The sequence below is a fragment of the Caretta caretta genome, chromosome 12 (genome assembly GCF_965140235.1).
Source record: "Caretta caretta isolate rCarCar2 chromosome 12, rCarCar1.hap1, whole genome shotgun sequence".
Taxonomy (NCBI): Eukaryota; Metazoa; Chordata; order Testudines; family Cheloniidae; genus Caretta; species Caretta caretta.
Window position 1 is genome coordinate 37952430 of NC_134217.1, and position 114328 is coordinate 38066757.

Genomic DNA, 114328 nt, shown 5'->3' on the forward strand with positions numbered 1-114328 from the left:
GGCTGCTGAGATCGTGGGGCAGCCTTGGGCCGAGCTCCCCATGTGACGCACGAGGCCTGGCGCTGGCCTGGGGCTACTAGGGGGCGGTTTGTTACTCAGGCCGCACGTGAGGGGCGGGGCCGGGCCGGCCTTCGCGGCTGAGCACCGCCGCGTTCCCTCTGTTGCGCGCACGCGCAGGGCCCCCGCCGCAGCTCCGCCACACTCAAGATGGCGCCGGGGGCAGGCGCCGGGCCCCGCCCCCTGTGACGCGCGGGCGAGCAGGCCCTGCGGGTGGTGGTGGTGGAGGCAGGGGCGGAGCGGCGCCGCCAGTAGCCGCTGGAGCCGGGCCGGGCTGGGCCGAGCCGCGCCGCCGCCATGCCCTCCGAGAAGAGCTTCAAGCAGCGCCGCACCTTCGGTGAGGACCGGGCCGCGGGGGGACGAGCGGCCGGCAGGGGGGCCCGGGTACCCGGCAGCGGCCCGCTTCGCGGCGTGGTAGGGGCCGCTCCCCCTGCCGGGGGGGGGCTGCGGTGTGTGAGGGGGGGTGATTGTACCGGGCTCAGAGCCCCCTCCCCCGCTAAAGGGGGGGACCCCCGCTCTCTCCTGAGGGGCTTCACCCCCCCAACCCCCCGTGCCCGGCCTCGAGAGGTGCCGCCCGCCCCGGGCCGGCATCGCTCCGGGGCCCGGCCGCCGTGGGGACCTGCCCGCCCGGAGCGGCCGTGCCGTGGTGTTGAAGTGAAGGAACCGCGTCATGCCCCCCCCCCCCCCTTGTTGCTCCCAGGCGCAGCCCAGACCTGGTGTCACTTCTCTCGGCTGAGTCCTCCCGGGGGGCGCGGGAGTCAAGTGCTGGTGACTCACAGGCTAGGCTTTTTTTTGTTTTTAAAACCCATCCTTGTTGATCCAATAGTCCGCCAAGGGGGACCTGGCCCTGACAGAGCAGGAGGAACTGCATGGGACGCCAGTGCCCTAATTTTGAAGAGGAATTAGTGAGGGAGTCAGATAACCACCTTATTACAAGGAGTTGCAACAAAAGGCTACCCAAAGATGTATTGCTGGGCAGCTTAACATACATTAAAACGGTTGGCACTGCAGCTGGCATTGGAGGCTTGGCTTTAAAATGTCAATCCCTCTCCCCCCCCCTTTTTTTTTAAAGCAGGGACAAGATTGAGGCTCTCTGTTGTTGTTATACTTCTGTCTCAAGTGGTTTCCCCGCTTGCTCGAGTGGAACAAGAATCCTAGCTTTGTCTTGCTGCCACACCGCAGAAAATGAAAGCAAAGGTTATAGTGTGGTTTGTTTTCATTTCGTATGGTGTGGTACTTGTTCCACATCAGCAGGCCGGGGAACCTGTCTGTGGGTTGGCAAGCATGGTAGCAACAGGGCTATGCTTTCAAATGGAACGGGATCCTGAAAACTATTGGTTAAAGGAGTTTTGTGGCATGGTGGTGTTGAGACTCATCCTCACAAAAGGATGAAATGTACTGCAGAATTAGATTCTTGGGCTGGTGATATTACATGTCCACGTAATCCATTACTGCCTGCAGAACTCCCAGGTGCCAGAAAACCCCTCTCTTCATTGTATGCCTGGAATTAGGTATGTAACCCCTTCCTGTCAGGGTTGAGCATCTAACTTCCGCTGTGATGTTGACATGAGAATTAAATTCCACTTTCAGTTTTTAATTCTAACATGTGGAAATAATTCTCCACTTAAAAGTCTGTAAGATGACTAAAATGCATTCCTTACATCCCTGTTTAGTTCTTCAAAGCATAAAATACCCTGTTTAATGTTGGCTGGGGAACCTAGATTAGTCCCTTTCAGTAAGCACGGGTTTAAAGCACAGTTTGCTAGAATGGTGCCAACACACTTCCTGGAGTCAAAAAGCTTGAAGGGGCTGCATTCTTTGATCTGTTCATAGAGATCAGAGAGGAGGACTGGAATACCATCTCCTTTTTATTGCTCCTGGAGCCTCCATTTTCTTAAAACAAGAATTGGCAGCACAGCCTATTCCACTTGAAGTGCAAAGTTTTCTATGCAAAATAAAATTGATGGAAATCATTGGTCCAGATTCTTCCTGCATCTGTCTCTGGGTTGGAGTCTAACTATACTCAGCAGCCCCTCCACAGTCACTCCCTTGTACTCTAGCTAGTGTCTGTACTGATGTTGCTGGCAAATTTTACCAATCTAATCTGTCCTTTCTTCTGGAGCAGGGGTGGGCAAACTTTTTGGCCCGAGGGCCACATCAGGGTGCAAAACCGTATGAAGGTCTGGGTAGGGAAGGCTGTGCCCCCCAAACAGCCTGGTCCCTGCCCCCTTCCACTTCCCGCCCCCTCAGAACCTCCGACCCAGCCGCTGCCCAGGCAGAGCAAGCTGCACTGCCCACATAGTGGTGTAGCAGCAGGGGAGGGGCCAGGGGCTAGATTCCTTGGCCAGGAGCTCAAGGGCCGGGCAGGATGGTCCCATGGGCCGGATATGGCCCGTGAGCTGTAGTGTGCCCACCTCTGTTCTGGAGCCTCAAATACCAACATCAGCTTCCCTCCAAAAGCCGTTCTCCCCCCCCCCGCCCCCATTCCTATCAACAGCTTCAGTCCCAGGTATTAAGTTCAGCTAGGATGGCAGCCAATTAGTTGCTACTACAACTAATGCAGTCAGAGTACAGCTTTTATCTGTAACTTACTGAGGCCTGATTTTGAACATGCCATACACAGTAGTCAGAGAGATTTGTCTGGCTACCATTTTGTGCTGCTTCTACTCTACCCTATTAGTGCTAGAATCAAACAGAATTCCCATGTCTAAGCTCATCTCTTTCAACAGAAAAGAAACGAAAGCCAAGTTTATTTGGTTGGTTGAGGATTACTGTTCCTTCTCTTCTCCCCTCCCCCAATAACAGTCCTATTTCTGGTAAATTTAAGATTGGATATTGCTTAATAGCATACTTTTCTGTCCTCAGACATGGTAATGGTGGACCCTAAGGACTGTGGGTAGTGTTTATCTGGAACTCAGTGAATTAGAACTGGTCTCTGCTGAAAGTTAATTTTGGTATTGGGGGTCTTGAGCACCAGGAAGTTTGTAATAAAGATCTTAAGTTTTGGGAAGTCATTAATTCCCACATATCACTGCAGACCTGCTCTTTAGAAGCTTTAGGTTTGCTTGATTCTTGTTAGACTAATTTAATTTTAAAATCATGAGTCACATGTGCTGCATGTCATTACTAATCACATAGAAAACTTGCATGTAATTGTTGGATACATGAGATCTTAGCAGTGATCAAAGAATAGCTCTGAAAAGCAGTTGATTGAATGACAGGCCAGGTAATCAGTCCTTACCTTAGGATAAAAGGTAATGGGCTCAGTTGATGGGAGAAGAAGAATGGTCAGCAACACCCCTGAAGATCTGTTCTTATTACAGGAGTCTACTAATGCATCTAGGCTGTACTGTAGCCTTTAGTCCTTTTTCTGCAAGAGGTATTTATAGAGGGACATGGCCCATAAAGCAGAGAGAAGTGGAGATAAAGTCTGAGTTCATGGCAAGTCCAAATTCAGGCCCAGTGTAAGCAGGCATAACTAACTTGAAAGTAATTGTATCAGTTTACACCAGGTCTGACTTCCGTTTTGCCCAGCGTGTTAAGTCTGTGCTACTAATACCTCCCTTTAAAAGGAAACTAACCTTGTCTTGTGAACTGGCATGGGTAAATACTGAACAAACCAGAGGTTCGAAGAACAGCACCATCAGCATGGGTGATGTGGTATGCAATTAATAGAAAATTGATAACTAATTCAAATGTACAGTGTTAAGTGGACATTGATCTAAGAGCTAAGACTACATGCCAGTATATAGCCAGCAACTCCCTCTTCAGGAACACAAGATTAAACCTAGGATAGTGTCATGTTAAGTTTCCTAAACAGGAATATAGGATAAGGGATAACAGGAATGGATGCGGCAAATTCATGTGATTAAATGTCCTTTGCTTTAGTGGGCATCGCATTCTGCATTAACACAGTATAGGTTTCTCAGCCAAAATGAGTTTAGTAGTCATCTTTCTGGTCACAGAACAGTCATCCCTGATTGGAGAGTTGGTATTTATCATTGCTTTATTTTAGATAATTGCCTTTACTGAACCGGTTCTTTCCTCTGAGTAAATTCTTTACCTCATTTTTTTTTGATAGCAAAAAGCCTACTAGCAAGTAAGAGCCCATGGAAATAGCATACCTTGTATCCCTGAGGCTTAGAACAAAACCAATGTAGCGTGTATCTGAGCATTTAGATGGGCAATATTTTTTCCTCCCACAGAGCAAAGAGTAGAAGATGTGCGACTGATTCGAGATCAGCATCCAACAAAAATACCAGTAAGTGATTAATAACTTTACCTTTCTTACCACAGAAGGGAAGAAAGGCCAAAATGTATTAGGAATCCTCTGGGTCTGTAGGAATAAAAGATTATTCCTTTCAGGGGTGGCCTGGTCTTGAGGAAGTAATCCTCAGACTGGCAACCAATGACCAACGTGCTAGCTGGTGGCTGCTGCTAATCAGGTGAAATATGGTGTGTATGGTATAATGCGACTTGTAACAGAACCACAGTCCAATGAGAATCCTATGTGCAACTCTTTAGATGCAAAAACTGAAGACCTGTCTTTATAATAGAAGAGTACTCAGTAACTCCTGTCAGGAGTGTAACCCTAAAGAACAAGGGCTAAGTTATGCTTTGATTTGAATTACATCTAAGGATCCATGCTGCCAAAAATATGCCAACTCCTATCTTCTTAAAAAAAAAAACCAACCAAAAAACCCTTCTATCTAGAGCCTTCTGAGGCCTGGTGGGAGTGCTTCTTCTGAAAGCTTGGCTCCTGCGCCACCCACTTGCACTCTGTCTACACAAGAAAGGTGACCCATAGCTGGAAGCATCTGTTAGCCACAGGTCCTGCCAATTCCACCTCACTTTGGCTGATGGGACCAGTCTCCTTCTTGAAACTAGAAGTGTCTTTATTTTTTGACTCTTACTGCTCTAGATGCAGCTCTGTCAGTGGTGGGAGAGCTACTGTGTTCTCTAGGATTTGCTTAGTAGTAACTCAGGCAAGTCAGGACTCCTGTCCAGGCTACCATTTCCTTCTGACTAGGCTATTGTATGGGTGTTGAATTCTGAGTTCCATTGTATGGGCAGCCTTGATCTTGCCTTTGCAACTGCAAAGCGCAAAAAAAAAAAAAGCCACCCTAGTTTAAAATCAAAAGGAAGCTATGCCAGTAAGGATAATGTGGTGCTAATTTTTCTTCTTAATTTACCATTCTTTGCATGAAAATTGCCTTTCCTCCCTGTCATGGTGTAAAATGATCTTTAGGGGGTGTTAGTAAAGTGTGGGAGGCACTTTGTTTCTCTGAAAGCAACAGCAGTAATTTAATTAGGGGATAACTTAATTTGAGGTCTTTGCTCTCAGCTGTTTCCCAGTGCTGAAAACTGATGACATAGCCAGTTGAAGTTCCTCTACAAAGTGTCTGTTTTTTTTGTTTTTTAAATCAAACACTTTCCACTGTTCTTGCACTTCACTAGCAAGTAGCCCAGAAGACTGTGTTATACAACAGAGCTGGTTTGCCACTTAAAATGGAAACCGAAATAGCTGGCGTGGACTATTCCTGCACTGCATTGATTTCTCGATAACCAAACCAGTTCCGTTCTTCTTTCTGATTGAGCGAAGGTCCTCGCTGCCACTAGACCAGACTAATTTTATAACAATACCCGCGTTTAAACTTGTGAACGGAGTAGAAGGAAGGTAATTATTTACAACCAGGCTGCGGAGGAACTGCCACGCCTAAGGTAAAACCGCTCCTTACCACCACAGTTGTTCAGCGTGTTCTACCCTTGAATGTAGGGTTATAAAATAACCAGAAACAAGCCCCTGCACGGCCTTATAACTGCTACTTCAGAACTTTTTTCCTTCCAGGTCATTATTGAAAGGTACAAAGGTGAGAAGCAGCTTCCAGTTCTGGATAAAACTAAGTTCCTGGTACCAGATCACGTCAACATGAGCGAACTAATCAAAATTATCAGGTATGTTAATGGTTGAGTACAACACGGTGGATCAAAATAAAGTCATAGTTCAGTGTTAATCTGCTAGCTAGTGAATGCTTTGGATAACTATGGTAGGACAATGTCCTCAAGCTTGCCCCCTTGTGGCACAGCATGGCCTTGTGGGCCTGCTGCCCTCTGTCTCCCTTTTTGGGCTTTCAGTGACTTATTCAAACCCAGGGATTGAGGACAAGATGCCCTAGTTGTGGGATCTTATTAACTCTTTTTACAGAATACAACCCCTCTCTCCACCAGTTTAGCCCCTGAAGTCTAACCTTCAGCCCTGGGGTTAATGCCAACAAGTATGTTCTCTCACCTTCATGGGTCCCTAGCATGTCTCCTGGCGCTGGATTAGCATGCAGAATAAAGTCAAGCACATCTGATAAGGCATCTACAGCTCTCCCCTTGGAGGGTTACAATTCAGGCCAGCTGTAGCCCTCAGTCAGCTTCTCCCCAGTTAGCCTCTTTTTACTTACTGCTTTCATATGTCCACGTAGCAAGGTTAACAGGTCAAAATTGTCATCCTCCTCCTAGGAGTCTTGGGTAGGTAGCTTTTCTCTCTAGCAATACTTCCCTCCAAGGGAGCACTGGTAGCCTTTTATCAGGCCTAGGCACTCATTAGTTAATTAACTGCCTAGGTGATGTTAATTAACTGCTTACAGGTGTGCTGAGATGACTGGTTCCAGTAGTGTTGTCAAGGAGAAGGGTGGGGAAACGGACTTTACCCATTTCATACTTGAGGGAGATGGAGTTTAGCTTAGTTTATCCACTTATTTTTTTCCCACTACATTTCTGGCTTGTTCTCCTTGAATTCTGTAATGAGCAGACTGGGCCCTGGCTCCACTTTAAGGGGCCAGCCACCTGTGACACCCTTTAAACAAACTACAGTTTTTTGTACCAATATAACTATCAGTTAGGGGTGTAACTTTTTTTATCCAAATTGCTATACCAGTACAACCTCTGGTGGAGATGCAGTTTTACTAGTATGGTTTCCCTTTCACATTTGAGAATATAGCTATACTGCCATAAAGCATCTCTCTACCACTATAGCTGCATCCCGACTAGAGGGCCAAAGCACTTTAAGTATGTTGGGTCTAACTAAAGCAGCGCAACTTGTGTGTGGACAAGCCCTAAGTGAAAATGTTGAATCCCATAATACGGATTCATAGACTGTGGGGCTTTGATATCCATACTGAGACTGTGGCTGAGTACTGTAATGCTTTTGCTTTGTGTTGCTTCAGAGGAAAGTCAAAGATGAAGTTGGGGGGGGGGGGAGGAAGAAAGAAAGAAAAAACCTTAATATGTTACTGTAGCATAATGGCATTACTGTGCAGCAGAGGAGATCCATGTACAGTTCCCTATCTTGATGTAAGCAGAGGATATTTGATTTGAGGGTAGTAAGTAGTCATCAGTGTTCGGTATCATTCACCATTTTGAGTCTAGTTTGTTGCTTCACTAATGTTCTAAAGCAGCAGTTCTCAAACCTTAGCAACCCGAGGACCCCCATTTAAAAAATTTTGAGGGTCCCCCAAACTCCCTCGCTCAGCCCCAGGCCCCGGCCCCACCCCACCTCTTCCCGTCTTCTGCTCACTCCATCTCCCCCTCCCTCCATCGCTTTCTCTCCCTCATCCTCACTCACTTTCACCAGGCTGGGGCAGGGGGTTGGGGTGCAGGAGGAGGTGTAGGCTCTGGGACAGAGTTTGGGTGCAGGGGGGGTGGGGGTGAGGTGCGGACTCTGGCGTGAGGTGTAGGCTCTGGAAGGGAGTTTGAGTGCGGGCTCTGGGCTGGGGCAGGGGGTTGGGTTGGGGTGCAGGCTCTGGCTGGGCGGTGCTTATCTCGGCCGGCTCCCGAATATGACCGGCACATCTCTCTGGCAGCAGCTTCTAGGCGGGGGATGGAGGTGGAGGTCACCACGCACTGCCCCTACCTGCCAGCACCGCCCCCACAGCTCCCATGGGCCACAGTTCCCAGCCAGTGAGAGCTGCAGAGTCAGCGCTTGGGCAGTGTGTGGAGACCTCCTGGTTTCTTTCTGCTCCCCCACCCCCCCGTGTGCTGTCCGCTTCCAGGAACGGCACAGAGCCAAGGCAGCCAGGGAGCCTGCCTTAGCCCAGGTGTGCCACTGGACTTTTCGCACCTAAAATCTTCCAGTTTGGCTTCAGTAGCCTCCAGGAGATAGAGGGACAGGGAGGAGTTGAAGGAGAAAGGTGGAGGAATTGATCAGTGGGGCCTGAGAACCTCCTGGAGTACTCTCAGTGACCCCTGGGGTCTGTGGATCCCAGTTTGAGAAACGCTGTTCTAAAGAATAGAGTGGCTGTTTCTCTGGCTGAACTGTATATGTGAGCTACTTCTTTTAGAGTGGTCTTTGGGACAAATACTGAAATAGAGACCCTCCCCATATGGTACTGTAAAAATCCCCCTTATGGGATTGTTACTGTCATAGCCTAATTCAGATTCTTACATAAGAACTACTAAACGTGGGAACTGACCTCAGAATTAGGGTCCCAAAGTATTTTGGAGCAGTTTGAAAGGCTTTTAAATTAAGATCCTACTTTAGCAGTAGGACTTGTCTACACAGAGACACACTGGACAACTTAATCCAAATTGAAAAGGAGTACTTGTGGCACCTTAGAGACTAACCAATTTATTTGAGCATGAGATTTCGTGTAGCTCACGAAAGCTCATGCTCAAATAAATTGGTTAGTCTCTAAGGTGCCACAAGTACTCCTTTTCTTTTTGCGAATACAGACTAACACGGCTGTTACTCTTAATCCAAATTAACACTTAACTAATCTATTTTACATTCCCACCTAAAGTGTATCAAATCCATGTGTGGATTCAGAATTAAGGTGGCTTTAATTTGGTTTCTCTTACCTTAATTCCATTTGGAAGTGAATTAAGAGAAACCAAATTAAAGCCACCTTAATTCTAGATAAGAGCATCCACACATGGATTTAAGGCTGTTTAACTAATCCATTTTAAATTCATACAAAGTTAATTTAGATTAATTTTCCTGTGTCCCTGAGTAGACAAGGCCTTAGCTGAAAGGCCTTCCTGCTACTCAGTTTTTTTGTCCATTTTCATGCTGGACTTCAGTGCCCTTTATTGACTTTGTGCAATTGGTCTTGGTCTTACCTATGTGCTTTTGCATATACCAAACTGTAGCCACTCTGCGGGAACGTCCTCCTGTGCTGTCCATTGGCTATTACATTCAGTAAACCTTTTGTACCCGAGTGGTTAGAATTTGAGCTCAAGGTGGCTCTTCTACTCTGCTGTAGCTAAAAGAGTAAAGGAATCTTCTGTTGAGAGCTCTGCAGCTGGTAGAGCCAAAAGCAGAGTTGGCAGGAAGCAGCTCTGTCCCCAATGACTTAGGGTGGTAGAAAGAGTATTTATGTGCTGCTGGCTGCTTTGGAAGGCAGTCTGACTCCTCAGCTCTATACTCAGGCAGGAACAGAATGACAATGCATTAATTTCTTTTCAAGCTCCCCATTTCTCCTCACTTTAATCCTGCATGTATCTGCTCCAGTGCAGAAGGCTGTGTACTCCAAAGCCCAGAGTCTTAAGAATAAGCATGTTTTTCTTGCTTCAGTCCTCATGTTTATGGGCAAAGCTATGGGTTTTTTTTCTACAGAAAATTGTAATGCATGTCATGGCAGAGGTGTGGGGGAAAACAAGGATATGTCACAAAGGGTGGGGAGGAGCTGGAGAGTGAGCTAACCCCACAGCAGTGGTTCCTGTCCCACAAGGCTGAGCTTGGCTCCCCACTCCAGGCATTGCAGTGGAGGCAGAGGGCCAAATTTGATTGGCACTGGAGAGCTGGATGCACCAAACCTGAGCAGCCCTGCAACCATGTATGCCAGATTGCAACACCTGGAGGCCACAGAAGCTGCAGGGATCACAGACGTATTCAAATTCACAATGATCATGAACACTGATCTTTGTTCCAAAAGCTTAGCCTTACTGGTGGTCCCACAGAAGGCTATTTGGGCCCCTCCTCTGTAACCTTGTAAAGGCCAACTTGTTTAAAAATGTCAGGGTGCTTTCCAGGGAATATGAAATGAAAAGCTCCTTGAGTTAGGCTGAGCCTGGATTCTCCAAGTGCTTGTAAAAGACATAATTCCATCCTTCATTCTTTCAGTGTCATAGAATCATAGAATATCAGGGTTGGAAGGACCTCAGGAGGTCATCTAGTCCAACCCCCTGCTCAAAGCCGGACCAGTCCTCAATTTTTGGCCCAGATCCCTAAATGGTCCCCTCAGGGATTGAACCTAGAACCCTGGGTTTAGCAGGCCAATGCTCAAACCACTGAGCTATCCCTCTGTAATCTGGCTTTCCAATTCCACAGCTTTGAAGGCTCTAGGGCCTGACTTCTAAACTGTGCATGCAGATAAACAGTTCTAATCTCATGTTTGCAGTTACCTGATTTAAGTAAATGAGCCATTTCTACACTTTTGGATTTTTACCAACTATAATAAGAACCCCTGGCAACTGCTCTCAGCACTCTTGACAATCTTTAAAAATATACTAAACAGATATTCAGTTCCCCCTCTCAAATGGATAGTCAAGGGACAACAAATACAATAGAAGCTAACAGTACACAATCCCAGGGGGTTTACCTCATCAGCTCTCCGAAAACACCTGTCTCCCCACAGGCAAGGGGCAAGGTGGGCCTTAGCATGCACACTGAAGACATGATAAGGAAGTGAATTCCAAAGGTCTAGGGTGCTAATTGAGAACACCCTGCCAGCTACTCATGGGGGTTCAGGTGATGTCATTGGGTGAATCTGGGCCTCAGTTTCATACGGTTACAGTAAGAGGTTCCTTAACTAAATCTAAATGCAAAAGTCTTTTGGGCCTTGTCTACATAGGAACTTTTTTGTGGTTCTACCAGTATACTTATAGTTATTCTGTAACCTTTATGCAGACACTTTCGAGTGTCAGACTGCCTCTTCTCAGTTTAGTTTAAACGCCTTCCTAAGTGACAAGCTAAGCTGAAAATGGCACTTTTATACTGGAATAAGTGTCTACACAGGCAGGTTTGTAGCAGTATAACTATGCTGTTTTAACCCCACTGGCGAACCTGGCAAACTTTCCCATGTAGGCCTTGTACAAGAGACTTTGGGCAGGTCTACACTATGGCCGGGATCAATGCTCTGAGATCGATTCACTGGCGGTCGATTTAGCAGGTCTAGTAAAGACCTACCAAATCGACTGCAGATCGCTTTCCAGTTGACCCCTGTACTCTACCCCCGATGAGAAGAGTAAGGTAAGTTGACGGGACATTTTTCTCCTGTTGACCCACCGCGGCGTGGACCCCGCTGTAACTCAACCTAAGGTACGTCGACTCCAACTACATTATTCACGTAGCTGGGGTTGCGTAGTGTAGGTCGACTTACCGCGGTAGTGTAGACATAGCCTCAGCCTCTATTTCAGGGCTTGTCTACATGGTGTGTTAGTGCAAAACAGCTTAGGTGTAAGTTGTCTGGCACGCTAACAGTGCTGGCATGCACTGACTGTTTCTGGCATGCCTGATGTAGTCCTGCTTACAGGACTAAGTTAATGCTCACTAGGAAATTTTTACTGCATGCCAGTAGGTCTGCAAGGACCATTAGTGTTACTCCTGGAGGAATTCTGCACCACAAAATAAAAAATTCTGCACACAATATTTGAAAATACAATATGCAGAATTTGTCAAAATAACGATATAATGATGCCAGGTACAATTATTTCGGTGATTTATTTCAAAATATCTGTCAGCAAGTATGTCTGTAACAATACAGACAAAAAAAAGATTCTGGTAATTTTTTTTGATAGATTGCTTACTAGGCATATTAATACAGAACTTTGTGTAATTCATTTAAATTACAATGCAGAACAGTATTTCCTGTCAGAAGCAGTGCAGAGGCTTTAGGGAGTTGAGACCGGAAGAGCTGAGTGAGAGGGAAGGAGCCTAGGAGTGAACCTGGAGGGTGTTGGGTGTGGGTAGGTGGTTTGCATTGGGCATAGAATTTTGTATTTTCCTGCATAAAATACATTTTGTCTAAGAAGTGCTGCAGTTCTGCCTTTTGCCCAGCAGAGGCCTCTGTGGTGCCAGAACAGCAGGCTGAACCCAGCTGGCTGTTCTGGCACCACAGCGGCTCCTGGTGGGTAAAAGGCAGAACTGCAGCACTTCATAGGCCAGACGTCTCTTGTGCGGGAAAATACAAAACTGTGGAAGACAGATGAATTCTGTGTGTCGGTGGATGCACAGAGTTCCCCCAGGAGTATAGTGTGCACCAGCACATCACTCGCCAACGCATCTTGTGGAGAAGCCACAAATGAGCGTTTGTTAGATGATACTGGGGGAACGCAGTTCCGTTACCATCGCACTTCCCTTCTCTTTCTTTGCTTAACAGACGACGCCTGCAGCTGAACTCCACTCAGGCTTTCTTCTTACTGGTGAATGGACACAGCATGGTGAGCGTGTCAACCCCCATATCAGAGGTGTACGAAAGCGAAAAGGATGAAGATGGATTCCTGTACATGGTATATGCCTCTCAGGAAACTTTTGGAGTGCAATCTTCCATGTAATCCATTCAAGTGGCTTCTAGCCTAGGATTTTGGTTTTACCTTCTACCCCCCCATCCCAACCCCAGGAAAAAGAAAGGGATGTCACCTACTCCTCAGTACCTTAGCATAGTCTTGCTTTAGCAGGTGTCCTCCTCTTACCTTGCCTTGTTTGTGAATATTAAACAGCTGAATGCCAGTACAGACAAGCATAGATCTAGCTTCGAAAACCTGCTGTCATATTTCACATAGGCACACTTGTTTTAAGTCTCTGGACTTCCTGAATGGAACCATACCTTGCACATTCAGATTGCCAACACAAGAAACACTTGATGGTCTTCAGTGACACAGGAACTGGCACCAGTTTCCTGGTGTGAACAAAAGTGTTTGTGTGACATCTTTCTGTTAATTACTCATACTGTTCCTAGAAAGTGCTCCTTTGCATGGAAAGGCTACCTTTTTCCATCATGGAGCAAACATGTTAGGGTCTAAAGTACAAGTTTGTGCATATTAAATCTTTAGTCTAACTGTGGAATCATTTGCCTCAGTATTTGCAGAAAGTGAGGGCAAGTGGTGGTGGGGGAATAGTTTCATAGTACTGCTACTGCATAAGATAAGATGCCAGATTCCTGGACATTATTCATACCAAATGCCACAGCTTTACTCTAATTGTAGCAAGTCCATATTTTAAGATGATTCCAGGTTAGCTCCTGGACCGTTAACATTAAGAGAAACTTTAATCTGTTAAGAAGTTTCACTGACACAAATGGCTGCTCCATGTGAGCGAACTTTCAGTGGGTAGACCCTCCTACCCTGAGGGGCTGCTTTTCCAGAAAATAATTGGGTTTTTTTGGTTAAATTACTTCCATAACCATGCCTGAGTGATAGATGCAGCCCCTAAAAATGGGTAATGCCCCCCTAGTGATCTTGGTCTTTAAAATCTTAGTTTTACTCCATGCACTATTCTGCCTAATTTGTTTTTGATTACTGCTCCCTATAGTCAGCAAAGCAGCTGTATATCAACTCTTCAGGGCTGAAAGTCAGACTGCTTTGTTTATACACAGTTCTACTGAAAACATTGGATTCAAACATGAATCTAAATTGTCTCAGTCATTTGTTCATGTCATAACTGATGGGGGAAGTGCTTTATAAAATCATTTCACATTCAGGAATTGATATTTTAAAGTTCTGAGGTACAGCTGTCACTGAAGCTTCCTGCCCACTGCGTGGAGTTTAAAAATTTGGTGTTACTAGTATCATGAATAGGGATGCATCCTATGCAGAGGGTTCTCAGTAGGATCAGTGTCCTGCCTTTAGAGTTGTAAAGTTAAGTATTGCAGACTAAGATTTACCCTTGTGTATCATGTGTATGAATTAATTACATCTGTTAGTGGAAGTTAACTTACTACCAGGGAGAAGGGGAGGAGAGAAGCAATACTACTGCATCTTGGCACTCTGTACAACATCCAGGTGTACAATTTGTACCTACAGCTTTCTGCATGCATCTTGGTCACAATACTTATTTAATTTTTAAATGTTCATTGTTTTTTACTTAATGTAAACTTTAAATGCAGCTTGTCTTATGTTTAGTTTTTTGTGTAAAACCATCCTGTTAACTCATGACAGCCATTCTTGTAATTACTGTGTGATCAGTATGACTGATTTCTGTACAAATGTTGCTTTTTTTTTTAAATTAATACAGTGCTATGACATGACTCAGTCACAGCTTGAGTGGTAATTTACACTGCTTTCTTCTCATTTTAATGCAATAGCCATTCCTAGAGAAGGGCAGACAAATGTGTCAAGGGCCACCATATGATTCCAGTACCCAGAGCTGAATGATAGGTTTGTCTGTTAGTAGATCAGACTGTGGATTAGCAATCTATGATGATGCTTAGGACCCTGAACAACCATATTAAAATTAACTCTGTTAGAATGGAGGCGCCCTGTCACAAAAGAAAGGGAGAAGTTAGAAGGAGGGGCTTGTGGAGGTGCCATCATCAGGCAATCCCATTGTGATTTAGTTGTTCGTGGGGAAGGATGCATTATGTTTCCCATAGCAAAGACATAATGAACTACCCACACAAAACCATACTAATAAAATAGCTTGAATATTTTCTGCACAGAAAACAGCTGTTCCCATCTCATCCAAGATTTTACTTAAAACTTCCCTCAATCTAGCTTTTTATCCCAAGGCTAACTTGTTATATTCTGCAACATTAGTCACTGTTTAGCTTTTTTTCTGAGTTTACAGTAACAAGGTAAGTTTAAAGAAATCTCATGTTTTTAATTTGGGGTTAGATTCTACACCACTTACTCCATCAATAGTCCCCACTGACTTTACTGGGACTATGACTAGTAAGGTACTACAACAGGCATAAGGGTGGCAGAATCTAGCCCTTCAGTGATTTAATAAACAATTCAGAAGCAATTGTAGGTATTGAGACTTAACTAGGGTTTCAAAGGAATGGATTTAGCAAGAAAGCAATGAGCAGACAGCACTTTGTATAGCTTACAGTACAAAATGCCATTCTTCCAAAACAGTGTTTTAATACTGGCTTTAAGGGCTATGGCTGTGTTCAGCAGTTCCACTTGTCTTTCACCTGTGAAGACCAGACTTGTAATTCTTTAAGTCACAGTGTGGTCCTAGTTTATAAACACTGCAGAACCCCCTGCTCACTAACCCAACAGTCAGTCTTCTGAAATGAGGTCCAGGAGTGAAGTGTCACGTTGTGGACAGCAGTACCTTGCAGAGTAACCTCAGTTGTGCTTGACTCAGGCAAAGTTTGTCCCTCAAATTTTAAATATTAGAGAATAGCAGTTGCATAGAGACACAAACAATGTAAGGTCTATCTGATTCATTGGCAGATGAGTATAGTTAGACTGAGGGTGGCTTTAACTGTAAAATTGTTCTGAATTAATTTCTAAGATAGTTCTCAACTTAAGTTGGGAGAAAACTAAAAGGGATAAAGCCTTTTAAAAGCAATTAAGGACTTGGACATTTTTTATTTTCCATACATTAAATTTACTTAGATAAAAACATTCTAAAAATGTACAATTTTACCTTTAACAAAGTATAATAAAACATAAAAATTCCAATACCAGAATACTTGACATTTACAATTCAAAATCAAATTAGCTGAATATTAAATATTTACAAAACTATTTTAAAAATATTTATAAAGTTACATGCACAATTGACTGAAGTAAGGGAAATGGCTCAAATTGGAGTAGGAGTTTCCTTTATTCCTAGTGGAAAACTATATCCAAGAGAAACTGTTAAACTATACTTCAAAACATAGGATTTGCTTTGTTTCTGTACCAAAGCATCTTTTACTTGTGTAAGAACTTAAATAGTCCCAAGGGTTTGTTGTGTAGTTCCTTAGTATTGTAGTAACTTACCTTTGGCCTCAACCAGCAATATGATTTTCCAGAATCTTGCAAGTGGTAAGTACATTTACTTCCAACGAAACAGGACCCACTGGATTTACAAAGGAATTCTAGACCACTCCCAGAATCCAGGGCTTTAAGTGTTCTACAGGACTGATGCCATTATGAAACTGCAAGAACTAATCTGTTTTCATTTGGGGGAGTGGAATTAGTGTGGCTTCTCTGCCAAATACCATACACCAAATTTTAGCATCTGTACTAACAAGCAGTAAATGGCATGAAACTCAAGCTGAGGTAACAGTGGTTGGTTTATACTATTATTTGAGGAAGTCCTTCACCTATTTTGTGGCTGAATTTTTACTGGTCATGTTTAATACAGTTTAGGAAGTTTCACATAACATGAAACCTGATATTACTGTAGGTAAAGTTACTATGAAATCCTATTAATACCTGCTTCCTGATATGAATCTTCCTTGTTGACCCTCCTAACAAATGTTAATGACACAAATATACTAACCTCTAATGCTTAATTTCAAATTGGACTGCTACTGTCAGAAGAGTTTGTTGGTAATTCTGGCTTCATACTCCTAACACTTCCATCACCAATACTTTAAAATCAGAAAGACTACTGTGAAATTGCACTATATACTATATATTCCCCCGGTAAGGAAGCTTAAAGTTATGACCCTCTTTCACATTCCTACAGTGCTGAGATTAAAAGCAGAGAATGACCAGGAGTTTGTCCCTCTTTTGCATTTTAAAGTCTCAGGTATCCTATAGTGCAATCTAGTTTGTAAACTAGATATTCTTACACTGCCAGGGCAAAGATATGAGTAAAAAGCTTATTCTGTGTCTATTTTCCATATTTGGACATACAGAAATGGTATTATGAGCTGGTTCTTTCAGTCACTCTAGACAAACTAATTTGAGAGGAAAGATGGACTCATGCCTTTTAAAATGGATTATATAATTAAAGTGCTCTGTTTCGGCTCACCAACTTTGGTTGTTCTTGGTACAAACTGAACAGATTATGCTAGCAAAATCAGCAGCCATAATTCAGGTTGATGATTTAGGGAAAGCTCTATAAACAATACTTGCTCTTCAAACATTTCTACATTAAGCTCCATTTCCTTCCATTTACTCAGGCTCTTCTGAGTTTGAATTTGAAATCAGCCTTAAAAGGTAATTTTTAAATATAGTTAAGTGCACATTAATCAGCCTAGGAAATATCAGCCTTAACTTTACATAAAGGAAACATTCTTGAAGAGAAGAATTCTGAATGCAGGAATGAAACCATTTTTGAAGACACTAACTGGATAAAAGTTCAGTTTAATAATCCTCGTTACCCTTTTAATGTGCAGTGAATATTAAACAGACAAGACTATACTTCCCAGCCTTACCCATGAAACAAAATGTAACTGGTATAGAAAACAAGAATTTTTTTTTGTTGGTTTTTGTTAGTTTGAGGGCAGGCTTTTAGTCCTTGCATGTGTGTTGAAATAGTTCAAATACAGTTCAATTTTAAAATAGTCTTTTGTTTAAAAAAAGTGAAAAAATGTGAAAGTTTGGCTTTCAGCACACGTTCCAGGCTACTGGAGAGACCATCAAAATCCTGTAGTAAACATTTTAAGTGAAAACTGCAAGTTCCCTTTAACATACTGTATGACAGCTTTTTTTGTACTATTGTTTCAAGCTCATTAAGGCGAAGTAAATTGCATTGTCAGTTCTCATCACATTAGTGTTGCAGATTTGAAAGTTGCTCATGAGACCATTCTATATAACCACCTCAAAATACAGACATAGCAAACAATTGTTTCAACACTGTCTATAAATACTGTGTAGTGTGAACAGAGCTGAGGACACAGAAGTATGGCGTTTCTTCATTGCATAGAAATAAGAAAAAACAGAAATCTTGTTATTTTTGAAAAACCAAATGTTACACAACTTCAGGCTTTGGTTTCTGTAAGCCAAAAAACTGTATGACCTCCAAAGGAAAACTGGGATAAGTTTGGTGTCTTGCCATCTCACGTTACAATGCCTCTTTATCAATACTAATTCATCATATTGTCCTAGCCTGTTGTTGCTTTGGGGTGAGGCTGACAGTTTTGAGAAAACGGAACTGAAAGGTGTCCCAGACGTTTAACTTCTCTAACATTTGCCATTAAAATCTTGATTGACAATTTATTGCATTAGCTACTTAAACTCACACTTCAGTAGCTAACGCCGGATCTACCCTGAAGAGCTTTGCGCACACAAAGAAAGCGTCTTGCACTGGTCTGGCTTCCTTGCTTTCAAACCAGAGCAAGATGCACCAGGACAAGTGCTATTTATTCTGGCATAGCACCTCTACCCTCGGGTTTGCACTGGTGTAGCTATACAGGTGTAAAAAAAATCCCACAAGGTAAACAAGGCCTCAGGTATTAAAGTTGCATACTCTAATCTGGAAAACAAGAATCACTTTAAATTTCAGGCCATTTTTTAAAAAAAAGGCCGCACCCATTGCAGCCTGTGAAATTCCTTGGGCAAGACAGGACAAGACCTTTTCAATTCAGCAACATGAGCTTTGTTTGGCTTCTGCCTAACTCTTAATTAAACTTGCCAACTCAAAATTATGTATGCTAGGTAGTTAACACCAAAATTAGTAATCTGGAATCTACGGCCACAAAGAAGGCTGACAGTAAATCCTTAAAAGTCTTCAAAATAATGACGTTTACGACCCTTTACATGTTTGAATTCCTCCCCTCTGACTCCTGTAGCAAAAGCCCTGGGGTACGAGTCAGTTTCATTACATAAAGTAAAGCAACAGCTTGCTAACTCTGCTGCCAGAGTTTATTTTTAGGATGGTTTAAAATTCATTTACAAAAGCAGAGTAGTAAGGTTTCTGTGAAAGAGACCTATACACAGTAACAGGACTTAAAAGGTGTTTCGTGTATTACTTAAAAAAAACCCCTCTTTTGTGAAGCCTTTATGGCCCTGGAGTCTCTGGGACTTGGACCCTTGGAAAACTAAGTTACTTTCACTGCTGGTAACCCACTTCTATCTAGTAATAATGGTGACAGTGAGAGTACGGTTGTTTCCAGAACGAAATGAAACTGCCATGTGTGTTCTTTTGGAAGGGAAAGGAGAGAATTATTTAAGATTTTTATTGTGTAGTAAATCGCATAGCCTGCTGGTGCCAATGTTTAAAGGTTGGAACTTCTTTGCCTCTTGCACTGGTCTCGGAGTGACATTGTCTGCTAAAAGTGCAGAAGCCTGAATAGTTTTACATTCTTCTGTAGTGCAATCCTTAAAAATCCCAGAGATTAGTGCCTGATGACTTTTGAAAAAAAGCAGCCATTTTACCTAGCCCAGGGTTTCAAAGGCTAGCTGGCACACAGCCGCTCACACCTTCAACCTCCAGCTCTCATTTCAGATCACATTGTAGTAGCTGCCCTGGAGTTATCCTTTTCATGGTAGAAGGTCCAAAGATGGCAACATTCTTCAGCAGAAGTGTGTAGGGTGGTTGGTTTTTTTTGCATTTGCAACAGAAAATGTAGTTGGCCAACTTCACCTGCCATCCACTGCGCATCAGTCGCATGATCCGTATTAGGCAAGTTCCGACTCCAAGATCTAAGCTTGAATTTTGGCGATCAAAAATGGGTTTGATGCATCCCTAAGCTAGATTTTCTACCTGTCTAGTAAAGTAAAGCACCTTTGGATTAAAAAACACATTAAAACTTAACAGTAATGGACTTCTCAGTTTCGTATTTAAAATTCCTTATCTCCATGGCTTACAGTGTTCTCTTGGCAGAGAAAGTTATCAGTCTGTGGAGTCAAGACTTTCAGCTGGAGGGGCATATTTCAGCCTAAAAGTACCTGTAGAAGAGGGAAAGAGGGGGAAAGGAAGTCAACAATGCAAACCTTTTTTAGCAGTTCTCTCTCACAGCATTTTAAATATCTGCTTCTTACAGATTATGCAACAGCATTATAAAATGCTAAAATTAGAAAAAAATGGATTTTTTAAAATTTAAATTAAATACTTTTCTTTTAAAAATAAACCCATTTAAAATTGATTAAAAAATAACCTATGTTAAGGTCTAAATTTAGTATACTCTATACAATTATTTAAAATTAAATACCAAATTATGCACTACATTTGTGCTGCCTTTGGGCAGGTCTACACTAGAAGTGCTACATCGGTGCAGCTGCGCCAGCGTAGTGCATCTGGTGAAGACACTCTATGCTGACCGGAAAGCGCTCTCCCCGCGGCATAATTACTCCACCTCCACGAAAGACGGAAGCTATGTTGGTGGGAAATCATCTCCCGCCAACATAGCGCCAGTGTGGTCAGTGCTTAGCTCGCCGTAACTTGCGTTGCTCAGGGGGGTCTTTTTCACACCCCTGAAAGACGTAAGTTAGATCAACTTAAGCGGTGTTGTAGACCTGCCCTAAGTTTTACAGAAAGTCAAGCCACTGAACTGATGGAAGTCATTGGCTAAGCAACAACCTGGTTCTAGGTGAAGTGCTAAGCCAGCTTTTGACAGCAGTCGCCTCAGGCACAGAGAGAATATTTGCATTCATTTCAGTTTATTCAACTAGTTAAGTTCAGTAACTGGTTCATTCAAAGTTAAGAGAGGGACTGAGAACTGAAAAAGCAGGAAAACTTGTTTTCCTCTTCCAATATGAGTAAAAAGTAGGTGTGGGAGGATGACATCTACTAGTTCTAAAATCTTGAAGACATCATGACCAGAAGTAATCAGATACTACTACTTGTTAAAAAAAGTTTTAAATGTACTTTCTGATAAACTTACTTTTCCCCTTATGTATCCAGCACACTTAGTTTTATTTAACTACCTTATTTATTTTAACTAATAATACACAATTTTGAAATGTTAAAATACTGTTATGTATTAATTGAATTCAGTTTCCATTCAACTGCAGCTTGACACAAATCACAAGTAAAAAAATTAATCATATTGTAAATAAAGAATGAATCATTCACCATTTACATAAAAATGTAAATAACTAAGAATCTGAATGAATGTATGTTAAACTATATATGCTTAAATAAATGTGTATAGATGTAATGTAGCCTCCTGGTTAGCAAAAAAGTGCCAAATTATACCAATCAATGAGAATCAGCCTATCATTAGGAAAATAACTGAGGTACAAATGCAAAACCAGACCGATGATATAAATTCAAGTTTCCTGCTTGCTGATGTAAATCATGATTAAGATCAGTGATTAAATCATTTTGATTTAAATCAATCCATCCCCTTACACAATAAAAGCAGCAGCCAACCTCACTCATGAAGTTGACAGGGAGACGTCTACTTTAGGCAGGAGGAGTGGGAAATAAAAACACAGCACAACACAGAATGCTGCTGTGGCTAACATGCAACTTCGGGGCAGCAGAAGTTTTAAGATCTTCAAAACTGCAGTAATTCAGGGCAGTTTTACAGGAGTTGATGAAATGCAGCTTTAACATGCGTTACAGAGCACCAGTCTAGTGGTTTAGACTCAGGCTGTGTCTACACTACGGCCCTTACAGCGGCTCAGCTTTACTGCTGCAACTGTGCCACTGTAAGGTCTCCCGTATAGCCGCTCTGTGCCGATGGGAGAGAGCTCTCCCGCCGTCATAATGAAACCACCCCCAAAGAGTGTCTCCTGCCGACAGCGCTGTCCACACTGGCGCTTTTGTCGGTGAAACTTATGTCGGTCAGGCAGGTGTTTTTTCCACCCCCCTGACCAACAAACGTTTTGCCAACAAAAGTGCTAATGTAGACAAAGCCTCAGAAGTCTGCGATTGGCTTAGGATTGACTGAGGCAGTGCCACAATTTTCGGAGCTGCCACTATCCAAATACTAAGTTCTGGAAACAACACTAATTATTATTCATACTTTTAGCACTGCTGGAAAACTCCGCCTATTCGCTTAAAAAAAAAAAAAGGATAAGTTCTGATGACATTTTCTGCACTATCTAAACACAAAGAAAGACAGTCCCCGCCCCAAAGCACAACCTGAAATATTGTTTGCGGTGTTGTAGCTCTGTCAGTCCCAGGATATCAGAGAGGCAAGGTGGGTGAGAGAATATCTTTTATTGGACCAACTTCCGTTGGAGAAAGACAAGTTTTCAAGCTTATCTTTAGGTCACCGGAAAATGAGCTCTATGTAAGCTCAAAAGCTTGTCCCTTTCACCCACAAAAGTTGGTCCAATAAAAGATATTACATTTCAGATTAGCAAGGTGGGCAAGGTATCACTTTAGTATCACTAGTTCTAGCCAAAAGTCTGCATTTCATTCTGAAAAGTTATACTACGCACACTATTATTTGAAACACTGAACTTCAGGAAAAGAGACGTTTGACCTCAACATACTCTTGGTAAAGTAACAGTTCACTCCCAAATGTGCCCTGTCCTGATCCAAGGATTTAAAATCTCTTTTAGAGGTGCCTTTGCTACAATACTGGAAGATATATACATGCCATGGACCCCACATTTTCAGTAATCACAAGCCAAGTCCCTCAAGAGGATGCAGACACTTCATTACAGATGTTGCACTCTACTTACGTACTTTTTAAAAAAAATGTATGAACTTTGAAGATAACCTTCAAAACAAGAAACAGACAATGGCTCGGGGGCCAAATTCACAGACAGTATAAGCAGCTGCAACACTATTTCAGTCAGTCAATGAAAGTTCAGCCCCTCCATCCCTTGAAGGGAAATTCACTCCTGTGCAGAGGGCCAACACAAGACTTGTAACAGCACTTATGCCCTAAAGCAGGGAACATGGGGTACACACAGGAGTCAGCTTAATCTTCTGTGAATTTAGCCCAGAGCATCTCTCTCTTTTCAAAGACACTTGCTTATAACATGATATTTTTCTGTATTTAAATGAAGACTTGATATAAAGACAAGGAAGGTACCATCATTAGATTTCCGTCTCATCCCCACCCGTACAGGTAACTCCCATTCAGATCAACATGCGGTTCCGCACACAGACTAAGCAGCCCCACATCACCGGCTTCTTACCTTGCCGATTGAAATCCATTGGTGGCTGTTTGCAATCCTGAGCTCGGTGACCACTGGCCCCACAGTTGTAACAGGAAAGGTTCCCATTTTTTTTGTGGCTTGAACCATTGCTGTTTCCCATCATTCCTTGTGTCTGATACACCCCTGCTGTTCCTGCCATAAAGTTCTGCACTGGGGGCACTGCAAACGTGGACTGCCCACTCATTACAGAGTCTGGTGTTAAACCACTGGCGTAGGGAGAAGGAACCATTGGAAAAGTCGTGCTGCCGTTGTACTGCTGCGTGTTGATGTAGCCATTACCACACAAAGGACTGAAGGGTAGAAATGGAAAGGTAAACATTGAGGAACCTGAAAATGGGTGCTGGAAATAGTTAGCATAACTGACAGTCATACCACCTGAACCACAGTTCCCACTACACCCACAGGAACTACACACCATACACCCAGGTGGCTGCTGCTGCTGATGGTGGTGGTGGTGATGATTCTGATTTGGTACTGGGATACTCCCTGCAGATCCACTACTACTGCTGTTGCTGCTGTTATAGAAATTGTTCTCGGCAACAGACGAAAGTGTGGGGCTGGAACTGGGGGCAGGACAACTGGGCAAATTTGCCAGGTTTGCAAATGATGGGGATGGGTGGCTGCCGGAAGAGGCAGGGTTACTGTTTGCACAGAAGTTGCCTGGCATCGGAGCCACTGGCATACTGCTCATTGCAGAAAAGGCAACTTTGGTGTTGGCTGTATATAGAGCAGTCCGGGGATTGATTATTGCAGGAGACACACTTATTTGCATATTGTTGGAGCAGGAAGTTTGTCCAGCAGTGGCAGAATCCATAGGGACAGAAGAAGAAGATACCAGGAGTTTGATGGGTGGACGTGCCATGTGGAAGACTGTGCTGGATGCTACAGTGGCAGCAGTACTTGCTTCCGCTGTTAATGATGTCTGTTGAGTTGCTTTTATCACTCTGTCCAGAGTTGAAGCATGTACAACTTTGGTTCGAGGACCACAGTTAACAGAAGATGAAGAACTGTTTTCAGGAATTCCTGAAAGTACTTGCAGGGGCTGATGGGGAGATGATGTGGGCATCACATCAACCACTGTATTTCCAAAGCTCTTGTCCATTTTAATGCTGCTTCTAGATCCAGGTGAAGCTTTATTTCTTTCTTCTAAAGACAAAAGTGAATGCACAGAAGAGGAAAGTAGCTTCACGTCTGTATTTCGCTCTGACTTGTGCATTGCATTTAGCATACGGATAGGGCTGATGTGGGTGGAGGCTGCTGTCATCATTTGCATTGGCAAGATATGGTGGCCAGAAGGATTGGAGCTGGCATCATTCTGCACTGGTAGAACCTGGGCTGTGGGTCTGGCGGAGCTCGAAGTGAAATGATTTAGTAACATCACTGGCTTCTCCTTCTCTGAACTGTCCAAGTGAATCTCTAAACCTAGAGACAGAAAGATCTATAAATACAGTTGCTTCACTGGACAGGACAGATCAACACAAACATAAGCTTTGCTTGGTTTTCCTTACGTCTCTCATTCTCCTCAGCACTATCGGAGCTCTCTTCCCTGGTCTGGATCCCCATGGGGCTGGAAGAGGAACTTGAGTACTCAGAAGAACTACCTTCTCGGGGAAGCGGATGGGCTGGCTGATCCACATCTACACGCAGCTCTAGGGATAAAGAATGCGTGATAAATCAGTTAGAAAATATGAAAACTATTTGCTAAATTGTCATCTAGATGACAAAAGCCTGGTACAATACTGCAGTTTATGATTGTGTCTCCCGCAATATTCTAACCCTTAATACACAAAGACGCTTCAGGCTAGTGGGGATTCACATTGCCCTGAGGAGCAGGAGTCCAGAGAAGTAATGGTTACTCAGCAGCTCAACCAGCTCTTCATATGCAAATCATTGGAATGATAATTGTATATTTGTCTCACCCAAATATCACCAGGAACAAGATTCCTCATGCAATCAACTAAGTTTTGGAAGAATATGATCACAAAGGACTGACACAAATAAAGCAATTCAGTTTTAATTTGAGGTTGGGGCAGTAAAGCTATGAGCTTGCTACTGTGCAAGAACATATCCATCCTATAACCTTATAGCTTAAGATGGTGCACTTTTCTTTATATTGCTTATTTACCTGCAGCATGGTTGCCACGAATACTCTGGATAGGCCCTACATGAGTAGTAGGAGGGACCCTTGCCACTCCACTGCTGGTAACTGAAGAAGGTGTTGCTGGATTTAGGCACCGTTTCTCTGATTTTTCTCTACAGTGAATGGGGTGGAGGGGAAAAAACAATTGGTTAAAACAATTTGGTATTTAAACAGATTTCTGAATAAAATTGAGGCAGATGGGGTCTATGTTGTCTAACTCAGTCATCTGTAAAAAGATTATGCTCAATTTACGATGCACAAATATGAATATGTGGAAATTAAATCAATCCTAACCACTGCTTCTTGCCAGTATTTACATTGGTCTTTCTTGTTATATGGTATTATACTGAGCCACTTATTTGTACAAGGTATTGAGGATAAAATATCACAAAAGGAGAAACTGAATTCTATCTGATTAACTAAATACAGTGAAACAGAGAGCTAGCCCTTCATTCCAAAGATGAAGAGGAAGCTAAATGTAGAGAATTTAAGAGAGAAATTAAATGTGATTCAAACTTTACAAAACCTAAGGCCTGGTCTACACTACAAAGTTAGGTTGATGTAAGTCCCTGTGCATCAAATGCCTCATTGTGCATGAGTCGAGACTCAAATGTGTCTCTGGCCAAAATAAGCGCCCTGTTATGGCAATGAGTAGCACCACCTCCCTGAACAGCGTGGAGCCACAGTCGACCTACTAAGGTTGATGCAGTGTGAGTACAGACACTGCACAACCTTTGTCAACCCAAACAGTCCTCCATCAGCTGTCCCATTCCCTGCAACAGTGACTGCTTTGGTCACAACTGTAAATGAGAAAAGCCTCCCCATTTTAAAACCCTCTGCATATTTCTGAAATGCCTTTTCCTGATTGCCCACCTTAGCTGCTCTCCCTTGTTGTATACAACTGCCCAATAGACCATGCTGGCTCCACACCCTAGAAGCACTCCTGCCTGGATTAGACAGCACAGCTACGGACGAGCTGTAGAAACACAGTCATCTACAAATAGATGGCACAGGGGACACAAGCAAAGGGGTACAATAGAGATCAGCAGCAATGCCGCATGAAAGCAAAGGAACTGTGGCTGGTATACCACAACATCAGAGAGGCCAACAAATTATCTGGTGCTGAGCCACAGACTTTCTGCTTTTATGAGCTACATGCCATACTTGGCAGAGACCCCACCAACACCCTGCAAACCACTATGGAGACCTCAGAGGAGCCCAAAACAGAAACCTCCACTGTGAACAGGGAGGAGGAGAAGGGGGGAGATGTGGCGGGGGGAGGCAGCAATGCCACAAGCCAGGACCTGTTTGAGACTCCACCACAGTCTAACCAGTCCTGCCAGCCAAGCCTGGAGGAGCCCAATGAAGGGGAAGGGACCTCTGGTTCTTGTGTTATGTGAAGGGGTAAATAACACTTCCTTATTCACTTTCTCCATACCAATCATGATTTATACATCCTCCCTTAGTCATCACTTGTCCAAGATGAACAATCCCAGTCTCTTTACTCTCTTCTCACACAGAAGATGTTCCATACCCCAATCATTTTTGTTGCCCTTCTTTGTATCTTTTCCAATTCTAATATATCTTTTTTGAGGTGGGGCAACCAGAGCTGCATGCAGTATTCAAGGTATGGGCATAGCATGGATTTATATAGTGGCATTATGATATTTTCTATCTTATCATCTCTCTGTTTTCTAATGGTTCCTAGCATTGTTAGCTTTTTTGACTATTACATATTGAGTGGACGTTTTCAAAAAACACTAAAACAGTTTTAAAACAAATATTTCCCCGCAACAGAGACCTCAAATATATGGTTAGCTAGATGTATTTATGTGGCCCACTTGGCATATTTGGATTCTACAGAGCTGCCCTTTCAAATGTAAAGCTAGTGTTTTCCAATGTGCATCACTTTGCATTTATCAACACTGAATTTCATCTGCCTTTTTGTTGCCCAATCACTCAGTTTTGTGCAATTCTGGAATCCCTGTGCTGGAGCGCTGGGGTGAGCTCAGCGCACAGATCCAAGAATGTGGTCTTTTGCATCCAGAAGTTCTGCAGCCACTTCTCGTCGTCTGAAACCTGCATTACAATGTGATCCCACCATTCAGTGCTTGTTTCTTGGACCCAAAAGCTGTGCTACACCATCTGAAGCTGCTCCATGAATGCCAACAACCTTGGATTGTTTTTCGCTTTGTCTCAGCAAACTGTCCACAAAGAAATCCTAATGTCTTCCATTGTTGCAGTACTTTCTGCGAGTGTGCAGATACAGGAGAATCATGCGTCTTGTACTTGCAGCGTCCATGAGAATAGCACAGAGCTCTGCGGGCTCCATGCATCTGTCAGAGATGGTGGACTCTGAGAAGTGCTGAGCAGGTTTGTGGGATTTTTTTTTTAAAAAAGTCATGAAAATGATGGGATATGGATGGCATTATGGGGTGGAGAGAGCTGCACGTTGGGAACTTGACCCCTCGCTCCCAGAGATCCCTGCACGACTCATTTCTACCCCACAACATATTGTGAAAAGTTCCCAACAGGCTTTGAGCTGGAGAGTAGTGCATGGCACACTGGGATATCTACCCATGGTGCACTGTACTTTGCATCGACACAAGCACTTCTGGCATGTATGCACAGCGCCAATGCAAACAACCAAGTATGCTCAAGGGACATACAAACTTCAGCGGCTGCATGCCAATGTAACTTGTGTCAACCAAAGTTTGTAGTGTAGACAAGGCCTTCAACTAATCAAAATGTTGGGAGGGGACTGTGGTGTGTGAACCTAAACACTGGAACAGGTTTAAAATAAATATTTCCCTGCAGCAGAGACATCAAATACATCGTCAGCTAGGTGCATTTATATGGCCCACTCCGCATATCTGGATTCCACAGAGTTAACCTTTCAAATGTAAAGCAACTGTAACCAACGCAGTGTTGTTTGCCTGAGTCTGCAGAGAGCACAGATGAATGACGCACAAATGTGAACCCCCCCCCCACCTCACTTCTGTATTAATCTGGTTTGGGGGGTAACCACAAAGCTCCATGACAACAGCTATTTATTTACAGGTCATTTCATCTGATAGGATGGGAAACAAGTGAAAGTGAAGCAAAGGGATGAAGGGGTTTGGAAGTTGCTTCCAGGAAGAAAATGCAGAGAAAAGAAAGCAGGAAAGTAAAAAAGAGAAGGAGGATAGGGAAAGGAGAGAAACACAGGACAGAAAGAGCATTGTTGCTAATGGTGAGAATGTTTTGCCACTGAGTGATGCTGAATTCAACCTTAATAATATTGAAGACAAGCAGGAGTTTAGTTACTATATACAGGGCATATGCCACCTTTGATCTTGATGCAAATATCCCACTGACATGAGTTGCTATTCCATGGTAAACTGAGGGGAGTAGGTAATCCTAAATTTATGCTCCAGATAACAATTTAAAATGGAACTTGGCCCTCTTGAAGTTTACACATCTATCCTACAATGTCTGGGATTCAAATACTGCAGTTCTGAAAACTTAAAATTGAAAGTGACTTTCCTTATCCAACCTGAGATAAATTAGAAAACAAACACAGGAAGAGCACAAATAGTGAAAAATAATGTGGATTTTTAAAATTCTTCCAATGTTAATAATTTAAGGAGTAATTAGTAGCATAGTTCAAGAAATTTGTTTACTTTATGGGTAAGTTAACAGTGTCCCTTTGAAGTTGAGTTCACCAATTCTTTTATGTGCTTATCTTATCGGCCTTGAATAATCAATAATAAAACAATAAGTACTAAATATAAATAACCCACATTTTCAAAGTGCTTTTCAAACTAATTAAGTCTCCATACCCCCCTGAAAAAGAAGTACGATCCAGATTTACAATGGGGAAAGCCTAGAAGGTTTAACAATTTGCTCTGTCCTCAGAGCAAAACCCAGAGTAAAACTGGGATTAAATTCAGGAGCTTGTACAATTCTAGTGCCATCTAACCATATTTTACAAACTGAAAAAGCCAGACAGACTACACACCACTCCCCACAACACACATACTTACTTTTCCAATTCCAGCTGGGTCTTGAGTTTTTTCTTTGCTCCCATGGTGAGGGATTCAAACTTATTCAGATCTTCTTCAGTAAGGCTCAGAAACTTTTATAGGAGGAAATATGGAGCTGATTTTACAGTGTGTAATATATGGATACATACATTTCAAAAGACCCTACTCTATTCTCAGTGACTTCCAATTCTGAGAAGCACCTTGAAGACTCTTGTTTTAAACATGTATGTGAATTTTAATAAGTTTTATTCCAATTTTAAACTAAAGATTTAGGGCAGTATAAAAATGGAGGACTTGGATATTCCTAAGAGCTTTTTAGATTAATTACAAATATACTGTTAAAATATTTGCCTATATTGATAATTCACAGTAAAGACAACATAGTCCGTGTGCATACTGAAAGGCAATTTTGAGCCAAATAAAGTTTTAAGTTCTGATTCCCTAAAAAACCCCTCCCATTTTGAGACTTCTCCCCAAGGTATCTAATAATTATCTGCAAAAAGAAAAGGAGTACTTGTGGCACCTTAGAGACTAACCAATTTATCTGAGCATAAGCTTTCGTGAGCTACAGCTCACTTCATCGGATGCATACTGTGTCTTTCCACAGTATGCATCCGATGAAGTGAGCTGTAGCTCACGAAAGCTTATGCTCAAATAAATTGGTTAGTCTCTAAGGTGCCACAAGTACTCCTTTTCTCACACGGCTGTTACTCTGAAACCTGTCAATAATTATCTGGCAACTATAGGAATGACATAGCATACAGGAAACAGGTAATTTTGGGGTTAGTCAATTTGGTGCAAGAAATATTTGACAAATTTTGGGAAGGACAAGTTGTAAGGGGCAGATTAAGGTTGCAAATTTCTACCACTCCTCCCTTCAATGAAATACTTAATGTACATAGCACGAGGACTAGCTCAATGAGGGTAAGACTGTAGCAGAATGCAGGGCCATTAACTACTTCCCAGCACACAAGGAGGGCTGCTGTAATGTCAGAAGCTGAATGATGCCGGTGGCAAGGTGGTGAGAGATGAGTGAACCGTAGGTTGGGGATTCTTTTGGTTTTGTTTGTTTTGTTTATGATAAATTGTTTTTGACTTACACTGATAAAGATCTAATGCTAAAAAAGTCATTCTGATTACTGCTGCTTTATTTCAGCTGACTCAACCCAGAGTATACCAGTTGGTTATCAGAAGTTAAAATGTAATTTATTTTCTCTGAATGTGTCATTTAACGCAGAAATCATTTAGCTATCACATCTAGAGCAGAGTTCAGTTTTGTTGCATGGGTCAATCTAGTTGCAAAGATACTGTGACTATTTTTCAGCAGAATATACATACCAATATAAGCACAGCAGTTGTTTGAAAATAAAAGTCAAACATTAAAATATGCACAATTTTGTCAGGAAAAGGAAAACTGACTATATATATTTTTCCTCTCTGAATGAGGAAAATCAAATTAGAAAACTGTGGCCTTAGGCCATCCTCATTAAAATAATACCTTTCAAGCCATGCTGCAGTGCTGAAAAAATCATTGCAATTAAGAGCCATGACTTAAAAGAATCAGAGTAAATATTTAATCCACCAGAGGGCACTCAAAGTTCAAATATAAAAAGAGGAGGAGGTTAATTTTACATGTATATTACAGATAGAGCTGCATATTATAACAAGTACTTACATTCATCTGATTAAAGCCAATGTACTTCAATGGCATTCATGACACTTTTTATGTAAATATTCATGCAATGCAAGTGATTTTTGTTCACAACGTTTGTGGAAAATGAAAACATCCAACACTCATGCACATGTTTACCCACACAGAAGCTCACTTCAGAAGTGAATCTTGACATGCATTTGGATAACCAAGGCTTTTACAAATAAGAGGGGAAAAAATCAATCAAGAAAGAGAATAAACTATGACTTAGATGACTTATTGCACATCAAAGGATGAATAGTGAACAGGAAGAGCAAAGGGGGTTTGTAATAAGCCAGACGTTGAGAATTCTGAACAAACTAGGAAATATTTAAAGTAAGTCTCTGGATAGTTCATACACAAAAACAGGAGGCCATTTAATCAAATAAAGTGTTCCTACAAATAGTTTGCCCAGCTCTAGCTACAAATATCAGCCAGTCTAAATGTAAACATTAGCCTATTTTGCCATTTCGCTTTTCTACACATGCTAGAGAATATATGGCTTATTTAAACAACAGATTCCTTTCTCCTATTTAGCCCACCACTTTACCTTCTCCATTGTGAGTTGTTTGAAGACAGGATAATACTTGTGCAACCGCAGTTTCCTGAGCCAGTCTAAAATCCCATTTTGCTCCTGGGTCTGGGGCGTCTGTGAACTGGAAGACAACATGGGTGAAGAGGTGTCCATTTGGGAGCGGTAGGCTAATGATGAGCCTGTACTCCCTGAATGAGAGCAGTGGGGGACTGCAACTGAAGAAACAGCTGAGTGCTGTACATGATTCTGTGAAGACTGAATACCAGCTACTCCACATATAGGTCTGCAAAATAGAAAAATAATTTGATTTAGCATACCGAATTACTGCCATGCAGAGTTCAGTCAGTATGATCATACACACACACCCATTCACCAATAAAATAAAGGACAAGGTTTCAGGGATCCAACACATTGCTTATTTTATAAGTTACTGATTTATACTTTTAAAATCCTATACTGCTAATACAATGGAAACAGTACCGGTTGTCTAATATTAAAGTTGAGATTCCAACATTGGCATAGCTTTCCCCATCAATGCAATATATAAAAAAATCCATTGTGAAATGGTTTTTATACATGTGGAGTGAGTGAATCTATTCAGTTACCATTATTTTCCCCCTTGGTCTTTCCACTTCCAGAAACAAAAATCACCTCTTAACTGTAAAGTATTCATTACTCAATTTCTGGATTTGTCAAATCCTAAGCAAAAAGGCAGGAATACGTCCTTCCTTCTCTTCTCACAGCTGCGTTGAGCCTCTGTTGGAAGAGGTCAGTGTCTTCCCTCAGGAGAGCCAGATTCACAGTTTGAAAAACGCTGACCCCTTAAAGGGAGACACTCAACTGAAGTATGGAGGAAACACTATGATGGGCCTCTAACAAAACCTAGGTGATATTAGAGAAGACCATGGCTGTGTAATTATGGCTGCATGAGGATTATTATTATTTACTACTTGTATTCTGGTATTGCCGATGAGACCCCAATCAGGGATCAGGGCCCCATTGTGCTAGATATGGTACACACACATATAAAGAAAAGATGCTCCCTGCCTCAAAGAGCTCATCATGAAAGCAGAGAGCGAACAACAACAAATGGATACAAGCTACAGGTGGGGCAGTGCGAGGTAACAGTGAGACAAGTATGACTAATATAATAAGCAATAATCACAGGGAATTCTTCCACCACTGTGGGTCAGCTGGTTCTAACAACAGTAGGAATACTGATGTAAACTGACTGTCACAGTTTTACCATTCTCAGCAATTTTGCTCAGGGCAGGTAAAAACACCACACAAAAAATGCCAGCTGCTTGTCTATGCTAGAGCTCCCACCTCTGCAAGCGTGAGTACAGCTGTGCACCAGTGCTAACATTTCCTAAAATCTTCAGTGTAGACAAAGTCAGTGAAACCATAGCTTTCAGAGTTCACTGCGCTGAGAGTTCAACAGATTAACACAGGTGAGCATGCACCCCCAAGTACATATAACAACAGTGCATATATAAAAAAACCCTCTCTTGAACAAGGGCATGCAGATAACTACTTAAGTGAAAGAATTTTACAACTCTACATTGGACACAGAAGTCAGGTATCTCACCTTCCAGATGCACCCAGCGTAGTGACTACTTTATAGAGAGAGGGGTTGCCAGGACCTAAACAACAGGGAGATTAAAAAGTTTTGACTGGCATCAATTTACTAGATTTATGTCAATAATATGTGCATTTTAAACTGTTTACTTAAACTCACTTGAACTCTGAAGTTGCTGGGAAGAAGATGAAGTGCTGAAGAATTTCTTGACATGGTCATTTTTCAGCACATGGGAAGGTAAGGATGCCAAATACCTAAAAGTTAATTTACAAAATTATGTTTGTTTTGCAATTGATCATGAAATCAACATTGAAATCAAGACTGAAATTTGCATTTACCTTTATTTTTTTATTCCTATTGAAGTCATGCTATTCCTTTATACTGTCTCTATTTTGGTTAATAGTTTACATTCAAAGTTGATTTCAGACTTACGAATGCAAGAGGTTGGAACAGAGAACAATTACAAGACAGAGTGTATGGGATAAACTTGAAAATTGCCTCTAAAAATTGTGAAACTAAAGCCCATAAACAATAGCTGTCTACTATTGTTAACGCTAAGCTTTCAAATGAACAGCACACATAGTGCCTGGCTATATATTAAAAAAGGCTGTAAAACTGGTGTCACATGTTTTCTGCTAAGCTCATTCCTCTTCTTGGAAACTAAAGATGGCAATCTTCTTGAACTTCTTAATGTATAAAACATACATTATATTAATGTGCATTACCAGAGTTTTTCTTAAAAGTAAAAAAATTTGTTTGGTTTTCACCTGCCAAATCAGCTGCATATTTTGAAAGCACTAAAAAAATTGTTGAAAAGTAAGGAACAAACAGGGGGAAATGTTTTGACTGCATCTTCATATTTGTAATGTCTAAAAAGACACTGAGTCAAAAGTTACTTCTATGTACAGTTTCCATCCTGAAAGTTCACAGTTCATTTTCATAGTTTACATCAGCAGAGACACGAGTAAGTCACTAATATGAAAAATGAAACCACTACAAACTGGGAGTCTTTATTTTGTAACGTAGTTAGCTTTTTAAAAATAAACGTCTATCTTTCTCTGTTGTGAGGATACAACCTTTGCTTTGTAAAGAGACACTGCTGCTCTGTTAGCCTAGACTTGTGGAAAACTTTTGCCAACTAAACAATAGCAGTGACAAAGATATGAAGCCTAAAAGAGATTATTTAAATATTAACATTATTTATCGTTACAATCTGAGCATACATTTGTGGTCTTTACTCTGGCAAAATGGTGTCCACCAATGCCGTTCCACCACCAATAGTAATGGGGAAAAGATGCTCTGTCCTGACTAGGAAAAGGAGGCGTTTGGCAAGCACCCTAACATGTTAATTCGCATGTTTTCCAATAACACTTAGCATTCAGAGCAGACAGGCGTCTAAAGAAGTCAGCTGGTAGAACTGCTTACAGAACTCTTTTAGCACTTTGAAATAAACCAATCAAACCAAGTGCTTGCTCACATCGTTTTGCTTGATGGTGTTCCACATTACCGGTAGATAGTTGTAAACTATTATGGTTGGTCCACAATGGCCAAGTGAATCACGTTGGGAAGAGCCTTTTTAAAACCATATATTAATACGGTTTTATTAATAGGATTTATATGCCACTGCAAGTGGGGTGTAAGGACAAATCATAAAGAGACTTAGAAAATAGTTTAGCTCTACAGACACACAAGTGGACCATTTTACATGAGCATAGCTGCTTTTTCTACTTTAAAGTAATGGCAACCTCACAACAATTTGATTCACATTCACTGTGAGGAACAGCATAATGCCCTGAAAAAGTGTTTAAAAGACATCCTCACATAAATGAGGACTATTACCCAGAAAACCATTTTTTTGTATTTTTCCTAGTTCTGGCTGTGTTTCTCCATTAAGGGCCCAGACCAATTTTAGAGATCTTACTCAGGTAAAACTCCCATTTGCAAGAAAAGATCTTGTGTGAATATCACAAAAGGCTATATAACTAAAACACAATCTTCAAAAATGCTGACAATTTCATCTTTTTTTCCTGCTACTTCTTACAAGTGATTAACCCAAGTGTGGCCTCTATCTAAATTACATATTGAACAAGCTTAAAACTTCACTCTTAACTCACTTTGTACTGGAAATGATCTAAATGTGCTCACTTTTTCAAGGAACTTTTTCCACCTTAAGGCCAACCAATTTATTTGAGCATAAGCTTTCGTGAGCTTCATCCGATGAAGTGAGCTGTAGCTCACGAAAGCTTATGCTCAAATAAATTGGTTAGTCTCTAAGGTGCCACAAGTACTCCTTTTCTTTTTGCGAATACAGACTAACACGGCTGTTACTCTGAAACCTGTCACCTTAAGGCCGTAATCCATTATTTGCTGCTACCAAGGAGCCCCACGATTTTTACTTCTTCGGAAAGTGTAACATAGTGCAATGTGACCATGCTGATTTCTACACATAGGGTCCAAGTCTGTCAAAACTCTTGTACATTGAAATTAGTGGAATTACAAGCAACTATGTTTGTAGGATCAGGCTCAAAGTTCTTGAAAGTAGTTTAAAATATAGACAAGATGTTTCTATTTCCTGATTCTTCCCCTTCCGATCCCCACTAGGACAAGGAAGCCAAGAGGCAAGTAAAAATTAGCTTTCAGAAGCATACCTAACATCTGATTCCAGGTCCATGTGGTTCCTTTCTAGGTAAAATGAATCTGGACCAGCTAGGCAAGGAATGAATTTCTCCAAGTTTTCTTCTGGGTACAGCTGAGATAGCTAAAGGAAGAGGATATTATAAATTGGAAAAAACAGGTGAAAAGGTGGCTTGTTACTTATCATTTGAGGACCCTGAAATAGTTCATGAGTTACACATTTATGGAGTTCAATCTATTCATATTATCTTAGGGCGCTTCTCAGATATAATTGAACAAAATCACATACAGAGACAAAGTACAAAGTAAAGTATTTTAGAGTCCTTTACCTTTGAAATAAATTCAGTCACTTCAGTAGAAGATTTGGTTACCAATATCACTGAAGAATCAGACCACAAGACCTTAAGAAATGAAAAGTGTTCGGTTTAGTAACGAAGCACACAACTCTATGGTTAGCTCTAAGAAACCTGGACTCAATAAACAGCAATGTTTATTTCACCCATTATGTGCATAAAGGCTTGGACCATCTGTATGTTTGGCATAAACACATAAATTTTTGTTCAAACACAGTTACAGTCCCTCAGCTCACTATTTTTATTTTGAAGATGGCTGCCCACCTTTCTCACAGTATTTGACTCCTGGTAACTGCCATTATAGCTAAGACTATTCAGAGTTCTTAAAATGTACTTTACATTTTATAGAGCCTTGCCAACTATAGCAAATGTTAACACGAAATGGGAGAAACACTGACTGGAGAAATATTTTCCTCCCATTGTTAACTGAAACAGCTGGTTTGTAGAATCTGAACAATACACCACAGCATGTTACACAGCTCATTTGCAATCAATCAATTCCATATGTAATGCAAAGTTGAGGATCTGAGGAATACATCCCATATAAAATAGCAGAGGCTTAACACTGAAACCTGCAGTTATTCTTCTATCTACACACTTTAGACAGCACCTTGTGTATGTTCTAGAAAAGCGAAGAGATTAACTTCTCTTCCTATCTGCTTTTCTATAATAAGTCCCTACAACTTTTTTTTTTCTTTTTTTTACCAATATTACATAGACATTCATTGGTTTGTGGCTGACTGGTTTAACTGAGCCAAGAGTAAGAGTATCTTGGCAGAAAGAATATCAGAAAAGGTTGGCTAGCATTGCTGAGCCTAAAGATCCTTAGACTGAAAATCCTGAGGTCAAGTGTTTGGAATGCATCTGAATTTTCAACAGTAATGTATGGGAGAAGCCTGTCATTATGTTTTTAAATAGCAGGAAGTGATTTTTCCACAACACTAGTTTCAATGACAACTGAAAACATACAAGGTTTTTCCAGCCATCAGGATTCTTCCAAAATACTAGTGAGTGGAGAGTAAAATACATTACATAATTGAGGAATTTCCTCTTCCTACAGTTGCTACACCAAACCCAAGAAAGAAAATCCAAGGAGTTTCTACTTCTACAAAATGTCTTCTCCTCTCCCCCCATTCATCTCATGCTACATTACCAATTTTCTTTCAGGATTCATGAGCAGTTTCACAAAATATGAAAGGAGATGTATTTCTCTCCCCCCTGACCCCCCCCCCCCCCCCGTTCTGTAATAACAATAATTAACATCTGGCAGACCATTTTATGTTTTGATAACATTTTATAGTTCTCAGCATTTACAAAACAATTACATGATTTCCAAATCCATGACAAGTAATTCTCATCACACCAAATTGCTTAGTCAGCCTTGCTTCTTTTCCCCATTGCATCTAAGCAGCATATTTGAGGAGTTTTTAACCCTGAGAATCTCAATTTATTGGTTTAGCTAAACTGTACCCTGTCCTTTCAGACAGTTACAGAGCATCAACTTGAAATTATAGTTTCATTTGGAAATTTTGTATCTACTATCTGAATTATTATCACTGAAATTGCAGGGTGAAAACGGTGTGTGTTTTATTGTTTGTTTATGTTGTGTATTTGACAACACTGTGTGTGTAGTCAGTATCACAATTTTGTTGATAGTCTAGCATGGCATCTGACACACACACTTTCCCCAGCCTCTCCAAGAGGGTGTTTTCAGTTTTAGATGTGCAACTGTTGTTACTGGTAGTAGCAGCAGACACAGAGGAATGGGATGGTGAGGATTGGTGGGCCCAAGCATGCGTGTTGGCGTTTTGGGGCCTATCCTAAATACATTTCCCTCCCTCCCTCTCCCCCAGCCCCACACAAAATTAAGGAATTTTAAAAATTCAGGATATTGTTTAAAGGGTACTCTATCAAAAAGATCAAGTTGGCAGTGTCACTTTGAAAAGCCAAGCTTTATTTTGAAACCTCATGTAATATCAATTAGCACTGTCCAAAATATCTCTGAGTTTATGGCCTTATTCTGAGTGGATATGTGCCACAAACCAAGCCCAGTTTCCAGTGCTTGAGATGAGGCGCAGCAAAATGCTTTTCTCTCATCCAATATGACTGATGTGTGTTCTTGAATTCTTAATACAACACTCAGGATATTTCTTTGATTATAAAATAAGGGCACAAATCTAAAAAGGCAGTGAGGAAAAAACTAAACAGAGGAAGGAAAATACTCAAGAAAACAGGCTGCTGAATTTCATTTAAATAAGAGTATGGCAAAAAAACAACAACCTGATATGGATGTTAAATCTATCACATAAAGACAGGAGCATGATCAGCTTGTGTCAGACATTGACACTGGCAGTATTACCTTCTGAACCACCAAGCAATGGACGATGTCTCTATATTGCTCAATACCATAAGGGCCTGCATTTACATCAGAACTTACTCTTTTTTTAAAGCCCTTGTCAAGCATACAGTTGTCCGAATTTGGCTTACATGGCAACATGTGGACGTGCAATTCTGGAAGGCTTCATATGCTGAATCCTATGGAGCAAAGATAACCTTCCTGATCCATAGAACCCCCCAGAAGAAGGGCAAGAGAAAGATTGGACACTACCACCAACACTTCCTGAGCTCATCTTGGTTTCAAACAGAACATTCCACAATGGAATTTTATCACCTAAGTTCTTTCTAGGAGGGTTGTCTGACGTGGAGTCTAACACTGAGCTTTTTCTTTAAATTTCTCACCAGTGCACTACCATCACTGCAAGATTTAAGGCAGATAAATGATGTTGTCTATCCCTGTTCAGAGAGGGCAGGTCTAGATGGCATAACGATAAAAATTCCAGAAACCATCAACACCTTATCTATATTGAAGTTCGACTGTTGCTAGGACCAGTGGTAGTGCAGTGGTGAAATATTTTATTTTTCAGTGTAGATAAGGCCTTATTGTCATTAAAACACAGCACAAATAATCATAAAGTAAAAGTTTAACTTTAATGCAGTCTCAAGCATCCGTATAGCTGTTTGCAAAGGAAAACAGATTGCACTTTGGTGCCTAACCATACAGAAAACTGAAGTTAAGTATTTACCACAGATTTAAGGAACAACATTCTTGTAATTAGCATACAGGACTGGGAATCAAGAGAGCTGGATTTTATTCCTGGCTCTGCCACAAATGCCCTATGTGACTCTGGGCAAGTCACTTATTCGTGTCTTAGTTTCCTCACCTGTAAAAAAGGAATAATACGTATCTCTCAAGGGTATTCTGAAGCTAAATTAACTAAGGCCAGATTCTTCAGTCTGCTAAAGAATGTAAAGTGTACATTCTTTTTGTACAACATGAACAATGTAAAGTGGCCTTAAACTAGCCAGAGAATTCCCCATGTTCAAGGAAACTTTACATGAGGGGAGAGAGCTGCATACGCTGCTTCACTGCCTCCTGCAACAGCCTTCCCACAATCTGTTATGTAAGCCAATGGGTCACAGCAGAATGAAGCTTTGCCACACCCAATCTGCCATTGGCGGTGCAGCTTTGAATGAGGCAGCTGCAACTGATTCCATGTGGCTTTGGTTGATCAAATTCTGCTTTTGGTGCGTCAAACCCGGGGGTTCTCAGGCATACCAGAATTAAGACAAAAATATATTAAATCTAGATGTTCACATATTCATAGACTTTAAGGCCAGAAGAAACCATAAGATCATCTTGTCTGACCTCCTGTCGGTGCTCAAGTCATGCTGGAATGCTCTGGAATGGCATTCCAGTATTTCTGACTCAGTTTTCGGCCAGGTTACTGAGCTGTCATCTCTCTTTCCGGAACAGGCCTGAAGCAGAAGGGGTGGAGGTGACAGTGTGAGGAAATGGTGCCTTTTCCTCCTCCACTTCTGCTTCTGGGCCATTCTGGCACGTTCCAGCACTTCTTGTATTTTTTTAATGACTCGAGCACTCCTCCTGTATATCACAGGATATCATATTTTACTTAGTTATTCCTATATTGAGCCCCAAAACCTGTGTTAGACTAAAGCATTACTTGTATTTGGCTAAAGTATGTCTTCCGGAAAGGCTTTCTGTCTTGGTTTGAAGACATCAAGAGATGGAGAATCCACCACTTCCCTTGGTGGTTTTGTTCCAGTGGGTAATCATCCTCAATGTTAAAAATTTGTGCCTAATTTCTAATTTGAATATGTCTGGTTTCAGCTTCCAGCCGTTGGTTCTTGTTATGCCTTTCTGGGTAAATTACAGAGCCCTTTAATACCTGGTATTTTCTCCCTGTGAAGGTATTTATACACTGTAATCAAGTCACCTCTCAATCTTCTTTTTTAATAAGTTAAACAGTTTGAGTAAGTCTCGCACTATAAGGCGTTTTCTCCAAAAATCAAATAATTTTTGTAGCTTTTTTCTGTGCTCTCTCCGATTTTTCAACATCCCTTTAATAATGCGGACAACAGAATTGTACACAATATTCCAGTATCAGTCTCACCAATGCCATACACAGAGGTAAAAATCCTCTCTACTCTCACTCACTACTTTCCTTTTCATACATCCCATGATTGCATTAGCCCTTTTGGCCACAGCAGCACACTGGGAGTCCATGTTTTATAGCCTAGTACCGATCCCTGTGGAACCCCACTAGAAACACTCCCATTCAATGATGATTCCCCACTGATGACTATCTTTTGAGGTCTGTTCGGCCTGAATGTTCCTTAACTGTTTCAAACTTTCACATTCATGTTTTAAGTATTTTCTTCTTTTCTCTCACCCCATTAAAAAAAAAAAATCCTCAAAACTTACCTCAAAGGAATATTCAACATTTCTTTCATTCTTCTTGTGTGCCAATCCCTTTACTTCCACTTTTTCAACACTCACTATTAAAAGTAAAGAAATGAGAAGAATAAGAAGGAAGTCCCTAAACACCAAGAAAACTAGTTATTCTTATCTAGCACCAACGTTTGTTTTGAGAGTGAAGCATGGCAGTATTACAAGCATATACAAAAATAAATTTGCCTCATTCAGTGCACAGGAGGAATGGTGATCATTGAATGGGTAGCTGTTTAATATTTCTTTCAGTTTTCATCATTCAACGTGCATCCACATGACTTAGTTCCTGCACACCATCCAAACCCTGCACTGAACACAGAATTCTTTATTTGCTCATGGTCTTTCTATGGCACTTAAGTTTGAGTTTACTGTCACAACACCCCTGTGAGGAAAGGAGATATTATCATCCCCATTTTGCAGACGGAAACTGAGGCACAGAGAGATTAAGGGGAAAAGTGTCAAACATGTCCACTAATATTAGGTGCCTGACCTTTTTCAGAGCAGTTAGCATTTTCATAGAGCTTTATATGTTCCAAGCACAGCTCCCATTTGATTTCAGTTACAGTGGGAACACTTCAGCCTGAACAGTTAAAATTTGAAAAAGATTTAAGCAATTGAAAATAGGGTCTAGTAGTGGAAGATGTTAGGCAACTTTACTGGCATTGCTGCCACCATCCCCTATGATACATTACCACAAAAGACAATCCTCCACTTCAGATTTTTGGCTACATTATCTCCATGGAAGCCTTACTTGGCTCATCAGCTGCACAAGAAAACCCCTAGTTCAACTGTGCCCTAGCCCTGATCCCACTCCCGCCCTCCGAACCCCTCGATCCCAGCCTAGAGCCCCCTCCTACACCCTAAACTCCTCATCCCCAGCCCCACCCCAGAGCCCACACCCTCCAGCCAGAGCCCTCACCCCGTCCACACCCCACTCCCCCACCCCAGTCCAGAGCCCCCTCCTGCACCCTGAACTCCTCATTCTGGCCCCACCCCTGGAGCGTGCACCCCCAACCAGAACCCTCACCCCCTCCCACACACCAACCCCAATTTTGTGAGCATTCATGGCCCACCATACAGATGTGGCCCTCAGGCCAAAAAGTTTGCCCACCCCTGATCTAGATCCTGGCTATTTTAGAAACTTCCTCTTTCTCCAGCCTTGTCCTTACTCATCTTTAGTCATATGCTTTTTAGGAATCATAGAATCATAGAATATAAGGGTTGGAAGGGACCCCAGAAGGTCATCTAGTCCAACCCCCTGCTCGAAGCAGGACCAATTCCCAGTTAAATCATCCCAGCCAGGGCTTTGTCAAGCCTGACCTTAAAAACCTCTAAGGAAGGAGATTCTACCACCTCCCTAGGTAACGCATTCCAGTGTTTCACCACCCTCTTAGTGAAAAAGTTTTTCCTAATATCCAATCTAAACCTCCCCCACTGCAGCTTGAGACCATTACTCCTCGTTCTGTCATCTGCTACCATTGAGAACAGTCTAGAGCCATCCTCTTTGGAACCCCCTTTCAGGTAGTTGAAAGCAGCTATCAAATCCCCCCTCATTCTTCTCTTCTGCAGGCTAAACAATCCCAGCTCCCTCAGCCTCTCCTCATAACTCATGTGTTCCAGACCCCTAATCATTTTTGTTGCCCTTCGCTGGACTCTCTCCAATTTATCCACATCCTTCTTGAAGTGTGGGGCCCAAAACTGGACACAGTACTCCAGATGAGGCCTCACCAATGTCGAATAGAGGGGAACGATCACGTCCCTCGATCTGCTCGCTATGCCCCTACTTATACATCCCAAAATGCCATTGGCCTTCTTGGCAACAAGGGCACACTGCTGACTCATATCCAGCTTCTCGTCCACTGTCACCCCTAGGTCCTTTTCCGCAGAATCCCACAATTGTTTCATAGGTCAGCTAATGACCATGCCTTTGTGATACCAGTTTAAGTTGTGGTATGTCCCGTATCTCTCCCCGGCCATCTCAACCAGTCTTTCTCCACTTAATTCCCCCCCATCACCGCCAAACAAAAATCAAAAACCTACCATGCATTTTCAATGTGGCTACTGTTTGCCCCATATTTATTACTTACTACCTTTTCCTATCCTAGAGCCCATCTTAATTTAAAGTTTTCAGAGACATTCCCCTGTCCTTTTTGAAACCATAATTTAATTATTTTTATTGTATTTTATCACTGAATTGTACCCTCAACACCTTAGTTTGGAGGTGGAAGATGTGGCACATTAAGAACAAGTCATCTCCCAAAGGGTTTTGAAAGGGTGGCTGTACATTGCTTTGAAGATATACAAATGCTTTAAAATGGGTAAGATGTTTTTCTCTCCATATATGTACTAAAAAGGAGTTCAATTCACCCTAAAGCATAGTTAGAATTGCTGTAGATTGAACATGGACTGGAATTAAATGCACTTAGAGATTTATCATGACCGGCAAGCAACTTTAGAGACATGAACATTAACTAGAGTGGATCATAGACATTAACTGAGTGGATCATCATTTGCTGGGTAAAACTGCCTAAAGGTAAAGCAGGAACAAACTTGTTGAAGGACTGGCATAAATTTCTGCAATATACACATCTTCACAGATTGACAGAGGGAAGGGAAGCCATTTAGATTTGGCAACTGTTACTCAGTTGTCTTCAAATCTTCAACCAAGTGTTACCGTATTGGCTTTGTTCTGCATTCCTTGAAGTTTTTTTAGTATTCAGATAAGATCTCTAGAGATATCAGCAAATGCTAGAGTAATTCAAGCAAGACAGGGCTGTACATGGCTGTAAAATAAAATAGTTGTGTACATTTTACTAGTTGGGTTATTGACATAAGATCATATTAAAAAACTATGTATGTGTATTCCCATGAATTCTCTTCACCTAAACCAGCTAACATGTTAAAACTACAACTTGCGCTGCTTATACTAGGACCATAAAATGTTAACTATTGTATGTAGAAAAAAATTCCTAATGTGGATAGCATAACTCATTTTCCCACTTAAGATAATCCATGATCAGCTACTGCTAAAGGATCTTAATTTGTTATGGGGAAAAAAAGAAGTAAATCTAAGAGAACAATATAAATAGTATAGTATCCAATCCTGTTCCCACTAATGAAATCAGTGGAGGAACTCATGCAGCAGGATCAGGACTCTCTGGGTTCTCAGCAGAATACAGTACCTTTTCCTGAGATATATTCATCTTAATTTCACAAACTGCCTTAGGGAAAAACATTGCACAGCAACAAAATATATATTTATTTTAAAGGTAACACCACATAATAGGGAGGAAGCCTGAAAAAACACAAAAGCCTGCACAGTGGGAAACTTATTTTAGCCAATACCAACACACACCTACATAACATACCATGACGAGGCTATGTGCAAAGCCAGGTGTGTTGGTTAAATAAATCAATTATGTAATTTATCCACTGTTCTGAGTCAATTAAATGCACTGTACTGAATACATCCCTAGCAACCATCCCAATTAAAAAAGTGTGCCATTTATCAGTCAGGTGATTAAGTGGATTCTACTATATTGGCAGCTTTGGAGGATTCTGTAAGATTCAATTTATTCTAGAGCATTCAATACAGTTCAGTGCACAGAAGTTAAGTTCCTATACTGCATCCATCACAATCATCATCAGAGTTTTCCTATTTAGATATTAACCTTCTAGTAATCTTCTCCCAACTAGTTAATGTTATTAAAAATGTCACAGGTCTAAACAAAAAAGTCCAGAACTCTGACAGTCACTGGGTGGGTGTTGGAATGGACATGAGCAACACATCTCGAAGAACAAGAGTTACAAGAGGTAGGTAACCATTTTTTCTTCTCTGAGTGCTTGCTCATGATGATTCCAAGTAGGTGACTCCCAAACAGTCCCTAAAAGGCGAGGTCGGAGTTCACCAAGTTGCAGACTGCAGCACCGCTCTGCCAAATGCGGAATCATCTCTGCCCTGCTGAGTAATGGCATAGTGCGAGGTAAAGGTGTGGACTGATGAGCACATCGCTGCCCTGCAGATGTCCTAAATGGGGACCTGTGCCAGGAACGCTACTGAGGAAGCCTGCGCTCTTATGGAGTGCGCTGTTAGTGCTGGGGCAGGTATCTTTGCTAGGTCATAGCACATCCTGATACAGGCCGTGATCCATAAAGCGATCCTTTGGGACGACACTGAGAGCCCCCTCATCCGCTCAGCAATTGCAATGAATAGCTGTGCTGATTTTCAAAATGGCATTGTCTGCTCAGTGCTAAAAGCTAATGCTTGTCTGACATCTAGGAAGTGAAGCATCCATTGCCGGTTACAAGCATGCAGCTTAGGGAAGAACACTGGAAGAAACATGTCCTGATTTGTGTGGAATTGAGAAACTACCTTTGGGAGGAAAGCCTGTGTGGCCGCAACTGTACCTTGTTCTTATAAAAAACAGTATAAGGGGACTCGGACATCAAGGCCTTAAGCTCAGACACCCTCCTGGCTGAAGTTATAGCCACCAGGAATGCCACTTTCCAGGAAAGGTAGAGGAGAGAACATGTTGCTAGGGGCTCAGAAGAAGGGCTCATCAGCCTCTAGAGCAGGGGTGGGCAAACTTTTTGGCCCAAGGGCCACATCTGAGTGTGGAAATTGTATGGCGGGCCATGGATGCTCACAAAACTGGGGTCAGGGTGCGGCCGGGGGGGAAGGGGGCGCAGAGGAGTGAGGTCTCCTCTACCACTCCGAGTTGTAGGAGCGTTTGCACCTCCTATACGAGTAACTGCTCGTGAGAAGAGTCCCTGAAGAAGGTGAAGGTGGGTGGGAAGGGGGAGGAAACTGAATTGGAGAGAATATCCCAATTCAACCATGCTCAGACCCACTGGTCTGAGGTGATTTGTGCCCAGGCATGGTAGCATGGGATAGATGATTCACGAAGGGAGGGGAAGGATCTGGACTGGTGCATCCCATCTTCAAAAGTCTGGCTTGGAGGCTGAGGGCAGCCTTGCTGAACCCTGGCCCTTGTTAGAGGAGGGCTCAGAAGGTCTGCATCTATTACTTCTGCCTCGCTTCCTGCTATTGTCCTGTCTGGGGGGAGGGGAGGATTAGGGTAGAAGCAAGGGGTAGGCTGTGGCTTCAAATATTTCCTGCGGGCGGGGATGTATGAAGCCCCAGGAACTTCAGTGTTGCCCGTGAGTCTTTAAGGCTGTGGAGCTTAGAGTCTGTTTGCTTCAAGAAATGCCATGAGCTGTCGAAAGGCAAGTCGAATTGTCTGCTGAACTTTGTGCGAAAGTTCCGATGCATGAAGCCATGAGCTCCTTCTCATAGCTATGGCTGTTGACATAGTCCAGGTTGCCAAGTCTGCAGAATCCAGGGAGGCCAGTAAGGAGGTCCTCGCAATGACCTTGCCTTCCTCAAGAACGGCAGCAAATTCCGAACAAGAGTCAGCCAGAAGCAGATCCTTTAATTTGGACAATGTGTTCCAGGAGTTAAAGCTGTAGTAGCTGAGGACTGCCTGCTGTTGCATCCTCCACCTGACACTCCCACACTGGGGATTCCACAAGAACCGGACTCAACGGACCTCCCTGTGAGGCTGGAGTGGGTGGTGCCAGCTGAGTCGCAGCAGGGTGTCCCAGCGAGGGACGCAGCCCACTAGTGCCTCCTTGCTCTGCTGCTCTAGTGGGAAAGCAACCTCGGTCAGTCTTCTTCTTGTGTGACACTGGCGAATGGGAGCGGTGCTGTGCACTCACACTGGAGAAGGTCTTTGGTGCCGGGGAGGAGCACTGCCAAGGGTCTCTATCCTTTCTCTGCACTGCGGCCTATCTTACTGCGGACGGCGCACTCCACACCAAAATGCTGAGCTGGGGTTGGACACTGCCTGTGCTAGCTGGGGATGAAGGGCTGACTCCATGAAGAGCAGTTTTAGCCTAAAGTCCCTCTCCTTCTTAGTCCTTGGGTGGAAGCCTCTTCAGATTTTGCACTTCTCAGTCTAATGGGCTTCCCCCAAATGCTTGAAGCAGGAGTCATGTGGGTCTCCCTTTGGCATAGCGCTTCAGACAGGAGCTGCACGGTTTGAATCCCTGAGACTGAGGCATACCCCAGTTCCTGGGAGGGGGAGAACGCGGTGGTGGTGGGAAACACCCAACTAAAACGTCTCTTAACTAACTATGAACTAATGAAAACTAACTAATCCTAAATTTAACAATTTATTGGTACAACAAGGGAAAGTCTACTAGGGGATCAATTGCCATAGCAAGAGAGGAGAGCTGCTTCAACGACCATCACTGGTGGTAAGAAGGAACTGAAGAGGCAGCGGGTCAGCAGGGACCTACATTCACCGCCATGGAGGTGCGACACCAGGGGGTTCCACAGCCGACCTGACAGGTACCGCTAGACGAAAAACTTTCCAACAACTGTGCACGTGGCACGCACACATCTACTTGGAATCAACATGAGCAAGCACTCAAAGAAGAAAAAGTTGTACCCCTTTTTTTGCTGCTTGATAGATTACAACACAGAATCTGTCTCATTTACTCAAAACCCCCTAGGAATTACTTAGAGAGTTAACTGGGCTATATCATTAAAATTACACTTAAACTTTCATGTGGTACCTTGCCAGAAATCCCCCTCTCCATCATCAGGATCATAATGATATAGCTGTAATACATATTGTTGCATAGAATGAAATGAGTAGTGATTTCAACTCAGACTGATACACATATCCAGTCCACAACAGCAAAGACACCACCTGTTGTCACTGGCAGTTGGGGCAAAAGAAGTGTCCAGGACCAGACTAGTAGGGTTGTTGAACCACCTCTCGAAAGTTGGCTTGCTGCTTGGGATTAAGGTAGTGGTAAAGCAAGGAAGCTTCATTGTTGACACCCAGTGGAATGCTGACCATTCATACAAATCATAACTTGAATAACTTCTTCTCTTCAACATGCCATGCAAATGGGGGTGGACAGGGAGAAGAAAAAATGGTGGTGTTTAGGAAGAAGCTTCTTTTGGGGGCAGGTCATTCCCTAACAGTCTACCATGGGGTTTCCTGTGCCTTCCTTTTAAGGATTTGGTACTAGCCACTGTTAATCACAGATAACTGGACTAGATGGACCACTTACCTGATCCAGTATGGCAATTCCAATGTTAAGGTTTTTTTTTAAAAAATTCAAGATTAGCAATCACAGCAATGAAGACTTTAAAAGGATAAACAATGTAACACACATCAGCAAGGTAAGAACCAATATTTCAAAAGTAAACTCTGCAGATGAAAAAATCAAACATCTGTCTCCTTTTACAATTAATTTTAAGGGTCTTATCAACAGAATTTACAATGCCCTGGTTTTCATTTTCTTATTTCATAGATGGCTTAAACAGGCTGATGCTTTTTTCAGGATACGTTTCCTGTCATGTTTCCTGAAATCAAAGACCGGTTATAGATGAAGGCCTTTGAGACATTTTTGTATATAGACAAGCTTAACAGAAGAATAACTAGACTGCAAAGAGGATCGTGAAAATCTGACACAGCAAAGCAACAGAGCTGACCAAATAGGGATTAAACTAAATGATTCTTGTGGTCCCTTCTAACCCTATGATTCTATAGGGTAAATCACAAAATTAAAAACTCTCCATTTAGAACAAATGCTGTGGAAGCCTTTCAGTGAGAAACAACCATGCACTCAGTGTGAAAGAGTATTTTATAATACATAGTATTTTATCTGCACATAGGTTCAACTTACATTGTATGCAGAATAGTGGATACACGATTTAAATTGTAAGATCCACATGGCAGAGACTGTGTTGACTTTAATACAGCGACCAGCACACCGTTGGTACTCAGCAAATAAAGATGAGAGAAGCTAGAAGTCACGATTAAAAAGGCAAACCTCACAGGTGAAATTCTATGCCCTGTGTTATGCAGGAGGTCAAACGACATGATCATAATAGTCATTTGTGGTCCTAATCTATTAACTTAATTCATGAAGCTTTGTTTCCTTACAGGAACACTGAAGCATTCAGAGAAAAGTACAACTGATTAAATGTTTGTTTAAAATATGTGCTTGTCTCAAGGAATTAATAAAACACATTCCAAGTAATTGTTTGCTCACAGTTTTTAAACAAATGTACAGTACAGTATCTTAAAAAATAAAAAGAGAAGTCATGTAGGAGTACCTTTCTAAAACAAAAGAATCCCTAAAAATGCTGGTAGAATGCCAGGAAAAGTAGAAGTGTGGTAAAAAAAAATAGTCATTTGTGCATAATATAAATTAACTTCTTTAACTTTTAAAAACAATTTGAATAAACCAAGCACATACATTAAAAAAGCCTCTTGGTTTTAAATTTCTCTACAAGTCTTTTTATCCCCCCTGCCATAAAATGCTTTCAATAAAAAAGGCAGATATTTTCCCTCATTTAAAATCATTTATCGTCTGGATCCTGAGAGTAGTGGAACACGACAACTTCTCTTGAAGTTGGCACTATTTTATGCAATAGAATTATGAGATCCCAGCAAATACATGAATGGATCTGCTGCTGTACCAAATTTACAATGCTAAATTTTGCGATCCAGTTACCATCACATTTTATTTTACCTGCTCTCTACCAGTCAGCACACAAAGATTCACATACTGCAAGCCTAGAGGGATCCATAGAGAATTAAAAAAAAAAAAAAAGTTGAAATTTTGTATATAAATGACAACATGGAAATGGCTGGCCAGGTCTACAGAAGGTGGCCATCCTGCCCAGGAAGCTGAAATAGATGGGAATTGAGGGCTCAGCACCTTTCAGAATAGAGCACTCAGAATTTGGTAGTAGTTTGCAACAGTGTATTAAATTCAGTAACAAGTGAGATGAGAAACACAGCACAGAGTGGAAGTTTAGAAAACTACATATTGTAACTCCCTTTAACAAATTCTAAATAGTCAATCATCATCACAGCAAATCCCACAGGGACGTGGCCTCCTTGCAAATCGACACCTGGATCGATCTCCGGTGATGTGGTCTGATTGTATATCCAAAAATTTTTTTAACATTAATTCTCAATAAACAGAGCTGTGATTATAAACAGAGAGAAAATTGGCAACATTGATCTGTCCTTGATATCTCCCCACAGGAACCCTCTGTTTTGAAGAGAGTATCCCAGAGGCCCTACATTTTATAAATACTCAGTTGAACTTTCAAACTTATGACCCAGTAGGGTCTGAATCATTAAATATTAAAAGGATGACATAGAAACCTTTAGACTTAAACTATGCTCCATTTACCAAACAGCAAGAAAAACTCCTACAACTTCTTTTGCCACACATTAACTCACTCGGCAACCATTCCTGAGCACTGTCAAAAGCAGGAGCCATCCAATCTGCACTGAAACATTGAGGAGGGAGAGTGGGAAGGGTGAGGTATTTAAACAGAGATGTCCTTTCTTTTATTTTGGGGGCGGGGGGGGGGAGAGAGGATTGTGTACTATTACAGAATCTCTCCTTTTGGGAGAGGAAAGAGAAGGTGAAGAAGAGGAGAAATACACATTGTATCACTTATAAAAGCTGCAGATTTGATAACAGACAATTTTATAAAAAGTATTACTGCAAGAATTACATAAATGCTAAATTAAGTTCTAAACTGACAAATTTACAAATGCACATCACTCCCAGAAATGGTAGCTAATTATAGTAACATCAGAAAAAAGAGCATCAGTAAGTAAAATATACCAAAAGACCCTTTCGACACTCTCTAAAACTAAGAGGTGGTACCCTAACAATGAGTGAAGGAGGATGCCTTTACAAGTCAGTGTTTCTTTTTGAAGAATCTCTAAAGGTAGCTAAAAGAGGAAAGCTGGCTCCAAAAAGGATGAAATGTAATGCATTATGTACAGCTAGGTATCGGATATGTTGATCTGTCACATAAGGATGCTCCTTTTTATTGTTATATTAGTGATGAAATGTAAATTATTAAAGCTCTTGTCACTTGGAAATCACCAGAAAGAGTAGCATGATTTGCTGCCAGAGGATTAACCTGCTTTCATGTAAGAAGTTACCTAATAAATAATCACCATCTAATCAAGGTATGCAACATGGACATTACATCAACTGATCTGGCAGCCTCTATACAAGTGCAAGGTCTGTTTCTGCTGAGAAGTATTCAAGTTGTGTAATAATTTAATACATAGCTTATACGTCCCTCTATAAATGAATGCAGAATATGACAGCTGTTGAAAAAGCATGAAAAAGTAGTATGATCTTCTGACATGGACAGACCGAAACACTGTCCTCATGAAGCTGCAGCAGAAGACAGAAACACAAGGGACAATCTCTCCTCATCTGGGAGCAAGTATAAGGTGACTACTTAACGTTACTGTGCACAGTTCCTTCCCAATGACTGGATTTTTCTGCATAAAAGCACGTATTATACTGTTATCAATCTACTAAGTTCATGCATATATTCTTCTAGATGGAGACTGGTACACTTGTAACTCAGCAACTCAATTATGTACTTATCGATGTGGAAGTGAAGAAACACAGTTGTAAAGCAGAACACTCAAAATGTTCTTAAGAGCCCTATGAAGTGTTCTTGTAGCTGGGTCAGTCCCAGGATATTAGAGACACAAGCTGGGTGATGTAATGTTTTTTATTGGACCAACTTCTGTTGTGGAGAGAGACAAGCTTTCAAGCTACACAGAGCTCTTTTTAACCTAAACGTTTTATTGAGGACTTCCCTAGGTGTACAGTTACCTTGAGGGAACAATCCCTTCACTAGATCCAAAGACCACCAAGGTGGCAGACTTTTGTTTTGTGAGGTAATAGCGTTTATCAGATTTACTCAATTTTCATAGTCTTCCAGTCTTTTTGAGTTTACGTATCTCAAATTAAATATTAGGAATAGGATCATACTCCTCAATATGATCCTATACCTAATATTTAATTCCGCAAATTAAATATTAGAAATAGGATCATATTTGGTAAATTCTTCCTCCTGGCTCCTAACCTGCCTACTGGACCAGCTCTGTCAGGCTCGTACTATTCCTTTCCATTTTCCTCTGATGTAGAGGGGGTAGGACCAAGCGGCATGGTTTACCCTTGAATCTGAACAGTTTTTCATTTAGAAGAGGCAAAAGTAGGGGGGAGGGGAAAGGAGAAAGTCCTACAAGGAATCCTGACAGGCCTTTGCTTTTTCATCCACTTGTGCAATTTAAGATAGTGGCCAAACCAGGGTCTACTATAACAGCTGCCCCTGGAACCTCTCAGTAGTTGCTATCAGCATGTCATCTTATCTCATCTTCTGCATTTCTTCTTGTTGGCCTGTTTTCCCTTCTCTTGGGTCTGCTCTGCAGATGGGAAGCAGAAGTTTTACAAGGCTCCTCGCATGTAGTTGTTGCCACAGAGGACCCTTTTTCCTTCATGGAGGACAGGAGTTCCTGGGGGAGTAAGAGAGGGAGAAAGAACTATCTATCCTAGAAAGCTTAGTAGATAAAATGTCAAATGATGGTGGGATCCAAATGAGCCTCACAATGGGGCATATTGTCTTTCTGTAGATGCCCACCAAAGAATTGCCCCGTTGAGAGCTGCCTCTTAGACAGTGAGGAAACTGGGGCTGTGAAGAAAAGGAGCTATAGCCAGAAAAGAGGCAGTGAAACAGCTCGTCTTCTGTTTGTCTCCACTGCCTACTCTAGAAGAGCAGCAGCACACTGTGGCTGGAAACTGGTGTTCTCCTGGTGCAGTGAAAATAACTTTCCACTCAACAGCAGTGATGTCCACAGAATGCTAATGGTGGGAATACTCAGGAGAGCTGTCATTTTTCCTTGCTACTTGGAAATTAAAGACTTTCTTACAGTTTATAGAATGCGTTTAGCACTGGGCTCAATACACAGGTTTTTTGTTGACAATGTGATCCTAGTTCAATTTAAAATAATACCCAGAAACCTACAGGCTGCATTATCCCACAGGAAGGAATTACACAGCTTTAAAAAAGAATGTCAATTTATTTTTTGGCAGCATATGGAAAACTCAATATTCATGGGCTGTGTCCCCTGCCTCCATTCAAATGGCTACTATTCAGCATGATCCTATTTCCTCAGTTTGGTTCATTTCATTTGCAGACTGAGTAACCCTTTCATGTTTCTCCAAAACAGGATCTAGATTAAAAATAACCCAAACCCTTGCCCATGTATTTTAGCTCTTACAAGCTCAAATCAAAACAATGTATGAATTTAATGAACAGAGAATAATGTTGTCAGCATTTTAGCTAGCCACAAAAGGCCACAATGTTTACCGACATAATCGTTCCAGGATTTTATTATATTTAAGGAGCTATGGAAAAACATCTCACTGTCTGCACTCAACGTGGGAGATGACTCATATCTGGAGAGGAAAATCTAAAGCCCAGATGAATATCATTCAGCTGTTTTCAGAAAAAAACATATGTTCAAACACTAGAATCTAAATAATTGAAGTTTTTCTTACCAAATATTTTGGGCTATCAGCACTAAGTTTTGTGTTACCACTGTAAAACTGGATAGCTTACTCACTTTACAGACAGCTGCCACGGGTTTGCTTGTTTTTTTTTAAAAGTTAAAACATATTTGTACTGAATAATTTATTCAAAAAGAGCTGCTGTACTAGACATATTGTAGATCAGCTCCTGGCACTCTTACGAAGCGTGAGAACAGTCACATGCTAAACTAGACAGGTGCTATTCCTTTCAAAGTATACTTTTCATGGACGCATAGCTAAAACTATTATGTGGTAGGCAGAAAAGGAGGGGGGTATTGAAACCTCTGACAACAAAATTGAACTGTGTAGCAAGGACGAGGAAGGCTTCAAGAGTCCTATCTTATTAGTCACAGATACCGCAGCTACAGAGGAAATGTTTATTTTTGCTTTATTAAAAATACTCTTCAAAGGTTGGTTTAAGGAAAAGTGTCCTCTATAAAAGCACAAAATACCTGCACAGTAATCTTGCATGCCCCTCTTTTTTACAGGGTGTGTGTGTGACAGGGAGTACACTATTCAAACGTAGGCACACAGTTGCATGTGTAGGCAGGCACCAAACCTGCAAAGATGTGAAAGTGTGGCCATACCTTCATGAACTGTGAAGTAACTCCCTACTGCCTTATACTGCACAGTGTATAAAGTTAAGCATGTGCAGGATTGAGGCCTCAATCTGAACATATAATTACTATATTTGTGTACACAAACTGGGTAACTGTATGCATAACTGCATCTAATTAGCTATTCGAATATACAAATGTGGGGAATACATGTCAATTATGCATGCAAGTGGATGCCTGACTTGCCTAAAAATCAGGTCCAATGTTTTGTCTTAGTTTTCAAGTTAGAAGACAAATGGTAATTTTCTCTAATCAGAGTAAAGTTCTGATTTTCAGAAGTGTGCTCATGAAATTACTGTGACTGTATGCATAAATGCTCAGTTCCAAACAGTTTCAGTACCTGAATATTTCTGCACATACAGTTAAAGAAACAGGCTTTTCATGTCTAATCACAAATTCCAAACCAGTGAAAAATATCTTTTAGCGTAATCTACAACAGAGCAGATATACAAAACTTTGTTTGTAAATTAAATATGTAACTTTTTGGAGAAGTAATGTGCCCACACCGCGAACCACACTTTACTTTTAGTCTGGTTCTAACTGACCAGGGGATTGTTTTATTTAATGTCCTTGCTCGGTCTGCCTCTGAACATTAGGAGTTCTAGGCTTTGGGTTTTGTTTTTTTTTTTTTTAAAGGGACAGATCTATCCTACAGAGAGAATGCTCCTTGGCAAGAATTTTTAATTCAGCAAGAAACAAAATGTAACTAGTTGACTACAAATCCTAGTTCAAAAAGTTTTATAACTTGGTGTATAAAACAATCTCAAAGAGAGCCATTTTCTATGGAAAAAATATGTACAAGTTTAGCTGTACTAGGAGTTAGCCTCTCTCTCTGCCCACAACACATATAAATTGTACTAAAATGCAGGCCAAACTAAAATCCCACCACCTCCCAAAGAGAAAAAACCTAATGAAACTGAAGATTCCAAATTTCTAGATACATCTAAAACAGACATATGCTGTCACCTGAATAAAGGCATCTGAATAAAGACACACCCCATCCTGGCACATTTTGGAAGGAACCCATCCAGAGAAGAGCACTGTACACCAAATTTATGTTTCTCCTGCAAATGGGAGTCTTGTTTTGAGCCCTGATTTTCTCCTGGGTTGTAAGAAACAGCCTCAATTCAGAAGGCCAGATTCTTACACCTTTGGCCACGATGACTAGAGTGGCCCCATTTAAAAACTGTGAAATAACTGGTAAAATAAGAGTGCTATTCCACCTGCATACAAGGATAAGACTCTGGTCCAACATAATCAAACTACATCAGCTCTATAAGAATGGAATTATTAGTAGAAAGTCCTATTCTAAAGCACCCACAAATATTATTTGAAATAACGTATGTTGCCAGATATCTGTAACTTACATTAAAAGTTTCTCCTCTGATCCAAAACCATGATTAAGTCAATAAACTCCCCAGGTTCTACATTCATTCAGATAAATGGGGAACTAATGTGTATAAGGTTAATTTTGTTTTCCATAAAATATTATTCTAGTCCCATTATCTGAAACAAAAACATGAATGTGTCCAATCAGGTCTGAAAAGGGTGTGCAGATTGAAGTTCTAAGATTAGAATTTGACTGAATCCACCAGATTAGGATCTGATTATTTTATTTATATTTTTATTTACAACATGTTCAAAACATGAATTTGTGGTCTGCAGTACATAGCCATGTTAGTGTACAAGGGACCACGTCAGTGAGATTACAATGCAGCTGCTGCTGGGACAGCATGCCTTGGCTTGTGGTGCTATCTGGTGATAAAAGACCAAAGTATTAAGAGCAGATGGCAGCCTGCTCAAACCTTTACTGAATAATTTCTGCAGCTCTGAATAAGTTAAAATCTTGTAGTTCTGAAACAAAATGCAGCAAGAGCATGTATTTCAAACTCACCAACAAAAAAATTATTCAAGCTAATCTTTTCAAGTTAAACACCAGATTTGTTGGACCAACCCACAAGAGGCAAAAAATCCAAGTTAAAACATTGTTCTTACTATTTATTATTGACCATGTTTATTACAGTAGTCCCTAAGGGCCAGTGAAGATTGGGGCTCTATTATGCAAGGCACTGCACAAACACAGTAGCAGACTGTTACTGCCCCAAAGGAGTTACAATCTCAATAGACAAGACAGAGAACTGTGGGAATGGGTATAACACACAAGCAGAATGAACGCAATGGCAACAAATATGTTAGTGCCACAATTTTTGGGGGGTGGAGGGGCAGGAGTCTAGTTAGAAGAGGATATGCTAAAAGACAAATGGAAGGGAAGGAAGATGAGAGGGTCCTGGCAAGGGAGAAGAGAGTCAGAGAAGCAGATGTAAAATGGAGTCCAAGCAAAGCGTCTCTGAGGGACTTAGAGGGAGAAGGATGGAACAAAACAGCCCATCAGTACAGGGCAGAAGAAGTCCAGTCAAAACTAGAAAGTTTTCGGAATGTTTAGAGGTCCCTGCTTTGGCTGCTCCTATTCCTACTGGCTGGAGTCTCTGCAGGTTTATCAAGTTCACATGGTGGGGTAGAGGAAAGGGGAGGCACCACATAGGTCCTAGTGCCCCTGTAGCTGCTGGATATGGTTTTCAATCGGAACACCTGGTCGAAAAGGGACTGCTGACCGGTGGTGCAGCGGGGCTAAGGCAGACTCCTTGGCTCCACATGGCTCCCGGAAGCAGCAGCATGTCCCCCCTTCAGCTCCTAGGCATGGAGGCATGGGCAGCTCCTAGGCATGGCCAGCTCCTAGGAACCGTGGCCAATGGGAGCTGCGGGAATGGTGCCTGTGGATGGGACGGTGCACAGACCCGCCTGGCCACACCTCCTCTTAGGAGCCAGAGCGGAGACATGCCACTGCTTCCGGGAGCTGCCTGAGGTAAGTGCCGCCTGGAGCCTGCACCCCCTCCCGCGACCCAACCCCCTGTTACAGCCCTGAGCCCTCTCCCACCCTCCGAATCCCTCAATCCCAGCCCAGAGCACCCTCCTGCACCCCAAACCTCTCATCCCCAACCCCACCCCTGAGCCTGCATCCCCAGCTGGAGCCCTCACTCCCCCCTGTGCCCCAACACCCTGCCCCAGTCCTCATCCCCCTCCCGCCCTCCAAACCCCTCATCCCCAGTCCAAAACCCCCTCCTGCACCCCAAACCCCTCATCCCCAGCCCAGAGCCCACACCCCCAGCCAGAGCCCCCACCCACATCCTAACCCACTGCCTCAGCCCAGAGCCCCCTCCCATACCCTGAACTCCTTATTTTTGGCCCCACCCCACAGCCCGCACCCCCAGCCAGAGCCCTCACTTCCTCCCACACCCAATCCCCCTGAGCCAGCCTGGTGAAAATGAGTGAGCGAGGGAGGGTGGGGAGAGTGAGAGAGAGGGAGAGGGGAAGGAGTGAGTACGGGCAGGGCCTCGGAGAAGGGGCATGGCAAGGGGTGGAGCAAAGGTGTTCGGTTTTGTATGAGTAGAACGTTGGCAATCCTCCTGATGGAGCACCTCCTCCACAGGTCTGGGTCTCAGGGGTGTTGGGGAGACAGGTGAGTCTGGCTGGGCCTCCTTGAACCCCCTTCTTCCCCAGTGCAGCAGTACCTGCTTTGGCTGCTTCTGCTCCTACCAGCTAGAGTTTCTGGATTTATCAACTTAAATTTTAAATCCTTAATTTTCAGTATTGCATGTGCATAAGTGCACGTTTTTCTAAAAATGTAGGCCCCAACATTCTGATTTATGCTAATTTGTAAAAAAACAAACAACCCCCCCCCCCCCAACAATCTTGTGTTCAATAAAGCATGACTGCACATTTTGGTTCCCAGTAGGGATACGGCAATAATTCAGCAGGTGAAATAAAGTTAATACTCAGCATTTGCAGGTCACCTTTTCAGTGCATTGTAGAACCATTAGATAATTAATCCTCACAACATCTCTGTGATCCTGATATAAAGAAAAAAAAAAAAAGAGAGATAAAGCCTATGAGGAAACTGAGGTAGCGATTTGAACTGTATTGGTCAAAGCCACTGGGAATCCCTGGTAACTGGGATTAAAGTCACAAGAGGATGTCCTCTAACCATGAGACTATGCTATATCTTGAAGAAAGGTGATGGATACAATCGCATTTTAAATTTCAGTGCTCTGCCCCCACCAGGCCTTGCTAGCAGATACCAATCGGAAGACCTCTACAAATTCTTTAATATCAGCCTATTGAATACCATTGTTTTGATTGAAGACAATAGGCTTTATTTATTTTAAACTCCCTCCATACACCAATTAATACCTATGTCATATCAAACCTGCTTTTATAACGCAATTGAATCGTTTCCTCTCTTACACCCATCCTCATATGACTGCTTATAGGAAATTATTTCCCAAACACTTCATAAGCATTAGTTACCAATCCTATCTCCATTTAAATTATACAAATTGAATAATTCATCCACAGAGGCAGAAAACACAACAGAAGAATAATCCTTCTAATGCATCGTTGTGCTTTATGTCACTTCTTTTCAGCTGTGTATATTAATGATGTAATTTCAGCAGGGTTATCCTTTCCAGTTCTGTTAAAAATAGCATGTGCATGATACACTGATGAAATGGATCCACTCTAGGTGGTGAGGTAATGCAATAAATCCATTGCTCTTTTACAGAGGCATAAAGAGCAAGTTAGAAAGGAAAATGAAGCACTTACTTTTCCACTTAGCTCCATTTTTTAATTTGGAAAACAGTCCTGTAAAATCATTTTTACTCTGGTCCAGGGGGTCTCAAAATGTGGATCGGGATCACAAAGTGGGTCCCGACCCCATTTTAATGGGGTCACCAAGGCTGGTGTTGGCCCTGGACCCCAGCAAGTCTGAAGCCCAAGTCCAAGCCCCACTGCCCAGGGCTAAGGTTACATGCCTCCCCGCTCAGGGCAGAAGCCCTTGGGCTTCAACCTCCCTCCCCCACCCTCACCTGGGGCGGCAGGGCTTGGTCAGGCTCGGTCTTTGGGTCCCCCCATCCCGGGGTAGTGTAGTAATGTTTGTTGTCAAAAGGGGTTCACGGTGCCATGAAATTTGAGAACCGCTGCTTTAGTCATATGCACTGTTTAACATAATTACATATTGAAAGATTTTCCAAGGAAGAGTTACCAACAGAGGGTGGAGTTTGGGCACCTCAATAATGTTTTCCTCCTTTCAAAAACATTTAGGTTTCTTGTAAGTTTAACCTTAACTCAGAACTTTCCGCTTTAAGTGGTAGTTGGTATTTATATACTACAACATTAATATAAGGATTTATTTTATACCAGGGGTTCTCAAACTGGGAGTCGGGACCCCTCAGGGGGTTGCGAGGTTATTACATGGGAGGGGGTCGCAAGCTGTCAGCCTCTACCCAAAGCCTGTTTTGCCTCCAGAATATATAATGGTGTTAAATATATTTTAAAGTGTTTTTAATTTATAAGAGGGGGGGGTTACATTCAGAGGCTTCTTATGTGAAAGGGGTCACCCGTACAAAAAGTTTGAGAACCACTGTTTTATACCCTTAAACTAATGAGATGTACAGTCAACCTTAACTTCAAAGGGCTCTTTTGTGTATGTCAGAGACGTGAGGCATTATCTCCATTTTACAGATGGGAAAACTGAAAACAGAGAAGTGAGTGACTGACTAAGGTCATATTCAGGAAGTTCCTTCTCACAGCTATGGTTAAAACTCAGGAGCCTGAACCACAAGACCATCTTTCCTTCTTTTATAATGGCTCCTTTAAAGAACAGCATTTAAACTGGAGAAACTTCCAAAAATAAATTATATTTTTACATTCCATTGTCTTTCATGCATTAGTTCCTGTGCTACATTTATAAATCAAAAGATACAGAAAAACATGTTACATTTGCACTTCAATTACTTGCAAATCTGAAAACATTCCATGATTTTTGATCTTGTGCATTGAGACATCTGATATGCAAATCCCAGAAGTGGCATCAGCTGGACCTTAGAATGCAACAGGACATTTTTAAAAAGTGAAAGCTTCCTTCTTTAAAAGCATTTGTCCTTCAATTGAGTTTACAAGCTACCATTTGCAAGAGGTCTGACCTTAGTGCGAGTTTGATTACACTGGTTGTTTCTTTCTCACAGTCCATCAGTTCCTTATGCCAAATACTGAATATGTGAAATCATGACCACTTCCATGGCAATAAACTGTTGTCCAACACAAGATACATTCACTTTAGAATTTAAAAGAAGGGGAGCAGAATAGAGAAATATTTGCAGTAATAGCAGGAGAAGCAGAGAAAAATTGGTGGCAAAGCAGACAGATTTTTAGGAAGTGTCCTTATATTTCCCCTCCACCCACCTCCTCATTTTTAAACCAGGCCAACGTTGTCATGTCAGTGTTCATTACTGGAAATATTACATCTCCTCCTGCTGCTTATTTCACTATTCAAATCCATAATATACCGTTTGTGATTTCCAGCGTTGCCAAGTCTTGCAATTTTATCTCAAGTCTCATGATATTTGGTATTTTTCTTACACTCTCAGCTTCTGGGTTCATATGATTATGTGAGAATATGAGCTTTCATTGAAAAGAAAAGTTTCTAGCCCTCATGTTTAGAGAGAAAAATGTTTGGTTTTGAGGAAAATCCTATCAGCTATTTGAAAGAACAATATAGACAATGGCTGGGACAGAGACATGCAGGCTGGTCTGCGAAGTGTGGTCTCCAACTTTGGTCATTAAACCTTTGAAAGATGGTGATCAATCATTTTTAAGGGTTTTTGTGCCCTCAGTGCACCATCTCTTAGAGAAAGCAATGAGTTAAACCTTATAGTGTACGTAAGTGTCTGTGTAGGTAACTGGAGAAAACTGGGGAAATAGATTCAGCCGCCCTAGATCAAAGGAAGCCACATCTGGACCTGCAAGCTGACACAGCTGCAGAAGCTTCATAAGAGATAACTCTGGGTAGTGTCAGCATTTCATTGTCTAGATAGCTACTCCCTTGCTGTGTCCAAATGGTCGGGAGGAAACTGTATTCAAGGGATGTAAGCTACTGCTTTCTCTTGTTTTTCCTCTGTAACTAAGATGAAAATGCCTCATCTGATTCAGTTTAAGAGAAGTGTAAATCTAGACATGTTAAGCAGTTTCTTTTGTTTTAATTCAATTTTCTCCATTTTTAATAAATCCTGTATTTGTTAAGAGTGAGTATTATTGTATGGGTCACTTCATGCAGACCTTCCCAGGAAAAGAACTTAATAAATTCTAAGGACATGTACTGAAGGGTAAAAAGCTTCTGGATTCTTGACCCCACCCCACACAGTTTCAGTCAAGGGCCAGGACAAAAGAAAGTAACATATCTCACAGGCCAGGGACAAGATACTATCAGGCAGCAGTAGGCAAACAATCAGAGGCAAAGCCAAAGGACCTACCGGGTGATGGGAGTTGGCAGTAGTATTGGTAACACATGAGTCCTGTATGACACTTTGCAACTTTACATCAAATTTGTCACATATGTCTTTTCCTACCCATTTTTATAAAAATAAAATCTATTAGAAGACTGACATGGTTATATACAGTAGTTTTCATCACAAGTAAGTACGAGTCCCACTAGAAATTTAGGTATTAGTGCAACTTCCACTCAGTTTTGTGGACATAATCAATTTGAAAAACCATTGTCCATTTTACCCCTCTATATTAAGTTAGAAGTAATATACTGACCAATGCCATGACTCTGCGTATAGCAAACACTGCATTAAACAAAAGGAGTACTTGTAACACCTTAGAGACTAACAAATTTATTTGAGCATAAGCTACAGCTCATGAAAGCTTATGCTCAAATAAATTTGTTAGTCTCTAAGGGTATGTCTACACTACGAAATTAGGTCAAATTTATAGAAGTCGTTTTTTTAGAAATCGGTTTTATATATTCGAGTGCGTGTGTCCCCACAGAAAATGCTCTAAGTGCATTAACTCGGCAGAGTGCTTCCACAGTACCGAGGCAAGTGTCGACTTCCGGAGTGTTGCACTGTGGATAGCTATCCCACAGTTCCCGCAGTCTCCGCAGCCCATTGGAATTCTGGGTTGAGATCCCAATGCCTGATGGGGCTAAAACATTGTCGCGGGTGGTTCTGGGTACATGTCGTCAGGCCCCCCTTCCCTCCCTCCCTCCGTGAAAGTAAGGGCAGACAATTGTTTTGCGCCTTTTTTCCTGGGTTACCCATGCAGACGCCATACCACGGCAAGCATGAAGCCCGCTCAGCTCACCGTCACGGTATGTCTCCTGGGTGCTGGCAGAAGTGGTACTGCATTGCTACACAGCAGCAGCAACCCATTGCCTTATGGCAGCAGACGGTACAATAGGACTGGTAGCCGTCATCGTCATGTCCGAGGTGCTCCTGGTCGCCTCTGTGAGGTCGATCAGGAGCGCCTGGGCAGACATGGAGTGACTTGGAATGGCTTTAAAGTGACTTAATCAGGTCATTCTCTTTAGTCCTGCAGTCAGTCCTATTAAACCATCTTACGGTGAGCAGGGAGGGGATACGGATTGCTAGCAGTCCTCTTGTACTATCTTCTGCCAGGCAGGCAAGAGATGAGGATGGCTAGCAGTCCTTTTGTACCATCTTCTGCCGAGCAGCCATGAGATGTGGATGGCATGCAGTCCTTCTGCACCGTCTGCTGCCAGCCAAAGATGTAAAAGATAGATGGAGTGGATCAAAACAAGAAATAGACCAGATTTGTTTTGTACTCATTTGCAAACCCCCCCGCCTAGGGGACTCATTCTTCTAGGTCTCACTGCAGTCACTCACAGAGAAGGTGCAGCGAGATAAATCTAGACATGTATCAGAGGCCAGACCAACCTGCTTGTTCCAATAAGAACAATAACTTAGGTGCACCGTTTCTTATTGGAACCCTCCGTGAAGTCCTGCCTGAAATACTCCTTGATGTAAAGCCACCCCCTTTGTTGATTTTAACTCCCTGTAAGCCAACTCTGTAAGCCATGTCGTCAGTCGCCCCTCCCTGCGTCAGAGCAACGGCAGACAATCGTGCATCTGAGTTGAGAGTGCTGTCCACAGCAGTCACAATGGAGCACTCTGGGATAGCTCCCGGAGGCCAATACCATCTAATTGTGTCCACAGTACCCCAAATTCGACCTGGCAAGGCCGATTTAAGCGCTAATCCACTTGTCAGGGGTGGAGTAAGGAAATCTATTTTAAGAGCCCTTTAAGTCGAAATAAAGGGCTTCATTGTGTGGACGGGTGCAGGTTTACATCGATTTAACGCTGCTAAATTCGACCTAAAGTCCTAGTGTAGACCAGGGCTAAGGTGCCACAAGTACTCCTTTTCTTTTTGCGAATACACACGAACACAGCTGCTACTCTGAAAACTGCATTAAACAGTTGTCTAAAAATTCAAGAAAACTAAAGACAGAATGAAGATTCTGGCTGATGACAGTAATTTTGAATTAAAACTGACTTTTAATTCAAAACACACGACAGACACACAATACTATTACTCATGTTGAGCCTGATTTTGATTATAATGTTTGAGCTCTGAAATCGTTGAGGGTGCGGAGGACTTGAGGGTGCTCAGCACCTTTCAGGATCAAGCCTTCCATCCACTCTATCCTTTATTTGGTAGAAAGTTGTACCCTTTCTTAATTATTCTAACAATTTTCAGTTCTATTGTTCAGTGCTATCATTAATACTAAAAGGGTATTAGAAATTCAAGCTACTGTGCAAACAAAACAAAACAAAAACTTAATGAACACTAAAGATGTGACTGCAAGAGAGTCAGGAAATTCAAGAGTTAATACTGCTATAAGCACATTTGACATGCATTATTCTGGATCATCATACAACCTGCTAAATGTAGTCTTTAAATATATGCACACAGTGTGGTAGAAGCTTGCTTGTGGGAAAACTGCATTTACACATTCCCTTGTAGTAAGAACTCAGACAACCACCTTAAATACACAGAGCATAACTTTCAGCTGACACCAGCTCACCACAGTTCTTGACCAGTAGGGAAATGTCTTTTTAGCTATTTTGGTAGGACTGTTGCTGATGGACTGCAAGGGCCTTGGCTGCATAGTGCTGGATATCTAATGTTGTCACTTTTGAACCACAACAATAGGCACCTTAGAGTCTTGATGTTTAGAGTCTCTCTTTAAAAGTTATTCAGTAATGAATTTCTTTACAGAAAATAGAATGCTTCATTCAGTTTGTTAATTTAAAACTCAGTAACATGTTGCAACTATGACCAAGGTCTAGAACAGTCTAATGTTACATAGACACCAAAATCTACACTTTCAGCGGCGTGTAGAGACACTGCATGCCCAGTTATCACAGGTATAAACAGCAATGTAGACAGGGAAGCACGGCTTCAGGGAGTAGAGTGCCCTATGAGCCTGAACCCTAGCGTATATAGCATACATTGCTCTCTACACACCCAAGCAGTGCCTCCCACATCTACACTGCTGCTGGAGCCTTTCCCTGCAGCAGCACAAGACTCTGGTAGGGGGAGAAAGTGGGAAAAGGCTCTGGCAGCTAACTGCCATGTGTAGCTTACACACTGTAGTGAATGCAGATGCAGCTCCTTTGCACTGTGACATGTAGCTACATGTGCTGTACACACCACCACAAGTGTAGATAAGGTCCAACATTGTAGTTTGTTCAGTTTTTAAAGTAGATGAACGGGACTGGGATGTCAGACTTTACTCTAGTTTTTTGGCTTCTAGTGTTTTTTGTTTTGTTTTTAAACTTTAAAATTGTTTAGTGCTTGTTAAGTGAAAGACTGATTCCTAGCCTGAGCCAGTAGGTATACTGTAATCAAAGGCCGCAAAAGTTTCCCCACAAAGTTCTGATACACCTACTCCCTAAAACAGATCCCCAATACTTTACCATTCCAGTCCCAGGTCTCTCTTTAACCATGGCAAATTACTATGACACATATTGTGATGTGGAAAAAGGGGTGAAGAGGATGACTTCAAACAACTTATTCTGTGATCTAACTAGGATATTAACTCAGATCTCCAAAGTACAAAACTAACATTTATCCACTGTGCCATCTAGCATCAAGGATTTTGACTGAGCTCTAAGCAGAGGACTAGGAATTTCTGAATTCTAATCCCAGTCCCAACAGACTCCCAAAGTGTTCTTGGGTTAATTACTTCTCTACCTCAGATTCCCCAGACTTAACAGAGGGCTGTACAATTAATAAAATATCTAAAACGAATTGCAAGCTTTCCCATACTCCCTTCAAGAGACCAATTTTTTAAAAAAAATAGTCCATACATTTAAAACTTGATTGTAACTTTTCTCTTAATTCCAGTTTAATTCCTTCAACCTGATCTCCAGCTCCTTGTAAAGAAAAGTGAATTTCATGATTTATGCAGTATATAAGCTTCAGAAAGTTGCTTAATATACAATAGGTTTAAGTCTAAAAGAAAAAATGGAATGTTAAAATATTTTTAAAAGCACACTAATCCTTGGATTCAATAGCTAGAATTAACTGCAAAATACCTGATGCTCATACAACAGCTAGCATATTACAGCGAGTAAAATAAGGCTGGAATGTAGTAATGTCTTCTGTGTGATCCACATCTGGCTGACAGTTTTATCTATTCTGCTACATTTGGAAACGGAGCTCTACTCAATCAAAGGTGAAAACAAAATAAATTAAACTGATATAAACATCTGAATAATGATGTAGGGTTGGTACAGAAACTTGGTTAAACAGAACATGTTTCTGAAGTATTATAATATGTAGCACTTAAGAACGTATTTAGGCTTACAGAGGAGGACCTCATATCTTTGGAGATACAAAAACCAAGCACAAATATTTAACATAATTGTACAATTTACTTATTTAAAAATTATCCATATTGCTGACACAGAGGTCTTGTGCCAGTGCCAAGTTTGGATCCCAAACCAGCAGGATCTGAGAATGCTTTGTATCCCTTTCTAATCCCTTCCCCTCTGCCAGACGACATGAACAGCGTCAAGCAACTCTGGAGAAGACCTGTTGAGTTTTGCTTGCCAGAAGGAAGGTTCCTGCAACACAGTTTTTTGTGGGGACAGGGTGGGCTGGGAGGAAATGATAGGGGAACAGGAAAAGGGCAATATCAAGAATGCCCAAGGAAAATATACTCAGAAGCAAAATAAGATGACAGACGAAGGTTCTGGATAGCTCATCATACCACAGATTTTTGACAATCATAGAATGAAACTTGTAGCATAACATGACAATTACTTACAAATAACTTCAATTCTCCAAGTAAACCTTGTTCACCTGACACAGCTGAGAATGACAATTTCTGTACTGTTAATTTTTAAATCAGCAAATTGTTAATCCACAAAATAAATAGTGTGTGAATGGCTATAAAGAGACTCCTAATTACCTGGATGTAATTTAAATAAGTAAATAAACAAACCAACCAACCAACCCACCACATTTTACATTTGCTACGTATGAACTGAAGAAAATGGACAGCCTTATTGGACAGGTCTACACAGCAGTGGGGAGCATGCATCCCAGCCAAGACAGAATGACTCGCACTAGCTTGAGCCAAGCTAGCACACTAAAAATAGCAGTATGGATGTTGCAACTTGAGAAGCAGCTCACGCTCTCATGCCCACCCAGCCCCTTGGGTCCATATTCGGGTGGCTAGCCTGAGCCTCTGTTGGTGCTGCAACATCCACACTGCAACTGTTGGCGCACTAGCTCAAACTGAGCTAGCATGCGGCTGCCTAACCAAGCTGGGAGATGACTGCCAGCTGCAGTGTAGACATAAACAACTACACTGAAATAATGGGTCACAGTTCAGAATCTTAAGATGGAAGTGGTTTTAAATGTTGATATTCTCAAAACTGCCTTTTTCAGCAGAAACTGATAAGGCAGTTTGTATATACTTATTTTTAAATGCAATGTACGAGTTCACTGACATCATACACTGCTCTGAAAACTTATTTTAATCTTCTCTCAAAGGAACAGTGTCTGACAGCTGAACTATCATGGACTTCGAAGACAGAATTGTTACTGTTTATTTTTTGTTGATGTTATGATGATACGATGTGAATCTTACTAGATGTTACTAAAATAGTATTTTTTCTTGTTGAGTATAGCTTAATTATATAGTCATAGACACCACATCTCTTCCATCAGTTTTTTCTAATCAACAGCCCATTCCCACCCAACTCATAAATACTAGGAGCTGGAACATCACTGAGTCCCACGTGTCCTACTTCCTTCCCCCAAACATACAAATCCTTCCTGCCACCGCCAAACAAGTCCCAACTCCAGCTTCCCTAAGAATTTCCAATATCATCTCCTCACACAAATCTTGATTCCCAATAACACTGAATTCTCTGCAGCTTTCCAACTACCACTCAAACTCTCCAAGTAGTTCCACATCTACTTTCAAACTCTTGTAAATTCTTCAACCCCTCCCAGTGATAATAAGAATTTTGTCTTTAAGAGCTTGAATATCTATAAAAGATGGAAAATAATCCTATTTATTTGGCAACCATAAACAGATCAGGAATGAAGCAGTAATGTATACTTAAGGGTGCTCAGCGAACCTAAAATGAGATACAATGACCACCCACATTACTTCCAGTGTTATTCTGAACACACTTATCTCCTGAAATTACATTTTCAGTCATGAGTACATCCAATGAAAACAATGACTTACTCCCTAATACATCCCACAACAAGATGGAGCATTATTACATACCAGTTTATGCCTCCTACTACTGCTCCCCACCCACAAATTAACAGTGTAATTTCACTCATTTTGATTTCCAATATACTGGAAGTAGAATAAAGTTGCTTGTCAGCTACAGAGAGTTTTCTAATCTCTTTTATCTAACATGATAAAACTGTACACAAGGGAGTGAACACAGGTAATTCTACAGAAGTATACAGTACCCGAAGATGTTCGCATAGCTTCTGGTTCTGAGTTATCCGGAAAAATCTTCCGGAAGGAGCCCCTGAACAATGCAGACAAAGCAGCCAATGTGCACAATACAAAGCAGCCCACATTCTCAGAACTACCACCAGCTGGACTCAACTCATAGTACATGGGTGCTGCTTGGGTTCAATGGCCATAGCATGCCACCTGGACTTGCACAGTTCTTCTGATGTCATTCCACCTTGCGACATAGTCCCAATTCATGCTGCACATGTGCAAGTTACTTTCTCTGGGTCCATCAACTTGGCTCAACCACACTGTTGAGTTCTTACCCTAACTTTTTTTGGGAGGGAGAGGCAGGGGGTGGGGAGTGTGTAATATTGTTTCCCCAAAAGGCAGTGGATGCCACAAACTGAAATTAATCCTGAGGAGGTGATATCTGTTTGGGTATGATCAGAACAATAGTTTGAGCCCATGTGTGTGCAAAAAGATGTCACATGATTTTTTTTTAAAGGGGTACTGTATTTCAGTAACCAACTCAAATTTCAGCCACTAACCCTACCCCAAACCCAGAAGTTAATAAAAGCAAGCACGTATATTTTAGAGCACTTAAAAAAATATCAGTTGTTAAAACAGTAAACTAGTCTCATTCTTAACTACAGCAATGCTAATATTCCACTTTAATAACAGAGAAAGAAAATAATGGAAGACATAGTGCATCAAAAATATGGAAATAGAATACTGCCAAAATATAGGGTGCATATATATAAAATAATTTACAGATTACAACCCTGATCTCCTGAACAATTTTGCTTCAGTCAGTACCTAGATCTAATAAAATTACCAAGTTTCTACTCATGCGATCGAAAAGACCATGAATTAGAAATTATTTGGTGACAAAGTCAGTAGATTAGTTGCTTTAAAACAGGCTCAGATCTGGTATCAAATAGGTGGGTGAGTACTGCTGTGTACCCTGTAAAGTTATCTACGAAGTGTATACACAGAAGCAAACATCTAGCTTTTCTCATGTTGAAGTGAGGTTCCACTGTGAAAAAGACGATAATGTAAAAATGGTATTGTGGGGTGCCATATTCGTTGTCTGAATCATTTCCATGCTCCCAAAGCTGTGCTGGTTCTGCAGGAACAGCAGTAAAAAACCCAAATAACCTTGGTTGCCAAGTGGACAGAGCACTGGACTAAGACTCAGGAGACCGGGGTTTTACTTCCTGGCTCTGCCACTGGCCTATTGGGTCATCTTGGGCAAGCCATTTCACCTCCCTGTGCTTCATTTTCCTCATCTATAAAATAGGGATAATGATTCCTACCTCCTTCGTAAAACGGGGATAATTATGCTTGCCTCCTTTATAAAGTGCTTTGAGATCTACTGATGAAAAGCATAAAGGTATTATTATTATTGTCACTAAGTCAGCAGAAAGAACTCTGAATACACAAAAGGAACATATCTACTGAGTTAGAAGATGCCATTTTTATAACACCACTTTTCACAGTAGAACTGCACTTCAATTGGATGAGTTTCTAGAATGTAGATTTTGCAGTTCGTTATACCTACAAGACAAAGGTTCACTCTTGCACAACCTTATACAAATAGCCCCACTGTTGTCAATGGGGACTATTTGCGAGCAAAGATTTCCTCTAGTGCTTCTAAAGAGAACTTAAGTGCACATCAGCAGACAGGAGGGAGAACAACATATGCAACCCGTTCATAAATAGTGTAGAATAAAGAAACAATACAGAATTGTTTTTGTGCCAATTATAATTGTGCTCCAAGTTATTTGGGGAAAAATCCCACAACAATAAAGAAACCTCATCTAAAAAACGGGTAAGTATTTGCCTTCAGCGTTGGTCTGAACTGAAGTCGGAATATACAATTTTGAGAAATGGCCTATTTCAATATTTCAGTTTTCCCCCCAAATATGTGATGGCATAGATTTTTTCATCACAGCAATTAATTCCCTCAGGGTGGATTAAAAAAAACGCACAATTTAAAAATAAATTAAAATCTGTTTTTATTTATTTAAATTAAATACAAGTTTATTTTAAAACAACCTATTTAACATTAAATTTGAAATTGACAATCTATATTGAGGCAGACATTACTTAGAATCTATTCAAATTATTTAAACTAAATACAAAGACATTAATGAATTAATGTTTGCTATAAGTTTTAAATAAAATCACACCAAAGGAAATACAGGAAGTCCCTGGCTAAGCACCTGGAACCAGAGTCTGCTGAAGTGCTAAACCAGCTTTTGACAGCAGTAGTCTTTTCTGCAGATGCACAGAGAATGTTTTCTTAATTTCAATTTATTCAACTAGTTTAGGTTCAATAACTAGCTCATTCAAAGTTAAGAAACCAATCAGAAGTAGAAAAGCAGGAAAGCTTGTTTTCCTCGTCCAAATTATAAACAAAAACTAGGTGAGAGTATGAGATCACTAGTTCTAAAATCCTGAAGGACATGGTGAACAGAAACAATCAGTTCAATTCATTAATTACAGATAAGACTTCATTTGTTTAATAGGTCAGTTTTAAATGCAAAACATATTTTGATAAACTTTTCCCCTTATATATCCAGAACATTTAAGATAATTTTTTAAATTAAATAAAAGTATAATGCTGGTTTTTGCACTTTTATGTTTTAATTTGAATTTCTGTCCAACTGGAGCATGACACAAATCACAGGTAACAAGTAATCTTATAGTAAATACAAAATGCATAATTCACCATTTTCTAACATAATAAGTATAAAAATTAAGAATCAGGATAAATGTAAATTAATCTATATAACTGCTTAAATAAGCATGTATGGAAATAGTGTATTATTCTAGTTAGCACCAAATTTAGTGTAAAGGTGGTATTTAGTTGCAAATCAACATGTTTTAACGGTTACCAACCAAAGGGAATCAACCTCTCATTTAGGAAGGTAACTACTAAAAAGTACAAATGCAAAACATGATTAAAATCAATGATTTAAAGCAAGGTTTCCTGCATGATCATTTAAATCATGATTAAACTCTGATTTAAATCCATCCATCCTGGATTCTGTTGGCCCCTTTCTTTTTCTACCTCAGTTATGTGCCATTGTATTTGCTTGTTTTTACTGCTTATCATCTTGGGCTATGTAGTCTTGGGGACAGGGTGCACTCACTAAAGGAACAATCATGCAGCCTTTACTCATGCAGTGGGACTATTATAGGATTACCATATGTCCGTATTTTCCCAGATATGTCCAGCTTTTTAGTTCTTAAATAGCCACCTGAGAGGAATTTTTAAATATCTAAAAGGTCCGGGATTTTGCCACATCGGTCGGGATGCCCTCTGTCCCGATATCGGGACCGCTCAACTCACCGTGCGCACCAAAGTCCCGGGGCTGGCAGGTCCCGGCACCCGCCCACCGGCAGGAGCCTGCAGTATGGGCAGTCTGTAGGCACAGAGGCGGAGGGGGTCCCACATGCTGCACCGGCTCCCTCCTGCCCAATCAGAGCTGTGGTAATCAGGAGGAGCCAGAGGGACCTGCCAGATGCTTCCCAGGGCCCGCCCCAGGTAAGCACCACCAGGACTCCCCACTTCGCCTCCCAGCAGGTCCCTCTGGCTCTTAGGGTGAGGTCGGGTCGGGGGGAGGGGCGGAGGGTTCTCTGCGCACTGCCAGCGCCTACAAGTCCTGCTCCACGGCTCTGGCAGCTCCCATTGGTGCTTTTCCCAGCCAACGGGAGCACAGAGCTCACGCTTGTGGCGGGTGCAGCACATGGAGACCCCTCGGCTGCCCCTGATCCTAGAAGCCAGAGGACCTGCGGCAGGAGGGGTGAGTAGGCAAGCGAGGCGGGGTGAAGAGGCGAGCCGGCAGCGGGTGGGGGGGTGAGACGGCAAGCGGGGGGTAGTGGTGAAGAGGCGAGCGGCTAGGGAGCCAGTGGCTGGCGGGCGGGGAGGGTGAAAAGGCGAGTGGCGAGGGAGCCAGCCGTGGGTGGGGTCCAATGGAGCAGGGAGGGGGCGGAGACTTTGGGGAAGGGGTTGGAATGGGGGCGCAAGCAAATACACCCTCCCCCTCCCACGGAGTGTCCTCTTTTTTGAATGTTCAAATATGGTAACCCAAGGCTATTCGAATGAGTAAGGGTTGCAGAATCAGGCCTGATGCTCTTGTTTTACATTTAAAAGTTCTACTACGTTTGTCCATAGGTGCAAAACTGCTTGTCCACCTAAAAACATGGATGCATAGCTGGGAATGAGGAACAGTGATTCACCTTCTCTATGCTAAAAGATTGCAGAGATCGTGGTTGTCTCACCTGAAGTTAAACTGGGCCACAAAAGCTGCATATTTGTGTTTTAGTAGTAGCACGGGAAAGGAGGAGAGAAGACGTTGAATTCAGGGAAAATGGCCAAAGACTAGTGGAATTCTGCCACCTCCCAGAAAATGAAACTGGCTGACAGTGCAGAAAGCCAGCTTCAATACTGAAGAAAAAGGAAAGATGAGGAAGATAAGGCACTTGACTTGATCCCTGCAAAAGCTTGTAGCAGTGACTTGAATCTTATGAATACCCACAGAGAACTTCCACTACAGATAATCTGAGGTAGGAGCAATGACATATCAAACAAAGTACAAGTGAAATCTGAGAAGTGAGACACTAATAATAAGATGACAGTTTTAGTATATTTTGAACTTTACATTGCCTTTATTATAAAGAGCCTTTTGTTTTGCACTTCAACATCTGGTCTACTGTACTTTATACCACTGTGCTTTTGGAAAATATGCTGTGGTAACTGATCCCGGTTAGTGCATTGCTAAAGTGTCACATGCACAGAACAATAGTACTCATTGCCTACATGTGTTATTCACCTAAGAGCTGAAACACTTTGTTTTGAGCGTTAACGTGCGTGGGTCATTAATAACTTCTCTGATGAAAGAGATAAAATTCTAAGAATTACAACGTTGTTTACCAAATGATGAACTGAGATGTTTTCATTTAAATTTAATCAGCTCTACCACAAATGTTCTTTCTGGAATTGAGACAAGAGTAGAATATTTATAACTCTGAATAATCAGCACTCACTGCATCCTATGGGCTAGCTACTAATTTGTTCTATTCATGGAATTCCAATGGATGTCAAAAGGCTCTTCCTTTCTGGATTATTTTTTCTTTTTGGCAGAGCAGGTGGCTTTCCATCAGCCACCAGTCCCAGCAGTATTATTTTTATTGTTATTGCTCTCGTACAGCATTTGGTGATGAGCACCATGAATACTGTTAAAATACATACATAAACTGGAATTTGGTGCAAAGACGAAGATAGAATATGCATCAAGAAACTAATACCACCTTTCTTACTCAAGACAAGCAGTCACGCAACTAGTAATGTGCGGAGGGGGACCGTTGTTTTTTGTTTAAAACAAATTCTATACAGCCAGGTGTATTTTTTGTTGTCATAAGAAATCCAATCTATCATATGGAAATTATACTATTTCTTGTATTAAACTTCCCTGTGTTGTCTTAAATAGCTCTTTCACTTTGCCTCTAACACAGAAGGTCTTGTACTAGTTTGCAGTAACTAATGCTTTCATAGCTGAAGCGAAGAACACATTAGAATGCTCTGCTTTCCCACTTATATTTGATTTTTAATAGAAATGTAGAAATGCAGATGATATCCACAATACACGTATCCAGATTTACAAACTGAAACACATAACAGCTTAAACAGAAAATGTTCCCCTGTCAATCCTTCTCATTTAAAGGAACATATGACTTGCATAAGCACTCCGTAGCAAAAATCTACATGTTATATTGGCTTTCGCATTTGATCATCCACAGTTTTTTGCATCTTTGTGACTGGTGGTAATAAACATGAAATGATGTACGTGAGACACTTTGCATTTTTACTGTTTTTGTCCATGTTGGACACGTACAAAAGCACCTCTAAGTGAATTCAGAGAATCAGGGCAAAGACTTAAATGTTTGTGGAATTAACAAGAAGACAGGGAACCTTGCACCTCACCCATTCAAAACTTTCAATTAAATCTGAACTGCCTAGATATAACAATTTGATAACCTATCAGAAAATGAGTTGGTGGTTCCAGCTGAGTTCTCTAGACTTGGATCCTATTATAGTGCAGTCCACGCTATAAATAAGCAGAATATAGTTCACTGTAGATAATGTAAAGCAATCTGAATTAGCTCCTCATTGGCAGTGACAAAAGGATTGAACGGACATGGAGATTGTACCACTAATTCCACCCTTAGCAGATGGCCCTTCCCAGCCAGGACTGAAGCAGTGAAGAAACCTACATTTCCACTATTTGTGCTGTGACTCTTCTAAAAATACAGAACTTCACTGTTCAGGGCGGCCACTCCAGCTGTTTTTGTAAGAAAAAAATCCATGCAATTTAAAAAGTAAATCTGAAAAACAATTCTGTGACTCCTGCAGTTAAAAAATGCTGAAGAGTTTAGACAACTGAAATTTAGGATGACCTGCAGAAAAGAAGTAATAGATCAAATTATGCCAAGAGTCTCTAGTGATTGCTAATGGCAGTGACTGAAGGGACATCTAATCCATGAATCTGGATTGATGGTGACTGCAGAATTCCAGATTCAGTACATTAATAAAGGCCCAGAATTTGTAAATTATATCCAGATTTTGTTGCAAAGCTGACTTTGGAAAAAAGAAGAACACATTCAGATGTATTCACTTCTTACCTGAAAAGAGAACACAGAATGTGAAGGAAAGACAGGAAGAATAGTAAGAGGCCAACATGGCTACATCAGGAGATCTTTAATAATCTGAAAATCAAACAGGAACCCTACAAAAAATATAAACATGGACATATTGCTAAGGAGGAGTACAAAAGAATAGCACTTTCATGTAGGGACAAAATCAGAAAGGCGAAGGCACAAAATGAGTTACACCTAGACACAGGCAACACATGGGGGTGGGGGATCATGCAGGGTGAAGTGCTGCCCCCCCCCCGCCAATTTCTGCTTGGCCTGCCAGTGGGGAAAAACGTTTACTCACTTTCTCATAACTGTTGTTCTTCGAGATGTGTTGTTCATGTCCATTCCAAGCAGGTGTATGCACGCCACGTACACGCCAGCCGGAAGATTTTTCCCCTAGTAGCTTCCGTAGGGTCAGCCTGGGTGCCCCCTGGAGTGGCGCCTTCATGGCATCCAATATCGGGCCCCGCCGACCCCCCATCCCCTCAGTTCCTTCTTGCCGACTATTCTGACAGAGGGCTAGGAGGGTGGGTATTGGAATGGACATGAACACCACATCTCGAAGAACAACCGTTATGAGAAAGTGAGTAACGGTTTTTTCTTCTTCGAGTGATTGTTCATGTCCATTCCAAGAAGATGATTCACAAGCTAGAGCTCAGAAGGTGGGGTCAGAGTTATCCACAGAAAAGAACACGGCTCGCCGAAAAGCCGCATCGTCCCTGGACTGTTGTGTAATTGCATAGTACAACGTAAATGTATGTATTGAGAACCACGTGGTTGCCCTGCAAATTTCCTGAATAGGGACTTGTGCCAGGAACGCTGCAGAGGAGGCCTGGGCCCTGGTAGAGTGAGTGGTTATCTGCAGAGCGGGCTCCTTTGCCAGGGTATAGCACTCCCTAATGCAGGACGTTATCCATGACGATATGTGTTGAGAGGATACCAGGAGGCCCTTCATTCTGTCTGCCATGGCTACAAAGAGTTGGACGGACTTCTGGAACGACTTAGTTCTCTCTATGTAGAAGGCTAAGGCCCTACGCACATCCAGTGAGTGCAGCCTGCGCTCCCTATTGGAGGAGTGTGGGTTGGGATAAAACACTGGGAGGAAGATGTCCTGGGTCATGTGAAAATGGGAGACGACCTTCGGGAGAAAAGCCGGATGAGGCCTGAGCTGCACCTTATCCTTATGAAAAACTGTGTAAGAGGGCTCAGATGTGAGGGCCCTGAGCTCCGAAACCCGTCGAGCCAAGGTAATTGCCACGAGGAACGCGACCTTGAATGAGAGATATAACAGGGAGCAGGTGGCCAGAGGTTCAAATGGCAGGCCTGTAAGCCTGGAGAGGACTAAACTGAGGTCCCAGGCAGGGACAGGCTGACGCGTGTGTGGGAAGAGCCTGTCCAAACCCTTGAGAAAACGACTGACCACAGGGTTTACGAAGACCGAGAGACCATCTGAGCCCGGATGGAAGGCTGAGATAGCGGCCAAGTGGACCCTTATTGATGACCGGGACAAGTCTTGATGCCTTAAGTGAAGGAGGTAGTCCAGTATAAACGGTATGGAGGCAAGGAGCGGCAACTGACTACGTTGCTCCACCCAGATGGAAAACCTTTTCCACTTGGCCAGGTAAGCAGCTCTGGTGGAGGGCTTTCTACTACCCAGGAGGACTTGTCTGACCTGGTCCGAACAAGACAGCTCTGTGGCACTTAGCTATGGATCATCCAGGCCGTAAGGTGGAGCGACTCCAGATTCGGGTGCCGGAGTCGGCCCTGGTCCTGCGTGATCAGGTCGGGGACCAGCGGTAAGGCGAGTGGGGTCGCTATGGACATTTCCAGGAGCGAGGTGAACCAGTGCTGCCACAGCCACACTGGCGCTGTTAGTATGACTCGGTCCCGGTCCCTGCGGATCTTGAGGAGCACCCTGTGGACTCGGGGGATGGGTGGGAAAGCATATAGCAGGCAGCCCTCCCATGAGAGAAGGAAGGTGTCTCCGATGGACCCTGAGCCGTGGCTCCTGAGGGCATAGAATGTCTGACATTTCCTGTTGCCCAGAGTGGCGAACAGGTCTATCTGTGGAGAGCCCCAGAACTGGAAGATTGAGCTCACCACGTCTGGCCGAAGGGACCACTCGTGGCCATTGAAGGTCCAGCTGAGGCTGTCCGCCAGTATGTTTCGCACCCCTGGGAGGGATGAGGCCTGCAGGTGGATCGAGTGCTCTATGCAGAAGTCCCACAGCACAAGCGCTTCTCGGCACAGGGGAGAAGAGCGTGCATCCCCGTTTGTTGATACAAAACATCTCTGAGGTGTTGTCCATGAGGACTGAAACACATCTGCCCATTATGTGCGTTTTGGAAGCGTAGCATGCCAGACGCACTGCCCTCAGCTCTTTGACATTGATGTGAAGAGTGAGGTCCACCACAGACCAGAGGCCTTGGGTCTTGAGGTCCCCTAGGAGAGCCCCCCAACCCAGATCCGAGGCGTCTGACACCAAGGTGAGTGAGGGCTGGCAAAAGGCACCCCTGCGCAAACCATTCAAGGGTCGAGCCACCATAGGAGGGAGTCCAGTACCAGGCAGGGCAGGGTTACGACCCTGTCCATCGCATCTCTGGCTAGTCGGTACACTGACGCCAGCCAAGACTAGAGTGGGCGCAGCCTGAGCCTGGCATGCTGCACCACGTATGTGCAGGAGGTCATGTGTCCCAGCAGCTTTAGACAGTTTCTTGCCGACGTCATGGGGAACTGTCTGAGGCTCTGTATAATGTCCTGAAATGAGCGAAACCTGGCCTCCGGGAGGTATGCCCTGGCTTGGGTAGAGTCCAGGACCGCGCCTATGAATTCTATCTTCTGCACCGGTGACAGAGTACATTTCTCCTCATTCAGGAGGAGACCTAAGTCGAGGAAGGTCCACCTTATAAACTCGACCTGAGCTTACACCTGGGCTCTTGAGCGACCTCTGATCAGCCAGTCGTCAAGGTATGGAAAAACCTGTATCTGGCGCTTGCACAGCAATGCCACGACGACTGCCATGCATTTTGTGAATACTCGGGGGGCAGTCAACAGTCCGAACGGGAGGACGGTAAACTGGTAGTGGCCTCTGTTCACCACAAATCTGAGGTAGCGTCTGTGATGTGGGACAACTGCGATATGAAAATACGCATCGTTCAAGTTGAGGGCGGCGTACCAGTCTCGTGGATCCAGTGAGGGGATAATGGAGGTTAGTGAGACAATGTAAAACTTGAGTTTCTTTACGTGCTTGTTGAGCTGTTGCAGGTCCAGTATGGGTCTGAGGCCCCCCTTGGCCTTCGGTATGAGGCAATACTGGGAAACCCTTGCCCCTTAGCTCCTGAGGAACCTCCTCCACTGCCCCTACTGAGAGCAGGGACTGCACCTGTTGAATTAGAAGTTGCTCATGAGAGTGGTGCAGGAGGGTACGGAATTGGATGGAATATCCCCTCTCTACCGTGTGGAGGACCCATCAGTCTGAAGTAATTCGAGACCAGGCACAGTAGAAAGGGAATAGACGGGATGAGAAAGTAAGATGGGAAGGATCCAAAAGGTCATACTGGCAAGCCATCCTTGACTGTATCCTCAAAAGGGTGGTCTAGAGCCTGGTGGGGCCCTGGGCTGGCCCGAGCTTTGTCCAGAGGGCGGGCGTTGCCTCCTCCGAGTGCTCCTATTCTGCCTACGTGGTGGAGCGTCTTGGCAGTTTTGGGGTTGGTAAGGACGAGGGGCAGGTTGAGGCGTAAAATGTCTGCGCTGGGTAGCAGGCATGTGAAGCCCCAGTGAACAAAGGGTAGCCCTAGAGTCCTTCAAGCTGTGAAGTCTCTTATCCGTCTTCTCGGAGAAGAGAGCTACACCCTCGAAGAGAAGGTCTTGAATGGTCTGCTGGACCTCAAGGGGAAAACGAGAGACCTGTAGCCAAGAGCCTCTCCTCATAACTACCCCTGTGGCTGAAGTGCAAGAGGCCGCGTCCAAAGCTGCTTGCAAAGATGCTTGGGAGACCAGTTTCCCCTCCTCCACGAGCGCAGAGAACTCCCCCCGAGCTTCCTGGGGCAGAAGTTCTGTCAAGTTAGCCGTAGACGAGCAGGTGTTATGCCCGTAGCGGCTTACTATGGCCCGCTGGTTGGCTATACGAAGTTACAGGCCTCCTGTCGAGTAGACCTTCCAGCCAAACAGGTCCAGTTTCTTGGCATCCCTGTTTTTAGGGGTGGATCCTTGAAACCCTTGACATTCTCTCTGATTGGCCCCGTTGACCACCAAAGAGTCCGGAGGAGGGTGTGTGTAAAGATGTTCATACCCTCTAGAGGGAACAAAGTAGCGGCGCTCGGATTTCTTGGCCGTAGGTGCCAGAGAAGCAGGAGTTTGCCACAAGTTCTTAGATGTTTCGGTTATCAGACTTGATAAATGGCAATGCAACCCTGGATGGGCCGGAGAGAGACAGAATGTCTATGACAAGGTCTAAATCCTCTTCCACCTCCTCTGCTTGAATCCCCAGGCTTTGGGCAGCCAGTCGCAAAAGCTGTTGAAGAACCTGGTTGTCCTCCAAAGCTGGGGCCATCCAAGTCCCCGCAACCGCTTCATCGGGTGAGGACGAGGAAGAGAGAGAACAGGAGGTGGGCCCAGTTCACTGCCTTCAGTCGCCCCCCCCCCGGGGTCCCTCGACACGCGGTACTCGGGCTGTGGAGCCGGTACTGATGAAGAACTCTGCACCGCAACCGGTAAATCCGGCGGGACCGAGACCGTCGGGGTCGGTAGGGACAGAGCTGAAGCTTCCACCGGTGCCAGCGCCGGAGCTGGCTGAGGTATCGGCGCCGAAACCATGTGAGTTGGCAGGGCCACTCCGCCCCAGGGTGGCGCCGACGGTGGCACGAACGACGCTGAGGACACCAACACCGTTCTGGAGCGCGGACCATGGACTTGACCCTGGCTCTAATGGTACACCCAGGGTGTTCAGAAGGGCCATTGAGCAGGTGGTTGCCACTGTTGCTGCCACGGTGCCGGGTATGGTTGGTGACTGCGCCGGGACCTGGACCTTATGCTCCGCAATCTGCTAGATTGAGCTGAGTCCACCTCCGACTCGGAGGTCTCCGAATAAGACGACCACGGAGGAGCAGTCCTCTGGGTCGCCAACGAACGACAACTCGATTCCAGGTAGCGGTGCGCTTCCTGCGTCTGTGCAGGCGGTGCTGGAGATGGAGACCGATGGACCATCATGGTTGGCTTACCCCTGGAGTGGAACGGGGGCATGCAGTCGCCAGAGATTTGTCCCTCCTTTAGGTGGAGGACGGCACCAGGAGATGCATCAGGTCCACTGCTGCTTCGAACGCCTCCGGCGTCGATGGTGGTTGTATGTCCACCAGATGGTCCGGGGGCTGAGGAGGGTTTGGACTTGACTGGACCCCGGCCGGGGCAGGAGTTGACAAAACCCTGGGCAGAAGCGAGGCGGAGGCAGCCTGTCCAAAGCCACTCGCGGACGGCGCCGGCCTCTTAGGTGTCAAGGGGGGGTAACCGGACCCTCACCGGCCTCTTCTTCTTTACCGGGACCAGAGACGGAGAATGGTGCCGACTGAGGCCAACGTCCTATGGCCCAAGTAGTGGCGGTGCCGGTGGGTTTTAGAGTCCTTAGCTGGGCCTGTTTCGCACGCCTTTGGCGCCGGAGCGCTGCGCTCCGAAGACGACATGCTTAGTGCTGGGTCATTGGGTCCTGGGTCAGATTGCGGTCTCAGAGCCATCTCCATGAGCAGGAGTTTTAGTCTCTGCTCTCTGTCCTTAAGGGTTCTTGGGTAGAAACCCTTGCAAATGCGGCACTTGTCCTTTTGGTGAGTCTCACCAAGACTCCTCAGGCAAGACGAGTGAGGATCACTCTTGGGCATAAACTTTCCACAGGATTCAGAGAGTTTAAACCCCGGAGACCTGGGCATACCCCCAAAGGGGAAACGAACTATCTAACAAACCACTACAAACTGTATGAAAAAGTATAACTAGAGAGAATAACTATTGAACTATGTACACTAAGAACAAACACACTGTAAGGTGCTTGCTGTAAGAGCGAGCAAAGTTCCAGCTAGCCATCACGAGCAGTAAGAAGGAACTAAGGGGATGGGGGGCCGGCAGGGCCAGATATTGGGAGCCATGAAGGCGCCACTCCAGGGGCCGCCCAGGCTGACCCTACGGACGCTGCTAGGGGAAAAAATCTTCCGGCTAGCGTGCATGCGGCACGCATACACCTGCTTGGAATGGACATGAACAATCACTTGTAGAAGAAGGAGAGGGTGTCCTTCTCCGCTGTGCCTGCCCCTCCACACATTCAGATCCTGTCCCTAGCACCCAGGCCTGGGCAAGGAGTGGAGGGAGCGTGACCAGCCATGTTTCATGCCTGCCGCTCCAGATTGCTGCTTTGGGCGGTGCAGCGGCTGCCTGCAAGAGCCAGGCTGGGGAGGCAGCAGGGGGCTGCCCCCTGTCCAGGCCTGGCTGCAGGCACAAGGGCCAACCGAGCCAGAGTCCCCTCTCCCTCCCAGCATGTACTTGGCTTGCTCGGCCGTAGGTAACAATGGTGGGGCAGGGAGAGTGCAGTGGGCCCGGGTTAGGTGCAGAGCAGGGGGGTCGCTGGGCAGAACAGACACATGGGGGCGGTCATGTGTCCTCCCCTTTACATTGTGCTCTCCCAGCATCAGGAGGCATGAGTCATCTATGAAGAAAATGGACATAAAAGGCCATAAGAAGAGATTCTTCAAATACATTAGGAGCAAGAGAAAGTTGAAGGAAAGTGTAGGTCCTCCACTTAACAGGGAAAAAGAGTTAATGACATCAAGACGGCTGAGGTGTTTAATGCCTACTTTGGTCAGTCTTCGCTAAAATGGTTAATGGTGACCCACTACTCCACACATGTAATATTAACATGAAGGGGGAAGGAATGCAAGCCAAAACAGGGAAAGAACAGGTTAACGAATATTTAGATAAGTTAGATGTATTCAAGTCGGCATGGCTGGATGAAATTCATCCTAGGTAGTTAAGTACTAGCTGAAACAATCTTGAATTGTTAGCAATTATCTCAGAATTCAAGGAGATTGCTGAGGTTCCAGAGGACTAGAGAAGGGCAAACATAGTACTGATCTTTAAAAACGGGAACAAAGAGGATCCAGGGAATTATACATCAGTCAGCCTAAATGAAAAGATACTGAAGCAAATTATTAAACAAGCAATTTGTAAGCACCTGGAAGATAACAGGTTATAAGGAGATAGCCAGCATGGAGGTGTCAAAAATAAACCATACCAAAGCATACCAATTTCTTTTGTTGACAGGGTTACTGGCCTACAAGGTCGGGGGGAAAACAGTAGACATGATATATATTTCAGAGTAACAGCCATGTTAGTCTGTATTCGCAAAAAGAAAAGGAGGACTTGTGGCACCTTAGAGACAAACCAATTTATTTGAGCATAAGCTTTCGTGAGCTGTAGCTGTAGCTCACGAAAGCTTATGCTCAAATAAATTGGTTAGTCTCTAAAGTACTCCTTTTCTTTTTATGATATATATTGACTTCAGTAAGGCTTTTGACACAGTCCAAAATGACATTCTCATAACCAAACTAGGGAAATGTGGTCAAGGTGAAATTACTATAAGATGGGTGCACAACTAGTTGAAAGATCATATTCAAAGAGTAATTATCAATTACTTGCTGTCAAACAGGGAGGGTGTCATTCCGGGATCCAGTGCTATTTGATATTTTCATCAATGGCTTGGATACTGGAATGGAGAGTATGCTTATAAAATCTGCAGATGACACCAAACTGGGCAGGATTGCAAACACTTCGGAGGACAGGATCAGAATTCAAAACAACCTTGACAAATTGGAGAATCGATCAGAAATCAACCACATGAAATTCAGTAAAGATAAGTGCAAAGTACTACTCTTAGGAAGGAAAAACCAAATACACAACTACAAAATAGGAATACCTGGCTAGGTGGTAGTACTGCTGAAAACGGTCTGGAGGCTATAGTGGATCACAAATTGAATATGAGTCTATAATGTGATTAGCCTTTTTCGTAAATGCATACCATTCCAGAGTATATTAACAGCAATGTCATACGTCAAACATGGGAGGTAACTGTCCCGCGCTACTCAGCACTGGTGAGGCTTCAGCTGGAGTACTGCGTACAATTCCGGGCACCACACCTAAGCAAAGTTGTGGACAAACTGGAGAGAGTCCAGAGGAGAGCAACAAAAAAGATAAAAGGTTTAGAAACCCTGACCTATAAGGAAAGGTTAAAAAAACTGGGCATGTTTAGTCTTGAGAAAAAGAAGACTGAGGGGGGACCTGATAACAGTTTTCACATATGTAAAGGGTTGTTATAAAAAGAAGAAGGTTATTGAATGTTTTTTATGTCCACTGAAGGCAGAATGGGACATAATGGACTTAATCTGCAGCCAGGGAAATGTAGGTTAGATATCAAGAAAAGGTTTCTAATTATAAGGATAGTTAGGCTCTGGAATAGGCTTCCACAAGAGAGGTTGTGGAATCCCCATCATTGGAGGTTATTAAGAACAAGTTGGACAGAACCCTATCCAGGATGATCTAGGTTTACTTTGTCCTACCTCTGGACAGGGGGCTGGACCTGTTGACCTCTCAAGGTCCCTTCCAGCCCTACATAGCCATGATTCTAAAGGAGATTTATTTCCTGCTCCTAATGTAAACTACTATGTATAGGAAGTCATTTTAAACTCAGTCTACAAAGAGAAAGTATAACAAAAAACAATTATTTGAAGAAAAATTAACTTTCATAGTAGAGAGACAAGGTTGGTCTGAAGAAGAGCTCTGTGTAAGCTTGAAAGCTTGTCTCTCTCACCAACAGAACTTAGTCCAATAAAAGATATTATCGGTCTCGCTAGTACCCTGGGCCCATACAGCTACAACAACACTGCACACAACTTCCATAGTACTTAACTAAGACTTTTGTAGACGGTGATAATTCTAAAGACTAGAGTCCTCAAAGACTTCACATTAGTCAATCAAATGTCATGTTCCAAAACACAATTACCAAACCAAAAGGGACATTTCTTGCGCAGATGCACTGATGTTGAAAGTATATGTCCTGAAGGCAAACTGAATTATAAGTATAAAGTATGTCACCTTTGAGACTGGAATCAACTATTCAAGCAATGGCACTTTTTCATTTATAATAGTAAAAGAAATAAACTGACAACTGTGGGAAAAAACCCTGAGGCTGTTTAAAGTAAAGTACAATGAGGCACTTAAGACTCAATGTGCATACAACAAGAAATCCAAGCTTCATTTGCTTACAGTGTGGAAAGGAACATATTTCTCCTACAATGAAAAGGAAATCTCTGTACATTTTACAAATATAGAAAAAGATAGGAAGGACAGAGGTCTAGCGATGTCTTATCTCCCTCCTCCACCCTGCAATCTAAATTCAAATGTGTAATAAGAAAGTCTATTTGTGCTTACTTTACAGTTTCCTTTTTTTGAGTAATAAGCTCAACAGATCCACTATAATGGGTGCACTGGCCTGCTTACAGCTTGGGAACAGAAACAGAACTTTCTGTCACTGGAAGTAGGTAAATAGCCTACCACCTAACGTTCCATCCAGTTGAGACAACTTCCACAGCCAAGACCATTCAAATACACTTTCCTAAATTTTCGATTGTATTAAATATACTTTGAGGGAAAAGCACTACAATGTCTCCTACTGAAAAGCATGCTCTCCTTTCTTCCCTGTGTCAGGATCCTGAACTTGACCATCTCATGGTCACTGCCTCCCAGGTTCCCATCCACTTTAGCTTCCCCTACTAATTCTTCCCAGTTTGTGAGCAGCAGGTCAAGAAGAGCTCTGCCCCTAGTTGGTTCCTCCAGCACTTGCACCAGGAAATTGTCCCCTACATTTTCCAAAAACTTCCTGGATTGTCTGTGCACCGCTGTATTGCTCTCCGAGCAGATATCAGGGTGATTGAAGTCTCCCATGAGACCAGGGCCTGCGATCTAGTAACTTCTGTGAGTTGCCGGAAGAAAGCCTCATCCACCTCATCCCCCTGGTCCGGTGGTCTATAGCAGACTCCCACCACGACATCACCCTTGTTGCTCACACTTCTAAACTTAATCCAGACTAAGAAGACTAAGTCAAGTTATATGTGAAAGATAACATATAAAGATGTTTCCAGCTAACCATCTTGTAACACACAGATGAGCGAGCAAACAAACAAACAAAAAAAACCAACCAACCAGGACAATATAAAATACTGCAAATGCACTAACTACACTATTTATACAAACTAGAATTACTGAAGCTAAGTCATCTCCAAGAAGTATTCAGTAGACTTAACAGTATAGCCCACTGCTTTTCTTGCCTCCTTCACCAGCTAGGAGTACGCAATATTTCTACCTCCAAGTGCACTGAAAGTTGGATACTAAGGGTGAAGGGTAGGGGGTTAATTAACAACCATTGTCAATATTTCCAGGACCCAGAAAATCCTGCTAAAGACACAAACAACCACAGAGTGTATGGTTTACTAATATTTCTGAGAGCCAGGATGCAAATCATTTGCAAATTTTATCCGTGGCCCAATTCTCTGGCTTGGTAAGGACCTGGCCCTCCTGCCTGCCTAGGGTGTCTGGAGTGCTTCAGGGAGACCTGGCCCTCTCCTTCACCTCTGGGTTGCTCTCTGTTTCAGGCACAAGCTCCTCTCTGCAGCTGGGGCAGTCCGGCTTAGGGCTCCTGACTAGAGAGAAGGAACTAGAGCATTTGCAATCTGCCCCAGCAGCAATCCCTTTAGAGAAGGGATATGAGGAAAGGCTGGCTAGAAACTCCTGGTCAAAAAAGACAGAATTAAAAAAAATATTTACAGTTGTTTATGGCATCTCCAATGGAGTAAAATTCAAAATCTTTGGGTAGTTCTATCCCTGAAAGCCTCTGCTACAATGGAGAGACCCCTGGTCAAAACTGTCCACCCAGGAGTGGAGGCAGAAAGCTATGGGGCTTTTCCACAGAAGGGCAGTCCTGGCCCCAGTCCTTGCCCCAGGCGGGCTGTCAATCTCAGATCTGACTCCAACCTGCAAGGAGAGGCCCAACATCCCACAGGACAGACATAGTCTTTGTTGCTGGTTAACTAGAAGCTAGAATACTAGTTACTCAAATAATTGTATTTGTTGCATGATTCCTTTTGATCCCTAAGCATTTTGCAACATACACATTAAACAACACCCCTGCAAACAAACTGGTTATCCTATTCTAAAATTCATAGATTAAAAATAAAAAAAGTGTAAGAGGAAAATGTAATTAATTTCAGTCTGTACCATGTCTAGTCTTGGCACATTTTCTGGTGCTAGAACAACAATCATGGTCCAAGAATGAAAATTCAATGCCAAACCCTGTCCTATTTTTGACAGATGGAAGTCACGAACCTTGGCAGGTTTCTGCCGAGTGATGCATTTTTCACAGCTGAAGAAATAGCTACTTACAGCATTATTTGGCTGTAAACTTACTGCTACTTATAGCTATTGGGATTATTGTTGGGTATATCACAAAATAGGAGTTTCCAGTGGAGACAAGCCAAGAAGTTTTACTTAGGATCTTTAATTACTTCCATTCTGTTTTGGTTCCTCTGCTTCTATAGCAAATAAATAATGTTGCACTTGTAAAAGCACCTTTCATCAAGGATTTCAAAGTGGTATTACTATATCCATTTTACAGATAGGGAAATTGAAGCAGAAAGAGGTTGAGAGAGATTTATCCAAGGTTACATAGCAGAAACCCAGAGACCAGATTTACAGGCCACTGCTCTAACCACTACACAACATTGCCCCCAGAAAATGACTAGATTTCAGCTCTTTATTTGAACTTATCATTCAGTCCATAACTTCTTAGATTTGTTGTTGCATTTGAAGCCTATTCTAAATTTAAAGACAAAATATTAGCACTAATTAATGTGTGTAATTTATCGGCATTATTTCTTCTATACAGATCCTACAAAGGCAGTTAACAAAAGTTGTTCTACATAAGTATAAAACTAGCACAGCAGATTTTACTCGGAAGCCGGCAGGTCTAGCAGGAAGGCCGTAGCTCAATAGTCCTTCCAACCCCAGCATCCTGGGATGGGCTTGCATAGCAGTCAGCAAGGCTAATGGTCAAGCTTCATTCAGTCGTTCCTAGTGCCCCAGAGTTCTCCTGGCAGTAGCCAGTAGGGGACACCCAAGACCTCCATCTCCACCGTCTCAGCTAAGGGCCCCAGGGGAGTGCGATTAAGTGCCTCAGTTGTCTCTTTCTACTGCACCTAACTAGCCCCCCCATGCTGCTTCCTAACTCCCTGCTCTCTCTTCAGTTTGGGCACATGGCTGCAGTCCTCTCCCCAATCCAGCAGGGAGTTCCCATTCTCAGCAGCTCACATGGTCAAATAAGTATTCCCCAGCTCTCCTCCGAGTGTTCAGTTATTCTATCTCAACAGGGAGTGAGGGTGGAGAAAGTGTCAAAAGAATGGCCATACTGGGTCAGACCAAAAGTCCATCCAGCCCAATATCCTGACTGCTGACAGTGGCCAATGCCAGTTGCCCCAGAGGGAGTGAACCTAACAGGTAATGATCAAATGATCTCTCTCCTGCCATCCATCTCCACCCTCTGACAAACAGAGGCTAGGGACACCATTCCTTACCCATCCTGGCTAATAGCCATTAATGGACTTAACCTCCATGAATTTATCTAGTTCTCTTTTAAACCCTGTTATAGTCCTAGCCTTCAGGCTCTTACCCTCCTGGTTGTGGTTTTACCCACAATCCAGATCTTTCTCCTGTGGATAGCTCTGTCCCCAGAAGCTGAAAACTGTCTTGCTACCTTTGGACAGCCTCTCCTTCATTCCTATTCTCCCCCGCATTGCCACTCTCCCCCTCCTTTGAAGCATGCTCCACAGCTGCTGAGGGGTGAGACCCTCTTGGTCCAGTACTGCTCCTTCACTCTCTTAGTCTCTGTATAGGGTTTTAAACCCCATTACAACTAGCTCAGAGCTAAAAATATTCTCCAACATAACCATGGGCCACATATTTCTCTGCCTGCAATAAAAAAAAAAAAAAGTGAACTCAGATTCTGGGTGTTGCTGATCTAAAGTAAAGGAGATTGACTTATGCTTAGAAATACTCAAAGGGACGGGAGTGGAAAGGGACGTTGCTCTCCACTCAAAATTTCAGGAAACCTATTTTTTCGCTTGTGTCCCCATTGAATGTACCATTAAATGTCTAGAACTGTTCCTTCCTATACCAACCCCCCCATGAGGCTGACTACACCCATGGCAATGTATCAATTTGCTACAAGTACAAAGGTCAAAGTGTGAACACAATCTCTTTTAGCTCCCCATCCACCACCAAAATTCTCAAACATTCTTTTAAATAACCGATGATCTCAACATGAAAGGTATGCTTACACACAGATATTGGACACTGAAAGGTCTGTACATTTATTATTACCTACTGGCAATGCAGCATTAAATTGAACTCCTAGTGATTTTGGATGAACATTCAGTTTTCAGAGTTAGCAAATGAACAGAACAATAGGGGTTGTATGGCTGGGGGAAGGAAGGTGTCAAGGGTCGACTGATTCTCGTACCATCTACCCCTCCTTACTGCACACACAGGAATGTCCTCTTGAAAACCAAAACAGAATACCAAAACATAGCTGCTCTTCTACCTGTTGTCTCATCTCTAAGAGGAACAGCAACAATGACTATAGCAAACATTTTTATACTAAAATATATTAATTAACTACTTATATAAAGACACAAGATATATGGACTACCAATTACTTAAACAAATCAGGAGACATTTAGTTTTCGCGAAGACATAATTTGACAAAAAAAGAGTTAAAAGGAGGTTAAGTTGTAAGCAACATTCTTGCTAACTGCCCAGCAGAATGTGTCTCTTACTATAAAAATTTAACTATTTATTGGAAGACTAAGATGACTTTCTCCAATGACCATTCTACATTCAGTGTGCTATCCTTGCTGAATTCAACAAGTTAGCAAAGAAACACAGTTACAATCTTGCATCAGGATTATAAAATACTTCCTTAAAGCAATTAGAGATATATGATGTGAATTATGCAAAGCAAGTTGGGACCCACCTTTGGAGTGTTTTCCTGAAGATCTCTTGGGTAACGACTCCTCAATGGAATGTGCCGACGTATGTAGTGCATTTTCCAAACTGTTACTGACACTTTTTATGGGGGTCTCAGATCTTGGAGTGACCTGGAAAAAACAAATAAATAAAGCTGATATAACTTTGGAATATTCCATTTTCCTCTACTACATGAATAGTGTTTCAAATTGAGTTAAGAGCCATCAAGAGCATTACTATTCTATTCTAAAACAGTTATACATTTTTCAGTATATTTTTACAAGTAACAATTTGGTAGAGGAGCTTTTTAGTCAGCCATTTGTAAATCTAAATTAGCCTTCATAATCCACACAGTGGTACACAAAGTACCATTTATTTTAAAGTGTTATGCTCATGCAACAGTCCATTTTAAACACATTTTAACAGAAGAAGAGTTTGTACTTTAAGAGCAAACCTGGGTTACTATGTCAGGCAAAGGGCAACCACTTTTATGTTGTGTCATGTATCTTAAATATTACTGCAACTAGGGTGACCAGACAGCAAGTGTGAAAAATTTGGACAGTGGGTGTGGGGGGGTAATAGGTGCCTATAGAAGAAAATGCCCCAAATATTGGGACTGTCCCTATAAAATAGGGACATCTGATCACCCTAACTGCAACAGATAAGAAACCAACTTCACCTCTCAGGACAAAAAACAGTGTAAGAAAGTGACTCAGTTGGCTTTGCAATTTGGGAGCTTGCCATCAAGATCTGAAGACTATACTTTGATGAAAAATGATTCACTGTGAAAGAGAAAAACTTGAACAAGTAGGCTGCATCATCAAAAACCGACTTTATAGCCTAATATGTACCTTTTGAACTGCACTTAGCATAAGGAACATATTTTCACTGTGACTCAAGAGCTAGAAAAACAAACATAAATCATACGAAAAACAGAACATTTAAACTCCTTTAGTTGCTGTCCACAACAATCTGCACATTTGTGCTACAATGTAGAGAAACACCTATTGTTAGTAGCGTAATGTGAAGAATTTACCACCTAAAGCAAGTCAATTAGCCTCTCTCATTTTCTAAAAAAGGAGAAGCAGATATGGCGAATGGTCACATTAGCAATAGGCTTAAGTATCTGAAAGGTGAAAAACCTGTGTGTTTAAATAGGTTATGTTAACAAATGCACTCCTTGAAATTCAACTGCCACATTTTGAATTAACAAGAAATCCCAGTCTGAAGGATTCTAATTTAACATAGGTTCTATCCTTTCACAAATCACAAGAGAGGAAAATGTAATCTCAGTGTAACAAAATAAACTAGTCATTATTTACGATAACTAACATCAGAGTTTACAATTTCCTCTAAGGTTCAGTCACATAGTGATTCCAGGCAGGGCCATGAGGACGAAAGCAATTTTTTAAAAACATCTCATCCACCCCATCGTTAGCCTAGTATATTGTGACTGGATTACATGTTTTAGATTTTGCATAATTTCTCTGTTTTTGTAGAATTATCCCTTTGTGAGGTTCACATAAGACATTGGCCTTCACATGTGTGACACACACACACACACTTTAACACCTAAGTGCATAAGAGAAGGAATTTGAAAAACTGCATTCATAAAACTCATTTGTTCAAACTATGACAGTTTACACCTGTGCTAGAGAAGTCGACCTGCTTTTAAAAAACCACCACCAGAGCCCCCAAAAGGGAAAGACAGATTATAGGAGAAAACCTTGAGAGATGTTGGAACAGAAATGACTACAACTCCTGTCTTCCTCTTCAACATCACTAGACTGCTTTTACTTTTTTAATTCAGACATTTACTTGGAGGCCTACAGCCAAGCACACAGGTGCCTTACACCCATAAGAGCAATTGTAAAACAGTGAAAAACGAAGCTTTCAGATTAAAAGGCTAGCAATGAAACCCTTAGCTCACTCTCACACACACACACAAATCCCAATGCCCTGACTAAAATTTTTCAAAGGCTTGATCGAAGAGCTAATCACGCACTGTTTCTGAAGCTCATTAAACTCAGACTCTGGCGGATTGCTGGAGAGAGACGTTCCAGAGGGCTGGGCATTCTGCTGACTCCAACCTGCTGCTGGCAGTGGAAAGTTTAACCCAAGAAACAGATTGATGTTTTCCCAAGTAAGGCCTGCTGTCACCCATTTTTGGTTATACGCAAAATCTGAATTCTTCCCAGGAAGACATAAATCCGTTTGTTATTTTTGGTAAAGATCAATTTAGCCCACATCTTGACCAGCTGAACTCATATGTTATCTGACTCACTCTCACATTGAAGTACAGTACATTCAAACTGACATACAACCACAACACTATGATCAGTTCCAAACAGAGCACTTTAGTTAGAGAGCTAATGGTGTTATGGTCAGGCTCACTATGACTGTTTAAAAGTCTTCACGCAGATTTTAAATAACTTTTTCCACTGTCTTCCATATCCTTTGACGTTACATATCATTGAAGTTTTTCTAGAGAAAGGGAAAGTTTCAGTAAAAAATGTTTTGTAATGTAAGTAATATTTTCAGATCAGCCAGCTATTTTAAAATTAAAGAATAAGTGATATTTGATTGGACCACACACACTGCAATATCCTAAGATTGCATGAACTGTGAAACTTACAGTCCTAGAAGAAAACTGACATGAAAAATATCAACATTTACACACAATTACGTTTTTACAGCCACACTACTCCTGAGGGAATTCTGCGCCAAGCAAATAAAAATTCTGTACACAATATTTTAAAATTCTACAAATTTTATTTGTCAATAAATAAATGTGGAGGCTCCAGCATGGCAGTGGGGAGCACAAGTCACTGGTTGCACGAAGATGGGAGACCAACATACAACACCCACCCGTGCCCCACGGACATGGACTCTGCAGTGAGGCTGCACCCAACCCTGAGAAAGCGCAAGGGCAGGGCCTGCCCCAGAAACACCCCAGAGCCCTGCACACCAGTTGTGGGCAGGCAGGCTCAGCTCAGCAGGATCCAAGTACGGAAGGGCTTAGTGTGGGAGGATACAGGTGTTGGGTGAGAGGGTTTTATGGGGGGGAAATCTGGGTGCAGGCAGCTCAGTGAGTAGTTGGGGGGGAGGGGCTGGAAGCACAGTGGCTCATTGAGGGGGGTTCTGTGCAGAAATTATATATCATGATTCATTAAATACAAACCATGTTAATTGAGTCACAGTTGACAAATTTAAAATAGCAAGAAAATTCAGAGTTCAGGTTCCTATGTATTACCATGCACAAAGATAAGTTCATAATGGAAATACTGACAACCCGTTCTGTAGCTGTACAAGAGGTAATAAGAGCTACCAGTCTAAAATGTTCTCACTAATGCATGGATGGCTCAAATAAGTTTGGGAAGAGGTAAATCTTTGAAGCCAGCTTTACTAAATGTTAGCTGTGTTACCCAGTGAGGATGTATAACAGTAGATTTACTACACAAAGTCCTTTCATGAGAACAGCAGTGTTCATAAATGGGAAATTTAACTTGGTAAGTATTTAAGTAGAACAGTAATTATCTGTTCCCTTTTAGAATAACTAACCAGAATACAAAATATATAGGGTTTAACTGAAAACTATTTGTTGGCCTCGACTGAATTAAAACCAACACTATCTAATGTGTAACATGACTACTTATACTCTCGAAGTTTATGAAAAGATTACATAGGTGGTTTTTTGGGAACAACTTGTTCTGAAGAAATTCATGGGGGATGTTTATTCACAAATACTCTATGCAAAATAAATACGGATTTCCTTTTCTATTCAGTCATACATATTCAGAGTATAATAAGACTAAAAACATACAAAGTGAAGGCTGGATAAGAGAATAGCACTAAGGAGCATCTAATGGCTTCAAGCGCAAGAGCTGCATGAATGAATACAATAATTTCCTATTTATTGTTGAGGGAAAAATCCACATAATGTTGCAGATATGAAAAATAACTAAGGATTGGGGAGGCAGGAATCTTAGAAAGTAATGGGCTCCACTAATTTTTCACCCTGTAAATTACATTGTCTGAGAGCTTCCTCTAACTCAATTTAAGATTTTTTTTTTTATTTTTTTCATTTCCAGACCTCTCAGGTTTGGGGCCACATATAGAGAATATTTAACAATTTTGTTCCATCTTTTATAAAGTCTTGGGGAAAATTTAAATAGCAGTCCTTTCAATCTCCAATTAGCATGAGCTAAATATTGTGGGATCATTCAGATACTACAGTACTGTTTTAGAATACCCACTCAACCAAAAGATGTTACAGCTGAAGACTGCAGATTGGGACAGGGTCTCTCCTCTTTTCTGGGTTTTTAGGTACATAGCTGCTTCTAAAAAGTGAACCCTGAGTGATTTAGGCTTCCATTTAAAAAAAAAAACACCCCAGAAAAACAAAAACCTACCCATCCCTCTCAGTGTTACTCATTTCAATTTCCTAACTAGCAATAGGAGACTAGGTCACCATTCTAAGTTTGATCCATGAAGCATGAAAACCAGGGGCTAGGCTCCAAGATGCTGTCTGAGGCCCCAGTTCTGCCAACTTTTGCATATGTGAGTAACCTCATGCATGCCTGTAGTCCCAATGAAGTGAAAGGGACTATTCACAGGTACGTCTGCAAGACTAGGGCATTACTGATCTTAGATATAGGCTTTTCTCTTTAAAATCCATGATACCACTGCTCACCTTCTTAAATTTACACATGTAGTTAAGACCTTTGCTGGACTGGGGCTTAAATGCCTCAGAAAGTGAATACTGGGAATTTGCCCATATCCAACAATCAATGGCCAATGCTGAGCCAGGGCAAGCTTCATTGGCACAAATCATGGCTTTCCTTGCCTATACTTGGGCATGCCTTGGTGTAGCTTCATTGGGGGCCAGCCATCAATACTGGTGTAAACAAGTCAAATTCCAGATACACACCCTTGGAATAAATCCTGAGTAGGAACCTCTCTTTCAGTTTCTTAAATGCAGAAAGATTTATGGGTGAGCTGCGAAGGATTTTTAAAGAGTCTGGCTTGTGTCCTCTTGTTTTTTTATGACTCAAACAAATTCCTGCTCCTGCCTTTTTACGTGTTTCTGACTTTTTGTTGTTGTTTGTTTTAAATCTTAGACCTTGTCTGCATTAGGAATTCTGGCCACCAATGTAGCAACACTTGTGCAATCCCAGTCTAGTATAGAAATGGAAAGCTGTGATTTGCACTGCAGCAGCATACCCTGGTTTTAAATCACAGTAAGCTCTAGTGGTACAAATCACTGCTTGGCTTTCCCTATCTAACTAGGGGCTCATACAGTGCAGTTACACAGATGGCTATTCACTGATGGCTGGAATTGGGATAAATCTCCAGTGTAGAAAAGACCTTAGAAATACCATGAAGGTCAAGTCTAGTCATCCCTGCTGTTGCTGGACAACATTCTGCATATCACAGAGCAGATGATGATGATCTGGTGGTCCATTCTCACTGTAAATTCTGACTCTGTGTGTATTATATGCTCACAGACCTTAATCAAAGGTGTGGCAAATGCTGACTCTTTAATAGGGCTGTCAAGTGATTAATGTGATTAGTTTTTTTAAAAAGCTAATTGCGATTAATCGCACTGTTAAACAATAATAGAATACTATTTATTTAAATATTTTTGGATGTTTTCTACTTTTTCAAATATATTGAAGTATAACAGAATACAAAGCATACAGCGATTACTTTATATTTATTTTTATTACAATATATGCACTGTAAAAAACAAAAGAAATTGTATATTTCAATTCACCTAATATAAGTACTGTAGTGCTATCTCTTTAAAATGAAAGTTGAATTTACAAATGTAGAATTATGTACAAAAAAAACTGCATTCAAAAACAAAACAATGTAAAACTTTAGAACCTACAAGTCCACTCAGTCCTACTTCAGCCAATTGCTTAGACAAACAAGTCTGGTTACAATTTGCAGGAGATAATGCTGCCCATGTCTTGTTTAAGTCACCTGAAAGTGAGAACAGGCGTTCGTATGGCATTGCTGTAGCCGGCATCGCAAGATATTTATGTGCCAGATATGCTAAAGCTTCATATGTCCCTTCATGCTTCAACCACAATTCCAGAAGACATGAGTCCATACTGATGATGGGTTCTGCTCGATAATGATCCAAAGCAGAGCTGACCGACGCATGTTCATTTTCATCAACTGGAGTCAGATGCCACCAGCAGAAGGTTGATTTTCTTTTTTGGTGGTTCAGGTTCTATAGTTTCCACATCGGAGCATTGCTCTTTTAAGACTTCTGAAAGCATTCTCCCACACCTCATCTCTCTCAGATTTTGGAAGGCACTTCAGATTCTTAAACCTTGGGTCGAGTGTTGTATCTATCCTTAGAAATCTCACCTTGGTACCTTCTTTGCGTTTTGTCAAATCTGCTGTGAAAAGTGTTCTTAAAATGAACATGTGCTGGGTCATCATCCGAGACTGCTATAACATGAAACATATGGCAGAATGCAGGTAAAACAGAACAGGAAACATACAATTCTCCCTCAAGGAGTTAAGTCACAAATTTAATTAACATTTTTTTTTAATGAGCATCATCAGCATGGAAGCATGTCCTCTGGAATGATGGCCAAAGTATGAAGAACATATGAACGTTTAGTGTATCTAGCATGTAAATACCTAGCAATGCCAGCTACAAAAGTGCCATGTGAACGCCTATTCTCACTTTCAGGTGACACTGTAAATAAAAGTAGTCAGCAGTATCTCTTGTAAATGTAAACAAACTTGTTTGTTTTAGCAATTGGCTGAATAAGAAGACGGACTGAGTGAACTTGTAGGCTCTAAAGTTCTACATTGTTTTGTTTTTGAGTGCAGTTATGTAACAAAAACAAAATCTACATTTGTAAGTTACACTTTCACGATAAAGAGATTGCACGACAGTACCTTAATTGTGAAGTGAATTGAAAAATACTATTTCTTTTGCTTATTTTTACAGTGAAGTATTTGTAATTATTAATAATAATATAAAGTGAACACTTTGTATTCTGTGTTGTAATAGAAATCAATATATTTGAAAACATAAAAAAATCCAAAAATATTTAATAAATGTCAATTGGTATTCTATTGTTTAACAGTGCGATTAATCATGATTAATTTTTTAAATTGCTGTTAATATTTTTGAGTTGATCGCATGAGTTAACTGCGATTAATCAACTTTACTCTTTAATAAAGGTTTCAGAGGAACAGCCGTGTTAGTCTGTATTCGCAAAAAGAAAAGGAGTACTTGTGGCACCTTAGAGACTAACCAATTTATTTGAGCATGAGCTTTCGTGAGCTACAGCTCACTTCATCAGATGTTTACCGTGGAAACTGCAGCAGACTTTATATACACACACAGAATATGAAACAATACCTCCTCCCACCCCACTGTCCTGCTGGTAATAGCTTATCTAAAGTGATCAACAGGTGGGCCATTTCCAGCACAAATCCAGGTTTTCTCACCCTCCACCCCCCCACACAAATTCACTCTCCTGCTGGTGCTAGCCCATCCAAAGTGACAACTCTTTACATAATCAAGTCGGGCTATTTCCTGCATAGATCCAGGTTTTCTCACATCCCCCCCACCCCCATACACACACAAACTCACTCTCCTGCTGGTAATAGCTCATCTAAACTGACCACTCTCCAAGTTTAAATCCAAGTTAAACCAGAACATCTGGGGGGGGGGGGGTAGGAAAAAACAAGAGGAAACAGGCTACCTTGCATAATGACTTAGCCACTCCCAGTCTCTATTTAAGCCTAAATTAATAGTATCCAATTTGCAAATGAATTCCAATTCAGCAGTTTCTCGCTGGAGTCTGGATTTGAAGTTTTTTTGTTTTAAGATAGCGACCTTCATGTCTGTGATTGCGTGACCAGAGAGATTGAAGTGTTCTTCGACTGGTTTATGAATGTTATAATTCTTGACATCTGATTTGTGTCCATTTATTCTTTTACGTAGAGACTGTCCAGTTTGACCAATGTACATGGCAGAGGGGCATTGCTGGCACATGATGGCATATATCACATTGGTGGATGTGCAGGTGAACGAGCCTCTGACTAAAACCCCTCCAACGCATTATTAAGGATCTACAACCTATCCTAAAGGATGACCCAACACTCTCACAAGTCTTGGGAGACAGGCCAGTCCTTGCCTACAGACAGCCCCGCAACCTGAAGCAAATACTCACCAACAACCACATACCACACAACAGAACCACTAACCCAGGAACTTATCCTTGCAACAAAGCCCGTTGCCAATTGTGCCCACATATCTATTCAGGGGACACCATCACAGGGCCTAATAACATCAGCCACACTATCAGAGACTCCAGCGAGAAACTGCTGAATTGGAATTCATTTGCAAATTGGATACTATTAATTTAGGCTTAAATAGAGACTGGGAGTGGCTAAGTCATTATGCAAGGTAGCCTGTTTCCTCTTGTTTTTTCCTACCCCCCCCCCCCCAGATGTTCTGGTTTAACTTGGATTTAAACTTGGAGAGTGGTCAGTTTAGATGAGCTATTACCAGCAGGAGAGTGAGTTTGTGTGTGTATGGGGGTGGGGGGGATGTGAGAAAACCTGGATCTATGCAGGAAATAGCCCGACTTGATTATGTAAAGAGTTGTCACTTTGGATGGGCTAGCACCAGCAGGAGAGTGAATTTGTGTGGGGGGGTGGAGGGTGAGAAAACCTGGATTTGTGCTGGAAATGGCCCACCTGTTGATCACTTTAGATAAGCTATTACCAGCAGGACAGTGGGGTGGGAGGAGGTATTGTTTCATATTCTGTGTGTGTATATAAAGTCTGCTGCAGTTTCCACGGTAAACATCTGATGAAGTGAGCTGTAGCTCACGAAAGCTCATGCTCAAATAAATTGGTTAGTCTCTAAGGTGCCACAAGTACTCCTTTTCTCTTTAATAAAGATTTCCTTTGTCCAGAAACCTTTACTAAAATTCCATAATGCACACAGGGCCATAGAATCTTCTAGAACACACAAAACCTGAGCTACTGCTGTAAAGCAAACAAAATTTCCTTTAAAAGAAGACTTCAGCTTTAAAAAAAAAAAAAATAGAAAAAAATCATCATTAAGCAGCAAGAGGACACAACACAACAAGACCAGAAGTTCCACAGCTTTCATGCAATTCTGAATTATAGTATTTATGGGGTGAGAAATAATGGGAAATACCGTTAATCTTTCCCCTCCACTCACTGAATCGTCACTAATATTTGATATATAATGCAGTTTTGAGCACCTAAATTAGTTACCTACTGCATAAAAGAGTCAGATCTTTTCAAATTTATAAACCATTTAAAAGGATTCAGGCCTTTTTTAGATTTTCCATTTGAGATCAGAAAGAAGTTCATGCAAGTATAGACTGTGGATCACTTCTATATTCTGCCAGTACAACTTTTATTTTAAATAGTAAAGCAGTCAACAGAAGACAGTTTAATACTAACAGTGACTTAGGCACGTATCAGCATGATCTGATATGCAGGTCTCTATCCTGAACTACACAGTATTTTAATGTATGATTTGAGATTAAACGTGCATAAATTTCTCCTTACATTCTTGATAGGGCTTTTGTTTATACAATTTTTTAAGGCAAAATCTCTCCAGTAGCAAGAGGCAGACCCACCATCTATACAATTACATACATATGTGTACAATTTTAGCTGCAGATATTCACAGTATGATTCATATCTACAAAGAAAGCAACAAAACACATTGACACTTGCACTAAGTACCATGCAGGTCCATCTTATTGGTCCACTTGAAAGTATCCAAGACTTCCAGTATAGGGCTTTTTGTCTGTCTGTCTTTCTCTAAACCTTTAGACCATCTCTAAATTTGGAAAGTTTACAAAGCAATTCCCAGCCAGCATCAGTGGTAATAGTAGCCAAAGCATGAACAAGGTTCCTGCAGCCAGACCTGATTTTATCACCACTTAATTAAATCTACTGAAAGCATGTTTAATCAACACTGTGGTTAAAAAATCATCTGGCCATTGAGGCTAGCACCATTTCAGCTGAACAGGTGACAGTACTGGTTGATACACTCGAAAGGAAGCCTACACTACAAAATTAAGTCAACCTAAGTTACGTTGATGTACAGCCACCACAATAATTGAATCAGTTTTACATGTCCACACGATGCTCTTTGTGTTGGCGGTGCACATCCTCACTGGGAGCACTTGCACTGATTTAACTGCCAGCATGGTGCATTGTGGAACAGTTTCTGAAAGGCAGCAACAGTTGATGTAAGCAACGCAGAGTACACTGACACTGCATCAACCTAACTACATCAACTTAAGCCCTATGCCTCTCACAGAGGGAGAGTTATTAAGTCGGTGTAGTGAGCAAGTTACATTGATGAGAGCTACATTTTAGTGTAAACGCTTGCAGAGTTAGGTCGACATAAGCTACCTTATGTCAATCTAACTCTGTCGCATAGACTAGGCCTTAGGCATCAAAATAGTGTTATGCTTCTTTTGCAGTTGCCAACTCCCAGCATCGCATTTGAGAGGTGAGAGGGGAAGAGAAGGAAAGGCAAGCCTTATATTTGTTGAAGTGCAAATCAGGCAGTGAACGGACTTCTAGTTTGCCTTGTCACTGGAATAATTCACAGATACTCTGATCTCACTGACTAACAACTCACAGATTCAGAAGGACATGTGAACAAGATAAAATCCATATTTTAAAACAGTGAATATAGGTTTAAAAAATGCTGTTAGATAGTGACAATATTCACATATAAAACAGGAAAATAGGGGCTGGGGAAAGCCAGCCAATGTTTAAAAGCAACATTTTCTAGTATATCATTGACTCTACAACTCTTCAATTAAAAAGTTATTCCTAAGCAACTGGTCTGATTACTTTTGGATCCTTTTTAGTTAATTATGAAGGCTTTAAAACTGCATACTGTGCAGTATTTTAGTTTAAAAGTGTCAGTGATTTCAAACACTGTTGAGGTATATAATTATATTGTTAGCAGTTACCCAAAAGCTAAGTAGGTTGGCAGTTTACTGCCCCACATACTCAATGCAAAACTCACACAAGATGTGGATTTGGACGACACCAACACCATTGTCTTTACTGCCTTTTATATTTCTCCTAATTTACATACAGGCAAAGCAATTCTTGATTCATCCTGCTCTCTTCCCTTTTACAAATATTGAACATTTCAAAGGAAAAAAAATCCAAACCTTCTCTCCCAAGTTTCATATAGAGCTAATTTTAACAGCTAAGTTATGTCATTGAAAATAATCTACAACAGAAAGGCTAATAGCCCTTAACTATACTCATGGGAATAGCATCTCTAGAATTAGCACTTCTTTTGTTTTCAGCCAAAACAACAAAACCTCAAAATGGCAAAACACAAAATATACTCTGCAACTCACTCACACAGGACATGGCTTCAAGGGAAAAGTTATTATTAGACAATATTGGAGTAATAATCAGAGCCCCCTTGTGCTTGGCGCTGTGCAAACACACAGAAAGAGACAGGCCCTGTCGCAATAACCAGCTAAAGAATCATAGCGCCTCAATTTATGCAATTCAAATCATACATTTAAAAACACAGATTTTTAACTGACTGGTTAAATACTTCAAAACAAGGTTGCTTTTCAACACCTTTGAAGTTGCACACTGAAATGTTTATGTGTGGTTAACAATTGCTAGCTTTGCTTTTCCATGGGTGGTTTATACACAGTTTGAGCACTGATTTAACTAAAACAGTTTAGAGACTGGTTCAGGTAAAACAGTGCAGTCTCCTTTTATTCCTTATATTTATACTCACTTTTATTTCATATGAAGTGTGTCCTACTTCAATTTTGCTTAAGTTGTAATTGATAACAGTCAATAGATAATTAGAAAAAAAATAGTATACAAACACAGGACTTGAATACAATGATGTCATGGCTGAAGAAAAAACATCATAGTCTGCATTAAAAAAAAGTGGAGGGAAAGTCAACATCATTATGAATTCAGTGAAAGTTTTTTGGCTCTTTCTATTTGGTTTCTCACAATGGAATATTCAGTCCAATTTCCAAATAAGCTTGATTTTAAATGCCTAAATAAGATTCTCATGTTAACATTCATTATACTATTGGGTAACATTCATTTAATTAAAATGAACATACTACTAATAGAGACTATTTTACCCCTTTCAAATCCTTCCTATGCAGTTATAAAAAAAACCTTCCTGGTTCATCCTATTAAACCATTTTTGTGAGAAAAAACAAGAAGTGTAGGATTAGCATTAGTAAATTCTGATAGTCCAAGTAGGGAGTCTCAACTTTCCAATCTGGAAACTCAGTACCTATGCGTAACCCACATTAACATGGTGTGGCTCACTGTACCCACGAATGGTCAGGCCACAGAGAGAGTTCTGTGTATGCCACTGCCTCAAAGGTAAGAGAACTGCTCCTTTAGCTCATGTAGCACAGGCTCTCACTTTTAGAGCACAGGAATTTGAATGCAGGTCCATTGATGACACAACCATGCAGTTACCATCACAAATGAAAGAGGACCAGGAAGAAAGTTAGGGCTCACACTGTCCCATCTGGGGTACCACCCACTTGTCTTGAAGTCCCTGGCTGAGTCATGTGGTAGAGGAACGGCAACACTTCAATTTCTAGCCTAAACAGGTATTAACATAGTAAATGACTGAACAAGACATAATTCCTCATGATAGATTGGAGGCTAAAGATTCAATTTAAAACCAGAGTTACCCAATAGTGCTAAGAACAATCCAATTATTACCCTTCCTTTGCAAGACTGGCATAAAGCCAGAGAGCTCCTAGATAGGACTCAGGTTCAGCTTTCCAAAAAAAAATTATATGCGCACACACACACACTTTTTCAAAATTTGGTTCCATAAAAGGATTACAAATTTCAGTTACTGTTTCCTCAGAAATATTCTCAGGTGCTTCAATCAGCTGCAGCAACACAATATAAAAACAAAACTATTTTGCATGCACCTGAAAGTAAGACCTTATCACTAAAACCAGATCCAGCGGTCAATATAGAAACCCTCTTAAGCACCTTATTTCCAAAGTTTTAAATGAGCCTATGGAATAATATGATTGATAGATATCATATGCTACATTCTTAGAACAGAGCTGTTGGTACAGCAATTGGAGGCTGACTGGCCTACCATTCATAAGATATCAATTTGCAACAGAATCACACAACTACAGTATCATATTAACCACTGACTGTGTTACTTCCTTTCATCTGCAAACAAAATATGGCCAGAATTACTATGTAAAAGGCTCTGATTCTGCAGCTGACTCCACCCAGTCAGATCCTTACACCTGCACAGAGCCCCAGTGAAATCAGTGGGCATTCCTCAACATGGAATCAGTTGAAGGACTGATGTCCAAAATGTTACTCACCTAAGGTAGCCTTATTTCACTGTTTGTTGGAATGCCCCATTGTATAGTATTTCTTGGTCCTGGTTCAAAATTGTTTTATGTAAGTGACAGGTAGAGGAGGAAAAGTTATTGAAATACATCACCCCCAAACCCTCATACCTGCAACAGTGGGAGTAAAATTGATATTATTAACCTGTTTTCATCTATCCTAAATCAGTGGATATCTAAAGCAAAACTTGTTCAACACCCAGAAATTTGAATTAATTAGTTCAATTTTTTTAAGCGTACTTCCTATCTCAGAGAACACCACAAGTTTCATACGATATGGTTCACCCTCAACCTTATGTGACTAGACTGGATCAGCAATCCACAGAATCAAAACTGCCCAACATCTAGATCTACCTCAGACTGGGACATGCAATCTCCTTCCAGATGTAAACATATAACACGGAACCCTGTATGTAATGAGTTTAACATTTCATGGCTATTATCCTTTTCTTCCTGATCCTTACAAAATATGCACATACTTCACTGACTGTAAATTGGAATTATTTCGACAATTACACATTTTTTTCTTCCCAGATGTGTCTTGCTTGGTATGGGAAATAACATTAACATGTTGACACAAATATCATTCAAATACCATGACAGCATTGATGTTATATTTGTGCTGGAAGAGTCACTTTCATTATAAATGCATTTTCAGAGGTTTATAGCTCCTTCCAAAATTACTCCTTTGGCCTGAAGTTTCTCATACTTGTTCACGGCCCAGAAAGGACTGGGGAGAAAGTGAGCTGTTTGTTTGTTTTTTAATTTTAGTAAAATTATGTGCGACTCCTTTTGAGCGAACTGAAAATGAAAAAAATAAAAGGTGGCCTTCATGTATTAATAGATTTTTCAGACACTGCTGCTCATGGATAATTCAAGTGTTTTCATTTTTAAATTCAAATTTGAACTATAAAGATTCCTAATCACTAAAACATTGAAAAGTTACAAATGAATGAAAATGGCAGTCACTGCCTGTGTGTTTTCCCTCTCAATGTAAGTGTGCACAGAGTACATTTATCTAGCTATGTGTTCAAAGGTCTATATACATAACTGCACAGCGCCTGTGCTGCTTATTTTGATGACAGAACATGCACTCAGCGTTGCTCTTAATTTTTCAAAATATAAAAAGCAAGGAATTTATATAAAAATACTACATTAATGCAAAATAATAGTTCGATTTTATATGGACAAAAAATAAACTATGGTTTCAATTTGGCTAGAAAACCACAACCTTTTAAAGTCACAGACACTTTAGATAAGTCATTCGGCTATTTAAATTATACACTGTATCAACAGCATGGAAGTCTAAGGTAGTTCCACTGTATCTTGTGACAAGGGACATCTCAGTGTTTAAGATGAAACCAGAGGAGTTTGTGCTCACAGGAGTTTAGCGGACATCAAATACCAACCCAGCAGAGCTTGTGCTCTGGCAAAGAAGCACAAATGATGGGGAAGGGCTGGCACTGGGAAAGTCTTTATAGAGCTCTGATGGCTGGGGCCCCAATGCAGCTTATCTTCTCCTGGCACCTGCGCTGACTCTTCTGGGTGATGTTGTGATCATGCAAACGTTATCAAGTCACATCATCACAGCATCCAAACCTGCAATGTTTGGATTTAATTGTGCACAATTAAACATGGCTGGATTGAATAAGATATATTGTTTTTCCATGCTCTTTGTCCAACTATAGATTTAAGCCAACTTCTTGTTCTAAAACGTATTAACTAGCTACCAACATCTGAACAGCTTAGCAGCCTTCTCTTAAAAACAAGTCTGAAATTGTCTCAAACAGATTATCTTAATTTCAAAAGACAATGAAAATATATACAGATGCTCCCCGACTTACGCAATCGTCCCATTCCGGAACACCTTGTGTAAGTCGAATTTTGCATAAGTTGGAAATGTATACCTGACCATTACGCCCAAAAAAACCCCACACCCCTATTTTAAGCTTATGGAACTTTTTACGTAAGTGCGTATTTGCGTAAGTCAGGTTTTGCGTAACCCAGGGAACGTCTGTACAGTAAAGTGACACTAATTTTTTGTACTCCCTTAAAGAAGAGAATTTTGTTACTATGTAAACTATCAGTGTTCTTCAATACACCAGACCCTCACTAGAACGCGGGATTTGGGATCCATGCGCGGTACCGCGTTAACATGGGGACCATGTTATAGCAGAGACCACGCTAAAATGAATTGCAATTAAAAAAATTAAATTTGGGATCCATGGCCGCGACCGCATTATATGCAAATTTGCGCTATATAGACGCACCTTCTGGCAAGGGTCCAGTGTACCATATGTACGATTCCATGTTTAAAATACACTGCCCCAAAGGCTATTTTTCTTCTGAACACAGTGGCAAGTGACTACCAGAAGGTAATTTTTATTGGTACCAGGAAGAACAGTAGAATGGATTCTCAATCCATTTTAGAATGGCTTAAACGGTGCTGCACTTTCTCAGCTAGATAAAAATTGTATACTATTAGTGAAGACCAAAATGGTATGCTCTCAGAGGCATTCATGTCTTTATTCCTTGAGCATGTTCACTTGGTCCTGATCCTATTTCTACAGAACTTTTGTATGCGGTAAGTTTTGCTTTTAACCACCAAGAAGGTGAGAGTGGGGAAGATGGAACTGAGGTCTGTATATTTGTTCTATTCCTTATTTTGATTTGATGTCATGCTTCTTCTGCAGAATAGAAACCATAAGATTAAGTATTCGTATGGAGGCTCCTCCTGCAGTTAATTATATCCTTATAGCCTGTACTGAAAATATTTTTCCATCTATACATCATTCACAACAAAAAATTAAATTGAACAAAAAGTAAACCTGTAACCTCTGCTTGTTGGCTCCATATATTTTGAGACAAGGAAACAAAATGTTGAGAAAAAGCACCCAGATGTCCACAGCCGAGTATAACCTCCCCCTCCCCCCCAAAACTTTCAAATTTAAGGCAGCAGTATCCAAAGGAATGTACAACTAGAAGGAAACTTATGTTACGGGACACCTCCAACACGTACCTACCCATCTTAGGCAAAGATCCAGCTCCCACTGAATTCGATAGTTTTATCGGTCCCTTAAGCAGCCACTTTAAGTACAACTCCAGTGCAATTTTGTTCAGCATTTAGATAGCCTCTCCTACTGGGTTATGGTTAAGTGGGACCTCAACTCACCAAAATTTCACTGCCACCAGACAGACACTTCTAACAAACCTAATTCCTAACCCCTCCAGTTCATAATCCTTAAAGACAGATGCTGACTCCCATTTCCAGCTAGATTTTCCATGTCTTTCTCCCTCGCTAGTCTTTGATCTGCTACCCATGAAGTGAGGCAGTCCAGTTAGTCCAAGCCCATTTCTGTTGATCTACTTGTGACTCACTGATGAATGTCCCCCTTCTGATTATGACACAGATCCCAAGGATCCTAGATGAATCTCTGACCATCCCATCTACTAGGCAATTGATTTTTGCTGTTCCCTTAGGTTGTCACTTATCACTAGAATGTTTGAGTGGTAGGAAGGAGAAAATATGTGGCTATGTTGTTTAAGCCTTCAAAAAAATAGTTTGAGATATTACCCAAACCCTGAAAGGAAGAGTGCGAGGTTGCAATACCCACCTTATGGCAGCCAGGGTAGGTTGCCATGGTGCTAAGAGTGGGGATGCTGGGATTCTTGCTGGTGCTGGCCATGATGTTTTGGATCTGGGTAAGCTCTTGCCTCAGTACCTGCTTCTGGTGGAAGCTAAATGCAGGGTGGTTGGACGCCATAGTGAAGAGCAAGAGAAATTCATCCCCAGTGCGGCCCTCGTTGAGCTGCAGCCCATAGTTGTTGATGACAGAATCAATGTGGGTAAGTGTGCGGAAGAGGACTCCAGCTGCCTCTCGGTGTGCAGACCCCAACAAGGCAAGGGATACCAGCAGTTTGCTACGTACCACCTCATCTGTCAAGTTAGTGAGGCTACCCAAGTCAGCAGGGTTGTTGGCCTTGATTTCAGAGTCACGTAGGGAGTGATAGTCCTTGCGGGCCAAGTCCTCTAAGCAGGCACCTAGAAAGCGCAGTTCAAGTGGGATGCACAGGTCCAGGAGGCCACAGAGAAATTCCACTCGCTGCGGGGAGGGCAGTTCTGAGAACCAGCGGTACACACTGTCCCTCTGCAGCCGTGGGCATCGCTTCTCTACCATGTTGCTCCTGCAGCTACCACCACCTCCACCAGTGCTGGTGCCCCCCCGGGAACAGGGGAGATACACACTGGGGAGTGAAGGAAAGTGCCCAAACAAAAGGGAGGGAAGCGGGGGAATGGGACCCTGAGAGGTAAGTGCCCAGATACAAGAAGGGGGCACCCTAAGAGCAATACACACTGGGTCCCAAACAGTAAAAATCCAGGAAAATCAGGGACCTCACATTAGGGGTGAGATACAGATGGGGGGGATGCAGAGACACACAGGGACCTTGGAGGAGGGGTTGCTGATGGGGGGGGGGACACGCAGGGATCCCGGGGGGCGGGGGAGAGGAGGCTTCCAGTGGTGGGGATGAGGAGACACGCAAGGACCCTGGTAGGGAGGGGCAGGAGGACCCCAGAGAAGGGTTTCCAATGGAGCGATGAGATGACACGCAGGGACCCCAAGGAGGGGTTACCGATGGGGATGTGGGGACATGCAGGGACCCTGCGGATTAGTGATGGAGGATGACAGGACACACAGGGAACCAGGACGGGGTTAGTGATGCGGGGGGGAGCTGACGGGACACGCGGGGGCCCGGGAGGGGGTTAGTGATGTGGTGGGGAGCTGACGGGACACGCGGGGGCCCGGGAGGGGGTTAGTGATGTGGGGGGGAGCTGATGGGACACCCGGGGGCCCGGGAGGGGGTTAGTGATGGGGGGGGGAGCTGACGGGACACCCGGGGGCCCGGGAGGGGGTTAGTGATGGGGGGGGGAGCTGACGGGACACCCGGGGGCCCGGGAGGGGGTCAGTGATGGGAGGGGGGAGATGACGGGACACGCGGGGGCCCGGGAGGGGGTCAGTGATGGGGGGGGAGATGACGGGACACCCGGGGGCCCGGGAGGGGGTTAGTGATGGGGGGGGAGATGACGGGACACCCGGGGGGGCCTAGAGGGGGTCAGTGATGGGGGGAGATGACGGGACACGCGGGGGGCCTAGAGGGGGTCAGTGGGGGGGGAGATGACGGGACACGCGGGGGGCCTAGAGGGATTTAGTGATGGAGGGGAGATGACGGGACACGCGGGGGCCCGGGAGGGGGTCAGTGATGGGGGGGAGATGACGGGACACGCGGGGGCCCAGGAGCGGGTCAGTGATGGGGGGGAGATGACGGGACACGCGGGGGGCCTAGAGGGTGTCAGTGATGGGGGGGAGATGACGGGACACGCGGGGGGCCTAGAGGGTGTCAGTGATGGGGGGAGATGACGGGACACGCGGGGGGCCTAGAGGGGGTCAGTGGGGGGGGAGACGACGGGACACGCGGTGGGCCTAGAGGGATTTAGTGATGGGGGGGAGATGACGGGACACGCGGGGGCCCGCGAGGGGATCAGTGATGGGGGGGAGATGACGGGACACCCGGGGGCCCGGGAGGGGGTCAGTGATGGGGGGGAAATGACGGGACACGCGGGGGCCCGGGAGCGGGTCAGTGATGGGGGGGGAAGATGACGGGACACGCAGGGGCCTGGGAGCGGGTCAGTGATGGGGGGGAGATGACGGGACACGCGGGGGCCCGGGAGGGGGTCAGTGAGGGGGGGGAGATGATGGGACACGCGGGGGCCCGGGAGGGGGTCAGTGAGGGGGGGAAGATGACGGGACACGCGGTGGCCCGGGAGATGGTCAGTGAAGGGGGGGGAGATGACGGGACACGCGGGGGGCCCGGGAGGGGGTCAGTGGGGGGGGGGGAAGATGACGGGACACGCGGGGGCCCGGGAGGGGGTCAGTGAAGGGGGGGTAGATGACGGGACAGACGGGACACGCGGGGGCCCGGGAGGGGGTCAGTGAAGGGGGGGTAGATGACGGGACACGCGGGGGCCCGGGAGGGGGTCAGTGGGGGGGGGGAAGATGACGGGACACGCGGGGGCCCGGGAGGGGGTCAGTGGGGGGGGGGAAGATGACGGGACACGCGGGGGCCCGGGAGGGGGTCAGTGAAGGGGGGGGAGAAGACGGGACACGCGGGGGCCCGGGAGGGGGTCAGTGAAGGGGGGGTAGATGACGGGACACGCGGGGGCCCGGGAGGGGGTCAGTGGGGGGGGGGAGAAGACGGGACACGCGGGGGCCCGGGAGGGGGTCAGTGAAGGGGGGGTAGATGACGGGACACGCGGGGAGCCCGGGAGGGGGTCAGTGGGGGGGGTAAGATGACGGGACACGCGGGGGCCCGGGAGGGGGTCAGTGAAGGGGGGGGAGAAGACGGGACACGCGGGGGCCCGGGAGGGGGTCAGTGAGGGGGGGGGAGATGACGGGACACGCGGGGAGCCCGGGAGGGGGTCAGTGGGGGGGGTAAGATGACGGGACACGCGGGGGCCCGGGAGGGGGTCAAGGGGGGGACAGCGGTCCGGGGCGACGCGGCACCAGGGACCCCGGGACCCCAGGGCGCCGGCAGCCGGGTGAGGCCGGGCTCCGCGGGCCGAGGAAGCGGGGCACGCTGCCCTCTCGCTCCCCGCGGCCGGGCGGGGGAGCAGGCCCGAGGGGCCGGGGAGCTGATGGGGCAGGCCGGGGATGCCGGGCCAGGCCCCCGGGTATCAGCGGGCGCAGGGCAGCGCCGCGTCCCTGCCCCGGGCGGCTCGGCAGAACCAGGTCCCAGGGCCGCTCCCCTCACGGGGCGGCTCCTTCCCTCCGCTTCAGCCCCGCTCGCTCCATCCTCCGCCGGCCTCCCAGGAGCCCCGCGCCCCCTCCGCGAGCCTGTTCCTCCGGCTGGGCCCCGCGCCGGCTCGCCTCCCGCTGGCTCTCCGCGGCTGACGAGCGCCGCCCGAGCCCGGCCGCCCCCGCCGGCTTCAACCGCCACCGGCGAGCCCGAGCCGCCACCACCGCGACAAATAATCCCCGCCGGAGGCAGCGAGCGGAGCGGAGGCACAGGCACTGTGTGTGAAAGTGAACGGCCGGCGGAGGAATCCCAAGCCCCGATCGGGAGGGAGGAGGCCGGAACTCACTCCCCCTCCCCACTCACTCGCGGCCCACCCCTCCGCGATGCCCCGCCCTCTTTTCCCTCCCTCCGCCCACTGACTGACCGGCCTGGCTACGATTGGCTCCTCCCTCCTGGCTGCCAACCTCCCGAGGGCGGGGGCCGCCTTGGGAGGCCGGGATGTCAATCAAGCGTCTTAGTCCCGCCCACCGCTGGATGACTGGCCAAGAGCGACAGGGGCGGGGCGAAGTAGGAGGTAACAGCGTGTGGCTGCTTCTTTGCCTGCCCCGCGCGTGCAGCCTGGGAGCGGGGCGGGGCTGGCTGCTGGGGACGGGGCCAGGCTGGCTCGGGGGACAGCTGGGACCGGGGGGCCAGGCTAGCTCGCGGGGGGGCTTCTGAGGCCGGGGGGGGCAGGCTGGCTGGCTGGGGGGGGCAGGCTGGCTCGGGGGGGGTCTGCTGGGAGCGGGGGGGGCAGGCTGGCTGGGGGGGGCTGCTGGGACCGGGGGGGGTCTGCTGGGACCGGGGGGGGCAGGCTGGCTGGCTGGGGGGGGGTCTGCTGGGAGCGGGGGGGGCAGGCTGGCTGGGGGGGGCTGCTGGGAGCGGGGGGGGGCAGGCTGGCTGGCTCGGGGGGGGGTCTGCTGGGACCGGGGGGGGCAGGCTGGCTCGGGGGGGGGTCTGCTGGGACCGGGGGGGGCAGGCTGGCTCGGGGGGGGGGTCTGCTGGGACCGGGGGGGCAGGCTGGCTCGGGGGGGGGTCTGCTGGGACCGGGGAGGGATGCTGGCTCGGGGGGGGGGTCTGCTGGGACCGGGGGGGGACAGGCTGGCTCGGGGGGGGGGGTCTGCTGGGACCGAGGGGGGCAGGCTGACTCGGTGGGGGTCTACTGGGACCGGGGGGTGAGGCTGGCTCGGGGGGTTTGCTGCGGCCGGGGGAGGCCAGGCTGGTTCGGGCGGGGGGGGAGGAATTTGGGCTTGCGGAAGGCAGCCCTGTCTGGATCCCTGTCTCTCTCGGGGATCTGGGGCAAGGGGCTGCCCCGCTGGAGGGCCTGGCCCTGGGCTGGTGCTGCACAGCAGAAGCCCGTTGTCTTGGGGGAGGCGGCGAGCCAAGGCGCCCTGGCCGGCCCCGCTCTGCAGGCTGGCTGTGGAGCTGGGAGCATGTGGCTTTTCACAGGTGGCTGCTCCCCTTCAATAAATGCAAAGGAAACAGGGCTGCTGCTGCGTCCAACTCAAATCCCGTGCAGTCCAGCATCGGCTCAGGAGAGGGTTTGCTGCAGGAGTGGATTTTCATGGCATGGAGCTGTTCAATATTAGTGTTGTCTTTTTAATCTAGTGTCAGCTGGCCCTGTAGTGGGCTATAACTCCCGCTGTACATCATCTCCCAAAACGATGCCTCCTTTTCTTTCTTTGTTTTTTGAGGGGAGTCTTCTCTTATTGTCAGTTAAGCTGAAAAAGTCTCTTTCTGACATTTCCTTATCTCCTGAACATTGGAGTAGACGGCGTCTTTCAGTTTCAATATTTTCTGTGGTGTATGGATTGGGAAGTCATTCCCTGGGTTTCTAACTCTGTCTTATCTCCTCTTATTTCTGACAAGGGGGGCATCCAGCAGCATGGAAAATAGTGTGGTTCTGCAAAGGAGTTAGAGGGAGGGTACGGTTATGGGGCACCATTTCTTTGTAGTTGCCTACGTGCTTTATTTGTTTTAGATAGCAAGGATTGGCCCTGCTTTGAGCAGGGGGTTGGATTAGATGACCTCCTGAGGTCCCTTCCAACCCTGATATTCTAGGTGTGGAGAAATATACAAAGTTCAAAGCATATATGGAACAGGTGAGATCAGAAAGATAGCACAGCATGAACTCGTAAATGAAATAAAGCTACTGCCATTAATGTTAACCTTGACAACATCTCTACCAGATTAGCCAGCTCTCCATGGTCAAAGACATTTTGGCATTTGATCCTGGCGTGTCTTTAAATGTAGTGTGAAAACATAACTGACAGTGAAGCCCTCGTATAGTGATAATTTCTGCGCCCCCCCCCCTTCCCTCCACAAGCAACTTCATTCTGAACTGCGGTTCCCTGTCTTGGTGACTTAAATGTGTATGTTACAGATTTTGAAACAATTTGAGATTTCAGAGCTGGATTTACCTGTGGGTTTTATGGACAACATCGAGCAGCCAAGAGAGACATGATATTTTGATGATGCTTTTCCATGTAGCTTAATTATGTGTTTTGTGATGTGATCAATTAGGTAAGTATAGGGGTGATGATGCACTTTTTTTTTTTTACTTCTTGCAGGCCAGGAACCAGCATCTTTATTCTTGGCCCAAGGTAAGAGTAAGGGTTTTCCATCACTGATTCTTATACATTATGATCTCCTTGGATCAGGGACCTTGTCTTTATTTGTCTCTTAGGGTATGTCTACACTACGGAATAAGGTCGAATTTATAGAAGTCGGTTTTTTAGAAATCGGTTTTATATATTCGAGTGTGTGTCCCCCCACAGAAAATGCTCTAAGTGCATTAAGTGCATTAACTCGGCGGAGCGCTTCCACAGTACCGAGGCTAGAGTCGACTTCTGGAGCGTTGCACTGTGGGTAGCTATCCCACAGTTCCCGCAGTCTCCGCTGCCCATTGGAATTCTGGGTTGAGATCCCAATGCCTGATGGGGCTAAAACATTGTCGCGGGTGGTTCTGGGTACATATCGTCAGGCCCCCGTTCCCTCCCTCCCTCCGTGAAAGCAAGGGCAGACAATCATTTCGCGCCTTTTTTCCTGAGTTACCTGTGCAGACGCCATACCACGGCAAGCATGGAGCCCGCTCAGGTAACCGTCAGCCTATGTCTCCTGGGTGCTGGCAGACGCGGTACGGCATTGCTACACAGTAGCAGCAACCCCTTGCCTTGTGGCAGCAGACGGTACAGTACGACTGGTAGCTGTCATCGTCCTGTCCGAGGTGCTCCTGGCCACGTCGGCTGGGAGCGCCTGGGCAGACATGGGTGCAGGGACTAAATTTGGAGTGACTTGACCAGGTCATTCTCTTTAGTCCTGCCTGCAGTCAGTCCTATTGAACCGTCTTATGGTGAGCGGGCAGGCGATACGGACTGCTAGCAGTCGTACTGTACCATCTTCTGCCGAGCAGCCATGAGATGTGGATGGCATGCAGTCCTTCTGCACCGTCTGCTGCCAGCCAAAGATGTAAAAGATAGATGGAGTGGATCAAAACAAGAAATAGACCAGATTTGTTTTGTACTCATTTGCTTCCCCCCCTCCCCTGTCTAGGGGACTCATTCTTCTAGATCACACTGCAGTCACTCACAGAGAAGGTGCAGCGAGGTAAATCTAGCCATGTATCAATCAGAGGCCAGGCTAACCTTCTTGTTCCAATAAGGACAATAACTTAGGTGCACCATTTCTTATTGGAACCCTCCGTGAAGTCCTGCCTGAAATACTCCTTGATGTAAAGCCACCCCATTTGTTGATTTTAGCTCCCTGAAGCCAACCCTGTAAGCCGTGTCGTCAGTCGCCCCTCCCTCCGTCAGAGCAACGGCAGACAATCGTTCCGCGCCTTTTTTCTGTGCGGACGCCATACCAAGGCAAGCATGGAGGCCGCTCAGCTCACTTTGGCAATTAGGAGCACATTAAACACCACACGCATTATCCAGCAGTATATGCAGCACCAGAACCTGGCAAAGCGATACCGGGCGAGGAGGCGACGTCAGCGCGGTCACGTGAGTGATCAGGACATGGACACAGATTTCTCTGAAAGCATAGGCCCTGCCAATGCATGCATCATAGTGCTAATGGGGCAGGTTCATGCTGTGGAACGCCGATTCTGGGCTCGGGAAACAAGCACAGACTGGTGGGACCGCATAGTGTTGCAGGTCTGGGACGATTCCCAGTGGCTGCGAAACTTTCGCATGCGTAAGGGCACTTTCATGGAACTTTGTGACTTGCTTTCCCCTGCCCTGAGGCGCATGAATACCAAGATGAGAGCAGCTCTCACAGTTGAGAAGCGAGTGGCGATAGCCCTGTGGAAGCTTGCAACGCCAGACAGCTACCAGTCAGTTGGGAATCAATTTGGAGTGGGCAAATCTACTGTGGGGGCTGCTGTGATGCAAGTAGCCCACGCAATCAAAGATCTGCTGATATCAAGGGTAGTGACCCTGGGAAATGTGCAGGTCATAGTGGATGGCTTTGCTGCAATGGGATTCCCTAACTGTGGTGGGGCTATAGACGGAACCCATATCCCTATCTTGGCACCGGAGCACCAAGCCGCCGAGTACATAAACCGCAAGGGGTACTTTTCGATAGTGCTGCAAGCTCTGGTGGATCACAAGGGACGTTTCACCAACATCAACGTGGGATGGCCGGGAAAGGTGCATGATGCTCGCATCTTCAGGAACTCTGGTCTGTTTCAAAAGCTGCAGGAAGGGACTTTATTCCCAGACCAGAAAATAACTGTTGGGGATGTTGAGATGCCTATATGTATCCTTGGGGACCCAGCCTACCCCTTAATGCCATGGCTCATGAAGCCGTACACAGGCAGCCTGGACAGTAGTCAGGAGCTGTTCAACTACAGGCTGAGCAAGTGCAGAATGGTGGTCGAATGTGCATTTGGACGTTTAAAGGCGCGCTGGCGCAGTTTACTGACTCGCTTAGACCTCAGCGAAACCAATATTCCCACTGTTATTACTGCTTGCTGTGTGCTCCACAATATCTGTGAGAGTAAGGGGGAGACGTTTATGGCGGGGTGCGAGGTTGAGGCAAATCGCCTGGCTGCTGGTTACGCGCAGCCAGACACCAGGGCGGTTAGAAGAGCACAGGAGGGCGCGGTACGCATCAGAGAAGCTTTGAAAACCAGTTTCATGACTGGCCAGGCTACGGTGTGAAAGTTCTGTTTGTTTCTCCTTGATGAAACCCCCCGCCCCTTGGTTCACTCTACTTCCCTGTAAGCTAACCACCCTCCCCTCCTCCCTTCAATCACCGCTTGCAGAGGCAATAAAGTCATTGTTGCTTCACATTCATGCATTCTTTATTCATTCATCACACAAACAGGGAGATGACTACCAAGGTAGCCCAGGAGGGGTGGTGGAGGAGGGAAGGAAAATGCCACACAGCACTTTAAGCACAGCACTTTAAAAGTTTACAACTTTAAAATTTATTGAATGACATTCTTCTTTTTTTTGGGCAATCCTCTGTGGTGGAGTGGCTGGTTGGCCGGAGGCCCTCCCACCGTGTTCTTGGGCGTCTGGGTGTGGAGGCTATGGAACTTGGGGAGGAGGGCGGTTGGTTAC

At 43.3% G+C, this 114328-nt stretch overlaps 3 protein-coding genes across 3 annotated transcripts; 2 read left to right on the forward strand and 1 right to left on the reverse strand.

The window, feature by feature from the left end:
• Positions 1 to 237: 237 nt before the first annotated feature.
• MAP1LC3B (microtubule associated protein 1 light chain 3 beta) lies at positions 238 to 14288 on the forward strand. The gene is made up of 4 exons (XM_048870719.2): positions 238 to 394; positions 4263 to 4318; positions 5906 to 6012; positions 12423 to 14288. Exons 1-4 carry the CDS (start codon positions 355 to 357, stop codon positions 12595 to 12597), a joined length of 378 nt encoding a protein of 125 aa, XP_048726676.2. The 5' UTR covers positions 238 to 354; the 3' UTR covers positions 12598 to 14288.
• A 1271-nt stretch (positions 14289 to 15559) lies between these two features.
• Positions 15560 to 107268, reverse strand: ZCCHC14 (zinc finger CCHC-type containing 14). The gene is made up of 13 exons (XM_048870718.2): positions 105548 to 107268; positions 88496 to 88619; positions 40732 to 40805; positions 35925 to 35996; positions 35610 to 35719; positions 33121 to 33215; positions 32971 to 33025; positions 31398 to 31665; positions 29158 to 29249; positions 25118 to 25245; positions 24501 to 24641; positions 22972 to 24414; positions 15560 to 19818 (listed from the first exon to the last, which is right to left on the reverse strand). Exons 1-13 carry the CDS (start codon positions 106109 to 106111, stop codon positions 19763 to 19765), a joined length of 3222 nt encoding a protein of 1073 aa, XP_048726675.1. The 5' UTR covers positions 106112 to 107268; the 3' UTR covers positions 15560 to 19762.
• Positions 107269 to 110013: 2745 nt separating this feature from the next.
• Positions 110014 to 114001, forward strand: LOC125620524 (uncharacterized). The gene is made up of 3 exons (XM_048816319.2): positions 110014 to 110863; positions 111332 to 111364; positions 112520 to 114001. The coding sequence occupies exons 1-3, from the start codon at positions 110855 to 110857 to the stop codon at positions 113921 to 113923; spliced, it is 1446 nt and encodes a 481-aa protein (XP_048672276.2). The 5' UTR covers positions 110014 to 110854; the 3' UTR covers positions 113924 to 114001.
• The last annotated feature ends 327 nt before the right edge of the window (positions 114002 to 114328 follow it).

Excerpts from the sequence above, each read along its gene's own strand:
- MAP1LC3B (XM_048870719.2), top strand. The coding sequence starts at position 355 with ATGCCCTCCGAGAAGAGCTTCAAGCAGCGCCGCACCTTCG. Across the intron at positions 4,319-5,905 it reads AGCATCCAACAAAAATACCA|GTCATTATTGAAAGGTACAA; the intron begins GTAAGTGATTAA and ends TTTTCCTTCCAG. Across the intron at positions 6,013-12,422 it reads GAACTAATCAAAATTATCAG|ACGACGCCTGCAGCTGAACT; the intron begins GTATGTTAATGG and ends TTTGCTTAACAG.
- ZCCHC14 (XM_048870718.2), bottom strand. The coding sequence starts at position 106,111 with ATGGTAGAGAAGCGATGCCCACGGCTGCAGAGGGACAGTGTGTACCGC. Across the intron at positions 33,026-33,120 it reads CCAGCAACTTCAGAGTTCAA|GTCCTGGCAACCCCTCTCTC; the intron begins GTGAGTTTAAGT and ends CCTGTTGTTTAG. Across the intron at positions 24,642-25,117 it reads TCGTGGCAACCATGCTGCAG|AGCTGCGTGTAGATGTGGAT; the intron begins GTAAATAAGCAA and ends CTTTATCCCTAG.
- LOC125620524 (XM_048816319.2), top strand. Across the intron at positions 111,365-112,519 it reads ATCTTTATTCTTGGCCCAAG|CTCCCTGAAGCCAACCCTGT; the intron begins GTAAGAGTAAGG and ends TGTTGATTTTAG.